General features: G+C 41.8%; 2 protein-coding genes and 2 long non-coding RNA genes across 35 annotated transcripts in view; 2 read left to right on the forward strand and 2 right to left on the reverse strand.

The window, feature by feature from the left end:
- Cyp1b1 (cytochrome P450, family 1, subfamily b, polypeptide 1) overlaps positions 1-3,354 on the forward strand; it is an 8,556-nt gene extending 5,202 nt beyond the window's left edge. For 2 of the 3 annotated variants that reach the window (XM_087552323.1, XM_087552322.1), the window contains exon 3: positions 1-3,354. This exon is cut by the window's left edge and continues 362 nt beyond it. In XM_087552323.1, the coding sequence (XP_087408449.1) occupies positions 1-227 (227 nt within the window). In that variant the 3' untranslated portion in view covers positions 228-3,354. The other variant, NM_012940.2, reaches the window with a different exon arrangement.
- Positions 3,355-5,824: 2,470 nt separating this feature from the next.
- Positions 5,825-15,480, reverse strand: LOC148005082 (uncharacterized). Its single transcript, XR_015622802.1, has 3 exons — positions 15,392-15,480; positions 7,179-7,280; positions 5,825-7,083 (listed from the first exon to the last, which is right to left on the reverse strand). It is a non-coding gene; the product is annotated as an uncharacterized LOC148005082 (long non-coding RNA).
- A 9,557-nt stretch (positions 15,481-25,037) lies between these two features.
- Rmdn2 (regulator of microtubule dynamics 2) lies at positions 25,038-95,632 on the reverse strand. 30 transcript variants are annotated; one of them, XM_087553015.1, is made up of 15 exons: positions 95,374-95,632; positions 94,943-95,200; positions 93,585-94,033; positions 91,058-91,175; positions 84,434-84,907; positions 55,578-55,752; positions 54,810-54,912; positions 48,938-48,998; positions 42,519-42,594; positions 41,393-41,470; positions 38,673-38,771; positions 36,897-36,950; positions 36,719-36,799; positions 31,911-31,960; positions 27,961-28,388 (listed from the first exon to the last, which is right to left on the reverse strand). In XM_087553015.1, exons 5-15 carry the CDS (start codon positions 84,889-84,891, stop codon positions 28,361-28,363), a joined length of 1,263 nt encoding a protein of 420 aa, XP_087409141.1. In that variant the 5' UTR covers positions 84,892-84,907; positions 91,058-91,175; positions 93,585-94,033; positions 94,943-95,200; positions 95,374-95,632; the 3' UTR covers positions 27,961-28,360. The 30 variants fall into 30 exon arrangements, with proteins under 30 accessions (XP_087409127.1, XP_087409132.1, XP_087409134.1 ...); XM_087553005.1 differs by lacking the exon at positions 91,058-91,175; XM_087552996.1 differs by lacking the exons at positions 27,961-28,388; positions 91,058-91,175 and adding an exon at positions 31,444-31,793.
- A 46,061-nt stretch (positions 95,633-141,693) lies between these two features.
- The window catches only part of LOC148005083 (uncharacterized), a 3,536-nt gene continuing 1,050 nt past the window's right edge, over positions 141,694-144,179 (forward strand). Inside the window, exon 1 of the long non-coding RNA XR_015622805.1 lies at positions 141,694-141,823. This is a non-coding gene — a long non-coding RNA (uncharacterized LOC148005083). The remainder of the gene's footprint in view (positions 141,824-144,179) is intronic.

Genomic DNA, 144,179 nt, shown 5'->3' on the forward strand with positions numbered 1-144,179 from the left:
GGTGCATCGGCGAGGAGTTGTCTAAGACGCTTCTGTTTCTCTTCATCTCCATCCTCGCTCATCAGTGCAATTTCAAGGCTAACCAAAACGAGCCCTCAAACATGAGTTTCAGTTACGGCCTGAGCATTAAGCCCAAGTCGTTTAAAATCCATGTGTCTCTCAGAGAGTCCATGAAGCTCCTTGATAGTGCTGTCGAGAAGCTGCAAGCTGAGGAAGCTTGCCAGTGAGAGAGGGAGAGGCCGGAGGTAACTGAAATGTTCAAAGAAAACCATCTCATTAACTGGAGAGGAAAACACAGATTTTATTTTCTCCAGCTTCATTTTGGCCTCAGTTCTCAAGAATGAGCGGAAACCAAGTGGCCTGAAGGTGAGGCGGGCTTACCAATTCATGGCTCCTCACCGGCCAGCAGCTGGAGATCCTGAAGTATTTTGAAATTGAAGAGTAATAGGGTCCAAGGAATTTGCATACTGTTCCCCCCTCACCCCCATTAAACACATGCACACAAATCAGCATGTGTGTACAGCTATCCAACAAAATATTTCAGTAACTCTGCCTTTTTGGGTCGATTTGAAAGGGAACTTCTATGTGCAGAAATTGGCCCCATAGGAAACCACAGTAAGCAGAGGCTTAGGATATATATATATATATATATATATTCAAGATTCAAAGAAGTGATTTAAGTGTAAAATATAAAGAGCAGAAATTCTACCAAGAGACAAATGAGGCCACTCCCTTGTGGCCCTGGACGAGGTTTTCTTTCTGCCTGTAGATGTGCCTCCCACTCTAGAACGGACCATAAAGCCGTTTTGCTCCCCCTCAATTTATGGCTAGTTTAATAACCACAGTAGGTTTTAGAGATTAGTGAATCCAAAGGTAAATTGTTTGAAAGGCAAAAGGATTTTGTAAGTTAAAACTGTATGTCATTCAGCTGTTCAAACGAAGCATTCCAGTTATGAGGGAGAAAAAGGTTTGCCAGTCTAACGTAAGCTTTCAACTTTGGGATCGTAACAAACTGATCTGAGTAATAAGTCGGATAAAGTAAAAAATAAAAAAGCCTCATGTCACCAAATAGCATTCAATAAATTTTGCATAATTATTCACAAGCATCATATGAATATTAACTATTTGATCAGGAAAGCACTTGAATAATACATTTCTTATGTCATCTTGCAAACCAAAAAGTATAATCAGTTGGGTGAAATTTGCCCAAATCCAGGAAACGATCCTGACAAAATCGATCTGATTAGATATCAGGGAAGCAAGTAACAGGACGATCCTTTCCTTTCTTATTTACAGCCCCTACACGAGACAAATCTCAAAACTAAACCAGCAAAACCATGCTCTGATCTGGTAATTGTAGTTACAACGCACTTTTCTTTTGGAATTGACCCCTTTCGTGCGTTAAGATTCCAAACTCTTGGCTGGCTCTGATTTTAAATTAGTTTAAAATCCACCTTGATTATTTTGTTTCGGTTGAAGCTGGAGAAAGTATGGTTATTATCTCACAGAAGGTGAGACACCTAACCTTTATCTAAGGACAAATGTCAAAGGCAACAATCAATCAAACAAACAAACAAAGCCATGAGTGCTCTGGGTGTTCTTATTAGACGCCCTCTGACAAGAAACTCAGTACCACTGGTAGTTGGTAGTTTCTTTTTATGTGCTATTACTATGGTTGTTGTAGGTGTTTTTTAAATTGAGTATTAAGGTCTGCGGTTTTGTGTTTTTTTTAAGTCAGAATCTGAAGATTGTCTTGGGAGGTTGTTTAGCGACTGCTTGGGGAGACAGCAGAGACGGCTAAAATTGGCTCTTATTTAGGATGGCAGACTGAGCAGCCGCTTCCTGGTAGCTGAGAGAGGAGAAATATATGTATTTGGATTGTGTAAACAATCCGAAACCTGTTAAGAAGGGTTGGATGAGTGGAAAAGTAGGGACAGGGCGAGTGGGGGGTTTCCCATTTCTGTTTTCACTGCAATTTAGACGGAACAAAAGAAGCCCACGGCACTCAGAGAGCTTATGGTTGGCTCTGTTTCATTAGGCTTCTTGGAATTTTCCTATCAAAATTGCAAAGGAAGGAGTGTGTGATATTCCTTGTGTGCAGAGGCCAGAAGCTGACAGACAGAGAGTGCATGAGCAGGAGAGAAATGTTTAAATGGTCCCCATTCACTCCAAATTAGTCTCTTGACCTGTAACATTTGAGGCATGATGTTTAGAAAAAAAGGAGTTTCAAGGGTCAGGTCTTACCTTCAAGTGTCTCTTAAGACTGGCTGGAGACCAAGCCCTCACCCTCTCTCTCCCCCATCCACATCTATTTTGTAGTTGGAGATTGAATTATAAAAAATATAATGTAATCCTTATTTAAATTTCTCACAACAGAACCCCTTGAATGTGAAACACAGGTTGTGTCAGTATTTTCGAGGCCTTGATTTCAACTACAAAAATTAACTCTGTAAACATTTTTAAGTTTTTCAGACATTTTAAAAGCATGCACCTCAGTAAGGTCGGGACAGTGATTTGAGCCTCCATGGCCTCTTTACTATGAGAAATTTGTAAGAGTGAAAAGTCTTCATGAACCAATCTGGACTCCTCATTAAGCCAACCAGACCCAGATGTTTTGTGAACGTAGGGGTCATGTTCGTCTGATGCTTTCAGCAAAGGGGAAAGAAGGGGGCTACTTTGTATATATTTAGAACCCAGTGAAAGGAAGGAGGATACAAGTCAGGAAAGAGTAACAATTGTCATATTCGGAAGCTAATAGATTACTGGCTTAGTTGGAAAGCCTGCCTTATTCTGCTACAGAGGGATTTCTTTTGCTGGTCACCATCTTCATCAGAGTATCCACCTCCTGTCAGGGCAGCAAAAGTATGTTTTTATTAAATGTCTCCCTTGCACAGTAAAGCTTGGACTATGTCAGAACGTTGCTTTTTTTTTTCAAAAACAAAAAATATGCCTCAGGTGTGTTTTATGAATTACTCAAAAGAGTTCATGCCCCAGAACTTAGCCTGTACCTGTGAAATATTATCATGCCCTTATGTATTCACACCAGGGCTGTGCTAGATTAAATAGAGATCATCACCATGTATGCTAATTACTGTTTTTAGCAGTGACACAGTTGTGTGACAGAAGGTGTATGTTACCAGGTGATTATAACCCAGAAATAATTCCCTATTTAACCTCTTCTTGTGCTTTTGTACTTTGTCATGTATGTTCTTAATCTGTATATAGCTGATACAGTGCACACAGATCCTCTGCACACAGAATTAACTAATGTGATATACCAACATTTAACATGCTCTGTCTTCACTGTCTATCATGAAACAGTGTCACCTAAACAATAAAGACCACTGTCATAAATCTTTGAAGTTTCTTTTTATGGTGCAGGAAATACAGTCTAATTGGTCATTTATTTCTACTATTATTTTGTGCCTTGCATTGAAACACCGTGGTATACGGTTCTAGCAGTCCCTACAGGTGTTAATTAAACTTTCACACCACTATGTGGTCTGTATATACATTCAACACTGTTATATATCAGTGCATTACTCCCTAATGGTAAAGAAAAAAGAGAAAAAAGTGCATTACAACACGTTTTCTTTGATCAACCTGTACCTTAGCCTCTTTTCTCTTTTATTTTTTCTATTTTTTTAATTCAATAATTTTTCAGCACCCAGTTTTCTAGCAAATCTATGATCTTTACATTATTAAACAAAGAGTTAAACTTGCAATTTTGAAAGATTGCACTGTGTTCTTAACATGCTGACCTAACATTTCTGCTCCATCAGAAGAATTCGGGCTACATTTATTTCCATCAGCAGCACGCTGACCCTTTTTTTGAGCATGCGGTTAATTCATTTTTAAGATTTGTGTGCCTTGATAGTAAGAGTAGCTGACACCCAGTAAAATAGAATGATGAGAAAATTCTCCCATGCGCCATGTGGAAACATCTTTCTGAGGACCTGTTTATTTCGTTAAGTGACTCGGTGTCACAGGACCCATAGCCAGGGCCTCACTGTTCTGAACACATAAGCAGAAGGGCCCTACAATGCCAGAGGCCCTCATTTCTTCCAGACACCCACTCCTGTTAGTAAGAAAACAGGAAAACAAGTAGAAAAGCCAAGACAGCGCTTCGTGCCACCGATTCTTTGGCCGGGGACATCGGTTTAACAGCCCCAAAGGGATGACTGAGTTGGATTTAAGGAATAGTCAACTCATTTTTCAGAGAAATGATAAAAAGTTCTTGGAAAATGGTCATATCCATTCAGGACAAGTGAGAGAAATAATTAATTGGGGGGGGGGCTAAAATCAACATGGGATCAAGTTTTTTGTTAGGGTGTGGGAAAGCGGGGTGTGTGTGTGGCGGGGCGGGGAATAAACCCAATAAATCTAACAGAGTCCAGGCTTGGAGTAGGTGGGAAATGAGGGCAGCTCTGGGCTTCAGCTAGATGTGCTCCCTGAAAGCTTGCAAGGCTTATTCTGAGGCACTCCGCCTTTCTGCATACATGCTCCAGAAAGTAACTGGTTCTTAGCCTTCTCTTATTCTAGCTCAGTGAACCTTTGCCCTCTGGCTTGGTTCTCTTAGTTACCCCTGGGAAAGGAGGAAAAAGAAGGAAAACCAAATATATTCAGTTACAAAACCAATTCTGTTGTAGTTCGAATTAAAATATTTGGGGGACGAGGGGATGGTTCACTATGCAAAGCACAAGCGCGAAGACTTGCGTTTGGATCCCAAAATCTACACAAAAGCCAGGTGTGGCAGAGCCCATCTGGAACCTTGGTGCTAGGGCGTAGAGATGAGGGGCTCCTCGGGCCAGAGATCAGGGGCTCCTCAGGCCAGAGCAGCCAGAACCGTGAGCTCTTGGTTTAGTGAGAGACCCTGTCTCAAAAAGCAAGGTGGGGCGGTACCTGAAGACATCCCAATGCTGTCCTCTGGCCTCCAAACACAACCACGCCAGCGGTTATGCACACACAGGCACCTGTAACAAAACACATGAAAACTCCACGCACTCTCTGAGCATGCGCTTCTAACTCCTTTACCTGACAAGGCAAACACAGACTTCGAGAAAATTGGTATTACTGCTTTTCAGCTTGTTTCAGGTAAGAGAGTAAGAAACAGATAGAAGGACCATGGGACACTTAGGTGCTTTGGATCAGGGTACTAAAATAAGCGTGAACACACCCAAGTACGGAGCTTTGAATGAGAGTACCAGCATAAGCTTAAACACACTCTAGCATGGCAGTCTTACGGACTGGTAATAGACAAATTAACTCAGAGGCATGCTCTTCTAGACCGTCCCTGAAGTTGACTGCCTTGCTTTGGTCCCATCCATCTCTTCCCAACTGGCCTATGATTGGAAATACAAGGTCATTTGTCAGCCTTTGAGACTGTGATCCTTAGTTACAGCCGTTTCCTTCCTCTTGGGGGACACGCTATTGCAAATCCCCTCCAGTGGCTACATTTATTTATTTTTTTTAAGCAAAAAGACTGGCAGAAGTAGGCACCAGGGGAAGTGTGGAGCTCCCAGGATTCTCACCCAGTGCTGAGGGGCACACAGAGTGATGTAGTATGACCCGACTCCAAGGCATTTGTCCTACAGAGAGGAAACAGGTCCCTGCAGAAGCTATTCCTAATGTTTATGGTGGCTCTATTCGGAATTCACCCAAATTTGAAACGACTGTTCTTTCAAAGGTGATTAGCTAAGGTGAGCGTGGTACAGCCACACACGAGGATGGGACTCACCAATAAAGTGGAATCGCTGCACAAACACAGCGTCTGGATGATTGCCAAGGAGTTACGTTGGTTAAAAAAAAAAGGTCAGCCTCAGATGCTTGTGGAGGAGTATGCCTTTAATCCCAGCACCGAGGAGGCAAACGCTTTGAGTTCAAGATCGGCCTGGTTTACAGGGTGAGTTCCGGGACAGCCAGGGCTACACAGAAACAGCAACAGCAGCAGCAGCAGCAGCAGCAGCAACAACAACAACAACAACAAAAACAATAGCCTGAAAGGTTATCTATATGATTCCACTCATGTAATAGTTCAGTGAGGGAGAATGGTAGACTTGATTCTTACTTATGGAAATAGTTACATGGCCATATAATTTTATTATAACAAACATGAAAGTTAAAATAATTTAAAAGGACAGTTGGTGTAAGTGAGCTTCCATGGGCTTGAGGTAGATTACCAGAGTACGTGACTGTTATTTCTGCTTGAGCAACAAGATGGACGCTCTGACAGGGAGGTCAAGCCCAGGTGTGTGAAGAAGGACCAAGGCCTGTGTTAACGTCCTTGCTGTATGGATAGTATGTGGTGTGTGTGTGTGTGTGTGTGTGTGTGTGTGTGTGTTTCTGTGTGTCTGTGTGTCTGTGTACACGGGCATGCATGCCAGATTCTCCAAATTCAAACGGGAAATGGACCACCAGCCTTTGGGGTAGAACCTCCTACAAGTCAAAGAGATTTTATTTTGATGCCATTAGGGTGTCAATTGTGTACAAACCAGGCACTGTTATGGGCAGGGGGATGTAGAGGGAACCCCATTCTCTGAGCTCCTGGAGCCAATAATCTTAGTGGGATGAATGGGTGTGTGGAGGTAAACATAACATTTCCAGTAAGTATGTGATACAATCAATAAACAGAGTGGTGTGTGTGTGTGTGTGTGTGTGTGTGTGTGTGTGTGTGTGTGTGTGTGTGTGGTGTGTGTGTGTGTGTGTGTGTGATGTATGCAGTTGTGTGTGTGTTCACATGTTGGGGGCTTGTTTACAATGAATAGTCAGGGAAGGCTCTATAGGAGGCAACAGCAAGGAGCAAGCATTAAGAATGTCAGCTTCATCCTAAGTCGTCCTCATGAAGGAAATGCAGACAGGGAGTCGGCAGACAGCATGCTAATCACCCACAGCAGTAACAAAAAGGCTGGCTACACCCATTAAGTTGATTTCATAGTCACTTAAAATCTGGGCAATTGGAAGTAAAAGAGTGTGAGCACACCCTGTGACAGATGTTGTGGGCAAGTCCTTAATCCGTCTTGGCTTCTGTTTTTGCCAAATGGTGCTAGTGTGGTCCAGACCATCCCTTGACTTCACTGGCTCAATCTAGAAAGGAAGATCCAGACAGCAGGCTTCAGAAGCTCGTGTCCTCTTCAACAGTGCCTTTAAAATGACATGTTACGGAGGATCTGGGTACACACCGTAATCCTAACCCTCAGAAGCAGAGGTAGGAGCCTATTAGGAGAGTAGCAGAGGCTACTACATACAGTGAGTTTGAGCCTGCGCTGCTCCAGATCCTCTCTCTGAAACAAAAACAAACAAAAAGTGTGTTCTAAGGATCTGTGGGATTTTTTTTTAATGCTGTATGTACCAAATGCTTCCAAATTGATTCTGTGACTCTTTTTTTTTTTTTCTGGAATACTTGACACTCTGTCTCTGTGCCCTATGAACACACTTTTATGATGTCTGGCTGAATAGACTGCCACCAACCCCCGCTGGTTTGCTGAGACTGGGTCTCACCTGGAGTGAGCCTGCACAGGAGGTCACGGGTCCTGCTGGTCAGCAGCCTGTGTGAAGGCTTCAGAGATTGACATTTTCGTTTCACCCACACGGTTCCCTTGGGACACCAGGCATCGGGTTACATCCAGCTCAGAGAGGCCTCAGGGAAGGCTATGCTGAGGAAATGCAGGATGTTCTGCTCCCTCTCAGAGGCCATCCATTCAGTTCTCTTGGCTCAGGTTTCCCTGCTGTGCTGATACAGTCAGGCTAAAGGGCCACCTTTGTTCTCTTCCCATCTCAGCATCCTCCTTTACATTAATGCTCTCTGTCCTAGGATTCTACAGAGCCACAGCAAATCCTGCTGCTCTGAGTTTGGATTTGACACTAAAAGGAAGCCTGGAGACAATGGACAAAACAGTAGAAGAAAGGGAATGATAACTCACTGTGTTTTGCAATGTGGCTTCCAGGAACCAGCTGCTATAGAAACAAAGTGAGCTTGTCTGCCTCTTTTTTTTAACTTCAAACCTCTGGAAGGGGTTCTAGGAAGATCTACCGAGAATCTGTTACCACCCCCAGTACATCTTAGAGTTCATTTTCTTTGTGACGGGTGTTGGGAGTTGGACGATCATATAGACCTGCCACTGGCTTTGCAGAGCTCAGCACTGAGCTCCTTCTACTCTGTCTGCTCTATCACTCTGACTGGGGTATAGATCTCACCTCAACGAAGACCCTCCCTAGCATCCTGTTTAACACCTATTGGTTCCCTTTTCTAGGCTCTTTCAAAACCCCAACCCTGCTCTATTCTTTCCCTGTGGGCCAATCCCAGTATGTATCTCAGGATGGCCTAAAGTTAACATGATTTTGTTTTGGGTTTGTTGTTTGTCTCCAGTTCCATCCCACTCCTCAGAGTGTCAATCTGTGTGTCTGATGCCCCCGCTAGAATAGAGCTTGGGAAAACAGATGGGGCCACCATCCTTCCAATCCTCCCCGCAACAGGCTGAGACGATGCAGTCGCAGGACTGATGTCTCTAAGATGGCTTCTTCTTGCAGGGCTAAGCACGAAAGCCTTGACCTAAAGCCTCGTGAAAGGATAATGAGCAGTTGGCTGTGGTTTCTCATCTATTGGGGATGCCCTACTCTGGAAACCTCCACCCCCTTCTCCTATGCCATATGGTTGACTCATCGTGATGTGGCCTTCACCCATAGGGAGACAAGCCAACACCCCCGGTGGAAAAATAGACTCAGGTCAAAAGAACAAGGCATGAGGTAAACATAGCTATGTTTAAGTTGAATTTGTAAGAGCTAAAGTCTCTCAAATAGTGCCATCATAAGTTGGATGCTTTCCTGAGTCGTTCCTCTGCTATGGTGGCTCCACTGGCTAGCACACATCTTAAATGACATCAGAGGTCAACAAACTCTGGTCCCTGAACCAAGTGTGGTCCAGCACCTGTGTTTATACAGCTTTCAAGCTAGGAGTCGTTTTACACTTTTAGACGGTTGAAAGAAAGCAAGAGACGAATAATATTTCACAGCACAAGAACATGTTATGAAATTCAAAATTTTATATCCGTGAATGAAACTAGCTGGAATGCAGCACATTGATTTGCTCTCTTATGGCTCATGGCTGCTTTCATGGTACAATGGCAGAGTTCAGTAGCTATGACAGATACCATTTGGCTTGCAAAGCCTACAATATTTAGTATCGGGCCTTTTACAGAAAAATCTTGTCAACCCTGACCTACGCGATCAACTTCTCAGGGCTCTGACTAATAAGGATAACAACCTCTTCATGCTTGGAAGCATGTTTTGGTTGGCTCAGCATTTCCATGTGATTGCTTCTGCCTGGGTCTTGGCTGGCCTTGGAGTTGTGCTAGCATCCTGGCGAGCTGATGCTGCCTCAGAGAGAGACACCTACCTCCCCCCAAAGCCAAGATCCCCAAAGGAGGCACCAGGGAACAAAAAATACATCAAACATGTTTTTCACAAAAGCAGTATTTCAGACTCTTTGAAAATGTCAGCACTGTATCAGAAACTGAGGAGTCTAACTGCTAGAGGGCAGAATTCAGACCCATGTACAGGCATTGTGGGTATTTATCCAATGCCCACCATTCTTCCTACTTGCTAATAGAGTTTTGGGTATAGACCGTATAGACTCTTTAAGCTCTTGAAAAGTGTCAGTGACAGAAAAAGCAATGAATTAAGCTGAAGGAGGGCTTGTGGCTTGGGCGTCTTAAAGGCCTATTTTCTTCTTGATTCTGACCTTCTGATATTTTTAGGGCTAAATTCTTACCGTATTCTACTTCTAACCAACAAATAATTTTATACATATGATGAGGTACAAGGCAATGATTTAGCACGTTGTTTATTGACTAGTGATCAACTCTGTAACTTGCACAGCCATCATCTTCAAACCTTCTTCATTTCTTTATGGGGAGAACATCCAAAGTCCTCTTTTTAAATCTACAGTAGTTGATGTTACTTGTAAAAACTAAGACTAGAGTAGTCATGAGGGGAGCTTCGGAGAGTAGCAGAGAGAGGGTGATGGGGAGAGGCCAGACAATAGACCCAACACTGAAACTAAGAGAAATAATTCACAGTATTCTATGGACTCCATGATTTTATAGCTTCTGTGGTGGGCTATAGCTTCAAATTCTTGCACGTAAATTAAGATGTTTGATGGTATCCATCAAATATGTTTCGTACTTTAATCGTGAGGAGTGAATTGTGTTTTGGAGAATTCTCATATGTTCTTACTGTTTACAAATACAGTATAATTTTACATGCAGCCAGGTTCATCCAGACCATCACTTCTTCAGAATCTAACTCATGTTTCTAGGTGTTATTCTAAAGTGTTATGAAACTAAATATTATAAAACAAGCAAATACACTGACTCAGAGGTGAGGTGCCTTTTCTGTTTGAAGACATGTATTTAAACATCCCTAACACAGTCTGATGAGTGTTTTAAGAGAGATTATGGATTGTTTGGGAACAATGACCAAAAAATACCACGAGCTTGTTGGGAGAGGGCACTTAGGAGAGGCTCCAACAAGGAGGTGCCATGATGTCATTTGAGCGGAGGTGAAGAAGACAATTTGCAGTTGATCAGAGAAATATGATGTTGAGATGAGAAGGAAGGTAGGAGGGTTGTGGACAGCCCTGGGGAAATTCAGTCTCACAATTCCAGAATCCCACTTCACACTGCAACACTGCCACCTTATGGTGTTCAGGAAAATAGCTGCAGGCCGAGTGATTTGGATGTGCTTGGGGTAGTAATGGTCTAGGTGTGGTAGGGGACCCATGCACGTGTTTCTATGGGCTGAAGGGTATTATGGGTATTTCTTCGACCCCCACCATCCTTCCTTCTTGGTAGCAAAGTCTTGGGTATAGGCTGTATAGATGTTTCAAGGTTCTGGAAAAATGTCAGAGACCTAAGGCTAACTGTCACACATGACATGACCTGCTTTTTCTGGAATGTGAAAAGAACATTTTAAAAGCTGAGGCTGCATGGGTCTATGGAATGAGATGAGCCATAGTTGAGATGTATTTTAATGGGTTATATTTAGGCACATGCCCATATCGATTCAATGGGAAGAGAAGAAAAGACGCATGAAATATTTGTTTGAGGAAAGCTCTTAGGGAGGAGGAAGACAGGATGTCTGATATATCAGGACATGAAACCAAATTTCATGGGGCTTGTGCAGCATGGACTTAAGGGCTTTCTTCAGTTCCAGTTTTCAAATCCAGTCTTTTTCTTGTTATGAAAAATGTGTGAATTTGTTGTTAAGCTTAACCTTTTTAAGTGGGTATTTCCTCTTGGGGACAATGAACTTTATAAAGCCTTGAGTTTCTAGAGCACCAAGTATTCTAGTAAGCGGTGCATGCTAAAGCCTTAGCTCAGTGGTTGCCATGGAGAAGCATGGAACAAAACACCAGCCACCACAGCTGGAGCAATAATTATTATTGGGAACTTTAGGTCTGGAGGCTGGGGAAGCAAACAAGATATGTAAGCATGGTTTGCCAATGGCGATTTCAAAATTCAACCTGTAAGAGAAATATGTGAACAGAATTGTTTAGTCTTTTTAAATAGAATTTTAATTCTGGAAAGATGGCTTAGTGGGTAAGAGTGCTTACTATATAAGCATGAGGACTTTAAACCTCTAGCACCCATGTAAAATTAGACATGGAAGTACTCGTCTATAACTCCAGCATGTCATCACATTGGTCTTTGGCCTCTTTGAGTGAAGACCTGCATACACTCTCAAATTACACACACACAGACACAAGCACATACACACAGATACACACACACACACACACACACACACATGCACACACATGCACATACACACCCAGACACACACACACACACACACATGCACACACATGCACATACACACCCAGACACACAGACACACACATGCATGCACACTTGCACACACTACACATTTAATAGAAGTATATGCTTAGAAACGAGTGCTTTTTTTTTAGTATTTTTTCCATAGTATATTTTATAAACACACTTCAGTAATTGTATTGTTTAACACCCACTTTTAATAGTGAACAGATAAAGCAATTAGAGACTCACTGTTGATACAGAAGATCACAACTGCTCTAGCAATGATCTGGGGCTAACTGATACTTGTGGACCACTCTACACAACACAGCACAGTACACTTTCTGTATAAGATCACATGGAGCATTCACCAAGACAGACCACACTTCAGGTTAAAAAATATTTTAAAAATTATAGAAGGAAGCCATACAATATAGTTTCAGCCTACAGAATAATCAAGAAAAAGATTTAAAAAAAAGAAAAAGATAGCTAAACCATAATAAAATAAAACAAAAACAACAAAACCAAACCAAATCTAAACTCTAAATGAGAGCCATCAAGTGAAGTTTAAAAAAATACTTTGCAACAAATGAAATTAAAATGCACCTTAAATAATGTGTGGGATGCAGTAGAAGATGATAGAGAAGGCCCAAGAGATGGCTCAGTTGTCAAGAGCACTTGTTCTGTTAGGGAACATGGGAATGGTGTCCAGCACCTATATTTGGGTTGCTGACAGCTGTCCATAATTCCCATTCTAGTGGAGCCTTTGTGAGCACAAATGTAGCTGGTCTTTTGTTACTTCTGTACTTCTACTTTTGTTCTTCTTTCTTCCATACTTCTCTATCCTTTCCCTACCCTTTCAACCCCCTAACACTAAATAGGAGAGCAAAAAGGATATAGGGGAAAGGAAAGAGCTCCCTGAATAAAGTCAGGGGCCAGAAAGGGGGTGACATTACTGTTAGACTACTTCCTGCTGATTAGGGACATCAAGTTCCTCTGGGCAAATTTCATCTTCCCAGTCAGGATATCTAACCTTTTTTTCTTTTTGTATCTTCTTTGCACATGACTACTTAACAAATCACGACCAACAATGATCAGCAACAACTAACACCCAACAACAACCAAACAACAACAACACCAACCAGCCAACACCAACCAAACAACAACAACCAGCCAACAACCAACCAACAACAACCACCAACCAACCAACCAACCAACAACAACCAACAACCAACCAACAACAAACAACAACAAACAACAACAAACAACCAACAACCAACAACCAACAAACAACCAAAAAACAGCAACAACCAACAACAAACAAACAAACAACAACCAACCAACAAACAAACAAACAACCAACAAACAACAACAACCAACAAACAAACAACAACAACCAACCAACAAACAACCAACCAACAAACAACAACAACCAACAAACAAACAACAACAACCAACCAACAAACAACAACAACCAACCAACAAACAACCAACCAACAAACAACAACAACCAACAAACAAACAACAACAACCAACCAACAAACAACAACCAACAACAACCAAACAACCAACAACAAACAACAACCAAACAACCAACAACCAACAACAACCAACCAACAACAACCAACAACCAACAACAAACAAACAACCAACAACCAACCAACAACCAACCAACCAACAGCAATGCACCCCCTCCTCTTGGGGCCCTAGCATTTGTATACCCTCTGAAAAGTCTCCAGAATCCCAAACATTACATAATTGCAGAAGCTATCTGCAGCTGGCAAAATCATGCCCCTGATAGTGCACGAGGCAAATCATAGTCAGCAGCCCCATATCCCCATGCCCAGGATTAAAATGAAAATATATTATAATATTTTTGTGTTTTTTAAAGAAATCAAAATTCCAGAATTCTCACCACAAACAAAGGCAAACATTTAGACCAAAAATAGATAAATCTTGAAAAAAAATAGAAGTTTACAAACTTCGACGCATTCATTAGAAAAGAATAAAGTCTCCCAAATCAATAACTAAGTTCTACTTATGGCCTTACAGAAAGGAACGACAATAAACCTAAAGACAGAGGAAGCGACAGAAATTACCACAGAAATCAATAAGGTTTCCACTTTGTAAAATAAAGACAATTTCAAATGACTAAAGTCTTACAGGACAATCTTAAAGTGAGGCTTTATCACTGTAGGGCAGTAATAAGGACTAAAATGGTATCTACAAAGTGCTCCATAGTACTTGGCTTATAAGTGTTGCTCAAAATTATTTGTCACTTGTCAAGCTCAAATTTGAGCACAAGCACACTTTGTTCGGCTATGGCCCAGTGAGACATGCTGGGCTGGAACAGTTATGAACAAGTGGAGGAAAACCTCTCAGGGTATCATTGTTTTGGGATGCTAAGAAGTGACACTGTGGCCCCCAGGTATGGAGTCTATAATCAGGTTTGACGAGACCAAGGCATCTCGCCCCTCCCCATCACCACACATCCACCAGTGCCAAGCCCATGTTTGTGATAAATGCTTTTTATAATTAGCTCCCGTTCTATGTTGATTCCCTGGTGCCTGCTCTGGGGCAGATTTTATTCTAGAGGCTGTGGATGCAAAAATTGAAGAGCTGTGTTTTCCATTTGGCTATAGACTACCTCAGAAGATGGAAGAATACAGCCTGATCCCAAACGCTGAGTTACTTGCTAAAAGGCACAGCCAACTCCAGGGGTTAGGTTGCAGACAGAGGTAAACAGCCATGAACCATACAGGAGACATTTCAGACTTTCCCAGAAAAGAACTCACTCTGCAACGGGTGTCAAGTTTCCCTTTGGCCCTCTCCCCTGAGCGCAAAGATAACTGAATCAGTAACACTCAGCTTATTAGATTGTTGGGAAAACCCAGAAACACCCTAAGGAAAGCAAAGCCAAAGTGGTGTGCACAGAAAGAATCACAATGAGCAGACTCCTCTCTGGGCTGGAGCCCTTGTGTCTCGGAGACCCTGGGCCGGCCTCCTCCAGGGGTTCTATGTCCAAGGCAGGGACAGCCAGTGGAAAATCCCTATCGAGGCTTCACATTGCTGCGGGCTAAAATGGAGGCTTCCAAAGTCTATGTGGGCAAAGAATGGGAGAAAGGGAAGGGAGAAATGAGGAGACGTAAGTGTTGTTGAGAATTGGGAAGGTGGGTGCCGATGAGGGTCTTGAGGGTCGGGCCTGTGTGAGTAAAGAGAAAGAACACCGGGTTCCACAGTTCTGCCAGGCCTCATCCCAACACCTCCCTTTCACCATCTTATGCCAAACTATCAGCTCATGACTCTTGGCTCTGGTGGTCTCTAGCTCTCGTGGTTAGCGTGACTTATCTAACCACAATTTGTTTTTAATCAGCTAGACAATGGGATCATGGCCCATGGGGATTAAAAGAGCCAGAGTGTACAAAGTACTTTGGGGAGTTCCTTTCTTGAGCTTCTTACTCGTCCCCGTAGCCGATGGGAAGCGATAGTTCACACTAAGAATTCTGAACTGTTCTGGGACTTAGTGATTAAAAAAACCAAAAACAAACAAACAAACAAACAAAAAACTGGCATCAACTTACCAGCTAGGGAGTGTGCGGCTCATTCCCTGTGCAGTGGTGAGGGAGACTTTAGTCTTTTCCAGAGCCCTGTGGTGTTACCAAGCCCTTCTGAGACACTGGGCAGTGAGCCCTTGGCTGAGTGTTTCTGAAGACATCTCTTAAACAAGCAGGATCTAGGGGAACAGTCAATGTGTTTTGCTAAGTTCTTGTATGTGAGTCACTTTAGCAGGGAATCGGGGGTGCGTGGACGTAGAAAGCAAGCGGGGGCATCTGTGGAGGGTATAGGGTAACAGAGTAATGTCTGTCCCCTGGGGGAAATGCTGGGAAGATGTCACCCATTTCAAGGTGCTAATTATTTTGTGCACACCTATTTACCCCTTTAACAAAATCTTTCACTGTGGAGATTTGGATTCCCACTTTTCAGAGAGCTTAGGAATCTCTTAGCCAAGTTCGTGCAGGTACCATGTACAAGTCCTGGATTGGAATCGGGCTCCAGGGTAATGTGCCCCTTTCTCCTTTATACCATGCTGCCTTTGCCTAAAAACCCATGTTTCTAGACCGATAGACTCTCGTGATAAAGGAGACATGTTCCTGTGTTCTATGCTCTTGATCCTAGTTACTCCCCATACCCTCACTGGATTGCTTACTTAGCAGACTTCAGCAGAGAACCCTGTGTTTGCCAGCTCAGTAGTGCTCAACCCCTGGCCCAGCCCTGTTTGTCCCCAGCAGGAACCTAAGTATTTGTCTCAGACCTGCTAAAACAGTAGCTCTCGACCTTCCCAACACTGCAACCCTTACGTACAATCACTCATGTTTGGTGACACCCCCCACCACTATAAATTATTTTTGCTGGTATGTCATAATTGTAATTTTGCTACTGGTATGAATCGTAATGTAAGTGTCTGTGTTTTCCGATGGTTTTAGGTGACCCCTGTGAAAGAGTCTTTTGAGTCCCCAAAGGGGTTGAGAATCACAGTATTCCGCATGTCAGCCCAGGAAAGCAGAGATTCTAGATCCAGGAACATCCTCACTGCTTCCTGTCCTGGTTTAACTCTACGCCTGTCATCACTGCCTGCTAGTATGATTGCAAATGGAGCAGAAGGCTTGCAGGCAAAGCGGCTTCCTCCATCGGTGCTAGCACAGGGCATCGTGACGATGATGACCAGTCTGTGGCTCCCAGACTTAACTTTCGTTGACAAAAATATGGGGACTACTACTGGGTCTGTCTGGTCCAAGTCACCCAGGGCTCCTATGGAGGTAAAAGATGAGAGTGAAGTGAGTGCCTGTCACAAACGAGACTCACTGCTTGGGCACCTTCAGGGCTTGAAAAGTATACTTCCGTTTGTCATAATCCCTGTGAGCTGCACGCACATGGCTTGCTTGAGACCACGTAGAGCCACGCCTATGGGTCCCGACGTTACGCTACTTCAAGGATGATGTATGTGTCCCTCTCTGATGGTGCATCGAGCATCTCTGTAATGAGATCTCCATCATTCGCTCGTACAAGCATTCCTGTATGTTCACAGTTCGAGCCATACCTAGAAGGTTCCCGTGCGTGTGTCAAGCTAGGCTATTCTCTTCATTACACCTTAAGCCTTGATCTTCTTCCTGGCTGGCATTTTTATGCTGCTGTGTTCAGAGTTACCATGCACACCTGTGTCCTCTATTGATCAGCTACTGTGTCGTGCTCCCTCATAACAGGTCATCGTTGCTTTGTCATGAAACGGGCGGGGTGCTTGGAATGTGGTGGCAAGGAAGACGCAGTTACTGCCCGTCAGTAGACCTAGGAGCCTTGTGCTGCTAGGAGAGACTTCACTCCTTGAATAGCTTTTTTACATGCCACTCTTACCATGTGCTTTTTAGCCTATCGTGTCAACTTATCTACCCACTCACTGCGTGTCTTTGAGGACTATAGTTTTACACACTTTATCTTTTAGTCTCTGTAGCTCACCACATTCCTCTATGCGACATTTTCAGTGCTTTTACCATTCTTCTTGTTACCTTTCCTCCTGGACAGAAAACAAAAACAGTTTGGTCAGTCTTTGTATAGAAAGCACAGGCCATGCGTAGCCTACGTGAAGAGTATTTGGTGATTTTAGAACGCTGTCTTTCTTATCAAAATATTGAATGTCGTTATGGTTGTTAAAACCTTTGGGGGTCCTTCAGTTTTTGCTGGTTCATTGTTTATTCCGAGATATTTGATTTTGCTTAGGTTATGGACAATGAGGTCCTTATTCTCCAGGCTATCTTCTAATTGGTTGGTCTGTTGGTGATGGTTACTATTTTTATACATTATTAATGAATCTTTTCATAGCTGAAACTAGTTTTGTATTTGATCCCCCAGGTTTTCCCCATACATAAGTTTACCAGTATAAGAACAGCATTTATTGTATTCTCTGTAATGTTGTCCTCTGCCTCATTAGTTGTTTTGCTCATTTCTCTAGGACATTGTCATTGTAGTGACTTCAATGTAAGTGCTTGTCAAGATTTGGTTCTTAAGCCTGGTGACTTATATTAAGCAAAAAACTATTTTCTCATGAGGAATTTTCAAAATAAAAAAATTTTATATTTATCCTATAAAATGTTCTCTCTCTCTGACCCTTTGTGTGTGCGTGTGTATGATGTACATATGTACACGTGGAGGCCAGAGGCCAATGTTGGGGGTCTTCCTCATGCTTTCCACATGTTTTAGAGCAAGCTCTATACTAAACCTGAATTCTTCCAGGCTAGTTGGGCAGAGAGCTCAGACCCAATTTTTCTCTGTCTCCCTAGTACAAGAATTATAGGTGTGCACTGCCATGCCTGGATTTTTATGTGGGGGCTGGAGATTTGAACTCAGTTCCTCATGCTTACATAGCAAGCACCTTCCCCATTGAGTTATTTTCCTGCCCCCTAATAACATGTTTTACATTTGTGCTTGTTTTCTTATGAACATTTTAGTATGTTATTAATATTTGTAACTTACAAATTAATACATCTAAATGCATTAGGGAATGTCAATGTTTTAAATTTAACATCAATAGATGGAGGGCAAGCAAGATGGCTTATGCTGTACTGTCACTGCTCCAAAGGTGGTTGGATCTGGGAGAATGGAAACAATAAACGAGGCAGGCTAAGGTCTCATGGAGCAGCCAACTTTATTCAGGGCCTCGGACAATTTATACTCTGAGGGGGTAAGAACATTCACATGGGTAAAGTTCTCTAGAGTTCAGGAGATATACAATGACAGAGACAGGCAGCACATGGCAGAAACATATTTTTCCATAGAGGCATATAAAGCATAGTTTAAATATTTAATTGACGAACACCTGCAAGCAATAATGGGTAACCTGAAGTAAACTCTGCTACTCCTGGGAGGAGCACAAAACACATTCCAAGAACCAGTCTGTGTTTTGAAGAAACTGAGCTTGCAAGACTTGTTTTCTTGGAGTGTTCTCACAAGCTCTTAGAATTCACAAGCTTCTCATGAGTCCTAGACCATATTTTGACACTATATAAGCCCAAAGACTTAATTTTATCTCTGGAATCCATGTGAGACTGGAAAGAGAGAACCAGCTCCATAAAGTTTTACACACACACACACACACACACACACACACACACGTAAACACAGGAATAATGATGATGATGATGATGATGATGATGATGATGATGATGATGATGATAAAAATGAAAATTAAAAATATTTGGAAGCTGAGTATAGTAGCATGTGTCTACAAAGCCAGTACTCAGGAGATCTAGATAAGAGAACTATGAGTTAAGAACTGTATTGTGTGACCTTGGCTCAAAACCAAAACAAAACAAGTCCCCAAAAATCCCCCCAAAACAAAAACAAACACCCAAAAATCAAAAACCAAAACCAAAAACCAAACCGAAACACCAACCAACAAACTAAAACCATTGGAATAGAATGTCAGCATATCACCGTATTAAATATTTTAATTATCCCCTATAATTTAGTCTTTCTTTGACAATACAGGATATCTTTTGGGATCTCGAGTTGTTCTTGATAATTTATGGCTATTGGTTATCTTATCGATTGGTAGAAAGTCTGTTGAGAATCGATCACTGGAGACCCAAAGTTCTCCTCTGAAAGAGTCTGGTTTTCATGCTTGAGCTTCTTGATCTGGGATAGTTTCAAGGAAGCAGCTAGAACTAAGCTTGCCAGAACTCAGTACCCTTGGCATTTAGCCACCAAGCTATGGTGCTGTTAGGGGTACAGGGTTGGGCGGTCTAGCCTGGGTCCAGTCTCTGTGCATCGTGTCTAGCACAAGTCAAGTGTCTGACTGAAATAGACTCTTTTTTTTTTCAGTGACAGGGTAGGAGGGGACACATCTCCAGGCAGAGCAGGAAAAGAGTGGGAGACATCCAGACCTCATAAAGACCCAGTGCCTAGCTTCTGCACAGTGGTGGCTTCCTGTCGGGACCCTTGCCAGAGCATCCCCAAGGAGATTCTGAAAAGTAAAGAAAAGTCAGTATTTATCGTCGTCGTCATCATCATCATCATCATCATCAAAAGAAAAAGAGAACTGGAGGCATAAACATCTCATTAAAAATCCCTTTTATCTGGATTTCTGCATGTGTTCTTTTAAAATTAATAGGGGCAGTGAAGAACTTAAACCAGTGTGCTGACTCTTTCACAGAGATAAGACCCAGGCCAGACGAGGTTTGTTTTACATTGTCAACAAGGGCGAGAGGTTGGGGGAGGAATCCCATAACGTCCTAGGGATGAAGTTTCGGGTTGCCACGAAATGACTGCTCTGACATGTAGAACACATTCTATCTTAGACTGAATCTCTCAAAAAGAAAAGGGGGAGAGCTTTAAACGTAGGTTTTGATCAGCATAAGAGCGCAGATAAACGGAGTTTTCTCTTGACTACCTAGGAAATGGGCGCGTGTCCTTACCAATGAGGTAACAATTCATCCAAAGCATGTCACTGAACGTCAAAGGAAGAGGTCAGACAGTGTTGTTTGAGGTCACAGGACAGACTGGCTGACGGGATTGAATCAGTGGAAGGTCCTATGCACTTGACTGAACAGCAAGTGTGATGTGACAGGCTCCATCTCCTCACAGAAGACTTAAAGGTCACGTTTGGTGATCTCAACCTGAGGTGAGAGGGGAGGAAGAGCTGCTGGCTGAGTTACTGACAAGAATGAAATGTTTGGGGGGAAAAACCCATATAACAGTCTTCTAGCACCCAAAAGGACACCTTTGGTGGTTGTAGAGTTAATCAGAGCTGGTGTCCTTGAACTAGTCAGTATCACGGAGTTAAGGAAGAAGATACTTAAAGGGACATCAGCAACCAGAACCGTATCTGCAAAAGCACTTTAGATACAGCTCCTAGGATGTGTGAAATTAAAGATGGAGGACGTCAAGAGCTGACGAGCATGTGCAGCAACCAGGAAGGGGTACACACGTTTGAAAAGTAGTTTGGTGACGCTTATGACGTTAATACATGCTCATTATGAAACAATACTGCTAATCCCAGTCTTCTACATTCTTCTGCCTATACACTTAGCAAAAACATGTCTGAAAAAACAACCAACCAACCAACCAACTAACCAACCCACCAACCAACCAACTAACCAACCAACCGACCAACCAACCCACCAATCAACCAACCAACCAACCAACCGACCAACCAACCCACCAATCAACCAACCAACCAACCAACCAACCAACCAACCAACCAACCAACCAACCAACCAAACAAACAACCAATCAAACAAATCTACAGAAAGATCTGTGCATGGAAATTCAAGTCAGCTTCTCATAATTCTAAGCCGCAAGTCACCCCACCCAGGTGAGACAAATTTGGTGTTTTCAAGCTAGAAATGCCACCAAAATGAAATAAAAAATTACATGTCTCTATGTCATATATGAATCTCAAAAATATGGTCAGCCAAAGAGCCATGTTTAGGAATTTACATGTGATTCCTTTTTTTTTTTTTTTTTTTTTTTTTTTGTGTGTGGAGTTCTAGAAAACAGTGAACCCAGGTGGCGGAAGGCAGATCAGTAGTTAAATGGGTCCGGGATGAAGGTGGATGGGGGCTTAAATGGGAGAGGGTGGAAGGAACTTTACAAACGATACAAGCAAGAGATCAGCGTTTTTGTGTATGTAATCTACAGCTCAATACATTTCATGTGAAAATGAGACAGCTTTTGTATTTTGAGAAAATCAGAGATAGCCTTCACTCAAAAGAACTCCTGGAGATGCTGGCCACAGTACGCAACTGGTCCCCAAAGCCACTATTAAAAACACTGAGTCACAGGCAGAGCCATTGCGGTAGACACTTTGCTGGATGATCTGTCTAGGAACCGACCCAATTAATCAATTCTCTCTCAGACCACACCTTAAACAGAGGGGTAGCTATCTATGGTCACTGCATTCCTCATAGGCCCCGTGCTTCCTGAAAAGGTTCCATTATGAAACTATGTCCATCCTGGTGACCTGGAGGAAGGTCAGGAGACGATGCGGAGGATGTGGAGTTACTGGACACAAGCAAGCTGTCCTTTGTAAAGAAGTGGGGTGCTGATAACACTTAGCCAAGCAAGTTTTGGGAAACTCAGATGAACTTCTCCCTTGCTCCTAAGATTCTCTGGCCAATTCATGGCATGTTCCAGTGGGGATTTGCAAGCATTAGACAAAACATAACCCCAAACATGTTATGAAGTATAAATCACAGTTCTGCAGCAGTGAAAATGTACATGTTTTATGCAGAATAAAAAAGGGAGACAATGTATAACTGAGAAACATCTCATGGAGGCATCTCAGAGGCAAATATACTCCCTATGAGTTAGGCACCTTCTAGGCCATTCCCATGAGTTCCTGTCATATGGTTACCAAGCTCTCTTTTCAAAATTCCTCTGAAATTAGTTTTCCTTCCCGGTGAACCACCTCCGCAGATCTTCCCTCCCCATGGGCGATAATTGTTATAGTCTTGGCTAAGTTAACCAGTCTACAGAGTTCAGGTACATTTTTCTCTTTTATTTTTTAACTGCTTTAATTATTAGGAAATAGAAACAAAGTAAAGGGAAGTCGAGTTAGTCCCTGAGGACATTAATCCTAAGCGATTTGAAGTTGAATATTCGGCTCCAATGAGGCTTATTCTAGTGCTGTCTAAAACAGTGTTGGAAACCAGGCCCCTGGGTCTAGTTTCCTGTTTGAATAAAGTAGGTTTATGTCAGCATCAAATCTAACTTTTGTTCCAGATATTTATTTCTATGCTCCCTTTTTTAACCTATCCCAGGGGCTAAACACTTTCACTTCATTATTAGATGTGGTACGTTAAAAACTGGCCTTCTCAGCACAGCAGCTTGCTGTCTCTTACTGGACCCACCTGCGGCTTGCTCCTCCTCCCTGCTCTGCCCCTTTGCTTGCTTCTCCCTCTATGCCTGCACTCTGCCCCATCCCCAGTCACAGCACAGCCAAGGAGGGTGGTGGCTCTCAACTTTCCATTTTAGGATGCTGGCTTTGTTTTATTTGGTTTTACAAAAGTCAAATGAGCACATATGGCACTGTGAAGGTTAAGTGACATACTTCTGTGTCACCTCACGTTGGCTGGGCTAAAAGAAGACACAGAAAAGTCTTCTGGCATTGTGAGGTGAGTGGGATCACATCTGATGACACAGGTCCCGAGGTTTTGATGGGACCTTTCATGGAGGAACCAGGCTTTGACTTCAATGGGCAGTCATGGGGGGATGGGCAGTCATGGGGGGTATGACAGTCATGGGGGATGGGCAGTCATGGGGGGATGGGCAGTCATGGGGGGATGGGCAGTCATGGGGGGTATGACAGTCATGGGGGATGGGCAGTCATGGGGGGATGGGCAGTCATGGGGGGATGGGCAGTCACTGGGGCATTTATTCCCATAGGGAATGAAGCCAAGCAGTTACCAGAAGTACCAGAAAGCTTTGAGCAGTGACCAATCCAGTCTGTCTGGCATGCAGACAGCAAATGCACGAGGCAATTCTGGAGCTCTGTTAGAAGGACCCAGCTGCTTCCATATTACCAGTAACAGCCCATTTCTGAGGGTGTGCATGGGGCTTCAGTTCCTGATTTTGACTTCTAAAGACAAGATCTTGCTTCCCTGCTGAGGCTCCACCATGACCCGGGTTTCAAGGATCACTGGGACCCACCATGGCTGCAGGTGAGGTGAGTGGGCTCTGGAAGGAGAGAGGTCAGGCAGAGCCGGTCCCATCCCTGTGGTCCCATCCCTGTGGTCCCATCCCTGTGGCCCCATCCCTGTGGTCCCATCCCTGTGGCCCCATCCCTGTGGCCCCATCCCTGTGGCCCCATCCCTGTGGTCCCATCCCTGTGGCCCCATCCCTGTGGTCCCATCCCTGTGGTCCCATCCCTGTGGTCCCATCCCTGTGGCCCCATCCCTGTGGCCCCATCCCTGTGGTCCCATCCCTGTGGTCCCATCCCTGTGGCCCCATCCCTGTGGCCCCATCCCTGTGGTCCCATCCCTGTGGCCCCATCCCTGTGGCCCCATCCCTGTGGCCCCATCCCTGTGGTCCCATCCCTGTGGCCCCATCCCTGTGGTCCCATCCCTGTGGTCCCATCCCTGTGGCCCCATCCCTGTGGTCCCATCCCTGTGGCCCCATCCCTGTGGCCCCATCCCTGTGGTCCCATCCCTGTGGTCCCATCCCTGTGGCCCCATCCCTGTGGCCCCATCCCTGTGGTCCCATCCCTGTGGTCCCATCCCTGTGGCCCCATCCCTGTGGTCCCATCCCTGTGGTCCCATCCCTGTGGCCCCATCCCTGTGGTCCCATCCCTGTGGTCCCATCCCTGTGGTCCCATCCCTGTGGTCCCATCCCTGTGGCAGCCTAAGGATTTCAAGGGGCTGGAGAGGTCAGAGGGATCAATTTATAGAGAAGGGATGCCAAGCAGTTTTACCATGAACTGGGGCTGTGAGGAGCCTTTCTACATCATTTTCAATAAAACACAAATGTTATTCCATTTCCTGAGAGAGGCAAGATCAATGGCATTGAAAAATGTCCCATCAAGAGAAGACATGAACAAAACATACATGGCCAAACATTGAAGTATAACAGAACTCTGCCAGCAGTTGATAATAATAAAGGTTTTCCCCCTGGATTTTTATGATAACTATTGTATTTTTAGCTTTTTAATTTTTATAATTTGTTAGAACATCTCCTGCGTTGTAAAACTTGTATTTGTGTTTGTTGTATTTTTTCTACTGAAAGTTCCACAAATTATATATACTTTAGGTCCTCATAAAATCTGGATCAATGTTTGGCCTTTTAATATTACCTCAATAAATGTTTGGTTAATTGTAATGGCAAGAAATCCCGAGCTCCCAGAACTAAAGGAAACAAATACATTTCAAACAAAGAATGAAAACAATTCATGCTTGGCTATAAAATTGCTATCTTTACAACTGAGACCTTTAAAAAAGTGTGCCAGTCAGCACTGTGGGCCAGATGCATTCTGCATCCAGCCCTGTAGGCCCAGTCTCCCTGGCTGGAAGGGACTGTCCAAGTAGGGCTCTGTGGGAGTCACAGCTGTGTGGCATTCATAAGGTCCAATGCAGTGATCCCAGCAGATTATTCTCCTAGTATTGTATTACATCTCTCAACTTTAAGCTGGTTTAAATGAAGCAACATGAAAAGCTCAAGGATGGGGAAAATAAGGCTTAACTCCTCATAAACAATTAATTTTATTGCCAAGAACAAGAGTGCTGTTTAAAAACCAAAGCCCAACTTCATAGGTGATTTAGTTGCTTTATTTTATAAAGTAGACATATTTGAAACATTGTGAGCTATGTGACAAAGGCATGTGGCACTTTTGAGTTTGCCATGAATATCATAAAGTAATTGTGGAGAGTAGAAAGTCAATGAGTGTTTATATGCAGTGGAGCATCTTCATGAAGTCTGCCGTGTGGCTTTCTGTACGGAGGGAACACAGGCGGAAATGTTTTTAAGGTAATGTACAGAAGAGAAGGAAGAAACAATTCCTGAGAGATGGCCACAGGACAAATCCCACAGCTGCTCCAGTTCACTGTCTTGAGGGTTCCGAGGCCATGGGCTGGGAACCCAATTCTGCTGACTTGAGAAAGCAGTGGAGACCAAAAGAATTAAAAAACCTGATGACACTGTCATCCAACTTAACACAATTGATGTCTAAAAAATACCCTATCTGCCAGCAATGGAGTTAATATTTATAGCCCTGGCTACTCAGGAAGCTGAGGTAGGAGGATGACAGAGTTTGAGACATTTTTCTCTCTCTCAAAAAGAACACAGACACACACAGACACACACACAGACACAGACACACACAGACACACACACAGACACACACACAGACACACACAGACACACACAGACAGACACACACACAGACACACACACACACACACAGACACACACACACACACAGACACACACACACACAGTGTATACTGACCACCAACCAAAATAGAAACTATTTGCACCATAGTCTCAACAAGTTAAAGAATTCAAGACATACAGAATGTTTTCTGATCACAATGGAATCAAAGCAAAAACCAAGAGCAGGAAGATCTCTGTAAAACTCTTCAAGAGGAGGAAACCAGATTTCTAAATGACTCACTCGTTAAAGGAGACATTAAAACGGAAATTAAAAATTATTTTCTTCGAATGAAAATGGAAAACTGTAGTCTATGAGACACTCAGAGAGGAAGGAAAAGCCCCAACTGTTAGGGTTTTTAAAGGCATTCGGAAGGACCCCTGCATGGGAGGACTTGGGTGTTCTCAGAGATGAGTTATTAAACGTGACTCTCAGTACCAGGCATGGGGCATCTCCAGGAAGTGACCGCTCAGGCCCAAAGGCCAGGTCCACCGCTCACTCATCAAGGCTAGATGATGAGCTCAGGGCTGAGGACTCTATACATTTTGGTTGTAGGACATAGAAATCAGTCTTGAACTGAACAGGGGTGGTGGTGAGGAGGACAAATAGCATGTGGTTGGGAACAGGGACAGGATTTGACAGGAGGGGGCTTCCTCTGTACTGGCTGGCTTCCATTATGCCAGAAGGCGTCGCTGTAAATTGAGTGCTGTAGAATTTTATGCAAACATGCATAGCGGAACTCTTTCTATCTGACTTCTTCAAGCATGACTATTTTGAGATTCACCCATTTGTGAATTCACCCATTTGTGTAGAACTGCTACACGCTACTCTGAGCTGTATCTTATCCCAGGACTCAGTCTACAGCGACGGCAAGTGGGTCAGTGGTTGCAGACGACTGCAGCAGAGAGCAAGAGGCAGAGGAAGAAGGGAAAGACAGACTCTCAAGGGCATGGCCTAGAGTTCGAGGTTTCAGAAATGTTCTTGATTGAGCTGGAGATTTCACGGGCGTACGCATATGTCAACATTGGTCAAATGATGTGTGTCAAAATATATTTGATTATTTGTAGGTCATTTATATCTCAATAAAGCTATTTTAAAAAGGCCCCTCATCCTTTGTGACTTGGCTGCAGGAGCCTAATGCAAGTTATGTGCCGAGAGAGCCGAGATCACCGAACCTCGGGATAATAACTAAAGTCTACCTTGTCTTTGGGAAGGAAGCCAGTCTTGTTCATCACAATTAGGCTACAAAGTCTACAACGAGGCTCTTCCTATACACAATTGGTCATGTTGCCCTTGCTAGGCCTCCCTACCCTCTTCTCTTATCTAGGGGCGGGAGCTAAGGTAAACATATGAGAAAAATTAACATAGGAGATTATGCAGTAGGTTGTCAGAAATCTACAACACTAGAAAAATCCACAGCTAATATAATAAATATCTTCCTTTACTCTTCTTATTCTCCCACCCTTTTCCTTCCCTTTCCTTCCTGTTTTAGTGCCTTCCTGCTACTTTCCATCCTTCTGCCCAGCCCCCCCTCTCCCCCATTTACGTGACAGAATGCAGCTCAGACCACAACCTGGATCCTGGAGCATTTCCTGCTACTGGTCTCCTGTTCAGGGCATCATAGTTTATATCTTGTGTTTTGGCGTCTACGACATAGACAGGACAAAATCAAGTGACCTTTCTGCATAGGGTTGGTTCTCAACCTGTGGGTCACGGCCCCTTTGGGGGGGGTCACATATCAGATATCCTGTATATCAAATATGTACATTATGATTCATAACAATAGCTAAACTACAATTATGATAACATGATAATTTTATGGTTACCCCAATGTGAGGAGTGGGGTCAGAACATTAGGAAGGTTGAGATTCACTGGCATATAAAACAGGTCGATACAGGAAAAACAACTTGGGAGTAATTATTAATCACCGTGCAGGTTACTGTTCTCAGAGCGTCCATTCTGTTAGGCATGTTGGACTCCAGTAATGACATGTAAACCACCCTAGGCTCAAAGTGGGGTTGAGAATACCTGAGATTCCAAGGTCAGGATCCCAGTCCTGGCTTGGCCAGCGCAATTCTCTGGCCCAGACTATGTTCCTCTTGTATCGGAGCTTAAGCTATTTATTTAAAATGGGAGGTTTGGTGTAGAAGATGTATTGATGGTCCCGTTCAGCTTTAACCAATGCATTTTCTAACTCAAAGTATAAACACATTGCCAAATAAAAGCTTATGCTGTAAGGTTGGGGCTCAAGTGACATGACTCCATTTTTATTACAGCGAAGGCCATTTGTCCTGAAGGAGAGAGCTAACAACACAGACTAAGGGACATCACAGCACCGAGAAGTCGGAACACTGTTCACGTCTCTCGGGGGTTATGAGAAACTGTAATACATAGTTTTGATTGGTATCTTCAAAGTATTGGAGTATCTTTGAGTCTTGGAGATACTCAGAGTTCTGGATTAGAACTCTCTTTGCCCAGTACTGTACGTGAAGTCTCCTGAGAAGTCAGACTCTCTTCATCTTTAGGTGGAAGGGGTCTCGTTAGTCTGGCCTCAACACCTGCACGCTGACCATGTTCTGGTTTTTCCAAGGTCCGGTATTCTGAGTGGTGAGTGAAGCAACCACAGGAAATTGGCACTCACGAAGAAGAACTTGTGCAGAATGCCCTGGAGAGAATGTAATATTCTAATTGTAACTCAGTAGGCTATACAGAAAAATAGCTGTTACAAGGCAAAAAAAAATGAAGGCGCTTGGGTTGGTCCTGTCACATGTGCCTTCTTGCTTACATGGTTTGGTGAGGACAGCAGCCGCACTAGATGTGAGTGAGTGTGTGTGTGTGTGTGTGTGTGTGTGTGTGTGTGTGTGTGTGTGTGTGAGAGAGAGAGAGAGAGAGAGAGAGAGAGAGGAAGAGGTAGAGAGAACTCATGCTTACGTGCATGACAAATAGATATAATAGTTTGTTTATAAAATAAAAGCTTTGAACAAATTAAATTTAGAGAGCTTAAATGAGCAAAGAACATTTTACAAATCAGTCAGCTCAAAACAGAGGCTCAGAGACATGGGCAGATGGTATTTGTACCCAGAAAACAGAAGTATAGAAATGGCAACTGTTACAGCTTTGCGCTTGCTCCCCTTGAACGTGGTTTGAACGCTGGTAATTTTAGGAGGTGTGACTACGGTGGGGTGGAGTGGAGGACTGTCCTCCATTAACACTCTGTGAGAGAAACTGCCACATGGTCCGGAAATCACCAATACTCTAAAGACTGAAGTGAGAGTATAACACTGCTACTAGACCAAGGACTTCTCACCCACAAACTGCCACGTGAACTATCTATCTGACACATGAACTATCTGACCAGTGGCTCCCAACCTGCCCATTGGAGATGCAGTGACGGCTGGGGCAGAAACTTTGTTAAAATTAGTGAACATTTAGTTTTAAGGCTAGAGTCTCGAGTCCTTTCTGTCTGTAAGGGCACTGTTTCTCTTTCCCATATTCCTTAGAGGAAGGCGGTGAACTTCAGCGTTCTGTGGAAGGAACTGTGGAGCTCTTTCCATAAAGCCTATGGTGTGCTAATGCCGGGCCGTTTACTGCTAGCCGGAGCAGCCTGCCTCAACTTGCATATTATTATTAGTAGTGTTTATTATTTTTCAGCTTTTTAGAGATTGCCAGTCACTGTCAATAGCACTGTAGACCCTGCCAGGCCAGGTGGTGCTCTGCTTGCCTTCTCCCTGATCTAGCCTGTAGACTAGCTGTAGAAAAAAATGAATGATCTGGTACCTCAACTGGCCCCTTGATGAGAGAGAAGAAACAGTTCCATTTAAGGAACTGGCATCTCTAAGTGAGGGCTTAAGAGTTTTGAGTGTGTGTGTAACTTAAATTTTTCCAATTTTTAAATGGTGGTTCTTAAATCCTGTAACCTCCCCTTTAGCCCACCACCTACCAGAGGTAGTGGGAAAGAGAGGATGCAGGGGAAGTGGACCTGCTTCGAAAGGTTCTTTGGAGCAACTCCTGAACTGCCTGGAAATCAGCAGTTCAGTTCACAGGTTAGCAGGCAGTGGAGGCTCGATACACTCAAAAACACTTCACAGATGCACCAGTAGTCCAGTTCTGTAGAGTGAGGTTAGCAACAGCAGTGACAGGACCTAGCAGAGACAGCTAGGCCTCAGCCTTGGCACGAGTCAGCAGGAGGGACACCAGGAGACGTTCTAAGCTGTGTCTCTCTCAGGGAAGCAAACATCAGTGAGGACACTAGACCCACAATCGTCGCACAGTTAGCTGTACCAGCAAGCCAAGTTGTGTCTCCATCACGCCATCGAGTCCTATTTATACCTCCAAAGGTCACGGGTCCTCCACATGCCTTGCCTCAGCATGGAGTCCATGGAGTTCTGACAAATGGAGCTCAACTATGCAGTGCAAGATGGACCAATGCATGCATGTTGTTAGCAAAGACTTGATCATCTGTCCTGTCATGTGCTTGCTTTAGCAGGGCATCCCCTCTTCTGCGTCTGCTTCAGTGAAACATGAGTCTGCCTTAGCCTTTCACCTGTGTGCACATCAGGAAAACCTGTGTCCACTTCATGTGTCTGTCCTAGCAAAAGACCATCCAACACAACCCACTCTCCAAAGAACCCTTAAGTTTCCACCTCTCGTGAGTGTGTGTGTGTGTGTGTGTCTGTGTCTCTGTGTGTGTCTGTGTGTGTCTGTCTGTGTGTGTCTGTCTGTGTGTGTCTGTCTGTGTGTGTCTGTATGTGTGTCTGTGTGTGTCTGTGTGTGTGTCTGTGTGTGTGTGTCTGTGTGTGTCTGTGTGTGTGTGTGTCTGTGTGTGTCTGTGTATGTCTGTGTGTGTGTGTGTTGGGGAGAGCAAACAGAAGATTCAAGTTTTCCTTTGATTTCTAGGATGGCCGAAGGATATACCAGAGAATCTTTATCAATCATTGATGAGTAAACTTGGTTTTTAAAAATTGTGTTAGTTTATCACTAAAAATTGGGAAATACAGCAAATAAAAGAATCACAGAAATAAAATTATTATTTTAGTTTATTTCTACTAATACTTTTCTGGCATATTTTCACACAGTTGACTTTACAGCTATATACCATTTTGTCTTGTTCACATTTTCCTATAACACACACACACACACACACTACACACACACACACTACAAACACACACACACACACACACACACACACACACACACACGGCAGAATCTTGCTTTTTAGCCCATGTAGGATTCATGATCTTCCTGCTTTTCCCCGTATCATAGCATATCATAGGGTATCATACCATAATCATACTATCGTACATGTGTGTATAATTTTTGAGACAGGCTCTTGCTTTTTAACCCAGGCTGGATTAGGACCCATGATCATACTCCTCCTGTTTCCAAGTGATAGCATTTATGAATGTGCCACCATGATGAGCATATAATTATTTTCAATATTAAAGTATTTCTATTGTAGTGAAACTCTAGTATGACTGACTGTTCTTGTTAGGCATAATGTTGAAGTGCACGCCACTCACATGTGCTCTCTCTTTAGGATTATTTGTATGATGACACATGGCAGGATTAGACTTAATATTATTTTTTAGGCTTTAGATATACTTTAACCAGAGGATTGTAACAAAAACACTCTTATACTATCAACATATAAACACATTTTATCTTACGTTATACTACTAATATTAGCCACTTCCTAAAAATAGAAAAAAACTTCCAAGTTTGATAGTAAAACAGTATTTTTATTGTAATTCTATTTACATTTCTCTGATTACTTGGTGTGCTTTCTTCTTTCGTTCTTCTTTTTCTAGCAACTGTGCCCATTGCTTACATTCTCGTCATGAATTAATTATTTTATGAAGTCTATTGAAACAATGGTAACATTCACTAGGGTGCGTTTTATTAAATAGGTTTAAGTCTTGGTTACACAAACACTCTTAAGGCTGTAGTTTATTGACATGAATAAAACGAAGTATCCAGAGATCATTATACGCTAACATTAGAGTAAGCACTGTCTTCAGAGAACATGATTTGTCTCATGGTGCAGTGGCTGTAGAAGGCAAGGCTAGACCTTCAAATCAAATGAGAATACATGATCTTTACATTAAGGAGAAAGCATTATAAAAGTACAATCTGTTAAAGTCTAGAAGACGTATTGAATTTGCTGAAGAATAAGCTCTTTATTTACCTCTTCAAAGAACCAATTATTTTCTTCACTTCCTTGTGTGCATCCTTGTCCTGTAAGAGAATCCAAATGTACAATGAGATGTCACACACTTGGACTGATAGTCTAAGTACTTTGAAATTAACCATTGTGCGATGTAGGAATTTTTCCTGAAAGGTTATTACAAATAGACTGTGCATTTCTTAGGAGCACACAGGATGCAGATGTGTGAGAATGTAGTTAATGTGAGGCACTGTTTCTCTATGAAATCTGGAGTGGGATTCTGGGGGGTGACAGTCTCCCACACAGCCTGACACATGGTTCGACCAGTGTCCTTGAAATAGTGCTGCCCCCCTTTCTAAGAGACATGAAGAAGCCATAGCCCAAGCTGCAGGATTTGATGTTACCTGAGATTACCCAGGAAGAGCCATACATACATAGACTGTGTGTATGTATGTACGTACGTATGTATATATGTATGTGTATATCTTGCATTATATTTTCCAAATGTTATATATTTCATTATTGACTTTATCAAGTAGTTTATACTGAGATTACTCTCCCATGAGTGATTTACGTCATCTGAAAATATAACAATTTAAAAGAAAGTTTAGTGTCTCTTTCACTGCAAACCAAAGTATAATTTCCCATCTGAGTCTTCTCAGTACATGCCAGGCTGCTGACCTTGGATGCTGCCCTTAGGGGAACAGTGGTAAGGCTGTTGAAGTAATTATTTCATTCAGCAATCATGGCATGGTGCCTTAGACATAGGAATTCCTTTTATTTTCTGTTTTAAGACTGTTTCTTAGGGTCTGTGATTAGCTCCTTGAAGTGAAGAGACGCTCACATAAATACTGGAAATACTGCCCTTTCAAAGTCTTGGAATGTAAACATGTTGATACACATTCACTTGGGCTTCAGGGAGCAAATGGCTGACAGTCTCAGTAGCAACTGGATGTGTGGTAAGTTTAGAATGTTCTGGTGAGAGGCAACAGGCACAGCTACGAAATAACGAGAGAAGTTACAGTGCCACAGAACTGGAGGATGCCATGAAGGTGCACAGGCAGGGCTGGAATGGAGGGAAGCCATCTTCATTGGAACTCCTGCTGCTGATAACTTAGCAGTGAATGAACTACTCAGAAAAATCACCAACTGGGTCTATTTCAGACTGAAAAAACTTTCAGAGACAGGTGGGTCTAGGAATAAATCACTTCATCCTATATTCTCGACGAAGAGGAAACTGAGTTCCTAACCACACACCCGATTTAGAAAACAATTTAATAATACAAAGGAAGACTAGAAAAAATAAAAAACATGGTGGTTATTTGTTCGTGTTCTTTCTTTCCTATAAAACTGTTTTCATAATGTCCAGATTTTGAAGCTGCAGTCACCCGTAGCACTGCTCACTGTCCCCGCTGACACTGTCCTTTTCTGTGAATGGGAGTTCTGCTTCTTCACACCAACGCTTCCTGAGTGCTAATGTGCTCAACAGTATCCTTGGCTCTAGGAATACAGTGGCAAATAAGATAGACATTTGTATGGAATAATCAGACAAATAACTGTACGGCCACAATCGTCCTACATGGTCTGAAGGGAAAATAAGAGAAGCTCTCTTGCCAAGGGACATTAGGTGGTCTGTTGGAAGACATGGGCATTTGGGGACCAGATGGAAGGGTCTCATGATCTGTAGACGAGGAAGAAGCTGCTGGTGCTCTACTCCGGCAGTGGAAGTGGAGGCAGTGCCAGCGCAGTGGCTCTAGACATGTTTTAGAAGAATTCAGAGATTTGGGTCACTAGGTGTATGTCTGTCTAGGTTTTGGGGTACTGAGGGCAAATTAGGCATTAAAGATAGTTCAAGGTTTCCCAGCTTGTGTGCTGTTCATAATGAGGAGGAGTATGAATAGAGCCAAAGGTCTGATGATGAATTGAATCTGCGATGAGACAGCTAAGCAGAGATGTCTGTTAAGTAGGAAGTTAGTCTAGAACTCAGGAAAGAGGTCTAGGGGGTCAACCTTGAGGAGCCCTGGTACACAGATAATATTGAAGCCAGAGAGAAGATGCAGGATTATGGGTGGGAAGAAGCCTGGAGAAGAGACAAGAGACCTCCAGACTAATGCTAACTCTGAGCATCTTCAGTATCTGACCTACCTGTGAAATCTCTGAAGTTTATGCTCAAACACTTGCATGTCAAACGGGCATCTCACCTTATTATCACCTTTATTTCTACTCTTACATTCCAATAGGAATGCAAGAGATTCTAATAAGAATCTAAGAGATGTTGGTTTTAAATTACTGTGTATAATCCAAATTGTGCTAGAAGGCAATAGGGTCACCATTATGAACAGAGAGCAAGAAGCCAGAGGGACAAAATCCGTTGTCAAGTGAGCCTTGTAGAGAAAGATTTCCAGGACCTGAGCGGCTCTGCATCTTCTGTTTTCTAAGCGGAATCTCTCTAAGGGCCTGTCTTGTCCAGAGCTCCCTCTGTAGACTGGGATGGCCTCAGACATCCGTGATCTTCCTGTGTCTGCCTCCAGGGTGCTGACATTATGCCCCGCTAACTGGACCTCTTCTGTCTATTTTACTAACTGATGGAATCCACTAGCAATGTGTTAGGACAACAGACCCAGTGAGAATCCCAAACACCCAGAAGATACAGTGTGACCAAGCTCTGCCCAGGTGGCCGTGGAAGGGCCCCTGCGGTTGGGCTGGCTTTAAGCCCAGAGTTCCTCGGCAGCTTACTTAGCTCCCCTTTCAGTCTTACTTCAGTGACTGCGTCCTGCACTCCTTCCTGTCCAGCTAACATCTTTGCTTTCTCATTCTGTGCTTATACTCGCGCCCTGAGGTGTCCTCTGCCCACACTACCACATTATACAGATATTTCAAACTGTCTCCGGTCTGTCCTGGTCTCTGCTAGAAGAAAATGATTTCTCCCTTTGAAGTCTTTAGTAAGTTCTCTGTACCTTTAGCACTCTGTTCTCTGAACCTTGAGGCACCAGTATCTAGATATGCACTATGTGTTCTCTTGCAGTAGAAGCTCCCCGGGTTACAAGTACAAACCAAGGCATGTAAGAAACAGGTTTTACTTTTTATTTCCCCACATCACAGCCCAGAATGGTGCTTTCCCCAGGGCATTTCCTTTCCTCTGAGAATGGAGGATGACAATGTTTGGAGCAGAAAAACATTTACTTATTTCTATTCATTCAGAATATAGATGATGACTCACAGACACTCAGACTGGAATGCTAACCCTGAAGAATGCCTGAAGCTATAGCATTTCCAGAATTGTGAATTACTAAATAAATGGCAAGACACAACACAGGAGTGTCTTTTTAACTAACGAAGTCTCAGAAGCCCAATAAAATGTAACACACATTATTATTATTAGTTTCCTTGTCATGGAGGGCCACGCTCGGTTGTGCCCTAGGGACTGAGTATGATAACGCCTTGTGCTTTTAATTGGCAGTCTGCCTAGCTTTTTTTTCCCCGACTGTTTGATCAACTTTCTCTTTTGTGAGCATGCATATGTGTTTGTTTTATGTGTATATGTATGTTATGTGTGAATATATGTGTGCATGCGTATCGATGCATGACTGTTATGGGTACATGTGTGTATATATATGTGCATATATATATACTTGTTATATGTTATATGTGTGTATGTGTATATGTTTGCTATATGTATGTGTGTATGTTTGTTATATGTGTGTATGAATATATGTTTGTTATATGTGCATATATATGTGTGTTATATGTGTGCACATATGTTTGTTATATGTGTGCATGTATATATATTTGTTATATGTGTGCATGTGTATATATTTGTTATATGTGCATATGTCTGTGTTATGTATGTGAACATATATGGTTGTTATATGTGTGTATGTGTATATATTTGTTATATGTGTGCATGTGTGTGTTATATGTGTGCATGTATATATGTTTGTTATCTGGTGCGTGCTGTGTATAAAACTGCAGGAAGAGACTAGGGAGACGTCTCAGTGGGTAAAGTGCTTAGTGTACAGCCAGGAGGACTTGAATTCAGACCCTCACACCACAGTAAACACAATGCTCAGTGCTTCATGCCTGGGACCCTAACACCAGGGTGTTTTAAGTGGTAGTTCATGATTTGTGTCTGCCTTAAAGGTTTGGGTGATTTCCTAGTGACAAGTTATTCTACAGAGATTTAGCAACTTTTAAAACTTTAGTGGACACACAAAATCTGATTGATAAAATTGTATTATAAAAGAACATTTCATCACAGGGTAAGAGAATAGCCATGATTTTCAGTATTTTCCAATTCCCTTAAAGTGGTTAAAGGGTAAAAGCTTCATTTATGAGTAAGTTCTAGAAATGTTGACTATAGTTAGCAATTCTCCATCAAACACATAAAATAGGAAAGAGAGCACTGTTTGATTGTTTCAACAATGAAACCAGTGGTGTGTGGCGAGCATATACCCATTCATTAGCTTGGTTGTAGTAATTGTCTTACAGTGCACGTGTATCTAGGAGCAGTCAAAGAGAGATAGCTCAGAGGTTAAGAGCATGGACTGCTCTTCCAGAGGTCCTGAGTTCAATTCCCAGCAACCACATGGTGGCTCACAACCATCTGTAATGAGATCTGATGCCCTCTTCTGGTGTGTCTGAAGACAGCAACAGTATACTCATAAATAATTAATAAATCTTTAAAAATATGTATGTATTTGTTAAATATACTCTGATAAAGTACAAATAATAAAATAAATAAATGTATTAATTGATAAAGAACACTGGTTGTCCATCACTGAACCTCAGTACCGGTGAGTGTCACACACCTCTTCACTACCTAGACTTACCTCTTTGGTGACGATAGGCAATAACAATGCCAAGTTACAGAATTTCCAAGCCTCCCGAGATTCCCCAAGATCAACATAACACTAGAAATGAAAAGAAACATTGATATTAAAAGCAGCCCACATTTACTGCAATGTGTTCAGAGTGGTCTCTAAGCACTTTAAGTGATCTCTGCCTTACCTTGGCCACATACATATAGTTGGACACAGAATACCCAGGTTGCAATTCTTCAGTCTGAAATAAGAGAAAGCAGACGAGGATAACAGCAATGTTACAACAAGAACACCAGTCGTAAAGAAAAGGGGCACTTCAACAAATCAGACCTAGTAACCAAACTGCCCCAACACTTGGCTGTTTCATGTTTGAATACTGTTCTTGGTTTAAGTATCTTTGTATAGGAACAGCCTTTAAAGGAAGCTATTAAAGTGGATTGACATTTCTATTTATGGTCACCAAGCATCTACAGCAACTAGGTTATATCTGTCCTCATTTGTTTTTTAAGAACAAAAACAACAGGCAACATCCTTTCCTGAGACAGGTCCTATACATACCACAGTCTGTTTAGGAAAATGGGAGTAGGGCATGGCTCTCAGCCCATGGCAAGCATCTTCTACTAGATTAAGACTTGGTTGCTTATGGGCACATCACATGACTTCAATAACCCCTGGAATCTACCACATGCAGTGCTTTTAAAGGAAATATAGGATCCACGAGACTGCTGGCCCAAGGAGAAGGCACTATTAGTGTGTCCGTCTCTATTTGTTCACCCACAGTTCCTAATCTCTCGGGGATAAGAATTCCTGTACAGTTAGGGTAGCAAACTAGTGCTCTTCTAAGGACCCAAGTCAGTCTTTGCCTCTGAGCCACCTTTTGCTGAGGTGGCTAGACATGTAAGCTCCCAACCAAACTCCAGTCCCCAGCCTGGAGGAACGCACAACTTAAGGGAGGACTTTAAACAAAGAGAAAACTAGAGATTCAGTTATTTACAACATTTCAAAAGGCAACTTTCTCCTTTCTAATTTTATTCTCGGCTTCAGTCACATTCTCCAGGAGTGCCACCATCCACGGTCATCTTATCAGATGACTCATTGAATATAGAAACAGAAGCAATTAATATTTTGTAAGTAACACCTATAATGGGGATTTTTTTCTATACTTTTCCCCTTCCTGGAACCACAGATGAACCTTTATGTTAGTACACGTAGATCAACTGCACTGGTCCTGAAAGCTGTATTTCAAAGTATGGATTTACTATCATTAAATTAAGGCTTTCCATTAGACCCTTACATTGTTCTCAACTTTTACTGTCGAAGAACACACTTGTGTATGTCTGTGGGAGAGCCTAAGACTGACAGTGAACAGTGTATAATAGCCTCGGCATGGGAGAGAGTACAGAGCAGAGGAACAGATCAGAGGAAGTTGTTTCTTCAGCCCGGCTAGGGGTCTGGATGTGCTATTGAGCCTGTAGAGTAAAAGGGCCAGGTAAGGCAACCACGGTGCTGACGGGCTCTGGTTGACCAGATGTTTCTCTTCCCTAATCACTTCTGCCTCAATATTTCTCATTTGGTAAGAATCTGTGAGTTATTCCAAGAATGACTCAGACTAGTCACTCAACTGCTCCCTTCTTGTCTTAGCTCTGAGAAAACCTCATCTGGATAACCTCCACTCATGTGTTCTTCTCCTTCATCCCCTGCTCCAAACAACAAGATAACTGGAATGTGTGTAAGGACCTTCACCGGTGGGGCATTTCTCATCTGGGAACTGGAAATCCCACATGTGTCAGGTTTGTGAGCTGACAGGAAGCATTGTTTAATTGGTTTCAGAGTAAGGCAGAGTCGAGGTGAATAGGAAGTCACACAGAAGCTGGATACACTACACGCTTAGCCATGTGCAATACTGCATTCAATTGTTCAAAGTTGTATCAGCAAAGCACTTACACATGACAGACAAACACACCTTAAGGAAGTTATGCAAAGCTTCATGAACTGTTGAAGATGGTATTTCCCCAAATAGAGTAGCAGCCATTTTTTTCTCAATCCAGCTGAGTTTTGAGACCTACACATGGAAAGGAATATTACTCTTAGAAATGGATGATGTCTCTCCAGTTAGTTACATGTGTAAGCACATATGTACTTATGTGCATATACATACAACAGATGTTGATGAACATACTTGTAAGAAAGATATCAGTATGTAGTGGCCAGCCTGCCTCTGCTACTCCCGCCTACTTCATGCTGTCCTCCCGAGTCAGCGCTTTCTTAGGTACATCGGATACGTAGCATGATTCTTAGTGTGGAGGGAGTGCAGGGTTGAGCAGACTCATTCACTAGTCGGGCACCTGAGAGGCTCTCTGTAGATGGTCCTACACCCATGCACACACACACAGCACTAAGGGAGCTCGGTGGGTTTAAAGAACAGGAGCATTTCAAGTTTGGAGGAAGAGTGGTAGGAAAGACAGAAGAGAAAGTGGAGAGGAAGGGATGGGGTGGATTTGAACAAAGCAAGCAGGTATGAGTTGCTCAGATAATAAATTATAGTAATCAAATCCAGTTTCATATTGCCATTTGCTTTATTTTTTTATTTTCCACAAATATGAATGTTGGGCGTGTATCATATTTTAGAAATGCTCAAGGCACTCAAAGGCACTGTTGAAGGTCATGTTCTCTCAGAGAGTCAAGCATTTTCTCAACCTACTTTTAAATTTCTTTCTTTTTAAAAGAGAGAAAAACAACAAAACAAAACCCCAAAAAAAACAACGAGCAAAAAGTGAAAGCAAACAAACCAATGGAACAGGACTGCTGGGCTAGAGGTGGCCCTGCGGTGGAGCACTTGTGAGTGTGCACAAGGCGACGGGCTTAGTCCTTGGTGCTGACAACGCTATGTGCCTTCCTACGCAGGTCTATTTATCAATTTGCTCAAGTTTGCTTTTTAAAAGCTTTGTAAAAAGTGTATCGCACCATTTATTTCCTTTTGTGATTTTTTTCACCTAACATTACTTTAATCTGGTTGATGACATAATTGAAGTTCTGTCACTCAAACACATTATTAAATGTGGAGTTTAATATGTTTATTATGTGCTTTACATATGAAGTTTTTGAATTCTTGATCCTTTAATTATCAAAAAAAAAAAAGGCAGGTTAGGGGCTGGGAAGATGGTTTGCTATGCAAACATAAGACCCTGTGCCTAGTGACCAGCACTCAAGTAAAAGGTAAGGGGCTCGACCCTTGACTGAGCTCAGCAATGGGCTAAGGGTTTGGATGGGGTAAGACATTCCTGAACATTGCTGCCCAGCCAGCCTAGAATCGGTGAGCTCCAGATTCAGAGGGGGGGGGGAGGAGGGAGAGGGAGAGGGAGAGGGAGAGGGAGAGGGAGAGGGAGAGGGAGAGGGAGAGGGAGAGGGAGAGGGAGAGGGAGAGGGAGAGGGAGAGGGAGATCTTGTCTCAAAAGATAAGGTGGTGAGTTACTGAGGAAGACATCTGATGTCAACCTCTGGTCCCACAAGCACATGCACACATATGCACACATACACTACCACTCACGCCCCGCTGAGAAGCATGTGAAGTCTACCAGGATCTTTTCAATTTGCAAATATATGCATATTTGCATATTTTGGTCAGTTTTTATTTTTATAGGTTTGAGGCTGCCATTAGGAGCATAGTAAGTTACAAATTCTTTTATAGTTAATTGAGCTTTTAGTTTTGTATGGCTACACTTTGTAGCTTTACAAATAATTGTACTTTAAAATAGATTTAATGGGTTTATATTTATATAATTCAAATTAAATTATATTTATATTTAAGAAACAAAACTCATAAAATGTACACGTGGCATACAGTGGGTCTCCAGTAGAGATAGCCTCTTCCTTCTCTTCAGTCCTAGCCCCTTAATGAGAAGGTGCCTGCTTTTGCTCGCTCTCATTTCCTTACAGACTGTAGCTAGCGGGGCTGCACCTTTTTCATGCACCTCTTCAGACATGTTTTTCTATTCTGCAACTCTTCTGTAAGCTAATGTATTATTCAAGACACTGGGCCTTAGGCTGATCAGCTGCCTGTATCTGAGCTATTTCAATGTTTCGTATCCCATCAAGGTGGGTTCCAGTATCATGTTTGAAGATATTCTGGGGGACTGCAGGTCAGTGGTGAAGCACTTGCCTAGAATGTGGAAGGTGGTTCTGAGTTCGATCCCTAGTAGTATAGACTGGAATTTTAAAGAAGAAAAGAAAAGGAAGGGGGCGGGTATTTTACAGCCAAAACCAAAGTCATTGTCTGGCCAATAACTTCACACATAATTTATGCTCAATAATGCTGGTTAATAAAAATAGATATTTCCAAAGAACCATGGTTGGAATGCTTGGACACAAAACATGTGTGATAGCTGACTTCAACCTGCGGGAGCCCAAAGTATATTCTATGGAAAGATAAGAACTGCACACACACACACACACACACACACACACACACACACACACACAAACACACACACCTAAATACACAAAGTGTAAGCTTATAAATGATAGCATATTATAATTTAAAATTAATATTCAATTTTAAAACATGTATCATACACTAAAAACTAACTTTACAATGCTCACTCTAGTGTGCAGTAGGCTGTTGAAAATGTATCTAGTGCCCACGTGGCATTCAAGTAAGGGTTGTAAGCCAAGACAGTAACTTACAGTATAACAATATCTTCCCTTGAGGTAATATAAAACGGGTTCTTCAGGCAAAAGCTGGATGGCTATATCTAGATGCTTCTGAAAAAAAAAATTCACAGAAAAGTCACCTAGTTTCAGACACGGCTGAACAAAGCCCAGGGAACCCAGTTGTCTCCCACGGTCTCAGCGACTTCCCCATCCCACGCCATGAACACAGTTAAGCCTCAGCGATAATCCATCAAATCTCCTGCCCGTGGAACTGAAGCTGCGACTGAGCCTTCGGGAGGCCATGCTTAAGTGTGCTCAGTGCCTCAGAGAAACTAGCATACATCACATCCAATGTCTCTCGGTCCAAGACTTCCCCAGTGAAGATAGAACCCAGAAGCAAGTTTCTTTACCAGATGGCATGAAGCGGGATTGAGCGTAAGGATACCAGCAGCTCGGAAGAGACCAGGGATCCACACCCACCTCAACCTCCCTCGGGCACCGTCACAGTGAATACCGGAAGCTGGAGTTTAGGGAAGAGCCGTTTTCTTCCACCACAATTACTGAGTCAGACTGATTTGTCAGTGGGTTACGAAAATTAACAGTAAAAGTACATGGTTGTGCAGGCAAACTGCTGTGTTTGCTCATTCCCCGCGGTAACCTTGAACTTTAGGCTAGACCCTTTGTTTTTAATTTCTGGCCCCGAAGGCAGGCAGTGGTTCTCAACCTGTGGGTCACGATCCCAAAAGGGGTTTCATAGCCAATATCCTGCCTCTCAGATATTTACCTTACAGTTAATGGCAGTATCAAAACGACAGCTCACCACTACATGATGAATGAGCGTATTAAAGGATCGCAGCATTGAGAAGGTTGGGAAACACTGTGAGTAGAGACTGCTGATTCCTCTCAGTTGTATTTTATGATGCCAGTGAGCTCATGACCAAAAGGCTAATCTTCCATCTTCGGAGGGAAAAAGGTCTCACTCCTCTACGTGGGTACCATCTTGTACCATCTTGGATAATATTTACCCTCCTCCCCAAATGATTTGATTGCTTTTGTTACAAATTAGCTATTTCGTATTCTGTTGTCTAAACATCAAAATAAAGCCCTGGTGTTCAACATGCTGAGTAATCTCATAGTTGTTAGTGAAATGAAGCTATACCTTGAATAGATGTCCACAGTTAATTTTATTTTGCAAGCCCTCAAACTCAGATACATAACCACACAAAAGTGCATACCTGGAAAGAGAAAAACAAAACAAAACAAAACAGTGGCTGTCATGTCAAATTTTCACCAAACGCCACTATCATATAACACTTAAAACATGTGTCTAAAGCACTTACTTAATGTTTAACAGAAGCATCAATAGAGATGCAAGGGCCCGACAAGTAGATATTCGACATTAATGTGAACCCGGCTTCTGGAAGCATTAACGGGGTATAGGACACTGTCTGTGCCCTACCCATGGTGAGAGAAAACAAGTTACAGAATGTGATGTGATTTGAACAATGCCTGGCAGGTAGGGCTTAGCCAATGCCAGATGCCATTATTAGGTGCTGGGCTCTCAGAAAGAGTCGAATCTTGTACTAAATTAGGCAACAAAATGTTAACAGATTTATAAAATTTAAAGCATATTAAAACCAGTAGTTAAAGACCATTGCCACTTAAAAAATTTCCTGACTTCCTTAAATGTCACTGAAAAAACTATCACGATTAAAATCAAATAAAACTGAGGATAATCTTACAACACACTTCAAGAAAAATTCTCCATTTCTCTCAATTTTATCTGGAAAGAGCACATTAGTACAAGAGTGGATTCATCCTGCGGCTAACTGATACCCCCATCCCCACTGGTTATTTGACTGTAGATTTGACACAATGTTTCTTCAGCACCTGGCTTATTTACTTTAAAAGTTGAGGATACACTGTTTTTCACACCTGTTTCTGTCTGTGCAAGTCTCCAGAGGATATCAGAATGCTGCTGCCTGAGGCAAAATACACACATTTAACTATGTTACGAGCGTGATGACAGTCTTATATTGTTATAAAAACCCAGCTCGGGATATGGTTTTTGATGCTATTTTAATCATTTCCCTGAAAGAGCATACCTTCTAAGTACAAAAATGACTGGACAATTTCTTATTACTGTTACATGGGAGACAAAAGACAAGTGACAGAAGTCAGCCACTAACCACAATCAGTGAAACTCCCCTTTCAGCGGTGACTGCTCTTTACAGCCAATGAATGGAACCCACCACAGTAGAGGCAGGAAGAACAATCAAGTCAGCCTATGAGAAATCACCCGAGAACCTAGAGCAAGGCAGATCACTACCCAAATGCTTTAAAGGAGACTGGATTTTGTTCCTCTGAACCCAGAGGTTGGATATTAAGAGAGCAGAGCAGTCCTAACCCCTTCATGGAATCTGTGCTTGTTGCCTACAGGTCCCAGGGTCACTGCTGCATCCAGGTTGGTGCAAGTGCAGAGCCTGGAAGTCCCGACGTGTTGCTTCTCAGTTTTACCCGCTCCTCTAACTCTGACTGGGTGTTTTTGTGTCTCTCTATAAAATGTGTTCATGATATCACACATAAGCTGGCAGGATTTTGGCTGGTAGTGTACTGACTCTTTGGACCATATTGGGAAAACGGACATCTTGACAGTTCTGGGCTATGCCCCTCCAGCAGGAACTAGCTCTCCATTTAGGTAGTTCTCAATATCACTATGAGTTTTGCGGCTTGTCTCATAGAGAACTTGTACATATTCTGTAGGTATTTTAAAACCTACATGTTGGCGTTGTGGGGGGGGGGTCATGTTAACGCCAATGGCAATGTATTTTAATTTCAAATTTCAATTGCGTATTTCTAGTATATGTAAACGTGTCTGAGTTCTGTACACTAAATTGGTATCCTGCAACCTTGTGTTGATGTAAATTCTAGCAGTGTAAAGGCTGTCGCATCTTCAGCAAACGAGTTCTTCCTTCTTGGTCCGTCTCTCTCACATCCTTCTGCGCATTTTCCATAAGTCTCAGAAGAACTAGAAGGGCGGTGGTGTGAGGGGCTCCCCTACCCTGCCTCACCTCCCATGCTTGCGTGGCAGGAAAGCAACTCTCTCACACCAGGAATGGTGTTAACCACAGCTGCTCTGGGCTTAGCTTCTGCTAAGCTGAGGAAGTTCCCACTCTCCTAGTTTTTGAGAGGCTTGGTTTGCTTTACTTTCCACGAGTAATAGTTGTCTGCCCACTGTGCTTCTCTGCATCTATTGATGTCAGCACAGTCTTTCTCCCTCTTTGGTTTGTTAATGTTCTAACTGATTTTTACCTGTCAAACCAGCCTCTCAAAAGCCCAGGAGAGAACCCACATGGTTACTGTTGCTTTTCCTACATTGCTGAGATTCAGTTTGCTACTACATTTTAAAATGAGTTCTATACCTACAGTCATGAAAGATACTATCCGGAAGGCTTCTAGTGACATTTTCATCTTGGTTTAGATGTACCATAGTGCTGGGATACATAGAGGAGCTCTGGGAGAGCATGCAGGAATGTGGCGTGTTTTCTTCCTTAAATATGTGATAGAATTACCTGTGGACCCTTGTATTTCCGACTATTATTTATCCCATGTCTTTAACAAACAAAGGCCTAAGTTGACTGCTTATTCAACAATTCAATATTTTTGAAATGCTAAAATTCTGCTGCATCATTCCCTCCAAAGACTTCTAGACTATGGGGTATTTTCAATCCTTCTACGTTACTGTGAGTGAAGAGAAAGGACGAAGAAATTCCATGGAGTATTAACATTAGAGGAAGTATTATTTTCCTTTCAAATAATATGTCCCTAGAGACTTAGGATATGCATGTTCTGTTCTGAAATCTGTCTTGAGTCTGAAACATTATTTGTTTTCCTGTGTCATAAACTCCAAGGCCACTTGTTCACTTTCTCCCAAAGGTTCATCACTTCTTATAATTAACTCTATGCTATTTTTATAGTGTTCATTTTAAAATGTAATTTAATATTTTATTTTCTTAATTTATTTTTATTTTTCTTAAATTTTATTTCTCAAACTCAAGTCTGATGGGAATCCTGAAGAAGTTACTTACACTATGGTGAATTACCTCCATCTAGAGGTTATTTGAAGTATTGTTGCTTTCACAAGACTTGATTTTATACACACACACACACACACACACACACACACACACCACACACGAACATGCACATACGCACACATATACACACACATACACACACATATACACTCACACACATACACACACATAGACACACACAAACACACACATACACACACATGCACACACATGTACACACACTCACACACATGCACACACACTCACACACATACACACACTCACACACATACACACATACACACACATACACACACAGTCACACACACATACACAAACACACACATACACACACATGCACACACACTCACACACATACACACACATGCACACACACACATGCATTTGCATTGATGTTGAATATACTCTTAATAAGGGTCTGTCATATGATCTCAATGACGTCTAACACTACCCCACTCCTCTCTTGCCTATCTGTGATTCAGCACTACTACTGCACACAGTAGGGATCAGAGGCAGCCTCTGAGAATAGAGGGATGGCTGAAAAGGTTGGAATGCAACATCTAAGTTCTGTTTCTGCTTTTCTACTCATTGTGTGGCTCTGCTTACTTATCAGCACACACACACATATGAACACACACTCTCACACACATATGCACACATGCACACACAAACACACATGCACACACATACACACACATACAGCTTTGTTTCTGTATTTAGACAACAGAAATAGACTGTTGTGTGACTCACATGCTATAAGGTGTGTAGTTATAACTCAAACAGTAGAGCACAACAGAGTGTGACTCCCGTGGAAGGTATTTTTATAACTACAGCCAAACCTATTCGGCCAACATATTATGAATACATTTTATTCTCTTGATCCCAGAGTATTTTAGGTTGGTATGCTGAGGGCAATCTTATAAAATGCTCTGTAGCCTTGAAATTCCAGTAGGGAGGATCATTCCCAGCTGACCTGTGACCCCAGCTACCCAATAAACATCTGCTTTGCAAAAGTGATGGGTGGATTATCCTTCATACCAAAGTCCACCATTCTTGTTGACTGAATGAGAAAAGCTTTACTAATGCCTTGATTTACCCTGAGAGACTTCAGAAGAAAAAGATTTTCCTTCAACATTGGGAGGGCTAGCTATGAAGTCAGTTTACCTAAATCCACGAGTTGTTTCACAAGTCAAAGCCTAAGATTCTCTTTCATCACCACTGCAAGTTTGAATATTTGATTTAATGAAGGCCTTTCTAATGAGTAGATAGATTAAGAGGAAATGTTAAACTGACGTTAAAATTAATTAAATTTCCATCAATTGAATTGATCTTAACATTAAAAAGTTAAAAATTGATACTGAATAAAAAAATCACACAAAACAATTGGACTATTACTTTGTGATGATAAAACTTAGTCTGGGAATTGAGTCCTGATGTCATAATCAAGGCATTACATTTACAACAAAAAGGGAGAGGGTGGAGAGGAGGTTAAGGGAAGGCAGAGTTGGCGACACACTGAGGGAGATTTCAGCCCCGGCTACCTTAGCAAGCCAGGGCTCAGGTACTTACAGAGCCCTCAGAGAAGGTTTCTCTGAAAACTAAGAACTCACACTGATAAAGGTCCTCCCTGAGGACAGTGTATAATTTCTTCTAATGTGATTGATTCCTCATGGGTCCAGAGGACTGCGGGACAGAGGGAGAGCACAGAAAGGCAACGAGGAGAAGGGAGAGGAAGAGGAAGGGAAGGAAAGGCCACGGAAGGAGGAGAGAAAGTCAGAGTGAAGGGGGACACAGTGCTTGTTTTGCACCCTGATCTGGGTAACCAGGTCCCACAGAACCCCAGTTTCAAAGGAGCTAAGAGAGGCTAGCTTTCTCAGTACAAACTCATGTCAAGTACTCCTCTAAGTGAAGGAACAGAAGTGCTTTAACACGCATGTCAAGTTTAAAGGATACAAGGTGATCTAGGCAAAGTAAGTAGAGATATAAAATCCAAGACTCCTATACATTACAGTCATCTTTTAAGTCCGCAACCCCCTTTCGTCCAGGCTTAACTGAAGCAGCAACGTGAGCACTGCCTTACCACTCACTCTGAGAGTCGCCTCTTCAAGGGGCTGCCAGAAGCATGCTGAGGAGTGAGTCACATGTTCTAGCTCCTAAAGTTCATCTCACATTTTGGCGTGTGTTTCTTAGAAATTGGAGTACACAAAAACTACTGTTTTTTTGTTCAAGAAGTTTAAGCAAGTCCTCGCGAATGGAGCGCCCCCTGCTGACGGCAGAATAAACAGACAGTTCTGCTCTCGGGGAGCATGGGAACAGTGAAAAGATAGCTGTTTCAGATAGATTTTGCCTAGGGATATTCCTAAAGAAACAAAATAACCCCAGAGAGGGTAAATTTATGGAACGCTACTGTGGTGGCTTGATTATGCTTGGCCCAGGGAGCGGCACTATTTGGAGGTGTGGTCTTGTAGGCCTAGGTAGTCTTGTTGGAGGAAGTATGTCAAGTGGGCAGGCGCTTTAAGACCCTCATCCTAGCTGCCTGGAAGCCAGGCTTCTGCTAGCAGTCTTCAGATGAAGATGTAGAACTCTCAGCTCCTCCTGCACCATGCCTGCCTGGATGCTGCCATGTTCCCACCTTGATGATGATGGACTGAACCTCTGAACCTGTAAGCCAGCCCCAGTTAAATGTTGTCTTTATAAGAGTTGCCTTGGTCATGGTGTCTGTTCACAGCAGTAAAACCCCATCTAAGACACCTACATTCAAGAAATGACCATAAGCTGATTTTCTGCTGTATCCAGGGTAACTGTATATTCACACAGCCGTGAGTGGTGGCAGCAACAACTAAGAATCTAAAAATGTAAAACCGAACACAAATAAAAAGACAGATAATTTAAAAACAATATGCTCCTTTTATTTTTCTTTTCTCTTTTTCAATGTAGAAGGGGGACATCTCCATTAAAAAAAAAAAAAAAGGAAAAGCAAACAGAACCATGAAGTGGTTTTCCGCCTTTGCTCCAAAGTTCCCCATGCTACGCCCACCCAAGCCTTCCTTATTCGAAAACTGATTTCCCTTGACCTGTGGAATTGTTTCCCGTGACTCATCAGGGTAAAGAACACACCATCCACGCTTCCAAACTTTGGAGCATTTGTTCCACATTTTGCTTAGAAACATGTCATAACTTTTAATATATGTTTTCAAAAAACTGGTATATTTAATTAAAGTATAGTTTACCTTCAAAGACACGAGACTTGTTAGGTTCCCAGAACTACTCACATTTCAGACATAACCTAATGAGAAATCCGTGAGAACAAACGTAACAGTAACAGTTGCCGCACTATACCCACTATCGTTTTCTGTGAGCGGGCATGGCTGGCCAGCTCAGTGCAGTAACTGTGTTCTTTAAAACTACTCCCCCTGGAGCAGAGAGATGATGTGCATGTGTACCGGGAAGTTAGGGCTACAGGGGACCCCCACGTGCTTACCACAGATGGCAGTGTCCATTCATAGGCGCTCTGGTAATAGCTCTCTCTCCTAAAGTTTTTCCTGAAAGACAAAGAGACTCAAGTTTAGTGTCATAGGAGTGGGTTGGAAATGGAGTCTCCAACCAAGCCAGTCGCTCCTAAGTAGGGTCCTGAGGTAGAAAGTGTCCTCCCCTCTTGTTCTTAGAGGAGGACACTTGCCCCTGGGGTCACTTAACTTACTCTGGGGGTCCGTCCTGATGATCTGTGTTTTACCAGCTTCCAAGGACTGTGACATGCTCAAATTTAAGACCCACTGGATGAACTGATTTAAGCCAGGACAAAGAAAGTTTCTTACAAATAACGTAAACACATTATTTACTTGTAATCAATTCAAACATCATTTTCTGAAAGCTTATTAGCTGTCGTAGTGTGTGAACATCTGGGGAAGTCCATGACTTCTGGGGCCCACAGACTTCAGTGTACAGCAGATCCATAAGCAGGTAACTTGACTGAAAAGGATGATATCAAAGGAGGACAGTGTGTGTGAGGGGGTGGGAGGGGCCAAGGAGCTTGGCCTGCTCATTCACAAGAACGGGTTCAGGGAATAAATGGAGCCCTTCGATTATTATCCTCAGTTTATCAGCAAGGGTATCTTTATTGTTTGACACTACTAAAACATAGGAGATTGTTAAAGATTTTAAGTAAATTCGGACTGTCACTACAGTTCAAATTTGTTGTTTCCTGAATTAAAGAGTAATTAAAGAGTGATTTGAAATTGAGGTGAATATTAACAGGGTGGTGGTGGCATATGCCTTTAGTCCCAGCACACAGGAGACAATCAGGCAGATCTCTGTAGATGTTAGGCCATCCTGGTCTACACAATGAAGTCAGGGCAGAACGTCTGCTGATGAGATAAAGCCAATCGCAAGGGCAGTCTAAATCCAAAATGACACATTGTTTTCCTTAAAGGTTCTATGTAAGTTTCTGCTTAATAATAGGTAGAAATGTCCTTAGTAATTCAAAAGATAAAGTATTTCAATCTTAATTTTATATAAAGAGAAATGGGAATATAGGTATGTTTATCCACATAAGATATATTTATAATTTCAGTTTAAAAGATAATGCTTTTTCTGTTGCCAAAAAAGCATTCACCCCCCTAGGAAAGATCTACTCTGCTAATCAATGTAGGGTCCCAGAGGTAGGGTTAGGGAAAGGCTGTTTGCTTTTATCTTCCCAGGAGAAGAAAAGCACCCAACTAAGGAATCCAAAGACCATTGGTGAGAACAAAAATAATACTGTTAAGCTTATTAACTGTATTGCATGTTAATTTTCAGCTTGGAAATACAGAACACAAGTGCCTTTTGTCTGAGGAGATAAATAAATCAAATAAATACTTGATCTATTATTATTAGAGACAATGTGATATTGTTTTAAATGTAAAAAGACAAGGGTTTAATGCCAACTAAGGTCTAAATGTGATATCACATCATTTTACACAACTAGATAGACAGACAATGATATAGTTTGAAAGTGTTTGGAATGGGGACTTGCTATCCATTGTTAAGTAGGGTGTCAGTGCTGCTCTAAACAGCCAGCCAGTCTCCTTGGAAAGTGGGGTTCCACGGGAGAACTGATGGCAACTCAGGCTAGCGTGAAATACATAACCCAGGCCAAGCCCTCCGAGCGCGTACATGGAGGTGGAAAGGAGCTTAAATAAAGTTGGACACTGGGAAGAATATTACATTAAAAGAGAAAAATGGAAGGCTAGACACATCCACATAAAGAGAAATCTCCAAAGAATGGAAGAGATAAAAATTGATATAAATGCTTTCAAGGGTACATAGATACTAAATAAATACATTCATGCCCTTGATTCCCATACTTGGGAAACAGACAGAGACAGACAGGCTCCTTGTGAGATTGAGGCCAGTCTGATCTGCAGAACAAATCAGAGTCACCCTAGGCTGCACAGAGAAACCCTTTTCATTAGGTAATAATAAATGTATGCCACTGTAAAGGAGGGTATTTGGATTCCAGACAATCATTTAGAATTATCAAAATGAAAAGGATTGTATGCTCAGTGTAATGGTGATATTACACATTTCTTTGAGAGGGGTCAAAATGGACAAAATGGAGTGGACCTGGCTAAAAACAGGGCTGCTAGATTGGATTGGAGACTTTAACATAAAAGGGGAAAGGCTTTGGAGTCCACCCAAACTGATAAAAATCAGATCGAGAGAAGGAGACCTCCAGAAGATCTTGGCATCAGAAAGAAAGAAGAAAATCAAAAGGACAAAATAAACCAGTAGTGTACAATGCTAAGCTCTCTAGTTGAAACAACTCTGAAACTGACTTCAGCTAGAGCTTCAGCTTAGCATGGCCACTAAATCTTGTTGGCTACAGTATTTTTATGACTTATTTATTACATGCCATCCTTTTGGATGGCGTGAATGGAGTCTTATATTGCAGTGTGGTCCTCTAGTTCAACTAGTTCAGAAAGAAAGACAGACGGAGAGGAGAAAGTCATCTTTGGCTAAACTGTGTGCCTTGCACATCCCATACATTGTTGGTACTGAACTATGCATTACTTGTAAGGAATTATGTTTTCAGAAAATGGCAACCAAGGAAACAGCATTAATAAGATCAACCCTGGAGAATGCTTGGACACCTGATCCTGCCTCAGATTGCATCGATGCCATTCCTCAAGAGACTTGCTTTCAAAACAGCTTCAGGGAGAGCTGCTGACCCCAGATGACCTTGGTTTGTCCAACCTTACAGACTGACCCATCTAGGACTTCACTTAAGCCTGAACTTTCTCAGCACATAGAGACTGGACAACAAATGATGCCAGCTGCTTTCTTTTGACTTAACCATTTTTCCAATTTCCTTTGAGCACACCCAAAGGAATTCTTTGCCCCAAGTCAGCAGGAAGCAACTTCGGGAAGTCATGGTCCCATTCCCTTAAGATGGGGTGGATAGTTTGGGTCATTTTATGAGTTTTAGGTATATTCTCAATTAAGGGGATGGTTATACATAGTTATGGTCTTGGACAGGGAAGAAACAAAATAAAGAGCTTAGACTCAGGGATTTTTATCTTTCCTCTTCTCTGTCCTTTCTTTCTAAGGTAAAGGGGAGGGAATTGACAAGAACAAGGGGAAACAGAATTATCATACTCAGATAATATTTATTCCTTTTCAGATCACTGATGGAGACTAGGGAGTCACAGTCTTACTATGAGCATAGGATGTTTAGGATTTGAGAAGAAGATGATTTTAGGATGGTAATACAAATTAGGATAGAAATTGATTTAGATACAAAACTTTGAACTCATCAAGATAGGATAGATGGTAGAATACTTTACCTAAATTGTCAAATATAAACAGACTGGCTTTTAAATTTAACTTTTACCTAATCATTTTCATTATTGTTTTCTAATTGTTCCACTGTATGTTGCTAATTATTATAAGAGAAAGAGCCTTTTTATTTAGTCAAAAAGGGGGAATTGTTGAGGTCTGGTGTGTTGCTGTGTATTGTAATGCTAAATTCTGTATGTGAAGGTCTAGTTACTTCAAGTCGACTGAATTCTCACATATGCTACCTTTTGTTGTGTAAACCTTGCTTGTTAATTTACAACTATTGGTTAATTAAGATGCCTACAGTCTGTAGCTGAACAGGAGAGGTAGGCAGGGCTTCAGTTCTTGGGCTTGGGTTCAGAAGAGAGACCAGAGGAGAGGAAGAAGAGGAGGAAGGAGGAAGGAGGAAGGCGCCATGGGGCAGGTGGATTGTGAGCGCATAGCCATGAGGGCTGGCCTGTTAGAGTAGGAGGGGCTAAGAAGGAGCATGGAAAGTGATATCTCGAGGTTACTGACAGGGAAGTAAACAAACCAGCATACAGGGTTGACACCTGCCTAGCTCTAATGCTTTAAGGCTTGTTATAAATAAAAAGATTTTGTATTTTTTTTTAATTTGGGAACTAAATGATCTAAGGTTGGGTAGAAGTCCCCAAGTAATATTTACTGGAGAACTGAATTGTGTTGCTAGTCATTGGTCCTTTCTCTAAGTTATTTCTCTAGTGTGGCACTGTCCTACTCACGTGTCCCTTGTTGCACTTCTCTTCACACCTTGCCACACTTTATTTTAACACTGTTCCCCGACACTAACACGTTTAGTTAATTTCTTAAATGTACAAATAAGAGTGATCCTTTTTGCTTTACTTCAGTATGTGAATAAATTTCTTCTGTGTGAATGAAAATAGTGCCCTCTTCTTGTGATATGGTAAATTTTCTTTGTAAGTGTAAATCTCATTTTGACCCCATGCACCACTCTGGCTGCTAGATCTCCTTCCTGTTCACCATCTCGTACACTAACTCCTGTTCTAGCTTCATTTTGTGGCTGGCTTGTAGCTGCATGCTTACCTAGCTTTCTTGTTCAGTCCTGAACTATCTGCCCAGGGATTGGCACTACCCATAGTGGGCTGGGCCCTCCTACACTGATTATCAACAAGGACAATCCCCACAGACAAGCTCACAAACCAACTGATCTAGTAAATCCCTCAGCTGAGATCCCTTCTCAGACAACTGTAAGCTTCGTCAAGTTGACAGTTAAAGCTAAGAAGGACAACTCACTTGAGTTCTTGTTCAATTTAAAAATCTCCAAGAAAACTTCCCTTCATGAGCCTCTAAGCTTCTGCTATGGACTCCTCTGTTTGAATCTTAAAATAACATCTCATCACTTTGTCCCTTTATATGTTATGATGTGAACAGCATCACCTTCCCAACAATGTCAGAGGCTTCCCTCCTGATTGTGCACTCTTAGTCCCATCTGCTAACAGAACACACAAGCGGAGTGCTAGAGAGAGATACATTTCTGCTGCTGAGTGTCAAACAGTTTTCACACCAATATGCTTTATTTTTTTCCAAACAGATATGAATATAAATCCTTTCAGGCTCTGGTTGAAATTTTCTTTTCTTTGAAATTAATCTCTCCTCTAGAACTCCACCATGGATAGTGTCTGATAATTGGATTGCTACAGAAAACTGCTTTCCAGAAGATGCTGGAAAGGTGGTGGGTAAATAGCACAGAACAAGGGGGGAGTCTCCCATCGTCTTCCAGTGAGGAACACAGAGGACACTCAGCAAGGAAATCTAGTGGCAAAAAGACCACCACAGGTTCTGGTCATATGTCCTTCGTGGAAATAAAAACAGCAGAACTGGAGGAGTTCTCACATGCTACTTCTTTCTTATACTACCCCAGAAAGGCCAGGAAAAGAGAAAGCTTTGCAACAAAAGGAGGATAAAACCTGAGGCTCAGAGAGATGGGTGCTCAGGAGCTTTGACGTGAAAGCGTCCTGGCATCCAAAGAAACACAAATACAACAACCAACAACCAGGTCTTCGTTGTGGTTACTGTTGTTGTGAGAAATGTTAAACGTATGCAAAGTGTACACACCACAGGGTGAGGTGTGGCCATTTTGGAAATCCCTGACAACTGAGAGGTTACTTCTATGTGTTCCTGGCCTTCTATGCCATAGGAAGTGAGTTGGGGTTTAACTGATAGGGTACAGCTGGAGACCACAATCCTCCTTGGCTTATTATTGTGCTTCAAATGCTAGAACAAGTGTTTTAGTTTCCTGTGATATCATAAGCTCAAAAGGTGAAATCAGAGTTTTCCCTGCAGTTCCCTGCCTTAGTACTGTTAGCTCAATTGCTTTAAAGGAGCATACACTACTTTAGTCCCAGAAGACCACTTTGTTCTGAGGTTGTGTACAGTTGTTATCAGAATGTATTGAAATGGATTGAGCCTTTAACTTAGATGATTTTGCTTGTATTAAACCCATTGATGTTTTACTGCAAAACCTGGCACCTGAGAACCCCCAGTCCTGACAAAGTACTTACCAACATTAGCATAGTGTTTCTTTTCCTGCGTGTTTGTAGATAGGTCATACATGTCTCCATAGGCACGGACAAGCCGCCACAGAAACTCTATTTCTTCACTAAACTGGGAAGATAGCATTGAACATTAGAGTAATACATTAATGTGTCCACACTGACCATAATGGCTTTCATGGTACCTTAAAAAATTTAGGCAGGTACAGTGGTATTTATAGATGACTGAATTTATACGTTTTTAAGTCCAAATATTTAAGGATAAGAAATATGACCAAATATAGTGTTACATTTAGACCTTAAAGCATTTAACATTGTACAGATATCATGACATATTCCCCCGGACCAGGCTTTCTCTCTTGTTATCCTTTGTAACTTATCTACTATCAGCGTAAGTAGCTTCTTGAGCATATAAGTAGTACCTGTAAATTGAAGTGTAGATACTCAAAAAGACATTACAATTTTTTTACCTAAATGATGCAATTATAACTGTAAATATTTTAAGGTTTTATTGACAGATATTCCTTGCCCATCTTCATACACTGTAGTCCTATCTTTGGTATATTTGTATATTATGTGTTGATCAGTTTGGGCTCACCGGTTTTACACAGTTAACTCACACTTAATTTTAAACAGTGACTCATTTTGTAGGGGGGGGGGGCTCCTTGTTCTCTCCCTATGAATTGTGACACAGTACTGTAGCTTCAATAGGAGCAGGGTGGTATTTTAATAAAAATTGAAAACTGTGTGAATACGACGCTGCCACGCAGTTCTTACCTTCTCTTTGTGGTCACAAAGTAGCTCGAAACTCTCCATTTTGTGAGCCTCATTTAGCCGTAAGTGGTCTACCTTCTGAAGGAGGACATCCAACTTTAGATCCTCTATGTGTGTGTTAAGAGCCTTAGGGACCGGGAAACTCTGTTCTTCTGTGTCAGTGTTAGCTGTAATATACCTAAGACGGCAGAAACAATCACCAACTCCCTTTTAGACTTGCACATAATGACCAGAGCAATCCTTTGAAAAGGCAAGCTGAATTATTCCACGCTGTGCTAGAAAATATCATGCAGAGAAAGGCCCAAGAGCTGGCTACTTTTAAGGACTCGGGCAATTTCTGACCAACCTTCTCAGTCACTGGCCCCTTCAGCCTCAAGGCATTTACCTGCTGTTCTCTCTGATGGAGTGTTCTTTTCCCTAGGCAGTAACATGGCGTCTACTTTTGACTAATATCTACAGCAATGCACCTGTCTGAGTGTGGTCCACCCAGATTCTTCTACCAATTCTCCAACCCTGAATCTTTCTTCCTCTTCTTGATATGTTTACATTTTTCCCTCCATAGCACATATTCTTTTTAATGTGCTATTAATAATGACCCCACTGCATGTGTTTATAATCTACTTTTCCAGAATCAGCTCTGCTAGAATGCATGCTTCTTAGTGGTAAGGTTCACTAATGGATATAGAATGCATGCTTCTTAGTGGTAAGGTTCACTAATGGATATAGAATGCATGCTTCTTAGTGGTAAGGTTCACTAATGGATATAGAATGCATGCTTCTTAGTGGTAAGGTTCACTAATGGATATAGAATGCATGCTTCTTAGTGGTAAGGTTCACTAATGGATATAGAATGCATGCTTCTTAGTGGTAAGGTTCACTAATGGATATAGAATGCATGCTTCTTAGTGGTAAGGTTCACTAATGGATATAGAATGCATGCTTCTTAGTGGTAAGGTTCACTAATGGATATAGAATGCATGCTTCTTAGTGGTAAGGTTCACTAATGGATATAGAATGCATGCTTCTTAGTGGTAAGGTTCACTAATGGATATAGAATGCATGCTTCTTAGTGGTAAGGTTCACTAATGGATATAGAATGCATGCTTCTTAGTGGTAAGGTTCACTAATGGATATAGAATGCATGCTTCTTAGTGGTAAGGTTCACTAATGGATATAGAATGCATGCTTCTTAGTGGTAAGGTTCACTAATGGATATAGAATGCATGCTTCTTAGTGGTAAGGTTCACTAATGGATATAGAATGCATGCTTCTTAGTGGTAAGGTTCACTAATGGATATAGAATGCATGCTTCTTAGTGGTAAGGTTCACTAATGGATATAGAATGCATGCTTCTTAGTGGTAAGGTTCACTAATGGATATAGAATGCATGCTTCTTAGTGGTAAGGTTCACTAATGGATATAGAATGCATGCTTCTTAGTGGTAAGGTTCACTAATGGATATAGAATGCATGCTTCTTAGTGGTAAGGTTCACTAATGGATATAGAATGCATGCTTCTTAGTGGTAAGGTTCACTAATGGAAGTTTCCAGAGTACATTCATTAGATGCTGTTATAGATCATACCAAGCAGGGGGATTCAGCGGCACTCAAAAGTGTGTGTGTGCATATTTGCACATGTTCAGGTATTCTTCCATGGTTGAACATGATGTTCTGACTCTGTGTGTGTGGCGTGTGTGTTCATGAATGTGTGCACATGTACAATGGGGTGCACACGAATGGTATGTGGAGGCCAGAAGTTGACACCAAGGATCTCTTAGTCACTCTCCACCTTGTTTTTTAAGACAGTGTTGATTATTTCACCTGAGGCTCACCTTGTAGCTACACTGGGTGTACAGAGAGTGCCTGAGACCCTCCTGTCTCCATCCGCTCAGTGCTGGGATTACAGATGGCTGTGCCAGCATTTACATTGTGTATGGGGATCTGAACTCGGGCCCTCACATTTGTGTGGCAAGCACTTTTCTGACTGAGCCATTTTTGTAGCTCCCACGGTTTTAGTTTTTAAAAATTAATACCACCTGTTTATGCTGGCTAGTTTTATGTTAACATGACAAGCTGGAGTCATTTGTGGAGGGAACATTAATTGAGAAAGATCCCCACCAGAATGGCCTGTGAGGTATCTTCTTGATTGATGATGAACATGGGAAGGCCAAGCTTACTGTGGGTGGTGGTGCCATCCTTAGGCTGGTGGTCCTGGATGGTATTAGAAAGCAGGCTGAGCAAGCCATGGAGAGCAAGCTAGTAAGCAGCACTTAACTGGCCTCCTCAACAGCTCCTGCCTCCAGCTTCCTTCCCCGACTTCCTTTGCTGATGGACTGTGATGTGAAAGTGTAAGCCAAACAAACTCTTTCCTTCCCAAGTTGTTAATGCTGTTTCATCACAGCAAGAAAAACCTTAACTAAGGCAGAAATTGGTACCAGAGAGTAGATTATTTCTGTGACAGACCTGAACATGTGCTTTTGGGGAGACAATGGGAGAACTCTGGAACTTTGGGCTGGGAAAGGTTGAAAGATGGTGTAAGCAGCAATGTGGCACAAGGAAGTGACAAGGGGACTGCAGACTCATGGGTGCCTAGGAATGAGGACAGTGGGCAGAGGAATGAAGCAGAATGTTTAAGCCTCTAAGAAGACTCGTAGAAAAATAAAGGTTGAGTGTATGGTTAAAAGTGGAAAACCTGTAAATACTGTAGACCTGTAAGAAACGCCTGCTCCAAAAGACTGAAAAAGCCCTGAACTTTAGCTATCACACATGGAGCCAGCCCACAAACATGAGTGTTCTTTCAAAATTTCATTTTTCAACAAAACCCGTGAGATGGTGAAAGGTAGTTAATTCAAAGAAAGAGAACACATCTCTAGACAAAGACGCAAAAGAGGTATGTGCTTTAGAGTTTAGTCAACGATTTTAAGACAATAACCTTAAATTTAATTAAAAAGCTAATGAAAGAAGGAAGGAGTAAAAAGAATAAAAGAAAAAAATCACACACAAACTGAAGTGTTAACAAAGAAACACACATTAGGGAAAAGAGCCAAACATAGGCGATGGGGCTGAGACTGTGAGGAAGGATCTGAAATCTGCTGGAAGCAAGTAACAGGAAACGTGACACGAAAGCAAACAGGCAAACCTGAAGATGTTTTCTTTGAAAATGTTGTGAGGAGTGAAAAAGAATAAAGAATGAATGGAAATAGACACAATCTGAAGGGCCTGAGACACCATTTTGTTGACCAAATGCATATGATAAGGGCACGGGAGAAAGCAAGAAGGGACAGTAGGGCTACTTGAAAAAATAATTGCCAACACCCCAGATCTGAAGGATAAGCACACAGAAAGCTCAGTTGACTCCAAGTAGAATAAACCTAAGGAGGGACACCCAAGTCACCTTACACTTAAGCTGCTGATAGACGGAAAGAGCAGTTCTCAACTTCATATGGGGAAAGCAAAACAAAACAGGATATCTAAAACAATCCTGAGCAATAAAAGAAGTTCTGGAGGGATTGCCATCCCTGACCTCAAGCTGTACTATAGAGCAATAGTGATAAAAACTGCATGGTGTTGGTATAGGAGCATACAGGTTGATCAATGGAATTGAACTGATGACCCTGAAAGAAACCCACACACCTATGGACACCTGATTTTTGACAAAGAAGCCCATATTATACAATAGAAAAAAATGCACCTTAACAAATGATGCTGATCTAACAGGATGTCATCATGTAGAAAAAAACAAACACATCTTTACCACAACACTCAAGTCCAAGGGGATCAAAGACTTCAACATAAAATCAGATACACTAAATCTAGTAGAAGAGAAAGTGGAGAACACCTTGAACCCATTGGTACAGGAGACAATTTCCTGAACAGAACACCAATGGCTCAGGCTCTAAGATCAACAATTGCAAAATGGGACTTCATGATACTGAAAAGCTTCTGTAAGGCAAAGGACACTGTCAATAGGGCGAAATGGCAGCCTAAAGATTGGGAATGGATCTCCACCAAACCTACATCTGACAGAGGACTAATATCCAAAATTTATAAAGAACTCAAGAAATTAGAAACCAACAAACCAAATAACACAATTAAAAAGTGGGATACAGAGCTGCACAGAGAATTTTCAACAGAAGAATCTCGAACGGCCAAGAAACACTTAATGTTCAAAGTCCTTAGTCATCAGGGAAATGCAAATCAAAAAGACCCTGGAATTCCATCAGAATGGCTGAGATCAGAAAGTCAAGTGACAGCACAGCTGGCGAGGATGTGGAGCAAGGGGAACACTCCTCCATTGCTGGAGAGAGAGGAAACATACAGCCACTTTGGAAATCAAAGTTTCTCAAAAAACTAGGAATTGCTCTACCTCTAGACCCATCTATACTCCTGGACAGATGCCCAAAAGATGCCCCACTATGCCACAGGGACACTTGCTCAACTATGCTCATAGCAGCTTTACTTGTAGTAGTCAGAAACTGGAAACAACCCAGATGCTTCTCAACTGAAGAATGGATGGAGAAAATGTGGTACGTCTATACAATGGAATGCTATTTAACTATTAAAAACAAAGACATCAGGCAGGCAAATGGATGACACTGGAGAATATCACCTAAGTGAGGTAACCCAGAGCCAGAAATACACATACGGGATGTACTCACTTACAAGAGGACATTAGTCATGAAGTGCAGGGTAACCAGGCTACAGTCCACAGACCCAAAGAAACTGGGTCATAAGGAGGGCCCAAGGGAGAGTGTGTGAATCTCACCCAGAAGGGGAAACTAGTCATCGGGGTGGAAGGAGAGACGGAACTGGGTAGGAGAGGGGCTGAGGAGAGGAACAGGGGTGGTGATCGGGTATGGGGTTAAGGGGGTGAGAGAGGCCCGGGAGTGAGAATGGAAACAGGGGAGGGGTAACTCTGGTGACTAGCTGGAAAGCCAGGATGGGAGAGGATACAGAGAGTCTATGGTGGTGTACTCTAGCTTAGATCCCTACCAGCGGGGGATACAGAGACTAAAATGGCCACCTCATATAGCCAGGCAGGATTTCCAGAGGATCTACTCACAAAATCTTCAACCCAAAAGTTGTCTTGCCTACAAGATGTGCAGGGCTATAGATGGAGCAGAGACTGAGGGAACAACCAACCAATGGCTGGCCCAACTTGAGACCCATTCCATGTGAGAGAGCCAACCTCTGACACTACTAATGATATTCTGCTATGCTTGCAGACAGGCACCTAGCATAACTGTCTCCTGAAGGGCTTCACGCAGTGGTAGATAGAGGCAGACCCAGAGACCCACAGTCAAACACCAGGCAGAGAGCAGGGAGTCTTGTGGAAGACTAGGGGTAGAAGTGAGCAAGTCTGGGGGGTCAAGGACACCACAAAAGACCCACAGTCAACTAGCCTGGGACCATGGAGACTCACAAAGCCTGGGCCACCAACCAGGGAGCATGCAGGAGCTGGATCTAGACCCCCTACACATCAGGAGCAGATGCGCACCTAGGTACTCATATGCTTCCCCTAACAAGTGGATCTGGGGCTGTCTAAGTCTCTGTTCCCTGCCATTGGAGCCCTTTCCCTCCTACTTGGACTGGCTGATTGGGCCTCAGTTGGAGAGGTTGTGCCTATACCTGCTGGGACTAGGAGCTCCAGAGTGATGTGGTACCCAAGGGGGCTCTCCTTCTCTGAGGAGAAGAGGAAAGGGTAATGGGGGAGGGATTTGTGAAGATGGGACTGGGAAGAGAAGAAGGAGGGGGCTGTGATTAGGATGTAAAGTGATTTTTTTAAAGGAAGGAAGGAAGGAAGGAAGGAAGGAAGGAAGAAAGTGGCAAAAGAAACTCAGCATGTGTCAAGGCTCATCACCTTTAGCAGACTTCACAGCAGAAGCCTTGTTGACCAGTCAGCACTGGGGTGATGCATTTTTAATACCATAAGAAAGAAAGAAATAACAAAATAATTCTACAACCAGCAAAAATAGTCCTTCAAAAATAACAGAAAGCTTGAATACTTATAGAAAAAAAGCCAAGTTTATTGTCTGCTCTACAAGAAACTCTAAACGGAGTCCTTCAGACTAGTTTCACATAAATAATCTGAAGCAAATAAAAATGTCAATTTCTCAGGCTGGGGATATTGTTCAGTTGGTACAGTACTTGTCTACCTCTCATGGAGTCCTGGGTTCAATTCCCTATTCTACGTAAACTGCTTGTGGCAACACATCCCTGTAATTTGGAGGAGGCAGAAACAGGAGGATCCTAGATGACATAGTGCAAGGTCACACCTGACAGTCTAGGCTACAGAGCATTCTCAAAGCAACAGCAACAACAACAGCAACAATGGCAACAACAGCAATAACAGCAATAACAGCAACAACAGTAACAACAGCAACAGCAACAATGGCAACAGCAACAACAGTAACAACAGCAACAGCAACAATGGCAACAGCAACAACAGCAACAACAGTAACAACAGCAACAGCAACAATGGCAACAACAGCAACAACAGCAACAGCAACAACAGCAATAACAGCAACAACAGCAACAGCAACAGCAACAACAGCAACAGCAACAACAGCAACAGCAACAACAGCAACAACAACAGCAACAGCAACAACAGCAACAGCAGCAGCAACAACAACAGCAACAGCAACAACAGCAGCAACAGCAACAACAACAGCAGCAACAACAGCAGCAACAACAACAGCAACAATAGCAACAACAACAACAGCAACAACAACAGCAACAGCAACAACAGCAACAACAATGGCAACAGCAACAACAACAACAGCAACAACAACAACAGCAACAACAACAGCAACAGCAACAACAGCAACAGCAACAATGGCAACAACAGCAACAACAACAACAGCAACAACAACAGCAACAGCAACAACAGCAACAGCAACAATGGCAACAACAGCAATAACAGCAACAACAGCAACAACAGCAACAGCAACAACAGCAACAATAGCAACAACAACAACAACAACAGCAACAACAACAACAGCAACAACAACAGCAACAGCAACAACAGCAACAGCAACAACAGTAACAACAGCAACAACAACAGCAGCAACAACAACAGCAGCAGCAACAACGACGACAACAACAACTACATTAAAGAATGTTAAGTTTTTTTTTTAGTAAAGGTAAATACATGAATAAATACTAAACCTAGTATTATTAAAATTCTGTTTACAAACTCTACTTTTTATTCAGGATTTAAAAAAAGTATAAAATTATGAAAATATATTAATGCTTATATAATACAGATATAAACTGTGACAACAACAGGAGAGTTAAGAAGGAATAGAATTTTTGCATGTAATTGAAATTTAGACGAGTTGAAAATCAATTGTTTTTTCATTGGAAACCACAGAGAACCATCCAAAGAATCTATTTAAAAAGAAATCTATTTAAAAAGAAATAACATATCATAATTGAAGAAATGAGTGTCAAAAATACTATAACACACAGAAAAAATAGCACCAATAAGTTCTTTCCTATTCATAATTATTGTATCAAAAGTAAGTAGATTTATTTCTCAATATATATATACATATGTATATATGTATATATATATGCAAAATAGATTTAAAAATTCAGGATCCAATTATATGATGCTTACAAAACTCTAAAGATAAAACAAGTTAAAGATCATAGATGGAAAAAGATATTCCATGCGAATGGTGTCTAAAAAAATAGGTTAACGGTAACTATACAATAGACTTAAAGTCAAAATCTGTGACAAAAACTAAATAACACTGGAACCGGGTTACTTAACTCTGCATTTTGATTAGTTATGGTTTTCTGTGATGGTCTCCATCTATTACAAGATGGCTCCTTGATGAGGGGTGAGGCTTATCCTTATCTACGAGCATGAGGACAAAGATTTAGAGTGTAGTTAAGGGTTATGCTGGCTTAGTAAAGAGATGGTGGTATGTTCTTCTCCAAGAGAAGATCCAAGACACATGACTTCACTAGCCCTGGGTGGTTGGAATGGTTTCCAATATTAGGCATGGTTTCACTTTTGTTGAATAGCACTTAATTCTAATTAGAGAGCTTCTGGTTACCATCAAGGTAGGAGTGAGTGCCACTACTGCCCAATGGATTCTTCTACAAAACAGCTCTTGTACCTTAGGAACAGGGAATGTTGCAGAAGCGCTGAAAAGATTGTGAGAGCCAGAGGACTAGAGAATTTGCTGTACCCATCAAGTCTCACCAGCATGACTATCTAAACATGAGTTAACCAAGGACAACAACAACAGGCATGCCAAAGGAGATGGGGAAAGACCACGAGGCTTCAACCCCACACAAAGACTACAGGCAACTAAGGAATGCTGAGAGTGGGACACAGTCTTGCCTAGGGATTGTCTAACACCAAAATGGTCACTCCTGAAACATACATGCAAGTAACATCATATGGGCTTAGCTGGTTATACATAGGAATAGATACATGTATATGAATATGTACATACACATATATGCATATGAGAACAATTAATGAAAAAAGAGGCCATGAATTTGAAGGAGAAATATATAGAAAGGTACGGAGGGAGGCAAAAGAAGAGGGAAATGATGTAATCACATTATAATCTCAAAAATAAATAATTTAAGAAGATAAATAGCAATATGTATAGCAAAATGATCATTTATTAGGAATAAATTACAAGACATCAGAGCTTCTGAATATATAAAGCAACATTTGACAGAATTGAAGGAGAAAGTAACAGAAGAGTAGTAGAAAGAACATCAGTGTCCTTCATCTCTTCTTGTAGCACTAGGTGCTGAAATCAGGGCCCCACACGTGTCATGCAAATGCTCTTCCATCAAGCTATATCCCCAACCTTCATGTCCTACTTTTAGTAATGAATGAAACAATAGCATATCGGGAAGAAAATTGGTTGAAAAATGATTTAGACATTACTGTAGACCAGGGGCCAAATAAGGCCTCCATAAAATAACAGACTACATGTTTCTCAGGATAAACATTCTTCAAGACATATCATATGTTATACCACAAAATAAGTCTTAATGAATTTAAAAATATTTGCGATGCATAAACTGTCTTTTCTGTCTCTTGGGATTCATACAAGCATCATATCTGCAACAGCCTCTCTCTCTGATCACAGTAGAATGGAATCAGAAACCAACAGAAAGAAGACTGAAAATCCAAGGATATTCAGAAATTTAACAATATATTTTTTGTGTATATATGAGTACGGAGGTGGGGCAGGGTATATTCATGGTATCCAGGTACATGTGTGTATGTACATACATGTGTATTCAGGTGCATGTGTGCATGTACATACATGTGTATCTGGGTGCATGTGTGCACGTACATACAAGTGTATCCAGGTATATGTGTGTATGTACATACACTTGGAGCCCAAAAGACAGATTTGGGTGTCATTCCTCAGGATGGCCCACCTTGGATTTTTTAGTTTGTTAATTACAGTTATTATGTGTGTGCATGAAGAGGAAGTCAGAGGAAGGCTCTATGGAACTGGTGCCTTCCTTTCACAGTTAGGTAGTTCTGAACTCAGAATCGGGGTTGTTAAGCTTGGTGGCATGAGCTTCTACCCACTGAGTCGTCTTGCTGACACACCTTGTTTTGCTGACAGAGGTCTCTCACTGGGACCTAGGGGGTCACTGATTAGGCTAGGCTAATGGCTAGCAAGCTCCCAGGAACTCTTTGTCTCTGCTTTGCCAGTGCTGGGATTGCAAGTGTGGGCTCACCACAACCAGCTTTTTACCTGGGTGCTGGGTGCTCATGTTTGTGTGGCAAGCACTTTACTTACTGAGCCATCTCCTTGTTCCATACTCTTAGACAACCAGTAGGCCAAATATGAGACCATAAGGACCACTACGAGGTATCAAGTTGAGTGCAAATGAAAGCATACCAAAGTCCATAAATGCAGCAGAGATAAAAGGAAATTTATCCTGGGCAATACATCACTAAGGCCAAGAAGGCTCAGCAGACAGAGCTGGAAGTCTGGTACCACCGACCTTGACTTGAACTGATCTATCTGAATAAAAAATGAAACTCAAAGACAAAAAGGAAATTCATAGCTACAAATTCTTATATTAATAAAGAAGATCCGAAAAACAATCTAAATGCACGAAAGCATGGGAAATTAGAGAGAACAAACTCAATGGACAAAAACACCAAAGTAACAAAAAACCAAAAGTAAACAATCAAAAACACAATAGGGAGTAGAATGGAAATAAACAATAGAGACTAGAAAAATGACAGAAGAAAAATATCAACAGAAAAAGTACGTGTTCTTTAGAAAGATCCACAAAATTTGTAATTCTTTGGCTGACTGAAAACAAAAGGAAGAGTCCACTAAAATGAAGTGAGATATTACTTCTGGTGTTCTAGAAATGGGATTATAAGCAGAGTTGATGGGGACACATTAAATAACCTAGATGAAGTGGGCACATTTCTCAAAACACACAAGTGCTACACTGAAGCAGGGAAACTCTTAACATTTAAAACAAACAAGCAGATTGTGAATCAGTCATCAGGAGTTTCCAGCAAGTCTAAAGTCTAGGGCCAGACGGCTTCCTTGCATGCTACCCAATGCTTTGTTTTGTTTGAGACAGGGTCTCACTGTGCATCCACAGTTGATCTGAAACTCCCTATAGACCAGGCTGGCCTTAATGAAATCACAGTGGTCCACCTGCCTCTACCTCTTGAGTTATGGGATCAAAAGCATGTGCAACCAGGCCTAGCTCTACCACACATTTAAAGCAGAATTAATAGCAGTATTCTTGAACCGGTCCACTGCCCCAACAATTGAAGTGAGAAAAACAACTCAGATGCATTCTATGAGGTCAGCATTGCCCTGACAGAAACATCAGACAAAGATTCTACCAGAAAAGAAAACTACAGACCAATATCTCTGATGAATATTTAGGCAAACATTCTCAAGTACCAGCAAACAGGATTTAACCACATATTACAAACGACCATGGCCCACAGCAGAGTAGGATCTATTATCTCGGATGCAAGGATAACTTAATACATGAAAATAAATCATCATAATATGCTATATATAATAAACAGTATAGGATATACTATATAATATATACTTTCTATACTCTATACTATATTTAGTATACAATATACTATAGCAACAAAACATAGTATCATTTCCATCAATGCAAAGAAACAAAGTACTTGGCAAAATTTAGCATTTTATGATAAAAATGGAAGAAAATTGCTTCAATGTACTAAAGATTACATCTGAGACATGCAATGGTACCATGCCCAGTGATGTAAGATTGAGAACTTTTCCTTAAGACCAGTTAGTGAGGATGAGACTGCCTGCTTTCACAAGTTCACTTCAATGTCACTCTGTTGCCCAGAGCAATTAGGCAAGATGAAGAAATAAAAGGTATTGAAATGGAAACAAAACCCAATAAAACACACACACACACACACACACACAAGCATGGACACACATACACACAAGTACATATGCACATGCACACGTATCATAATATACATATATACATATGCTCACACACATGCACATATGTGTATACAAGGCCACACACAAACACACAGGCATGGACCCTAGAATCTAATAAACAGTAAACAAGATTCAGTGGGCCTATGCATTGGTAATGATCTATATAAAAGGTAAACAGTAAAAACTGATTCTATTTCTAACAACATTTCAAAGAATAAAATAAAGATTTAGCAGTTTAATGACTTCTGTCTTAAGAGTTTGATCTGCTCTATTTCTGACTTAGGCTTGTTCCCTCCTCCTTAGGTAACCTCATTCATAAGAAGTCATCACATTTGATTTGCATGAAGCACCATGATTCCAAACTGTAGACTCCTCCTGCCTTAGCTTTCCAAGTAGCTGGAATTATAGGAATGAACTACTGTGCCTGGTGATATGTATCCTTATAACATGTTGTTCAAAGAGTATAAAAAAGGATCAAAAAGAAATTCCTCAGAAGTTTATAGGTTTAATATTAAGATATGAGTACTACTCCAAAATAGTCTATAGATTCAGTGTGATCCTTCTCAAAAGATCAATAATAATCTTGGAGAATATAGAAATCTATCCTGAAATTCACTTGAAATCTAAAGGAATACCTGGTGGCCAAAACAATCTTGAAAAAGTGAACAATATTGGAGACCTCATATTTCTCAATTCAAACTTACCACAAGACAGAAGAATTAAAGCAGTGTGCTCTCAGCATAAAAGCACGCTTATTTCACCAACAGGACAGAATATAGAACCAGGAGTAAACACACACATTGGGTATATGGTCAAATGATTTTTGACAAAGGTCCAAGTCTATGTTACTTTTAATCCTTTTAAAATAAAGCCACCGATTATAATGGACTTGAATAAAACTGTCAGAGCTAGGCTGAGACAGCCACTCTAGCAGTGTCTTGGCTCAGCTCTGTGCCTCCGTGAACTCCTGCACAGCTGTTCTGAAGCCGTGGAACTTCACGCATTGTCTTGCACTTTACTTTCAACTATATTTGTATTCAGTTATCCAGCACAAAAAGAAAAACAATACCATGACACCATGAGACAACAAAACAATCATTTTTATATCCTCTTGAGTGACCATTTGTCTTGCCTGAATTTTTTCCTTCCTTATCACCTAATGTATACAATTTTAAAGAGTGCAAAGCATCTGTAGTCATCAAAGAAATGCAAATTAAAGTTGCTTTGAGATACCATGTCACCCTAATCAATATGGCTGTAATCAAGAAACCTGAATGAAGTCTGTAGAGGACGTGGGACAGAGGAGTTCATTCACTGCTGGTGAAACACAAATTCATACAGATATTATGCAAATCAGTTTGAAGGCTCCTCAAATTAAAGTTAGAACTGCTGTGTAACACAGCTACTCTACCGCTAGGCATACACCAAGACCATAGTGATGGAGAAAGAACAGCATCATTAATAAGTAATGCTGGGAAAACTGTATTTCTACATGCAAAAGAATAGTTGTGATGATATGTCCTTTGCTGCTAGAGCGATGACCAGCAGTTAAGATGATCATCTTGCTATCTGATCATGAGGTCCAAAGTTCTGATGTCGGCATCCATCTAACAAGCTAGGTTTCATACACAAAGAAACTGGTAAATACATATTTAAAATACTGTATCCTGAGATCCTTAATCAGCATTATAGTCAAAAAATAACACCAAAACATACCAAAGACCTAATTGCAAAACTAAACTATATAACCCTTAGAAGGAAACATAAGACAATAGCATCATGCCAGTGAATTAATAATTTCCTGGTTACAATACCCAAACACAACTAGGAAAGTAAAGATTCAACTCAGATATGTGGAGGAAATATTTGTGACTCATATCTCTGATAAGGGTTTAATATCCCCAATACACAAGAAATTCCTAAAAGAGCAACAATAACAGAATGGATAATCTGATTTTTTTAAAGAACAAGGGATTTGAAAAAACTTTCTTCAAAGAAAATCACATCAAAAGGTGATCAAACTCAAATGAAATATCATTTACACCCATTAAACAAAACAAAACTAATAGATGATGACAAATCAAGGAAATAAAAAAAAATCCCATGCCTTTCTGGTATGAATGCAAAATTAGTGCAGATATTGCAGAAAACACTAAAATAGTTCCTTAAAATATTAAAAATCAGCTGTGCTCAGAGCTGGGACTGTTCCACAGCTCTTGGACCCAAAACCTGCCAGCAGAGAACTGGTCTGCCAGGAGAACTCTCACTCCAAAAATCACAGGCTCATAGGCTTACAGGCCCACAGGAGGGATAAGCTACATTTGGACAGCAAGACCAACTAACATCAGAGGTAACCAGAAGGCAAGAGGCAACCACAACAACCTTAAGCAACAGAAACCAAGGCTACTCGGCATCATCAGAGCTCGGTTCTCCCACCACAGCAAACACTGGATATCCCAACACACCAGAAAACAAGATTTGGACTTAAAATCACATCTCATGACAATGATAGAGGACTTAAGAAGGACATAAATAATTCCCTTAAAGAAATACAAGAGAATGCAGGTAAACACGTAGAAGCCCATAGAAAGGAAACACAAAAATCCCTTAAAGAATTACAGGAAAACACAACCAAACAGGTGAAGAAATTGAACAAGGCCATCCAGGATCTAAAAATAGAAAGAGAAACAATAAAGAAATCACAAAGGGAGACAACCCTGGAGATAGAAAACTTAGGAAAGAGATCAGGAGTCATAGACACAAGCATCTCCAACAGAATACAAGAGATAGAAGAGAGAAAGAACTTCAGGGGCAGAAGATACCATAGAAAAACATTGACACGATAGTCAAAGAAAAATGCAAAATGAAAAAAGCTTCTAACCCAAAATGTCCAGGAAATCCAGGACACAATGGGAAGGCCAAACCTAAGAATAATAGGTATAGAAGAGAGTGAAGACTCCCAACTTAAAGGGGCAGTAAATATCTTCAACAAAATTATAGAAGAAAACTTCCCTAACCTAAAGAAAGAGATGACTATGAACATATAAGAAGCTTACAGAACTCCAAACAGATTGGACCAGAAATGAAATTCCTCCAGTCAAATAATGGTCAAAACACTAAATACACAAAACAAAGAAAGGATATTAAAAGCAGTAAGGGAAAAAGGTCAAGTAACATATAAAGGCAGACCTATTAGAATTACACGGGATTTAGCTCAGTGGTAGAGCGCTTGCCTAGCAAGCACAAGGCCCTGGGTTCGGTCCCCAGCTCCAAAAAAAAGAAAATAAAGAAAGAAAAAAAAAGAGTTTAGAATTACACCAGACTTCTTAACAGAGACTGTGAAAGCTAGAAGATCTGGACAGATGTCATACAGACCCTAAGAGAACACAAATGCCAGCCCAGGCTATTATATCCAGCAAACCTCTCAATTACTATAGATGGAGAAATCAAGATATTCCATGACAAAACCAAACTTACACAATATTTTTCCCCAAATCCAGCCCTATAAAGGATAATAGATAGAAAACTCCAATACAAGGAGGGAAACTACACCCTAGAAAAAGCAAGAAAGTAATCTTCTTGCAAAAAACTTAAAAGGAGAGAGCCACACAAACATAATTCCGTCTCTAACAACACAACAGGAAAAAAATCACTATTCCTTAATATATGTTAACATCAATGGACTCAATTCCCCAATAAAAGGACATAGATGAACAGACTCAATGCACATTTTGCTGCATGCAGGAAACACACCACAGTGACAAAGACAGACACTACGTACAAGTAAAAGGCTGGGAAAAAAATTTCCAAGCAAATGATTCCAAGAAATAAGCTGGAGTAGCCATTCTAATATTGAATAAAATCAACTTTCAACAAAAAGTTTTCAAAAAAGATAAGGAAGGACACTTCATACTCATCAAAGGAAAAATACAGCAAGATGAACTCTTAGTCCTGAATATGTATGCAAGGGCCCCTACATTCATAAATGAAACCTTACTAAAGCTCAAAGCACACATTGCACCTCACCCAATAATAGTGGGAGACTTCAACACCCAACTCTCATCAATAAACAGATCATGGAAACAGACACTAAACAGACACAGAGAAGCTAACAGAAGTATGAACCAAATGGATTTAACAGACATCTATAGAAAATTTCATCCTAAAAGAAAAGAATATATCTTCTTCTCAGCACCTCCTGGTACCTTCTCAAAAATAGACCATATAATTGGTCACAAAACAGGCCTCAGTAGATAGATATAAGGAGATTGAAATAATCCCCTGCATTCTATCAGATCACCATAGACTAAGATTGGTCTTCAATAAGAACAAAAATAACAGAAAGCCCACATACTCTTAGATGCTGAACAATGCTCTACTCAATGACAACTTGGTCAAGGAAGAAATAAAGAAAAAAATGAAAAACTTTTTAGAATTTAATGAAAATGAAGGCACAACATACCCAAACTTATGGGATACAAGGAAAGCAGTGCTAAGAGGAAATCTCATACCTTTTGAGTGCCTCCAAAAAGAAATTGGAGAGAGCATACACTAAGAGCTTGGCAGCACAGCTGAAAGCTCTAGAACAAAAGGAAACAAATTCATCCAAGAGGAATAGATGGCAGGAAATAAACTCAGAGCTGATATCAACCAAGAAGAAACAAAAAGAACTATACAAATAATCAACAGAGCCAGGAGCTGGTTCTTTGAGAAATCAACAAGATAGATAAACCTTAGCCAGCCTAACCAGAGGGCACAGAGACAGTATCCAAATAAAAAAAAAATCAGAAACGAAAAAGGAATCATAACAACAGAAACTGAGGAAATTCAAAAAATCATCAGATTTTACTACAAAAGCCTATATTCAACAAAACTGGAAAATATAGAGGAAATTTAGAGAAATATAGAGACAATTTTCTAGACAGATACCAGGTACCAAAGTTAAATCAGGGTCAGATAAATCATCTAAACAGTCCCATAACCCCTAAAGAAACAGAAGCAGTCATTGAAACTCTCCCAAACAAGAAAAGCCCAGGACCAGATGGGTTTAGTGCAGCATTCTATCAGACCTTCAAAGAAGACCTAATACCAATACTGTTCAAACTATTCCACAAAATAGTAACAGAAGGAATACTACCCAATCTGTTCTTTGAAGCCACAAGTATGCTTATACCTAAACCACACAAAGACCCTACAAAGAAAGAGAACTCAGACCATTTTTTCTTGTGAATATAGATGCAAAAATACTCAATAAAATTCTTGCAAACTGAATCCAAGAACATATCAAAATGATCGTTCACCATGAGCAAGTAGGCTTCATCTTAGGGATACAAGGATGGTTCAACAAAGGAAATCCATCAATGTAATCCACTATATAAACAAACTCAAGGTAAAAGCCACATAATCATCTCATTAGATGCTGGGAAAGCATTTGACAAAATTCAACACCCCTTCATGATAAATGTCTTGGAAAGATCAGGAATTCAAGGCCCACACCTAAACATAGTAAGAGCCATATACAGAAAACTAGTAGCCAACATCAAACTAAATGGAGAGAAACTTGAAGCAATCCCACTAAAATCAGGGACTAGACAAGGCTGCCCACTCTCTCCCTACTTATTCAATATAGTTCTTGAAGTCCTAGCCAGAGCAATTAGACAACAAAAAGAGGTCGAAGGGATACAAATTGGAAAGGAAGAAGTCAAAATATCACTATTTGCAGATGATATGATGGTATACTTATGTGAGCGCAAAAATTCCATCAAGAACTCATACAACTGATAAACAACTTCAGCAAAGTGGCTGGATATAAAAATAATTCAAACAAATCAGTAGCCTTTCTCTACTTAAAGGATAAATGGGCTGAGAAAGAAATTAGGGAAATGATACCCTTCACAACAGTCACAAATAATATAAAATACCTCAGTGTGACTCTAACCAAGGAAATTAAAGATCTGAATGACAAGAACTTCAAGTATCTGAAGAAAGAAATCAAAAATCTCAGAAGATGGAAAGGTCTCCCATGCTCATGGATTGGCAGGATTAATATAGTAAAAATTGCCATCTTGCTGAAAGCAATCTACAGATTCACCAATCCCAATCAAAATTCCAACTCAATTCTTCATAGAATTAGAAAGAGCAATTTGCAGATTCATTTGGAAAAGCAAAAAAGTCCAAGATAGTGAAAACTATTCTCAACAATAAAAGAACTTCTGGGGGAATCACCATCCCTGACCTTAAGCTGTATTACAGAGCAATCATGATAAAAAAACTGCATAGTCTTGGTACAGAGACAGGCAGGTAGATCAGTGGAATAGAACTGAAGACCCAGAAATGAACCCACACATCTATGGTCTCTTGATCTTTGACAAAGTGGTTAAAACTATCCAATGGGGGGGGGGTCATTTTCAACAAATGCTGCTGGTTCAATTAGACGTCAGCATTTAGAAGAATGCAAATCGACCCATTCTTACCTCCTTGCACAAAGATCAAGTCCAAGTGCATCAAAGACCTCCTCATAAAACCAGATACACTCAAACTAATAGAAGAAAAAGGGGGGAAGAGCCTCGAACCCATAGGCACAGGGGAAAGTTTCCTGAACAGAACACCAATAACTTATGCTCTAAGATAAATAATAGACAAATGGGATCTCATAAAATTGCAAAGCTTCTGTAAGGCAAAGAACACTGTCATTAGGACAAAACAGCAACCAACAGATTGGGAAAATATCTTTACCAATCCTCCATCCAATAGAGGGCTAATATCTAATATATACAAAGAACTCAAGAAGTTAAACTCCAGAGAATCAAATAATCCTATTAGAAATGGGATACAGGGCTAAAGAAAGAATTCTCAACTGAGGAATCCTGAATGGCTGAGAAACACCTAATGAAGTGTTCAAGATCCTTAGTCATCAGGGAAATGCAAATCAAAACAACCCTGAAATACCACCTCACAACAACCAGAGGTTAAGATCAAAAACTCAGATGACAACAAGTGCTGGAGAGGATGTGGAGAAAGAGGAACACTCCTCCATTGTTGGTGGGAATGCAGACTGGTACAACCATTCTGGAAATCAGTCTGGAGGTTCCTCAGAAAATTGGACATTGAACTGCCTGAGGATCCAGCTATACCTCTCTTGGGCATATACCCACAAGATGCTCCAACATATAACAAGACACATGCTCTACTGTGTTCATAGAAGCCTTATTTATAATAGCAGAAGCTGGAAAGAACCCAGATGCCCTTCAACAGAGGAATGGATACAGAAAATGTGTTACATTTACACAATGCAGTACTACTCAGCTTTTAAAAACAATGACTACAAGAAATTCTTAGGCAAATGGGTGGAACTAGAAAATATCATCCTGAGTGAGGTCACCCAATCACAAAAGAACACACATGGTATGTACTCACAGATAAATGGATATTAGCCCAGAAGCTTGGAATAACCTAAGGAAAAAAATCACAGATCATATGAAGTCCAAGAAGAAGGAAGACCAAAACGTTGATGCTTCATTTCTTCTTAGAAGGGAGAACAAAATACTCATGGGAGGAAATACAGGGACAAAGTGGAGCAGGGACTGAAGAAAAGGTCATCCAGAGGCTGCCCCTCCTGGGAATCCATCCCATATGCTGCCACCAAAACCAGTCACTACGGCTGAGGTCAAGAAATGTTTGCTGAGTGTCTCCTGAGAGGCTCTGCCAGAGCCCTGCTGACATAGATAAGAATGGTTTCAGTTAACTATTGGACTGAACAAGGGGACTCCAATGGAGGAATTAGAGAAAGAACTAAAGGAGCTGAAGGGGTTTGCAACCCCATAGGAAGAACAACAATATCAACCAACCAGACTCCCCCCCCCCCCCAGAGCTCCCAGGGACTAAACCACCAACCAATGAGTACACATGGAGGGACCCATGACTCCAGCCACATATTTGGCAGAGGACAGCATTGTCCAGCATCAATAGGAGGAAAAGTCCTTGGTCCTGTGAAGGTTTGCTTCCCCAATGTAGGGTAATGCCAGGGCATTGAGGTTGGAGTAGGTGGGTAGAAGTGGGAGCATCCTCATAGAAGGAGGGGGAAGGGGGATGACATTTGAAATGTAAATACATAAAATATCCAAGAAAATTAAAATTTTTAAAAAATTAAAAATCAGATTTCACTAGGGTCTACACATTTGGTATAGACTCAAAAACAATTTAAAGTAATGTCTTGTCACATGCCCTGGACATATGACAAAGAAATCATTCTGGAACTGAGCTGGAAGCTTCCTCTGGCCTGACTATCCCTCAAATTACCAGGAAGTGCTATGCAGATGCTGGTAGACAAGTGCCATTCATAATTTTACACTGCTATGAACTCTTCAGTGCAATTGGCAAGATCTACCCACTAGTGCAATAATGACGGTAACTCTGTTAGGAAGTTAACCAACCAGCTTTCTAACTGGATTTGAAGCCTGCTCCACGGGAGGGAAGTCACATCTGGTACTATAAAGCCAGCCAAACGCCCATGGTTGGGAAGGTCACAGTCCCTAGTGAGGAGGCTACTACTGTCATTTTGCTAACTGGATATGACATGGCTGTCAAACTACCCTCTGAATAACCATGTTTATGTCAATGGTTAGTGGTACCGTCAGCTTTGATCGTTTTGCAGAGGGCAGCAGCAACTTCAGAGACTCACAGCTGTTAGAGTGTTGAGAATTAGTGACTGCTGACTGCTCATCAGTGAGCAGGGTGTCTGTATTATACCCTGCAATGTTCTGGAAATCTCACAAAAGGGGTTGAAAGAACGTAAGAGCTGAAGGTGGGCTGTACGGGGTAGAATTCTGACTATCAGTCATGGCATGCTAGTGTACTCTCAAATTTACAGAAGCTATACAAGACCTATACCAGACCTGTGTCTGTACTGTGTGCCTGCCAATATCCTGTCACAGAGTAGGGAGGAGTTCTTGAGAACCTGTCCCTCTCTGAGAATCTATATAGTGTTAATGTTTCCTTCAGTGGGGTAGCCACTGGTACTGTGTCCATACTGCCGGAAAGAAATCTTCCTCATTTTCCTATACTAACCATGACGAAACTGACTGGGTCATTAGAATAAAAGAACATGAAATAGACTTGGGGAACTAGCTGAGAAAAAGGAATCAGAGAGATGAGAGGGAAATGAGAAGGTAAGGGTATAGGATTGAAATACTCCGTGTACATATATAAAAGTGTCTCGATGAAACCCATTATTATGTATAATTGATATATGCTAATAAGATATTAAAAACTAGCATCTCAAAGAGGCATTCGCACCCATGTTCACAGTAGAGTTAAACACAGAAGCCAAAGTTATCCATCTGTAGATGAATGACTAGGTAAGATGTGACTCACACATAAAATGGGATGTTCTTCAGCCTTATGAAATAAGAAATGTTTTGGTATATGCTACACAAACCTTTGGCAACATAATTCCAAGTGAAATGAGACAGTTGGAAGAGACAAATACTAACAATTCTACTTATGCGAGCCAGTCAAAACCGCAGACGGTTAAAGGCTAGTGGACAGGGAAACGGGGAAGAAAGAACTAGAGAGTTATTCCTTATTAGCTATAAAGCTTCAGTTTTCCAATCTGAAGAGAGCTGTGGAATGAAGGTGGTGTCAGCTCTGTGACAGTGTGGATACTTAATGTTTCTGAACTGCACACCTCAAAATACTTATAATGATGCCCTTCACATTCTTTGCAAGTAATAAATTTAAAATTAAAAGGAATTTTAATATTTAAGATGAATAGAAAGCCTTGTATGTAAAAATAACATTACAGCCCAATGATGGGAATTAGGGTTTCATTTTAATATGATAAGCAACTGAAAATAACATAAGTATCCTTTTATGAACAAAGTCTAATTACACTGAAATAAGTGCTTTTTAGTTGATTACATTGTCTCTCCACTCATCTTTTTTTTGAGAGTACTTATATAACTTTTGCCTACTGGAAAAGATTAAGAAAAATATTTTTTAAATATAGTTTTGAGAGGCCAATTATATATACTTTTTATTTGATTTCATGATTCCTTAGCATACCAGATTTGTGCACATATAGGTATATAATTAAGTTATTAAGCAACATTTCTGGGTTATGGGCTATTGAGATGACTTGATAGATAAAGGCATTGGCCACCAAGCCTGACGACATGAATTTGATATCTGGAACCTACATGGTAGAGAGAACTATATCCTAGAGGTTGACGTCTGGCCTCCCCACACACACCATGGCATGCACCACATATGGATCCCCCAAATGAATAAATGTAACTTAAAAATCCAGGTTCTAAATAATCTACATTTCCCATTACATCGCTGTTTACTTCTCGTGTTAATGAAAACTCTGTCCATGTGTCTGAGTGGGAAATATGATGAGTAATCAGTGATACAAATGAAAATATATGAGCCAATCACAGTTACTATCGATTACATACATTCTATTACAATTTCTAGTGATTGGGAAGAAAGGAGGCACTGGTCTCTAAGGATGTATTACATTAAGGTAATTTACACAGAAAAAACTTGGTGTAATTTTTAGACCACAATATTTTATGATAATCACTTAGAAATTCAGGACTAGCCAACCTTTGAAACAGTTAATCATCTTTGGCATCTACATTCTAATAATGTCTACAAACTTTCAAAAGCAAACTATGACATCTAAACCCGCCATATAGAGATCTCTTCCCCATACTGTAGCAGAGCTGTGTAAAAACAGGTTTCAAGAGAATTGAATACTAGTTTCTATCGTCTTTGGAGAGTGATTGCTGGGGAATTTTCCAATTTGAGCTGCCCTTCTCAGAGAAAGGAAAATCTGAGGTGACCTTATTTCAGCCATTTCAATCGGCGAAGGTATATCTTCATCTAGAGGTAAGGTATCAAAGCTTTCTTCTCCATAGGAGCCCAAGTTAACGTCAACAGTTAAGCTATTGACAGTTTGGTACAGTGAAGAAAGTTCATCACGGAGGAGGCTGGTGGAAGTTCTATTCAGAGACAGATGCTGTTCCAAGCCAACTGCAGAGTGATTTCTACTCTGACTCTGAGACCTGTGATGGAGGGCATCTTCCAGATCCTTATTTGGTTGGCCATGTTCTTGACTCTCAGCAACAGATACATTTACTTGACTGGAAGAAGAAATGACGGTTGGAAGAGAAAAGAGAGACGTCGTTAGACTTGGTGGGTAAGACGATCTGTCAACAGTCCAGTGGCCTGAGGAAACGGGTTTTGTTTCCAGACTTGGAAAGCATCTACTGCCATGTACGGGATCAGAGAAGCTTATACGTTTTTGAGTATCCGTATTAGTTGACCTTCTAGAAAAGCCTTGAAGTTCATTTGCATGAGGCAGGTTCAGACTACCTTGTGGGTTATCACAGCTAATGCTATCCCTGTGACAGGAAACTATACTCAGCTTGCGGGATGAAAAAGGTTTTCGAGATTTAATGAGAGTAAAGTGATCTGAGGAGTTCGTGGTAGTGGAAGTTACGTCTTCCTGAGAATCAAAGTTAACTCTGCTTTGCTGTCGCTTGCTCTTTCGGAATCTCTGCAGTAGAGTGTGTCTTCCTTTACACGGAAGTAAGTCATTAGCCACACTTGAGGAAGAGACTTTTCTACCCATTTTACATGTTGAAGAAGGACGACATGTTATGAGACCCAGAGCCACTTTTGGTTGTAAAGTACGAGAGCATTCGTGATACACGCACTGTGGAGTAACTTGATGTTCGCTATTTGGTTGGAAACACCGGTTCTTTTTCCAGCAGCTAGAAAGAAGGGGGCCAAATGGAGAAGAAAAAGCAAACAAGGAGCTGAATGGAGACCTAGCAACCTTTCTAAAGAACAGTATCTACCGTACCAATGGGAAACAACGGTAATTAGAAAATGGTGTGGCTAAGCTTAATGGCCACACAGGGGTCTCCAAAAGAATGCACAGAAAGGAAGGTTATCTCCTTACAAGAGCCCGCCCACTCCGCTGAAGCTCAGGGGTTGGGAAAGTGAAAGAATTACGGAAGTAGGCAGAAAGACAAAGAAAGAGAAACATAAAGTGACATCAGGCATAACAGGTGCCCAGAGAGTTAAAACCTCTCTCTCCGTGTCTCTGTCTCTGTCTCTGTCTCTGTCTCTGTCTCTCTCTGTCTCTCCCTCCCTCCCCACCTCCCCCCTCTCTTCCCCTACACACACAGACACACCACAGTATCTCTCTGAGACTATTAAACTTCCATTTTAAGGGAATTAACTAAAACAAACCTATATTCCACTGACTAATTGCATTTTAACATATCTGCCATAGATGAAGCAAAAATCTCTCTGGGTTAGGAAGATGCTTCGACTAAACCCACAGATCTGCAGCTACTGTGGGAACTAAAGGCATCACTACCCGGGCTTTTTGGATACTTTCAACACTTTTTGGCACGCAAGACGTGACACGCGTGAAGTGCGTCTTGCTTTACTTTGCTTGTCTTTAAGGCATACCTTAAGCATTTTCCCATACTGAATTTAATCCAGAGTAAGTCTTTCCCTTCTAGGCCATCATTCATAAGACGTAAAATGCCCTGTGTAGGTGGAACAGGTCAGAAGACTGAATACTTAGGCTGCGCGTGGAGCTGCCATGGTAACAGCACAGAATGGAAGGACAGAGACTCTAGAACCTGCTGGCTTTGCTTTGGAGTAAAACCATTCTGTGGCCCCCCCTTTCTGAAGAGCTGCAGGGTCTATGGCTATGGAATGTGCATTCTGATTTCATTATGTTCAAGGAGTCAGCTGACAGATTAAGAGCCGAAAATGCAGTTAAGTGAAGGAGACAATAGGATTTCTTCCAGTTCTTTCCTGGGGACGGCCTCTCGCCAGCAGTCTTCTACATCCCTGGTCTCCCACTCCTCCCTTCTCCACTAGAATGTTCTTTGCCCGATGCCTTTACATCCAGTGAAGTGGTAAAGCGACTCTTAAAGAACTTGTACTGAAGACAGACGAACCAGGGAGGGGACATTTAAAAAGCAGCACCTGCTTTTACAAAACACGTTTTTTGAGTCACAGCCATGGACTTACTGTCGGCAGTCATTTTCACAATCAGGTAAAGCTGGGTAGATGAGGCAGACCCTGGATCTCTTCACTCCCTAAGTCTTTGTGGAAAAGAAACCTCCTGACCCCCTTCTAGTGCATTTGATACACTTGCCCCCCCCCCCCCATGGTGCTGGGGATACAATCCGCAGGCTTGCAGCCAGGCAGGTGCCTCACAAACTCCAAGCTGCACCCTCAGAGCTGCTCCCTTCTAACTGATGAAACACCGATAGTTTACAGAACTCACCACAGACTAGACAGGGTGCGGAGCATCGTCCTGTATCATCTCAATTAAGACGTAAAACAGCAGGACACATATTATTTACCACATTTTAATTAAAATAGTTTTGTTTGTTGCTACTGAATGTCTGTCTGGGGTTGGGGTGTGAATACCATGACAGACGGCATGTAGGTGGAGGTCACAGGACCGCCTCAGGGGGTTGGTTGTCTCTTAAGTTGGGCTCCAGGGGTCGGGCACAGGTGGTCAGGCTTGTGTGGCAAAGGCCTTACCCTCTGAGCCATCTCAGTGGCTCACTTTAAGGACAGAATTCAGGGTTGGGAAACTGGCATCATGTATGCAGGTAAGAAGGAGCCATGATGCATGCTTGTGTCCGCTGGACGAAAGCACAGGGCCTCACTGCTGCTCTTGAGAGCTTCCTCTCCCTTGGCTCCTCAGTCCTCTGCTGGTGTGCTCCGGGCTGGTCTCACCTGAGGACACACTTGTCCCAGCAGCTCTCAGTGTCCTGTGCTTCCACCCATCCCAGCAGCACTGGCCCCAGAGGCTGTGCGTGCAGCTCTTCTCTGCCCACACTGCACATGCGCTTTATTAACAACACCCATTCCTACAGAATCCGGGCTTGGCAAGCATTCTGCTGGGATGCTCACCATGGGAAGAGCGTCTCTGCTCTGCAGCAGTCTCCTTTCACAGCTGCAGGTGAGTCAGTGTTCGCATGGGTGACACCTTCAGTCTCTCGGCAAGTCCTTGTCTTTGCCAGGTGGGTCAAGCGAGCACCTAATTACACGGGATGCTAAGCACTGGGAATGCTCTGTGTGCGCCTTCACCTTTGGGGCCTCTCGTGGTAAAATGCCTGAGAGCATCCCTCTTCAGCATCCTGCTTCATCTTAAAGGAAAGTGGTTGAAGTTACGGGACTGATTGGTTCTCAGTTGTGTGTCCAGAGTTCAGACAGTGCCTGGCATGGAGTAGACACAGTCAGTGAATAAGAGGGACTTCAGCTGTGTTCTGCTTCTCTTTCCTAGCCCTTCCCCTCTCCTTCTCTTTCACTCCCCTCCCCATCACGAAAGGGAAGATCTATTTGCAAACAAAAAAATGTGTGGCAACCTGCTCATTGTAACTAAGGTTCAGGGGAATAGAAATTTGAAAATTCACATTTCATCTTCATAGATTTGACTGCAGTTTAAAGTACAATACTCTTAAGTGTTAATACAGAATAGTAAGCATTCTCAGAGTCACAGGTTTGTGAATGGGGTGTAAAGACTTTTTAATATACATTTAGTCAATGCACATAGTCTCTAGGGCAGCACTTTAAACCCATGCTTTACATTGTCTCAGGAATTATAAGGGTATTCACTGAAGCATTGTTTATAGGAGCAAGCAAATGACGATCCAAATATTCACCAATAACAGAGACTTTTATCCCATCGATGGGACGCAGGGCCACATTTCAAAAGAAACATGCTTACAAGCATCAAAAGGGGAAAGCCTCAAAACAGAGAAAAATTAATGCATAAACAGCTACAAAAACCAATGCATCACAAAATGCCATTTCTGTAAATTTTAGGAAGAAAATCCCAGTTATTCCTTGTGTATAGGAACCCAAGCATCCAGAGGAGACAGGGAAAGTGTCAGAGAGTGCATGCAGATTAAGACAAGGAGCATCTCCTAAAGGAAGGATCTCACGTTGTTAATAGATCTGAAAAAAAAATCATTTTCTAACTATAACAACTTTGAGGGATACAAAATCATCATTACAATCAGAGCCTGTTTGCCTGGAAGCCTAGACCTGAATTTCAACACCAAACTGACCTGACAGAAGTCAACAAACATAAGACAGAAATGTCAAAAACAACAACAATAACAACATCAACAGCAACAACAACATCAACAGCAACACACTCCCACCCCCACAAAGGCAAGGCCTGTATTTCAGCTCACAGAGATCAAAGTTGAAGGAGTCGCCAGTAAACTCTGGCAAAGCTCGCACCAGTCAGAGGCTGGGCTCCTCTCTCAGCATTGTTCATCTTGTTATTCCTGAGTCAGCACAGCCTAAAGGCTGGTATATGCCTGTACTTACCAGTCTTCTCCTGGGGACTCTGAAATATTTGTGGTGGCTAAAGAGTCCCCTGTGGGAAGCTGGTTGAGATCAGGCAAGTTCCAAAGGGAGAAAGCCTAGGGACCTCCCTAGGTGACTAACTTACAGATATTTATCTAAAGAAACAGGATACCTCTTTTCGTATCTCATTAAAAATTAATTAAATTAAAATATGATTGGGGGGGCTTAAAAACTGTTCTAAAGCAGAGCTTGATAGGAAAGACTTCTTCCCATTTATTTAGTCTAGTGCATTTACTAGTCTAGTCTGTTACTAGGACTGCGTTACACATACCCTTGTATGTTATTGCTAACAAAAACAACCATGATCAAGCAAGAGGAGGTACGGTTTCAGTGCCGGTGTCTTAAAAGTTTTGGTACATCCATACCAGCTATGTCACTCATAGTCTTCATAAATCTGCTTCTCTTTCTAGAATGTTAGCATTTCCTGAACAAGCAGGCTTAAATCCATCGAGACAGGGTTTTAGGAATACAGGCCACTCACCGCTTTAACCCGTTTGCACTCCTATACCAGCTTTCAGGTCCCCTCCCAGGCTCCAGCTCCAAAGTGTCCTGTCTGTGAGGGGACCACTCAGATCTCAGCAGCATTCCCAATGAGAGACTGCCACAGATTTCCATGTAGGCAGGGTAAGCATCTCAGACCTCTCAGCAATGCCCCATGTTGTGGTCAGTTTCTGTTCACAACTAGAGTACTAAGCAGTTCCTGCCTATCCTCATGAAAATTCCCAGGGCTCTGTTCTGATTTACCTTTTCCGATATATCTTAAATGCTCTCTAAACATCCCACTTGCCTATTTTAAAACTAGTTCTGGACGTTTTGCTACTGTGCAGGAACACCAAGTTCTTAGACATGATGACTGAATCTATTATCTGTGGCTTTTCCCTACCACAAAACTTCAGGGTCACTCCCCCAGCATACGAAAGGATGCATACCAATCCTACACTGAGCACTGTCGTCTGACACTTGACCAGCAAGTTACACCATCCCTACTCTTTGTCTTCTCCCTTCAGATGCCACCTCTCATGTCCACAGAAAGTGTGCGATCACCCGTCCAGCTAAGAAACTCTCATTGGTCCCTACTCTGAGAAGGCACAGAGGTAGATGTCGTGAAGAAAACAAGGTCCCTATCTCCTACCCCTTTCAGTACAGAGCCTCAACAACAAACAACTCTGGCTATTTTGTTCTTAAAAGCCCCTGCCCAGGGCCCGTGTTGTAAAGCCGCGGAGCATTTGTTTCCAGACTAAGAGAGTGTCTGTTCTTAGTGCTAGGATTCAGGATATTAACCCATGTAGCGCTGAAACGGAACCGAGCCTCTATCCTCTAATCCCTCTCGACAGGCAATAAAATTCAGTGGCTCCTCCTTCCAAGCGGTACCTTTAAGTACATGAAATAAAACTATAATTACAATGAGTTAAAATTAAAAGTGCCGTTCCCCAGGCGTGCTGTCCACATTTGAAGTGTGTAGGAGTTTACACACTGGCTAGTGGCTACAAACCTGGGTGCAGCCAACGTCTAACATCACAGGAAGTTCTAGTGAGCCACACTGGTCCAGGACATTTGTACATGAAAGTCACAGAGTACTCATATTATACAATAGGTTACCTGTCTTGTCAAACGATGATGTCGTCCCAACTCTGACATTGATGCTGCTAGTTATTTATAGTCACCAAATTATAAAATAAGTTATCTATTCTGGAGAACAATGACTGTCTTTCTCAGCAGGATGTCATTATGTACACATGTATGTATATGTGTAAATATGTAATATATATTACAAGGAAATATATAATTTAATTAATATACTATAATAAATATAATTATATAATATATATATGGAAATATGGACCACAAACATTCCTTTCATTTCCTTTCACTAGCAGAGCAAATGACTGTCAACATCTATTTATGGAACGGTAATAGTGTGAGTGGTCATCAGTTTGCAGGAAACATTAAGGCCACTTACCCTCCTTCACTTTCTGCCTCCTCTGAACTATTGCTTGTAGCTGGACGTTGGACTGTCGTCGTCGTTGTCTTCTTTTTTCTAGCTCTGTGCTGAGGACTGACCTGATGAACTGTTACCCTCACTCCAAGTTCATCTTGTATACATTCCTCCAGCTTTGGAATCGTCTCTTTAAGGAATTTGATCTCCTCCTTCAGTTCCTCCACATTGGTCAGTAACTCGTTTAACTTCTCCAGGATCTGGAGCTGCCCCCTTTGAAAGACCACTGATGTTCCTTGTTCACTATAGCTTTCATCTTGCAAAGTGAGTGAATCGGATTTCTTACCCAAAGAAAGAAACTTGGGGAAAATCATTGTTGTCCTGGGCTTAAGGATCTTGTGGTACCATAGGACCAGCAAGCTGATCCCAGCAGTTCCCGCCATGATGCCAAGGAGCAGTTCTTTGTGCGTGGAATGGGGCATTTCTTGGCTTTTATTTCTAAAATTAAAAAAGTAAGAATGTAAATGAATTTTGTTTCTCTGTCCAGGAAAAAAAATCAATTCTTTTTCAATCAATAAAAGATAACCCTTTGTCATTAAAAAAATACGACAAATCACAAGCCAGATCGCACTATGAATAAAAATGTCATTTTAACTCCCACCTCAAGAGAAATATTTGCTTAGAGCTATTACTGAAGTCTACTTTAATATAGACTTTAATTCTGATTTTATTATCTTTCTATAGTCAACTTGAAGCGTGCTCTTTAGTTAGTTATACTATAAAGGGCTTGAGAAATAGAAGCAAACGTATCGTCAGCTTGGAAAAATTTGTTAAGAATTCAAGATGTCCTTGTTTTCTCCACTATTTTGTGTGCAATTAACATGTGAGCTTTCATGGTCTTAGTTTATTATTAAAGGTAAGAGAAGGCTCTTCCTCACCTTGTAAGTACATAAACATACTTACAACTTCCCAAACTTGGTTTCACTTCAAGTTCACTTGGTTTCATGTATGTATTTGTGTTAACGTTTGCTAGTAACCTGGTTGAAATAGCTGTAGGCTATCCACCGTAGGAACGGATTATCAGAGCACTGCTATCTATAGCCCCGATCAGACAGAAAGAAATACTTCCTGCAGGGACTCCTGGAGCTCAGTGGGAAGTAACTTCTAGAGTCTGGAGGAAGAAAAAAGAAAAGAGGACAGACATACAGGCAGGCAGTCTCACTCGACTGAATGGATAACTTTTGGGTCCACAGGAACTGAAGTATATAGAAGTTATGTGCCAGTATATAGAAGGTAAGAGAAGGATGTTCGGGAAATACACCGCCAGGTTCTAGGGATGGGAAAGAATAACTTCACGGGATTAGCAACCACATGGAAGGTGTCAGTTAAACTGGTCCCAAGGGTCACATGGTGACACTTTCAAGATGCCAAGAAGGCTGACAGACTATGCAGGCATTCAGCAGGGAGTTCAAAAGGTAGGGAGGCTGAAGGAACCTCAGAGTTAAAGCTGTTTAGACAGTGTCCAAAGTAGATTAAAAATTTAAAAATAAGCCTCCAAACTATTAAAGTGATTCACAAGTGATTTATGTGTCAGAGGTAAAAGTGTCTAATAAAAATGCAGAATTCAACAATGTACAACAAGAATGGCCCATACCTGGCAAGAATTTATCGGACTTGCGCAGAAGCAGGAGAATGCCAGAGACAATCTAGTCAGCAAGCAAAGGCCTTAAAACAATTAGTTAAAACCACTTGCCACTTATTGTGAATAAAGTAAAATATGGCCACCATGGTAAAGATACACAGGATTAGGGGAGAAAAAGGAAGTTTTAAGCCATACTGTTTGGAATTTCTAGACATGGAAAATAAGATATCTGAAAAAGGGCTTTATGAAGTGAAACTGACAGCAATGAAAACACCGAGGAAGGACCAAGAGCAGTGGATGGGAAGACACAGCAGTAAAAGTTACCTGATGCAGCACTGTGGGGAGAACCTAACGAGCGTGACAGTGGGACAGGAGCTTAGAGTGGGAAAAGGTGAGCAAACGATCCCTAAATAAAGAGAAGTCAACTTAGTCAAGCACAGTAAGAAACCCAAGTGGACTATTATTCTGCTGACAATGAGGGGGGCAGGAAGGGGGGGGGGAAGAGAGCCAGAAGGAGGGGGGAAGAGTGGGAAGAGGGGAGAAGGAGAAGGCTCACCTGACTTAAGTCTCAGGAGCCACTTAAACAGGAACTCGATGGAGTGGCAGCGTCTTTAAAAGGCTGGGGTTGTGTGGGTGGGGCACCTATCAACTGGAATTTCTATACCCCGTGAATATCTGTCGACATTAAAGGTTAAAACAAAAGAAGTGGGCTTTTCGTTGTCTAGCAAAAGCCGAGACTATTATTACCAAGTGACAAGTGCTAAGAGAGATGCTGAGGAAGTTCCTCAAGCAGAACAGTAGCCGTGAACATGCATGGAGGGCACCACACACCAGCGGTGACATGTACGGGCAGAGATAAAATGGGCATTCTCATTTTAGAGTTTACTTGTAAAATAGCTGCAATTGAGGCAAAGTGGCAACAACACACCCTAGGTTTCTAATAGACCTAGAAAGCAAGAGGCAGAGTCCAAAGAAAGGAATGGAAAACTATAAAGGTATAGATAAACACGTGTGTGTGTGTGTGTGTGTGTGTGTGTGTGTGTGTGTGTGTGTGTGTGTGTGTTGGCGTGGGGTGGGTGTATAAAAATGGAATGATAAAACGGAATGATAAAGATATTCACTTACCAAAGGAAAGCATGCTGGCCTGAGGGATGGCTAAATACAAAACAAGTAGGAGAAAAGATGCCGATTATATAGAAAAATGGTTCCCAAAAGGTCAAGAAAAGCATTACTTTTCCAATATGGAAGTTTAATTAAAAAGCAAAGTTGGTAAAGTAGAAGAAACAGTAGAAAATTATACAGATCCAAGTAAGAGGACAAAGGAGATGGTCTCTAGAGCACGAGCACAAGGCTGACCTTTAGCCGGAACACAAACCACTCTTTGACAGTACCGAAAGAAAAGGCAGATTACGTTAGCAGAGACTCAGGTTAAGTGGGTGAAGAGTAGGAGCTTACAAAAGTTCCTTTTGATTGTTTCTTGTACCGAACAGCCAGGCTTGAAAGCTGGGGCTGAAATACTAGGTGGACACAAATCCTGAATTAGGTCGTACACCTGAACTCTTGCGCCCTATTATTCTTCGAGTTCTTACCCAGGCATTATTGTTTCCTGTATACTACATGGCCAGCTAAACATAGTGATCTAAATGACCCATGGAAGGGGGCTACAGAAAGAGAGCAGCAGGAATCTAGTTCCAAGAGCTGCTTAAAGGAATGTCTTTGCAGAATCCTACTGTAGTTGAGATGGTAAAGGCAATTGCTATCAAGTTCAACTACCCAAGTTCAATCCTCATTCCCCCACGGCTGGAGGAAAAAAGGCAATTTCTGCAAGTTGTGATAGTTGTGATAGTGACACACACACATACACACACAGAGAGAGAGAGAGAGAGAGAGAGAGAGAGAGAGAGAGAGAGAGAATAAAAGTAAAAAACAAAATTAGATTCTTAAGATTCTTATAATATTATATTATATGCATGGACATATTTGGATGTTCCACCTCATTAAAAAAAAGTCAGAAATTACCTCAGATTTTGATGACTGTTATCTCTAAGAGACTGATTTAAAATTACTCTCTTAAACCAATTCCAGAGAGGACCCTGGTGCTTAATCGGGCCTTTCTGATGGAAGAACATTTGCTAGTTTTGCCTTTCTTTTTCTTTTTCTCTTTAAACCTAAATATCCTCTGGACTAATCGATATATTTGGGAACTATACGTCTAACCAGTTGCTCCCCCCACTCATCCAGGGGACACATCAAGAGCAGAATCTAATGCATTTGTAGCAGATGAGGTTGCGATGGCTCCATCAACATTATACTCTACCATAAAACTAAGCTACCCTGACAGGTTACCACAAAAAGCAATAGAAATAAAAAGGTACCACACACTATGACACACATCTTATTACAGGCCAATCACGCAGCAAACTTGATCATCTCGAGGCTGGTTTTTGTTTCTGTTTTTTATTGATTAATACAAATACCAGGGCTGGGAACAGTTCGAAAGCACAGCTCTTGCTTGGCATATATCAGACCCAGCACTGGATCCCCACAACACTCATTCTCTACCCCTCTACTCTCTACTCCCAGCCCCATTCCGCCCTTGATGAAGAATGCCCACACGCCCATCTTGAAGACTACCATAAGGAATTTTCCTATGCTGATTAGTTTTGGTCCAGTCCTACCAGGCAACCTTGAGCTTTACATTATGAAACACACACACACACACACACACACACACACACACACACACACACACACACACACAAACACACACATCTGAAAGCTTTTTTTCACTTAACAAGTAAATAAACAAGTGAAAATCTGACCAGGAGAAAGACCTTATCCCCAAGACAGAACCAAGTTTAAACACATGAGAAACAACCAAAGTTTTACCTTTCTTTGGGTTCTACACTGGCTGCAAATGATCTCTTTGAAGTAGTTCAAAATAATAGCGCCATTATTGTATTTAAGACAAACTGCTGTCATTTACCCAGACAGTTATCGGATTAAAGAAGTGAGAAAGGTTACCCCTGGCTTCCTGTTTCCTAAATCCTAGAGACATTTAGCCAGCCGCATGCGGAATCAGAAAACATCAAGCAAGGACACACAGGGAATGCTGACAGAGCAGAGATGGTCTGAGGTGAAATGAGACATCAAAACTATGAAAATTAACAGAGAAGAACTAGACTCATTACGAATGGCATTAAAAAAAATCTCACCATTAGAAACATGTAGGTCAGAGTGTTTGAATTTATGCTACAATGTGCTTTTATGCCAGTGAATTGAAAAATAACACTGAATAAAAATAGTAAGGTACAACCAAGAAGTAAATCGGTGTGTGCTTTTGTGCCTATAATCTGAAATATGACACTGAGGAAAAGGAGGACGACAAAAGTTGGAAATAAGAATCTGCTTGGCTACAGAGTAATTTAAAAGGTTGTATAAAATTTCTTATGTTGTTTTTATACTTTTGCTTATAGGATACTCTTATACTGAGTACAGATAAGGCTATTAAAATTTACCGAGCAGACTTTAGAACTCACTTTAAGGTGCAAAAGTTTGCATTTCAGATGCAAAACATTATCACTTCCAGTTGTAAATCACTTAAGATGGAAAGCGATAGCTATGTTTGTATAAGTTACCTTAAATTAATATGGCACACAGCCAAAGGTTATTAGCAGAAAGTCACCTTATAGTAAGACAATGAAAATTTGACTTCCAAGAAAACTAGGACATGAAATGCTTTTAAAAGAAAAATTTGCGTTCATGTCGTGGTTTTCATCTCTGGATGTTAATGTTCTTAAAGTTAACAAGAATGTTTAGAATGTGCTCCTAAAAAACATTCATATGAATTATCAGCTGGTCCTTGGGATAAGGGGAAGGTATAAAGTGCTATAACTCAAAAACCAGAGAGGAAGGAAAACTACCACGCGGGTCAAGACACATTATGCTTTACAAACCAGCTCTAAATTGCGAGTTCCCAAAAGAAATGTTCTGAGTTCTGGGGGCGGGGGCGGGGGCGCGGATGGGGGTGGGGGGTGGGAGTTGGGGGGTTAGTGTATGCAGCGAGGCAGAAAACCCAGTATTTTCCCACTGAATTCTAACACTCGGATTTCATCAGATTTTCATGAGTTTCCTCGTCTATAATTTAAACTCGGAACCTCTTAGTATTCAGCTTATTGAAAACGTTAGTAGTTCTGTTAGTCTAGTTTCCGTGTTTGCATAAAACAGGCAGCTAATACAATTTTTTTAGTGTGGGTAGCACGCAAAGAGAACAAGGTTGGCGCGAGGCTGAGGCAGGAGCAGAGGCGCGGGGGACCGCTCCGGTGGTCTCCTGGGCTCAGGGGGTCACGAAGCCACCTCTCCAGGGCGCAGGCTCCTGCAGGACTGTGCCAGCACAGCCGGCGGTCCCCGGGTCACCAGGCGTCAGGCCTCGAACCGGAAGTGAAGCAGCGGCCGGAAGTGCCGCTGCCTTCTTCCCCACGCCCCCCGCCGTCGGGTCCCGGCGGTCCGGCCCAGCCCGCCCAGGTTCCCCTTCCTCGGCTAGGTACGCACCCGGGGTCGTTGCGCGGGCTTCTTTGTGGCTGGAGCCAGGTTACCGGGGCCCACGGGCGAGCGAACGAACAGGGAGAGGATAGGCGAGTGAACCCTGCAGCCCGCAGGTCCCAAGGTCCGTCGTGGCGGCCTTCTCGTCTGACCTAGATAGCGGAGGCGCCGGGGGAGGAGCCGCTAGCGGCCAGGGGCTCCCGCCTCCTCCCGCCAGCACTTCCCGGCCCCGGGCTGCGGGCCTGCTTTTCTCATCCGCGGGCCTGCTTTTCTCATCCGCCCGCCGGCTCAGAGGCAACCGTCCCACTCCACCCGGTGCATCCTCTGGCTCATCACCGCCACCGATGGCTTCCAAGTCCTCCCTTCTCCCTTAGCTAACATCCGTCTATGGCACAACTTTTAACCTTCCGTCAGTCAACCTAGACATCTTGCACTATTTTCTGGTTTTCCTGACTTCAACTCACTTTGATTTTCTATGAGCAAAATTCCCAGTCTCTTTGTCCCCTGCTCTTTCGAGCTGCGTTTAGTTCAGAACCAGTCTTCTCAGAGGACTGTCGCTGAAGGTTTGCCCATCTTCACATTCTGCAGATCATATAATGACAATTCTGTCAAACTTTTAAAAACTGTTCATAAGTCCGTCTGTATAGCTCTCACTTGGAGCATGGTTGGTAAAATTTTTGACTTGTTGAGAACAGTCTTAATTACTAAAGCCCCCACCGATCTACTGAATAGAATTAAAAATGGATGCATTCCTGTTTGTAAAAACACAAGAACCAACCCGCTATAAAAAGAATCAGGATTGATAGAGTGTACAATATACTATTATCTACTGAAGGGAATTGGAGAATTTTACAATTTTACATTATACAAATTTTATTTTATTTTTTAAATGTGAAATCAAGTTCTTTAAAACCTAGCTGCTATCATTTTATTAAAAGAACGGCTTGCTGGAGGCTTGGCTCTAGGTAAGAGAGAGTACTGCTCTTGCAGAGGTCAGCACACCCTCATAGGGCTGGTCTTACACCAGTCATTATCCTCTGTAGACAAACCACCCCATCTTCTCTCCATAAGCAGTGTTCTTTTCCTACGAAAACTATTCTTGCCACTTGCGTAAGGCAAATCCACGGACTTTGATCTCTTACCTTGAGAGGCTATTCGACACGCTCTCCTTGTCCCTAAGGATTCATTCACGCATTAAGACTCGTATGAAAGGATAAAGAGTTTAAGGGAATATAAAACTCCTTCTGTTGTCTTTCTGCATACTTCTGGTGCCTACTACATAATTACTGCCTGCCTGTGCCTGTTGTATTTCTTGCTGAGTTAGTTCTAATTCCTTAATCAGCTGTAATATCCATTGAGGGAAACAAACTGGTTAGAGGATAATTAAGTGTCCTGCCTGTTTCCTTGGCCAGATATACTTTTCTGTTTGTAAAAATTTGATAGGAAGTTTAAAGCTCAAGGATTGATAATAGTCAATTCTCTCTCTCTCTCTCTCTCTCTCTCTCTCTCTCTCTGTCTCTCTCTCTCTCTCTCTCTCTCTCTGTCTCTCTCTCTCTCTCACACACACACACACACACACACACAGAGCTTTTTAGTCTCAACTTCATCCTAAACATTACTGAAGTGTAACTATTTTAAGCACAGTTAAGAAGTCCCCAACACCTATTTCAAAACAGCAAACCCACCTTCATTTCTCAGGCAGCTTGATGAAAACATTTCCCAGAAAGGGAAAACATCTGTTGAGTCTTACTTCTGACTTACTCTTTTGAAGGTTTATTGATTTTTTATTTAATGTTTATGGATGCTCTGCCTGCACGCATGGTTGTATGCAGCCTGTGTGCGTTGGCTACACAGGCTAAAAGGGGGTTGGATCACCTGGAGCTGGATGTACAGGTGGTTGTGAGCTGCCATGTGGATGCTGGGAGTTGGGTCTGGGTCCGATCGAAGAGTAGCCAGTGCTCCTAACTGCTAAGCTGTCTCTCAAGCTCCTCTGGCTTAATTCTTTAAATGTACTCTTATTCTGTCCTCTTAAAAATCTAGAGAGACAAATAACATTACTGGTGATAAAATTGAACTCTTTAAAGGGGAAGTGTGTGTGTGGGGGGGGGGGGGGGGTACATCCAAGCCACACCACCAGCTCTAGGGGTAAAATCAAGCCAGTCTTTGAAAAGCTTTTGTCTCCATCCCACACAAGCCCTGCTGGATAGACCACCTTTGACAAACACTGGACTCGTCCTACCTCAGCTGTTCTCAGCCGGTCAATCATGCATGACGCCTGTATTCATTTCCCACTTCAGCTCTTTCGGGTTCAGCCCTCACTGCTTTTGTTGGAAGAGAAACTGAACTCTGAGCCCTGAACACCTAGCTCACGAGGGGTAATCCTACGGGCTTAGCACTGTAAACCACAGGATGTAAAATTGTCCTGCTCACCACGTTTAGAGTCAGTTTGGAGTGAGGCATGGGGGAAGGGGAGAAATGTAAAGTGTCCAATTAAATAATTGTTTTAACTTTTTTTAGGGATCTCTAAAACACTAAGAAACTTCAAGAGAGAAATTCCTAAAACTGTAACTGTAGTTAATTTGGAACTTCAAGTTAATAGTTTGTTAAATATGCACAAGATTACAGTTCTTAAATTATTTTCATAAGGCTAATAGATGAATTTCAGAAAATATTATTTACTTAAATACAGCAAAATGATTGCCCACTATTCCTGTAATGAAAAGAATACAAAACAGCATTTTAAATAAGAATGAGTGACAAGTTCCCAATCCATATATTACACACACACACATACATACTTATTTACACACTTACATACATGCATTACTTAAGCAACTGAAAACTAAGTCAACTTGTTGAAAATATAACTACCTTATTAATATATTGAATTCTTTTTAGAAATTTTCTATTTTCAGATGGAAAAATGGCTTTGTTCAATGAAAACAAGTTCTTAGAAAGCCCTAAACAGTGCCTTGCCTGACCGATACTAACCTTACCCGGAGGCTGTCAGTAGTTTTTTTAGGTTATTCCACGAAGCTTCTTCAGAAATTGCAGAAGAGTCTTTTAGTCATGGATTCAGAGAGCTCTAAAGGGGAATTAAACAAATCCCAAGAAGAGTAACTCAGCCCCTCCATCCTTTCAATGAGAGAGATAATGTCGAAGGGCGTCCTTGTGAGAGATCCTGTGAAGGGTGTCCTTGACAAGTCGAGGTCAGTTCATCATCCTTTGGCCAGAATCAAACACAGTTGAAGATTCATCAGCCAAAGTAGCGTAGGCAGTATATGTGAGTGAAAATGTACTTGCAGTAAGTGAACAGAGGATTGTTTCCAATTAAGTCTTGACTAGTGAGCGGTTGTTCCACATCCTGCTGCAAAGCGGTTGGATCTCACAGTTTTCATAGCTCCCCTGTCCTCAGTTTATGCCAAGGAATGTGATTTCCCCTGTAGGAGTAGATTTTCTTCAAGAAATTGTTTAGGAGATGGGGGGAAACTTTGCTGTATAGATCAATGGTTAGAACAGATTTACTAAGGTTACAGTAGGGACTCATTAATTAACCAACCATCATTAAAGCTTGTACTGTATAACATGCCGAAAGGAGAACAAGAAAGGGGAAATAATAGGGGACACAGAAGGGCTGAACGCAGGTAATGGGCATGAATTATGAGAAAGGATTTAAAGCTAATTGTTTTTCCAGTTCTAACTCTGTCATGTATTTTTTGGTTTTGGTAGTGGATAAATAAGTACATAAAAATATGTTAGATAATGAAACTCCAATGTAAAACTCCACAGAATCAGAATGACTGTTCTGAGTATATTTAAATTTATTGAGATGTATAGACTTTGGATCTGGTTAATTTCAGTTATGTAATTTTTTTTATTTGCAAGGCTTTCTAAAAATAATAAAGTTAAGAACATTTTTAATTTATAAAATTTCATCTCCAGCATTATAATTATGTGCTTATTTGGACTCTCACCCAGAGATGTGAATCTAGAAAAAGAAGAAAAATGAAGCTTACTAGTGCAACAATTTCAGAAGGAAGTCTGTCCCATAAATCCACAGTCCATGTGTATTCCAACCCAATACAACTGAAGTTTGTTTGTTTAGAATAGGAGATATAAATTATGAAAATTATGCCATGTAATGGCCATTTCCCTAAATAAGCCCGTCAAGCCTTTACGATCTGTATGGTAACATGCAGCACAGTTTGGGGCTGTATTCCAACAGGGAGTCACTTATCTGTGTGTAGTGGCCTTGGTGGCCTTTCCCCTGCCAGCCACGGTAGCAGCTGTTAACTGTCCGGTGACCAAGATAAAGAAAGATGCATGCTGCCTTTGTGGCACCTACTTACCGGCTAGTGCAGACCTAAGCTTTCCGTGTACCAGCCACAGGCTCTGCCTGGTTTCCAGAAAAGGAACTCCTTTCGCCAGATGGTGCTTTGACTTCTTCACATGCAGCAAAGCAGGCCTTGACCCTCCTCAAAAATAAAAAGGAAGCCGGCTCGGATAGGAACGCCTTCACATTCACCCCTTCACTTGTAAGCTGCTCATTTCCCCAGCTGAGTGCCTGGGCAAACCTTTGTACACAGTGCATAGCCAGCCAGTCACTCCTAGAGCAGGAAGAGAATTTGGATATTTACATTTAGAAACCCAGTGAGTCTTTACGAAGCAAGTATTTTTTAGACGTTAAGATACTTTATTATTTTCCTTTGCTAAATGTTTACAATTATAAAATAGAACAATTTTTCTTCCCCTTGAAGATGCAGAAATGATCAACGCATACCATGTTACTATGACTTAGGTTGTCGTGTCAATGGCATCATACATGATGAAAATTGAAAGTGAAAAATGAAAACTTCACTTAATTCAAATACTTAACTACCATAATTTATCAAAATTTCCACTGGCCTTGCCTCTCCTGTTGAGCAATAACTTTGTTTAACATCCTTAATGATTAGAACTTGAAAAGTATTCTCTCTTAATCTTTACTCACTGCCCTCTCTCCACACCCCACAGAAACCACTAAAGCTGCCCTCAGCTGTGCAGGGCAAAGGCCACCTCATGCCCCAAGCAAGTGGCTTTGATCTTTTTGGAACAAAGTTTCTCAATATCAGTGCTATTAACTTTCTGGGCCAGAGAATTACCCTAGGAGAAGTCTACATTTTAGAATGTTCCTCAGTACTCCTGACTTCTGTACAGCAATAGCTCAAAGAACTTTTGATTAATGTGTAAAATCATAGAATCAGATACTTTAATTAACAGCAAAATAGCACCAACCTGGAATTAGGTGATGTTCAGGTAGGGTGGTTAAACAATGCCCTAACTTTGACAGAATATGCTAGAAGTTCTTAAATTTTTAAGTTTTAAATGATTTTATCAAACTCATTTATCTACCCTAATTTTTATATACTTAGCAATACCACAACTTTAATGAATGAACCAATAAATGGGTAAAATGGCAACCTTCAGATGGGGAAGGAATCATCACCAACCCTACTTATGACAGAGGGCTTATATACAAAATATATAAAGAGCTCAGGAAGTTAGACATCACCAATCCAAACAACTCAATTAAAAAAATGGAGTACAGGGCTAAACGGAATTCTCAACAGAGGAATCTTGGATTGCTGAGAAGCACTTAAATGTTCAACATCCTTAGTCACTGGGGAAGTGCAAAACAAAATGGCCCTGTGATTCCAACTTACACCTGTCAGAATGGCTAAGACCAAAAACTCAAGTGATAGCACATGCTGGCGAGGATATAGAGCAAGGGGTACACTCCTCCATTGCTGGTGAGAGTGCAAACTTGTACAGCCACTCTGGAAGTCAATTTGGTGGTTTCTCAGAAAACTGGGAATAGTTCTACCTCAAGACCTATCTATACCTCTTCTGGGAATATACCTAAAGATGCCGCATTATACCATAGGGACATTTGCTCAACTATGTTCATAGTGGCTTTATTTGTAATACTCAGAAACTTGAAACAACCTAGATGTCCCTTAATTGCAGAATGGATAAAAAAAATGTGGTACATCTACACAGTGGAATACTATTCAACTATTAAAAAATCAAGACATCAGGAATTTTGAGAATATCCTGAGTGAGGTAACCTAGTCCCAAAAGGGCATGCATGTTAGGTACTCACTCGTAAGTGGATATCAGTCACAAAGTACAGGATAGCCATGTTACACTTCAAGAGCCATAGAAGCTAAACAAAAAGGAAGGCCCAAGTGAGGATGCTTGAATCTCACTTAGGAAGGGGAATAAAAATAGTCATAGGACCCAGATGGAGGGAGGAAACTGGGTGAGAGGGATTAGAGAGGGGGAAGGGAAGGTTCAGGTTCAGGTGTGAGGAGAGTCAGGACAGAGGGATGGGAGGATGAGTGTAAATCTGCAGCTGGTGGGGGTGGGAGTGGGCATCTCTAGGATGTGTTGGAGATCTGGGATGGGAGAGGATCTCAGGAGTCAATGGGGGGTGACCTTAGCTGACACTCATAGCTGTGGGGATATGGAACTTGAAGTAACCTCTTGTAGCCAGGCAGGAACCTCAGTGGAGGGATAAGGACACAGATCCACTCACAAAACTCTCAACCCAAAATTTATCCTGTCTACAATAAATGCAGGGACAAAGACGGAGCAGAGACTGGGGGCATGGCTAACACGCCCAACTTGAGACCCATTCATGGGAAAGCACCAATCCCTGACAATATTAATGATACTTTATTATGATTGCAGAAGGGAGCCTAACATAACTCTCCTGAGAGACTCCACCTGTAGCTGATTGAAACAGATGCAGAGACCCACAGCCAAACATTGGATCTGTCCAATGTTTGGGGACTCTTATCTAAGAGTTGGGGGAAGGATTGAGGACCCTAAAGGGGATAGGAACTCAACATGAAGACCTACAGAGTCAACCATCTAGAGCCTTTGGGGGCTCTCAGAGACTGAACCACCAACCAAAGAGCATACATAGTTTGGACCTAGGCCTCCTGCACATAGTAGCAGATGTGCAGCTTGGTCTTCATGAGAGTCTCTCAACAGCTGGAGCAGGGGCTGTCCCTAACGCTCTTGTCTGGCTGCGGAATATGTTCCCTAACTGGGCTGCCTTGTCTGGCCTCAGAGGGAGAGGATGCCACACCTAGCCCTGCAGAGACTTGATGTGCCAGGATGGGAGGATACCTGGGGGAGGGGTGCCACCACCCTTTTGGAGGGGAAGGGAGGGGGTATAGGAGGGAGGACTATGTGATAGGGTGACCCAGAGTGGGGGCAGTGATCAGAGTGTAGAATGAATGAATGAATGAACAAATAAAGAAGTGGGGGAAAAAGAAATATCTATGTATTTAAAGTCTTTGCTTTTCAATTAAACGTCTTGGCAAGATTCTCATATCTGGGCAACACAAGCACATTTGTGCACGTGTGTGCGCACACACACACATACATACACACATCTAATGGAAGAATCTCATATCTGGCTAGTGCAGGCGCATGCGTGAGACACACACACAAATTGTCTAATGGGGGAGGGTAGAGTGGCTTTCAGAGGAGAAAGAACTGCTGATTTTGAAACATAGACTTATAGAAAAGCTGAAAAGGTAGAAATCAACTTCTAAAACAAAACAGCAATGTTGGACTTTACATTAGAGCCAAAATTGGGTCTAAAGCTAGTTCTGTTTATCAAAGTAACTTTTCACTAGGATTTGCTATCTAGTGCTTGAAAAATCTCTCTAATTTGTGTATTCTGATTTAAAAGTGCTTTGGTATCACCACTCGGCTTTGCCAGCCTACTCAATCTTTTAGGTGATATTTGTAATTAAGATGGCAAACTGAAAAATGGGGTACTTGAGAGTACTTTAGTAAAGTAGCTCTGAATTGGTTGCGGATTGCCAAAAACCCATTGACCACCATGCCTTTGGGTTCCTAGTTCTGACACAGAGCTCAAGAATTTTCAGTTTAAAGACTCCAGTTGATGTTGCCTGGACCACCCTTTCAGAAGCCTCACGTGCTTCTAGCTGGTAGTCACTAAGAAAGAGTTTAAGTGAAATAGACCAGGCGTCATCGTCGTCGTCGTCGTCATCGTCATCGTCGTCGTCGTCGTCATCATCATCATCATCATCATCATCATCATCACCATCATCATCATCATCTGTAGGAGTCACTGTGGGCCTGTATGCATTTTTAGTCTTTTGTGAGAAGTGGAGTTAAAAGGCAATATTGAGAGAAATAAATAAAATTTTACTTTGGAATTTTGCCTAGGGAATGCTCCATGGCTTGAAGGTTCCCCCCCAGTACTCACAAAGAAATGTAATCTTGTGGAAAAGTGTTAAACGCTGGTACCAGGTGAGAAATTTAAGAGGTGCTATGGATTAATCCATCCAAGATGTTCAATTAATTTCTGATATTCAAGGTGGCAAGCTCAGTCAGTGAGAGAACAGAGGGGAAAAATAATGTCAGTTAAGTTTTGATAAACAAAGTGAGAAGTTATTTTTCAGCTGCTCCACTGTGCATTATTTATTTAACTTAGAAGACAAAAACTTTAAAATATTAAGAATGAGAATGCCACCGTTCATTAATAAATGATTGCCCACAGAGGTGCCAAGTTGGTTTGGAAATGTTCTTTACTTTTGACCTTAACAACTGCTAAAGTATTTTGATTATCTTCCAGTATTGATTTAAGTTACTTCCAAATTAGGTTTTTTCCAGTTCTTTTCTGGGAGTCACAGTTTGTTTATGTCTTTGCTGTAAGATTCTGTAGTGGGTTTATAAGTTCATGCACTTTGAAAGGTTCTGGGAAGGTCACTTACTTCAAACATTATAAGATGATATTTGGAGTATTTATAGGGTTCTGCAAACACAGAAAAAGGTTTTGTAGGGGGTGGAAGGGCTTGTGAACTCTTCTAATGAAACTTCTAGGGGGAAACATGTTCTGCTTGCCCACCGTTTCAAGTGAAAGTTTGTGGTAGCTGGCAGTAAATTTACACGTTCAAATAGGGCACTTTTTGGCCTTTGCCAAACACTTGGGCAACTAGGAATTTACTAAAGGTGGTGTTTCAATTTCTAACAATTAGCCTCCCCAAGAGTAAGAACCTCTTGGAGCACACCTTGAGAATAGAAGAATTGTAGAATCTGGCAGTGTTTAAACCTATTTCCCAATGAATTAAAATGTGAAAAGTCCACATTCGTTGCATGAGTTGCTGGAAAACATTCTACTCAAAGGAAATGTGCTTCTTTGCTGTTTACTCATCCAGGATACCAGAAAATGAGTGTTTGCCAGAGGCTATCAGGCAGAGTATTGAAGTAAATCACAGGAATAAGTTTTGAGAATTATGGTGGACAGAAACAAAATGTAGGGGAAATTACAGGGGCACAGATGCTATTTACATGTACAATTACAATCTCTAGGAACACAGAATACTAAATACACCTTTTATATACTATGTCCTGGTACTGATCAACATCATGATGAACACACAGGGTCAGAGTTAGAGGCAATCCGTGGAGAGGATGGTACTGGGGAGACAAAGGGAAGGGATGGGCTCAGGAGCCCTCAGAAAGAATAGAGGTGCCGAGTGAGATGGCTCTTGTTTCTCCTGGGATTGGTGACAAACTCCTTAGCTGAAAACAAGAAGCACCTCTACTTAAATGGAAGAAACGCAGCTTCCATTAGAAGTGGAGCATGTGAAGAAGGCAGTGCTCCACTGTCCACCTTAGCTCTGGGTCCTCTTCAGGAAAAAGTAACCTCTGCAAGAGTGCGTGCTGGTAAAGTGGCTGGGTGCTTCGCCAACTTCCTATGCATGAGGGCCATGAGGATGGGTGGGACGTCACCAAGGGAATCACCTATAATGCACAACAGCCTAGGATATGGCCCTTTCATCTCCAGATGTAGGGCAACTTGAGTTAAGGATCATTGTTAAGCTCCAATTTGGCCGTTCAGTCCTCAGCGTCCTCACTCCTCGGCAACAGCAAAATCAAATAGAGAGTAACATTCCCAAGACATATTAAAGGCGTGGCCTAGGCAACGGTAGATGTGAAGGAAGCTGCTGACATTGTGAGCATCACTACAGAGAAGCAGAGAAGGCATGCACACCACAAAACTGTGGTAGTTTGTCTTCGTGGGTTGTAATTGAGATTGAAACTACCCAAGGAAGCCATTTTGGACTGTACCCCTACAGGCAGGGTCACTTGTACTCTTCGCCTACCCATGCCCAGGAATTGAATCAGCTGCAGTGACTAAGAAAGGAGACCCTTAATGATAATTTTCCCCACGAGCTGTGCCAGTGGAAGAAACATCACAACCAATCAGAAAGAGGGGACACAGCCTTGTGAGGAAGCCTTGTTTTACCCTCTTATATGTTCTGCTGTCAGATAACTGGGAGGGGAAGTACAGGTTAAGAGAATGTGATGGGAGAAAGAGAGCAAATCCTGTCTTCTGTAGGTTGAGGGAGAGATACGAATGCAGGCTGAAGCATTGATGGCTACTTTTCCACAGAGCGTTGGAAGATCAGGGACCCACAATACAGTAGAAAAGAGAATTCAGTGGAGCGTAGTTGATGGACGCTTAGGGAAATAAGTTCACTCCATTATGTAAATGCAGTGAATAGCTATCAGAAAAACCTGTTCAGTTAGCCACTGTGTAAGACAGGCAGGCACCTTTAGGGCCAAACCCCTATGTTGATACATTTTCAAACTGTTTTTCATCTTTAACTAAATGTCTGTTTTCAAGCTAAGCATGCTTGCTCCTCTCTCCAGTATTTTGAACATGTGCCTCATGATATTGAGATCAGCATGCCACAAGATGTAGCTATGCTTTTTTTTTTTTCTTAAATCACAGCTTAAAACCGAGCATGCTTGAGCATGTACTTCTTGATCAAGTCTGCTGGAATGGCCAGCCCTTGCATGAGTATAAATGGGATCCCTGAATGAAACCCCTATGCTGCTTCTGTTCAAAGAGGGTGTCATTTTGGAAGCAATTCCTGCAACTTCCTTCTATGTTGTAGGCACTAAACCCATATCTGTACTCTATGTTTGGGGCTGTGCTCTTTTGGATCTTCACCTACTAACCTGACCCCACTGTGTTCGTTTGTGCAGCTGAGCTACTTAGAAGTTACGGCATGAGCTGACTTTTCTTACTCTTGATTCAGTGCCTGATAAAAACCTTAATGTCTTTATTTTCATCCCATAGGACTACTGCTAGTCCTTCATATAGGAGGAACCAATGGACTCTCATTCAAACTGAATGTAGTCCAATATCAATCACTCACCTTAATGATCCTTACACACTCCAATGCTAATATTCTAATAACTAAAGGGGAATATGAGAGACATTATTGCTCAGTAGACATTCTCTGATAAGTAGTATTTGAGTCAACTATTTGCTGGAGGAATTGGCAAATTAAATTACTTTATCTTTTACAATGTAATCGCTTTAGTGAGCAAGCTCTGGGGTAGCTTCCATTTCTAATGAGGTCAAGCATTATTGAAAATTGCAGACAATCTTATTTGCATTCTAATTAAAGTCATTTCATTAACAATTGAACATTGAAATGCTTAGACACACAGAGGTTTATTAAGAATGGCTTGTTTTTTCTAGACCATCTCACTCTTCAGAAGTAAGATATAGTTTGCGATACACATGTTTGAATATTTCGGGCATGCACGTGTGCTATATGTACCCCATAGAACATGCATAATAATGTATTATATAAAAGTTCATTTCTGTGTTTTGTTGTGAGATGTCTAACTAGGCTCTGAACTAATATCTAGGCTTCATTATTTTCTATGAAAATATTATTCAGTGGAAGTGTATTATACAATAGTGTGATGGTTAATATTGTCAACTGCAGACGATCTGAAATCACCTGGGAGTTACCCCATGAGGGATAACCTGAGTAGGTTCATTTAGGTTGGGAGACCCACGCTAAAGAAGAGAGGCACCATGCCTGACTTGACTGTGTAAATGGAGAGTTCGAGCTGGACATGATACTTCACTGTTCTTGCTTTCTTGGCTACAGAGGTCATGTGACCAGTTGCCTCCTTAAGTGCTTACCATTGATTCCCTTGCCATAATGGGCTGGACTCTCGAACTGAGAGCTAAAATAAACCCTTTCCTTGAGGTGGCTTTTGTCAAGACTTTTTTTAAAAAAATCACAGCAACAAGAAAAATGAATGGGGAATGAAGTCATGCCCTGTCCAGGGACAGATCTGAAACCCGAGACATCGATAGTTTTACGAACTGATTCCATGGTCACAGCCAATCCATACTGTTTTCTATAAACAACCCAAAGAACATCCAGTTCACACAAGAATACTGTGCAGGCCTGAGGATCTGCTTGCCTTGCTAAACGATTTCACACCAGTTATTTAGCAGGCACAGCATTGCCACAGCTGTGCTCTATCGTACCCACGCGTAAGATTTAGTGAGAGAAGCAATTGTAGAATTTCTGCCTCTTCCTGACAGCATGCAACACAAAACATAACTCTCCAAACTGTGTGCCACAAATTAAATCCCGCATTGTGCTCATTCCAGTGTCTCCTCCAGGTAGTATATCTAAAGCTGGAATTCCTGGGCTAAAGGGATAAACGAACAAAAGGAATAGCACTGCCTTCCAAGTACTGTGCAATTGAAAACTGCTCACCAACAGTTTTCTGTTGGTGGCTAGCCTTTGGTTATGGCCATAATGTGCTTCCTCTTTGTAATGATCACTTTGACACAATGACCTGGCCGCCTCCTCTTCCTTTCCTCTTGCTTGCTTGTTTGTTTGTTTGAGATGGTCTCCCTGTGTAGCTCAGAATGACCTTGATTCCAAGACCCTTTTGTCTCAGCTTCTAGAGTTCAAGGCTTGGTGTTACACCACGCCTGGCTCAAACCAAGCACTTTAAAAAGCAATTCCATAAATAGTCTTTTAGAATCTTCACCAGCAACCCGGTTAATCCTCATAGCAATGCTGTGAAGTAAATTATGTCACTTATATTTTAATTAACTAAAATGAACCTAGGTCTTGCACATGACAAGCAAGGACTCTGCGGACTGGGCTATATCCCCTTGCCACCATTTCCATTGTAGAGATTAACAACTGAAGTGATTAGAGAGATAGTTTGTGCAGTCACATGGCCAGAAAGTACTGGGGACAGTGTTTGAACAACCTGGCTCCAGAGCCCTTGCTTTTAAACATGTCACCATGGTGTCTCATTGCCATGGTCGAGATGTTCAAGGTCTACATGCCAAAAAGAAAAAACAAAATAAGAACCCTATTCACAGGCATAGAAGACAGCTGGACTAAATGAAAAGTCACACCGTGTTCTTACACACAAAGATTTACTGTTTAAAAGCTACTGTGTTTGCATAAAGGAATTCACAAGATTTCTGCCCTAACCAGGTCTTTTTCAGACTTGATGTTAACATTCAAGTAGAAGAATAAACATACAAAAGTATGAAGACTCTGAATAATAATAATAATAATAATAATAATAATAATATCAATCACCTCTCCTGGTTACTACATTTTACTATAAAATAGTCTTACAGCACAGAACTAGTGTGGGAAACCACAGAATTAATGGCAGAGACAAAAGCCCATAGAGACACAGCTACACACGGCATTTAGTACCCAAGGAGAAATAGAGGGTTAGTCAGGAGACAATGATAGTACAATTGATTAGCTTTATTAGAAAACCCATTGGCTGCTTACAGTCCCTAAGAATCCCAAATGAGATAAAAATTAACCATAAAAAGTTATATCCTCCATCTCGGGAAAATTTTATTGTATCTGGCTTTCCTCATCTAACAAAAATTTCGAGGTTCATCTTTCTCACAGCATATATTAATATCTCAGTACTTCATTTTTATGCTTAGATACACTAGATTTTATTGATTCATTTATTAATTGATGGACATTTTGGTCGTCTCTACTTTTTTGAGTCACAAGTAAAGCTACTCCAAATTTCATTTTTATGTGAATGAACATGGTTTTTCCTTGGCAGTCTGTTTTTATTTTAAGACACAGTTTAACAGAGAAATTATTAAGGTACAAGTTTTATATCTTAAAACTCAGCCACTTAAGTTTAAAAGTCAATGATTTTTATTAAACGTATAGAGTTGGGGTTGGCAAGGCAGCTCAGTGAGTAGAGACTCTTACCACCACCTCATCTGACCTGAGTTCAATTCCTGGCTTCCACGTGTGAAAAGGAGAGAACTGATTCACACAAATAGTCTTTTGACCTCCACATGCATGTTGTAGCACATGTATGCCTCACCCCCGATAAATAAATACGTTTAGTACACATCATACAAGTATATTAATAGAGTTGTATAACAATCAAGACAACTCTTCATAGGTGAACTCTTATTGTTACTAGAAAGGTAAACCTCTCAACCATTATGTAAAGCAGTATGGAGATAGAAATATGGCTACCATATGGTCTAGCAATATCCCTACTATTTGCATATTCATGACTGCAGCACTCCCCGACGTAGTCAGGATATGGAATCAGGATTGGTGTCTGTGGATGGGTGAGTGAATCATGACAAGTGAGGCGTATGTATATAACCCAATATTATTCAGCCAGAAAGAGTCAAACCCCAATATCAGTATCGACAGATGACCCTAGACTATTTATTATGTCAGATGAGATAAATCAGGCACAGCAAGGCAAACGCAGCACGTGATTCCTTAAAACAGTTGACCTCGGAGAAATACCACCTGGAGAACTGATTACCAGAGGGTAGGAGAGGGGAAGAAATCATGGAGAGATGCTGCTTAATGTATACGGGGGTGGGCTGGCCAGGAGTGGTAACTTCCAATGTTCTATAGCATAGTAGCTTAATGGATTGGTAGACAGGATTTTGGGTGTTCCTAACACAAAAATAGCAAACATTTGTGCTTATGTCTGAACACTTGCTCCTGGGCTGATAGCTGTTTGATGCTGTGGAGTCTTTAAGAAGTGGGGCATAGCTGGTAGGGTAGGGGAGGCCTTGGATGATTTAACCCGTTCCTGGCCCTTCCTGGTTCCCTCAGCTTCCTGGCTCATGCCACGTGAGCTGGTGCCCACCATATGCTCCCCCCATCATGAACTCTGCTCGCCTTGTCTGCCGTGAAGGACTGAAATAACCTGTGAAACCATGAGCGGAAAGACTTTCCTTCCAGAACTTCCTACTATGAGATAGTCGCTATACTGGCTAGTTTTATATCAGCCTGACACAACCTAGAGTCATCAGCGAGGAGGGAGTCGCAACGGAGAAAATACCTCCATAAGATCTGGCTGTAAGGCATTTTTTAAAATTAGAGATTAGTAGTGGAGGGCCCCACCCACCGTGAATGGTGCAGTCCCAGGGCTGATGGCCCTGAGTTCTATAAGAAAGCAAGCTGAGCAAGCCGTGTAAGCGGTACCCCTCTGTGGACTCTGCATCAAGTCTTGCCTCCAGGTCGCTTCCCTGTGTGAATTTCTGCCCTTAATTCTTTTGATGGTGGACTGTTATATGGAAGTGTGAGCAAAGAAAATTCTTCCCTCCTCAAGTTGCCTTTGGTCGTGGTGTTTTCATCACTGCAATAGTAATCCTAACCAAGATTAGTCACAGTGACTCAAAAGTAAGTCACACACTGATGGGTATGCAAATTACCCTGATGAGGTCATTACACGGTGTGTTGAAATGTCACACAGTACTCGACTAAACATGCAATGGGTTTATTAAAAATGATAGGATGTTCAACATATATTCTTTTCTATGCAGTTTCTTTTTAAAGCTTAAATATTATTGCTTTCCTCGTCAAAAAATTCAACTGTTAATATTTTTCCTTCCTGAGATAGGGTATGGCTCAGACCAGAAAAGAAAAAAGATGTGGAGAGAAGTGAAGCCAGGCTCTGTAATTCACTGAACACTCTTCTGAACTTTAGGATGTGAAATATCTCGCCCTGATCCTCGGGGACAGTCTCTTTTATTTAACTTCTCACATTGTGTTTATCTCAGCTGTCTGAGGATTAATTTGTCTTGTGCTAGGTGTCAGAAGACTAATTATGAATTATTTCAAGATTAATGAACTGACAAGAGACAAAGAAAATGTAGTGGGTGGGAGAACTTAAGTTGAGCTGAAATCAAGTTTCTCAATGGTTTATGTTTAATTAGTGTCACAGTATTGTCCTGTCCTCTGTCTCACATTTTGCTTTGTCATCTAGGGATGGCAAGGAAATTCCTGCCTGCAGAGCAGAGCATCCAGACAAATCACACACTGCACTGTTAGGAACCCTGACCCCAGTGCCTGCAGCTGCTCTTTCCTGCCTAAGAGGTAGAACTTAACTTGGCATAAGCCATTCCTGTTCTAAAAACTAGTCTGAATTTTTTCTTTAACTTCGTGTAGGACTTCAGAATAGCAGGACATCTTTTGAAGTCACAAAATAGAATATTGATTTTCATTTCTTTAACAACATTAAGTTTTGAACTTTATGAAGATTACTAAAATAAATGTTATCAACTGTATGGGAAGGAAAAAGGAAGACATTTGATCCATTGGGATTCTTAAAATCCACCTTATGAAAACACTATAGAACCGTCCCCCAACTTGCCAGAAGAGATCTGGATTCTCTTTTCAGTCTTTATGCTCATGGGAGTCCTCTGACTCACTGACGTCTGACCTCTGGGACAGATATGTCCAGCTTTCTCTCACCTCCCTCTTACCCTCCTGACCCTGGACTTCCTCCTCTGATGCTCTCCACTGCATGTTTATCTCTTTATCTGGATCCCCATATAAGGGAAGCTCTTGAGAACAAGCCCCCTGTGTCCTCCGTGTGTTCTCCACACTTATACTGAATATTGTGTGTGCTATTTGTGGAGTAATTAGTTGTTGAATAAATTAACAAAGCAAATCAAAATCCCTTGGAGTAGTAGAAAATTTTTTTAAACAACTTTGACTGTGATTGAAGCTTCAATAAACCTTAGGTATGGTTCTTAACCCAGTGACAATTTTTTCCCTTACCCCTAAGGGAAATTTCAAAATTTCTAGAGGTGTATTTAGTTGTCATAATAGAAGAGGTCTACTAATATCACCAAGTAGAGGTCATGCATGCTGCCAAACAGATTCTGATGTCTAGGGAAGCCATTGTGAAGCCATGAATTATCTGGCTTCGAATGTTGATTGTGTTAATATCAAGAAAACACATCCTAGCAGTTTAAAAGGAGACAAGGTAACACAACTGCTGAAATTTATTTTAGTTTCTTATTTTAAGTCACTCTCACTTTTAGAGTTATATTGTTATGGTTTGTTATGCCCCCCAAATGTTCATGATTTGCATACTTGGCACTCAGCTGGTGGCACAATTTTTGGGGCAGTGGACATCTTAGCAGGTGGATTTAGTTGGGAAAGTGGTTCTCAGGGGCATGTAATCTTAGGACACTCCTCTCCCTGTGTCTGTCTCTAGTCCACCATCAAGTGAAGAAACTTGTGTCATACAGCCCTGAAATCATGATATTCCACCGTACCACATGCCCAGCATCAACGAAGCCAAGGATTGAACCAACCGGTGAAATGATGGGCCAAACAAATCCTCCCAGTTTTAAACTGTTTTTAGTCAGGCATTTTCTTACGCTGATGAGAGAGGGTTGAAAACCCATTTACATTCTATCAAATGGCATTCATCACAATACTTTCTGGTTTTTAAATGAAAAAAAATTATATGACGTAATGTGATTTCTGGGACCTTCAGTGAGTACATGATAAAGAATGATACACACAATTTAAACAATTTTGTTGCTAATCTAATTAACCGTGGTTGTATGCCATTTACCTAGGCTGCATTCAATTATCCACCAAACACTTTCCATGTACTTACCACAGTACTTTACAACTCTGAGGGAGACTGTGATGTCTGCTGATATATATATTTAACAAAGAATCTTTTGTCACATGTCCTTTCATATGTTGGTTTTAACAGAACATCTCTTCTCCTACCTCTGCTTCAGCTCAACGTTCCTTCATGTGTTTGCCCTAACAAAACACTGTCTGCCTGACTTTCCAAAGAACCCTTGAGTGTCTACTTCAGTGCTATTCTTTCCTTATTCTCTCTGTGCTCCCCAGTCCAGTGGGGACTAATAGCCAGTAACAACCCAGTAATAGCCTTCTGGGAAGCACAAAAATAACGTATCTTCTGGAGTCAGCAATGTGACTCAGTTTCTATAATCCTGTTGTTCCAGTCCTTTGCTCTACTGGCTTCTGACTAGAAATGGGAGAGAGTTCAACTTTAACGCCTCCACGTCCTGTACTATCTGACTAGCTGCCTACCTCCACCCCATGCTTAAGAGTTGAGACTCTAAGTTAAGTCAGGAAATGGGGATTTCAGATCTTATAGAGAATGCCTCTTACATCCATCTGAGTATCAGTAAAGACCTGTATTTAAATCTCTGACAATGTGGCACTTATATAAACTTTGTTTGCCAATCTTCACCAGGGTATGGCCCATGTCACTAAACCGGAGTCAGTAACAGAGGAGATGTTTAGATTCTTAGTGATTAGTACCAGCACAGAGAGCACTGGTCTTTAAATGTGATCAATTTTATAAAGTTCTTTGCTACACAACACCTGTTGACAAATTTAGTACAATCTGTATTGGCTTAGACGGCAGAGATCAAGTAATTTCTAACTGGTTTTCTGTAGATTAGGGGAGGACAAAGGTTTTCTGATTGAAGTCACCCATCAATCTGGTTCTTATTTACACCCTGAGGATAAGGCCCAGGTAATTTCTTGTGGTGTATAGGTTGGACAAGGAAGCTGAGATGGGAATTAATGTAACATGAACAAACCAGGAGACGAACTTGCCCATTTGGCCGTCGTATCTATTCTCTTGTTTCCTCATGCGCCCCTATTTCTTAGCACCTACAATGGACTATTGCTGTTGCAGCTGGCAAATGTATTGCATTCAGTAAGGCTAGAGCCAGAGGCTTACCTCTGACGGACATGTTAACATTAAGGCAGTGTCTCTCTCAGAGGACATGCTAAGTGTCAAAGCATGAGTAAGGCTATTAACTCAATCAACTGTTTTGAGGTTTTGGGGGTGGGAAGGGGCAGAGATTAGGCCTCTAGTATGTTCTTAAGGGAAATGGCTCATGGTCCCCAAGTTTCCACATAGGAATGGCCACCAATGAGCCAGAGAAATTGAGATTCAGGGGCTACTGGGATACAAAAATGTCATCTAGTCGTCTTAAGATCTAGTGAAAGAATAAAGATTTTAAACTATCCCCCACTGACCCTGCTGTGAGGACAAGTGCACCTCACAGCAAAGAATAACATAACATGTTTTGGGGATGTAGCCTGGCTATAGCCACCATAAACCATCTGGCCTCGATAAGGCCTGACTCAACAGTCCTGAGAAAAATGAGAATTAGGGTCAGCTTGCCCCAGAAGGAGGGTGGCCTAGAGTTGAACTGAGCCCAAGTTACAAACCAATGAAATTGCTTTGTGTGACTGTTGCCAACTACCTATGTAATTTTCCCTATAAATCCCTTCTCCTAATTGGGCTCGGGGTTGACTCCTCTGTCTCCTGTGTGAGATACGTCCAGAGCTCTGGTTCCTCAAATACACCTCTTGTTTATTACATCAAGATCAGTTTCTCGTGAGTTCTTGGTGGTTGCGTCATCTCGAGATTTGAGTGGGGGTCTTCCCCACCCCGGTGGTCTTTCATTTGGGGACTCGTCCGGGATCTACCAACCACCCACAACTCCGAAGACCTTCTTGGAGGTAAGGGGAATCCCCAATTGTGTCTGAATGTGCGGCCGCTGTCTGTGTCTGTCTCTATTTTGGTTCTGGTTAGTATTGGTAAAGAGTTTTGGTTTCAGTTTGAAATAAGGGAGTGGACGTTAGTGTGAGTCTTGAATGTGAGAGTGTGGCGCGGCTGTGTGTATATGTGTGTCTTGGTACCAGTCTGTGATAGGAGAGTGGATGTGGAATCCCACTCTGTGCAGCCGCCTCTGTGGTCCGTAAGGATCCTCTGGCTGCGGAAGGGGGGATGCCCTGAGCCCGCAAGCTGCAGCCCTGGAAGACGTTTCATGGGTGGAGAGCAGTCGGGAAAGCCCGACTGTGGGCAGTCAGGAGGACCTGACTGTGGTTTTCTGGAACAAAGGAGACGGAGTGCTCCTTTTACCTAGGCAGGAGTGGACGAGGAATCCCACTCTATCAGAGGTCGCGTTCAGCTGCCTATTTAAGTCTAGGCACGGATGAGTGTGCTTGGACGTGTTAGTGTCTGTTGTCTGTGTTCTGTTTCTGTGTTTGGTGTTCTTTTTCTTTGCCATGGGGCAGGCTGTGACAACCCCTTTGTCTTTGACGGTGGACCACTGGACGGATGTTAGGGCAAGAGGACACTCTGGAATCCTGTTGGGAGGTGGAATCAGATGGTCCATCTCATCCCAGAAGCAGCTAAGGTTAAGCTGCAGTTTGGGCCAGGTACTGAAGGTACCAGGCATCTGTGGAAACTGGTTATAGGATGCTTTGTCTTGGTCTTGTTTGTCTGGTTTGTTTTCTGTGGTATTGTCGAGTGTCTTTTTGGCTTTTGTTTCTTTTTTGAATTTGGACTGACAACTGTGTTTGAAATCTTGGACTGACTACTGTGTTTGAAATCATGAAACTGTTTGCTTTGTTTGTCAAGGAGTTTTACTTGGTCCTCTTGGTGCTTAACTTAAAAGTTAAAAATAATTTGCTTGAGAAAAATTGTTTTCTGCCGGGGAGTTTTATCTTTCTCTCTTGAGCCTCCTCCCCAAGGAGAGATGCCCCTCCCTTTAGTCCCCTTGACCAGTCTAGCTGCTATTAACAGTTGTGTATGAAGAACTCCAGGTTAGTGAGTGACCCTGTCTGAAGCAGACATTAACAAGAACCTGAAAGCTTTACCTTAGATCTTGAAGAAAATTTCTCCCTGTTGCTTAAGCATTCACAGCTTCTAAGGAAGGGACAGCACGGAGTAGGAAAATGTAGGGGCTGAGGGTGGCGAGCATGCAGGCCTGCTGGCAAGCTACAGGCTGCGCGTGGGCAGTGACACAGCCCAGGCCAAGTCAACGTAAGAGGAGTTTCAAGGTGATGAGGCCGGCCGGGGTTGACGCTTTGACAACAAAAAGATAGTGTAGAGTTAGTGGTTGTTTTAAGAGGCTTTGGCCCTGAAAAAAAAATCCAGTTGCTGCCTTTAGTGGCCAGACCTTCAACACTTGCTCACAGAAGGAGAGTGTTCATTAAGAGAAGATCTTTAAGGGAGCCTGGCTTATCTGCTGGCCCTATTCCAAGAGAGGAGTTGATCTCCAACATTAAATAACCTTCCCTGTTAGTCATCATTGACGTGGAGAGTGCCTTTGATCCTATCCCCACAGCAGCCAGTTCCTGCCCCTGTGGTCAAAATGCCCCAGGTTGGGGGGCAGAGAATCCCCAAAATAGTTTCAAAAATAATTTCCAACAAACTGTGAAGAACTTTGTTTTGCCAGTCAAAATTTAGAATTCAGGCTTTGGCTGTGGCCAAGGTCAGGATTAATGTTTTCTTTTCCATGGCCCTCTAACCCAGTGAGACAGTTTGGTAAAGGGCTGCTACTGAGGTTCTGAAAGTCCCAGGTGAACCGGTTACAATTCTTTTGTCAGCCACTTGGCATCTAGCACCCAGGTCCTAACCATCTCTCCATCCTTTTGTTATTAGTTCTTAAGTCCAGAGAGGTAGTCGGTAACAGATCAGCTCCCTCTCTGCTTGCCTTTCTGTTTCACAGGAACAAAGCTTGTGCTTATTTTTACAATGGCCTTTTTGTCCCAAAAAGTCCTCCTGGTTTAGCTGTGTGACTAAATGCTATTTGCCCTCTTCAGTGGACCTCTATTCTCAAGATTCTCTTGTTTTCTCACAGTCCCATTTGAGATGCTTGTTAGTAACTGTTACAGGTCTTCTTTACCACCGAGGAAAGACAGAATCCTACTGGAGGCCAGAAAGAATGTTCCAGACATGGATGGAGACCCTCACTCCTGACTGTTGACTTGAATACCCCTGAAGGTAGGGAGTGCTCCGGGTCTGCTGCCAGGGTCCAAGGGTGGGTCTCCGAGGGGCTGGAAAATGCCCCACCAATCTGGCTAAGATAAGGAAAAGATATAAAGAGAAAGTTACAGGAATTTGAAGGGTTAAGCTAATATGCTGAGAGTTAGTGTAAATTACAGAAAAAGTAAAGTTGAAGTGTGGTTAAGATATGAGAGAGACTGAGGAAGAGAAAGAGGAAAGAAGATAAAAAGAGCAGGAAGATAAGGAAGAAAAGAGACAAAAAGAAGAAGAAGCTAGAGAGCTAAAGAGAGATAAAAGACAGGAGAGGAACATATACTGGCCACAGTAGTTAGGGAACCTAGGAAGACAGTACCTGGCAACAGAAGAGAATTCCTGGCTAAAGATCAGTGTGCCTAATACAAAGAAAAAGGACACTGGGTCAGGGACTGCCACAGGAAGAACAAGAGGGGCCTCTCCAGTGGCCCGGAAGACAAGCCTCTAGGTCCTAGAGTGCTGGCAATGCGCAAAAGTAGAAGGGAAGCCCACCCAGTTGTTTTGTGAATACGGGGACCCAACACTCTGTGCTCCTATGCCCAAATGGGCTAGTGTCCAGTAAAAGACCTTGAGTACAGGGGACTACTGGCAAGAAACGATACTCATGGACTACCCGAAGAATGGTGGACCTTGGCATGGGCCGGGTATCCCACTTGTTCCTTGTGATTCCAGACTGCCCCTATGAGTCTAAACCCTGCAACCCTGCTCCCGGACCCCGACCTAGATCCCCCTTCATGACTGTCAGCAGGTGCTCACTAAAGCACAGGGGTGACAAAAGATCTGACTGACTAGCCACCAGAGGGGGTAGATGTCATCTGGTTCATAGATGGGAACAGCTTCTTAGAGAAGAAAAAAGATGGGCTGGGGCAGCAGTGGTTGATGGAAACAGAGTCATTTGGGCTCAGGCCCTACCAGAAGGCATCACTACTCAGAGGGTAGAGCTCGATCCCCTCACCAAAGCCCTTGAGCTGAGAAAAAGACTTAACATCTATGTGGACAGCAGGTATGCCTTTGCTACAGCCCATCAGCAGAGGGGCCTGCTGACATCTGAGGGCAAGAAAAAGAGAGATTCTGGCTCTGTTAAGGGCCCGCCATGACCCAGCCAGGCTAAAAAAGAGACTCTGGTACACCTCAACGGGAAAGAAGATCCTGCTACAAAAACAGGCAGAGGCCATGATAAAACAAATACATCAATGGACTCACTTAGGGGTAAGCAAACTCATCCAGACGTTTTCAAAAACTAAATATTGTATCACAGGTCTCAAGTATCTCTTGGAACAGATACTACACTGATGTATACCATGCCAAAAGGTAACTGTTTTCAGGAAAGTTGACTCTGGTAGGAGGCTCCGTGGGGAACGGCCTGGATCCTACTGAGAGGTGGACTTCACAGAGATAAAACCAGGAAAATATGGTTACAAATGTCTCCTAGTGTTTATAGATATCTTTTCAGGAAGAGGTAGAAGCTTTCCCCACCAAGCAAGAGACGGCCTCAATAGTCATCAAGAAGATACTAGAAGAAATCTTCTCCCTGTTTGGAGTGTCCAAGGTAATTGGGTCAGACAATGGCCCTGCCTTCATTGTCAAGGTAAGCCAGGGTGTGGCCAGGTATTTAGAGGTCAATTAAAATTATATTACATCTACAGACCTCAAAGTTCAGGACAGATAGAGAGAATAAAAAAAATTCTAAAAGAGACCCTGACCAAATTGACCATGGAGACTGGCACAGACTGAGTGGCACTCCTTCCCTCTTGCTTTCTTCAGAGCAAGAAATGCCCCTTCCAGATTCAGCCTTACCCATGCCCTTGAAGAGACTACAGAGTTCAGGGCAGATAAAAAAGATAAATAAAACTCTAAAAGAAACCTTGACAAAATTGGCCTTAGAGACTGGTGGGGGAGACTGGACTGTCCTCCTTCCTTTCGCTCTGTAACACTCCTGACCCTTTTGGCCTAACACCATATGGGAGCCCCCCCCCCCTTGAATCAGGTGGGGCCCCCTACCCTGAGGTTTTTCCTAAAACCCTGTTTGCTCATGTAAAGGCTTTAGAAACAGTCCAAAGTGGAATTTAGAGCCAAGTAAAGGACACCTACAAGATGGGAAGTCCAGGCACCTCACCAGTTCCCAGCAGGAGATGCAGTCCTGATCCGGCGACACAAGGCTGAGAATTTAGAACGCCACTGGAAAGGACACTATCTAGTACTGTTAATCACTCCCATTGTTGTTAAGATAGATGAGATTGCTACATGGGTCCACACCTCCCATTTGAATACCATTGAGTACCAGATGTTCTCAGAAATAAGTTAATAGCCTTTATTAGAGAAAGAGTTAGTGCAGTGCAGATTTTAATGGTTCACCAACAATATCATGCCTCAGAAAATCTTAGGAGAAAAATTGAAAAAGAAGGCCCTGAGTTCTAAGATTAGAACTAGTCACAAGCAGAAGTGGGGAATGAAAGAATAAAGATTTTAAACTATCCCCCACTGACCCTGCTGTGAGGACAAGTGCACCTCACAGCAAAGAATAACATAACATGTTTTGGGGATGTAGCCTGGCTATAGCCACCACAAACCATCTGGCCTCGATAAGGCCTGACTCAACAGTCCTGAGAAAAATGAGAATTAGGGTCAGCTTGCCCCAGAAGGAGGGTGGCCTAGAGTTGAACTGAGCCCAAGTTACAAACCAATGAAATTGCTTTGTGTGACTGTTGCCAACTACCTATGTAATTTTCCCTATAAATCCCTTCCCCTAATTGGGCTCGGGGTCGACTCCTCTGTCTCCTGTGTGAGATCGTGTTGTCCCCAGAGCTCTGGTTCCTCAAATACACCTCTTGTTTATTACATCAAGATCGGTTTCTCGTGAGTTCTTGGGGGTTGCGTCATCTCGAGATTTGAGTGGGGGTCTTCCCCACCCTCGTGGTCTTTCACTAGAATCATGAGTCGTTGAGTGTTAGATAGAATTGACAGAAGACCATAATAAGGTCAGGGCTTGATCACTGAATGTATGAGACCAGCTGCATTGTTCATAATGTGGAAGTCTTGTACCAACTGATGGCCTCTGTTAGACATTTTGATAGCCATCACTGGGGCATTACAAAGTGATCGGTAGAGTGCTAAAACCTGTGACAGAAGGACTTGCTGATTAGGGGTGGAAGTTCTGCCCAAGGCTCAGGATGAAGAAGATACTATTTAAAAGTAGAAAACCATGGAAATACTTTAACTTAATGGTATCTGGGGTGATTGTGACTGTCCTGTTGACATGTCAGCAATCTGTACCTGGCGATTAATAGGGAGGCCCATAAGGAACTGAGTCACTGCTTGCTCCTTCAGGAGAGGTGCCCATCATCATTACAGTGGAATTATTTAGCAGACTGGAAGTGATGTAGGCCCTGGGTTTATTAATAGGTCTCTGCCTAATAAAGGGAGTAGACATTCAGGCATCACTAGGAAAGCACAGATGAAATGTAAACTATCCCATAGTCAATATTAGGCAGAATGAAACATTTGGTCATAGGAATCTGACTGATGCTGTAACCAGTCAGAAGCCAATGCTCTGGAATACATATATGGTAAACACAGTTGGGGGCCCCACTATCAAGGGAAAGAATAGATATAGTTCTATGTTGGGAGCGATGCCCTTGAAACCCTCCATTATTAATGTTATTATTATGGTTAGAATTAAATATGACTGGGTTCATGGAAAATCCCCAGCCAGCTACAGAAGACTAATACAAATCTGGTGGTCAAAATGAATAATCATATGATAAAGCTCTGACCTTGCTGAGAAATACATCTGACGTCAAGATGCCCAATGTGACAACCTGTAACCTTTCTGAAAAACCAACATCCTGCTAATAGATATGACAAACCTGTGACCTTTCTGACATCCTGTCAACATCAGCCGATTCCCTGACCACATGAATATTGTGTCCTTGGCCTGCATAAATGTTTCACACTTCCCCCCTCCCTCTGTGACCCCGGTTATGGTATAAATTCAGCCTTGGGGAAAAATAAAATTGTCACCTTGATCAGACTCTTGTCTTGGCGTCCTTCTTTGTGTCTCTTGTCCCCCATTCTCTTCCAGGTACCCTCAGCCCCGTCGTTGACAGTTCTACCTGTAACTTTCAGATTTACCTGAGACTTTGTCCCATTGATGGTGGTGGTTGAGTTGGAGGCCAGCTGGAACCGTGGACTTCTTCATCCTTGAGACATATTTGGCATTTTGGTCTAGGAGTCCTTTGACTGTTGGAGTGAAGAGTCCTCCTCTGTACTGTTTTACCACACTCAATGAAAAGATTCTTAGGAAAATGTCTGATATTTCGGCAATCTCTCTTCTGTGACCAGTCTACCAAATCCTATGGCATTTGTCTGTCAGTTTATTTCTTCCAGAATTAGCAACCTCCAATGGGAATCTAGGGCCATATGATAAGGCTATCTTTCATCTCATTTTATTTTCTCTCTTTTTGGTAGTTTTATTCTCTATTTGTGGTCTGTTCCTTCTGTATACCCTGGCTGCAGAAACATTATTTTCTACGTCTAGTAGGTCATCAGTAGGAGGGGTCTTGGGGACCCCAGTGACAATTTCTTCATGGTATCAGGGCAGGTTGAGTGAGAAATGTGCAACAGGGCAGGATTTTCCCTCCCCCGAAGTAGGTGGGAACAATTACATATACTTTTGAATAGACTCTCTGAGGCACTGTAAAGTGGCAGTCTGATTTTTTTTTTCCTTAGGCCTCTGGTCAATGGCTGTCAGTTTTGCATGAGTCACTGCTTTTACTTTAGTGTTTTTAAAGTCCCTAAAGCATAGCCCACTCCTGTATTGGTTGTTATAATTCCCTATCAGGGATATTCTGGTACTGTTTCAGGTCCTATTGGGAATATATAATAGTATGTGTATATATATATATATATATATATATATATATATATATATGTATATATATATATATATATATATATATTCTAGACCCGAGTCACACCCTTTCTCTCAGAGTTGGTCTCTGCCCTGTAATAGCAGTGACATCCTTCCAAATAGCTAACAATTCTGTGAGGGATATAAGAAACACTAAAACTCTTCTCAGAATTGTCAGAGAAGCCGTGTGAGTCCTACTTGATTTGTTTACATTCTTGAATAATGGCTGTGGGATCAATAGTTTCATGTTCCTAATAACTTCTTGAAGGAAGCATGTGCAAGTGTTATAAAGAAATATGGAGGTGTTGGGCCTAATCCATAAGTGGCAATGGTTGAGGGTGTCACTTCTTTTGACTTATCAGGAGGGGGATTAGAGAAGGTACAGTCTCTTAAATGAAGCGTTCTCATTTATGAGAACTATTGTTACTTGATCTAATTTTGAACCTTCTCTTAAGGCAAAGAAAGTTTGGACACAGGGTGTTATTAACGATTTGCCCAGTCACTCACACAATAAATCTAGTTGTAACTGATAGTTCCTTTCTCAGGCCAATTCTTCTGTCCTGCACAGAGGTCACACGGTTTATTTCTAAAGTTAGGGATAAAATCTGTCCCCAATGTAAAGAATATGCCAAGAGATAAATCAGGAAAAACTGAAGGGGGAGTTATTCATATAGAAGAGGAAGACTATAAGGAGCCTATAGAAAATGTGTCATTTCTTGAGCCTTATGAAACCACCATTGAATGAACCCCATTCACTCTCCAGGCTAGAAATCAAGAGTGGCATGCATTGCCTTTGCTGGTGGGAGTCAAGTTCTCCATTTTCTCTACTTTTCTCTCTGACCCACAGTATAGGAACGAATGCCTTCTTTTGATATTACTCTTGATTCTTTCCTATAAGGATATGGAGAGGTTGAATTGACTCCTGGGACGGTATCCAGGAGAAGGAGCTGCACACAGATCTTACTCAAAATGTATTGAAGGTTAACTGTCATTAGGGTATCTCCAAGTTCTCCTTCTGGTGTACCATGTAAAACAAGCGACTCAAAACAAAGAAAGCCCCTATTAGTGTCTGGCATCACCTCAGTCTTGTGTAGAAAATGAACTTATCTCACTATATGACAGCAGCTAATCAAATTATAAGCCAGAGATGTATAAGAATACAGTATTGTGTAGTTAAAAGGAGGAAGCATGAACAAAATGGTTATGGTAAATAACAGTGTGCAGCCTTCTGATTAGGCCTGGTAATCAAATTGGAAGAAGCCACCAAAACATAAGCAAAGCTATCTCTTCCTCAAAACTGTATTTCAAGTAGTACAGAGGTGACAGGAGGCAGGGTATAAGTTGAGCAAGAACAAGTGACCCAAGACATGTAGTCTCAGAAACTAGGAGAGGGGGGGTGATCCCACAGCCTGGTAGTGTGCATATCTCAGGGGAGCTCCTGATTGCAGAGGAACAGAGGACACTGTGCTCCCCACACAGAAAGGAGTCTCATGCTGAAGATGAAGGAAACCCAGTAGAGCTAAATACAAACACCAACGATGTCACCAGGACCCTAGTCCAGACTCCTCTCATTGTCTTCCTCCTTGTGACCTCCGTAAAAGAATCTGTGTGATGCCAAAAATGTACAGAGCAGAAGATAAACGATGCACAGGCTATTGCAGCGCAAAGCAGCATACATTCTTAAGAGGTGAAACGAGACTTTGACCAGAGGGACCATTGCCTTAGTCTATATCCCCATAGGCTATAGGCAGTGTTCTATTACCTCTAGAGGCAATAACTTCACCTTAGGATCTTTGTCCATTTTGGGTGATTTAAATAGTTCTGATGGAAACGGCTCTTTCGAGACTACCTCAGTGATGCGTGTCATAAAATGGTTTCTCGTTGTTCCTCATCAGAAAGCCTCCCGATCTACAGCAATCTCATGCTGTTAGGGCTCCGTGGAGTCCTATTTGGATAGTTATTCATTAACAACTTCCAGGCAGCCTGGGATTCACTTCTCCTTCCAGAGGCAGAAATATGACGGAGGCCGCATTCTTCTGAGTAATTAAAAACCTCGTCGTTCCAGTTCTTTGTTCTATAGGCTGCTGACTACTATGGAGGGAATCTAGTTTCAAGGTCCCCTAAGCCCATTAGTGTCAAGCTAGCTATCTAACAATGTTGGTAGGAATGAGCTTCTTTTTTTTTATTGGATATATTTTTTTTACATTTCAAATGTTATTCCCTTTCCCAGTTTCCCTACCATAAGCCCCCTATCCTATCCCCCTCCCATTCTATAAGGATGGTCCCCCTCCCCAACCACCTCCCTTCCCACCTCCCCCCTGACATTCCCCTACTCTGGGGGGGTCCAACCTTGGCAGGACCAAGGGCTTCTCCTCCCATTGGTGCTCAACAAGGCCATCCTCTGCTACATATGCAGTTGGAGCCATGGGTCTGTCCATGTTTACTCTTTGGGTGGTGGTTTAATCCCTGGGAGCTCGGGTTGGTGTTGTTGTTCTTATGGGGTTGCAAACCCCTTCAGCTCCTTCAATCCTTTCTCTCCTTCAATCCTTTCTCTAACTCCTCCAATGGGGACCCTGTTCTCAGTTCAACGATTGGCTGTGAGCATTTGCCTCTGTATTTGTCAAGCTCTGGCTAAGCCTCTCAGGAGACAGCTATATCAGGTTCGTGGCAGCATGCAATTCTTGGCTTTATCAATATTATCTAGTTTTGGTGAATATATATATATATATATATATATATATATATATATATATATATATATATATATATATATGCTATGTCCCCAGGTGGGGTAGGCTCTGAATGGCTGTTCCTTCAGTCTTTGCTCCAAACATTGTCTCTATAACCCCTTCTATGAATATTTTTGTTCTCCCTTTTTAAGAAGGACTGAGGCATCTGCACTTTGGTCATCCTTCTTGAGCTTCCTGTGGTCTGTGGATTGTATCATATACATTTCGAGTGTTATACCCTTTCCCGGTTTCCGGGAAAACATCCCCCTAATCCCTCCCCCTCCCCTTCTTTATGGGTATTCCCCTCCCAATCCTCCCCCCATTGCCGCCCTCCCCCCAACAATCTAGTTCACTGGGGGTTCAGTCTTAGCAGGACCCAGGGCTTCTCCTTCCACTGGTGCTCTTACTAGGATATTCATTGCTACCTATGAGGTCAGAGTCCAGGGTCAGTCCATGTATAGTCTTTAGGTAGTGGCTTAGTCCCCGGAAGCTCTGGTTGCTTGGCATTGTTGTACATATGGGGTCTCAAGCCCCTTCAAGCTCTTCCAGTTCTTTCTCTGATTCCTTCAACAGGGGTCCTATTCTCAGTTCAATGGTTTGCTGCTGGCATTCGCCTCTGTGTGTGCTGTATTCTGGCTGTGTCTCTCAGGAGCGATATACATCTGGCTCCTGTTGGCCTGAACTTCTTTGCTTCATCCATCTTGTCTAATTGGATGGCTGTATATGTATGGGCCACATGTGGGGCAGGCTCTGAATGGGTGTTCCTTCAGTCTCTATTTTAATCTTTGACTCTCTATTCCCTGCCAAGGGTATTTTTGTTCCCCTTTTAAAGAAGGAGTGAAGCATTCCCATTTTGATCATCCGTCTTGAGTTTCATTTGTTCTAGGCATCTAGGGTAATTCAAGCATTTGGGCTAATAGCCACTTATCAATGAGTGCATACCATGTGTGTTTTTCTGTGATTGGGTTACCTCACTTAGGATGATATTTTCCAGTTTCAACCATTTACCTACGAATTTCATAAAGTCATTGTTTTTGATAGCTGAGTAATATTCCATTGTGTAGATGTACCACATTTTCTGTATCCATTCCTCTGTTGAAGGGCATCTGGGTTCTTTCCAGCTTCTGGCTATTATAAATAAGGCTGCGATGAATATAGTGGAGCACGTGTCTTTTTTATATGTTGGGGCATCTTGTGGGTATATGCCCGAGAGGTATAGCTGGATCCTCAGGCAGTTCAATGTCCAATTTTCTGAGGAACCTCCAGACTGATTTCCAGAATGGTTGTACCAGTCTGCAATCCCACCAACAATGGAGGAATGTTCCTCTTTCTCCACATCCTTGCCAGCATCTGCTGTCACCTGAGTTTTTGATCTTAGCCATTCTTACTGGTGTGAGGTGAAATCTCAGGGTTGTTTTGATTTGCATTTCCCTTATGACTAAAGATGTTGAACATTTCTTTAGGTGTTTCTCAGCCATTTGGCATTCCTCAGCTGTGAATTCTTTGTTTAACTTTGAACCCCATTTTTTAATAGGGTTATTTGTCTCCCTGTGGTCTAACTTCTTGAGTTCTTTGTATATTTTGGATATAAGGCCTCTATCTGTTGTAGGATTGGTAAAGATCTTTTCCCAATCTGTTGTTGCCGTTTTGTCCTAACCACAGTGTCCTTTGCCTTACAGAAGCTTTGCAGTTTTATGAGATCCCATTTGTCGATTCTTGATCTTAGAGCATAAGCCATTGGTGTTTTGTTCAGGAAATTTTTTCCAGTGCCCATGTGTTCCAGATGCTTCCCTAGTTTTTGTTCTATTGCTTTGAGTGTGTCTGGTTTGATGTGGAGGTCCTTGATCCACTTGGACTTAAGCTTTGTACAGGGTGATAAGGATGGATCGATCTGCATTCTTCTACATGTTGACCTCCAGTTGAACCAGCACCATTTGCTGAAAATGCTATCTTTTTTCCATTGGATGGTTTTGGCTCCTTTGTCAAAAATCAAGTGACCATAGGTGTGTGGGTTCATTTCTGGGTCTTCAATTCTATTCCATTGGTCTAACTGTCTGTCTCTGTACCAATACCATGCAGTTTTTATCACTATTGCTCTGTAATACTGCTTGAGTTCAGGGATAGTGATTCCCCCTGAAGTCCTTTTATTGTTGAGGATAGTTTTAGCTATCCTGGGTTTTTTGTTATTCCAGATGAATTTGCAAATTGTTCTGTCTAACTCTTTGAAGAATTGGATTGGTATTTTGATGGGGATTGCATTGAATCTGTAGATTGCTTTTGGTAAAATGGCCATTTTTACTATATTAATCCTGCCAATCCATGAGCATGGGAGATCTTTCCATCTTCTGCGGTCTTCTTCAATTTCTTTCTTCAGACTCTTGAAGTTCTTATTGTACAAATCTTTTACTTGCTTGGTAAAGTCACACCGAGGTACTTTATATTATTTGGGTCTATTATGAAGGGTGTCGTTTCCCTAATTTCTTTCTCGGTTTGTTTCTCTTTTGTGTGGAGGAAGGCTACTGATTTATTTGAGTTAATTTTATACCCAGCCACTTTGCTGAAGTTGTTTATCAGCTTTAGTAGTTCTCTGGTGGAACTTTTGGGATCACTTAAATATACTATCATATCATCTGCAAATAGTGATATTTTGACTTCTTCTTTTCTGATCTGTATCCCCTTGACCTCCTTTTGTTGTCTGATTGCTCTGGCTAGAACTTCAAGAACTATATTGAATAAGTAGGGAGAGAGTGGGCAGCCTTGTCTAGTCCCTGATTTTAGTGGGATTGCTTCAAGTTTCTCTCCATTTAGTTTAATGTTAGCAACTGGTTTGCTGTATATGGCTTTTACTATGTTTAGGTATGGGCCTTGAATTCCAATTCTTTCCAGGACTTTTATCATGAAGGGGTGTTGAATTTTGTCAAATGCTTTCTCAGCATCTAATGAAATGATCATGTGGTTTTGTTCTTTCAGTTTGTTTATATAATGGATCACGTTGATGGTTTTCCGTATATAAAACCATCCCTGCATGCCTGGGATGAAGCCTACTTGATCATGGTGGATGATTGTTTTGATGTGCTCTTGGATTCAGTTTGCCAGAATTTTATTGAGTATTTTTGCGTCGATATTCATAAGGGAAATTGGTCTGAAGTTCTCTTTCTTTGTTGGGTCTTTGTGTGGTTTAGGTATAAGAGTAATTGTGGCTTCATAGAAGGAATTCGGTAGTGCTCCATCTGTTTCAATTTTGTGGAATAGTTTGGATAGTATTGGTATGAGGTCTTCTCTGAAGGTTTGATAGAATTCTGCACTAAACCCGTCTGGACCTGGGCTCTTTTTGGTTGGGAGACCTTTAATGACTGCTTCTATTTCCTTAGGAGTTATGGGGTTGTTTAACTGGTTTATCTGTTCCTGATTTAACTTCGATACCTGGTATCTGTCTAGGAAATTGTCCATTTCCTGCAGATTTTCAAGTTTTGTTGAATATAGGCTTTTATAGTAAGATCTGATGATTTTTTTTAATTTCCTCTGGATCTGTAGTTATGTCTCCCTTTTCATTTCTGATTTTATTAATTTGGACACACTCTCTGCGTCCTCTGGTTAGTCTGGCTAAAGGTTTATCTAGCTTGTTGATTTTCTCAAAGAACCAACTTTTGGTTCTGTTGATTCTTTTTATGGTCCTTTTTGTTTCTACTTGGTTGGTTTCAGCTCTGAGTTTGATTATTTCCTGCCTTCTACTCCTCCTGGGTGTATTTGCTTCTTTTTGTTCTAGAGCTTTTAGGTGTGCTGTCAAGCTGCTGACATATGCTCTTTACTGTTTCTTTCTGCAGGCACTCAGAGCTATGAGTTTTCCTCTTAGCACAGCTTTCATTGTGTCCCATAAGTTTGGGTATGTTGTACCTTCATTTTCATTAAATTCTAAAAAGTCTTTAATTTCTTTCTTTATTTCTTCCTCGGCCAGGTTATCATTGAGTAGAGCATTGTTCAATTTCCACGTATATGTGGGCATTCTTCCCTTATTATTATTGAAGACCAGTTTTAGGATGTGGTGGTCTGATAGCACGCAGGGGATTATTTCTATCTTTCTGTACCTGTTGAGGCCCGTTTTTTGACCAATTATATGGTCAATTTTGGAGAAAGTACCATGAGGAGCTGAGAAGAAGGTATATCCTTTTGCTTTAGGATAGAATGTTCTATAAATATCTGTTAAGTCCATTTGGCTCATGACTTCTCTTAGTCTGTCTACGTCTTTGTTTAATTTCTGTTTCCATGGTCTGTTCATTGATGAGAGTGGGGTGGTGAAATCTCCTACTATTATTGTGTGAGGTGCAATGTGTGTTTTGAGCTTTAGGAAGGTTTCTTTTACGTATGTAGGTGCCCTTGTATTTGGGGCATAGATATTTAGGATTGAGAGTTCATCTTGGTGGATTTTTCCTTTGATGAATATGAAGTGTCCTTCCTTATCTTTTTTGATGACTTTTAGTTGAAAATTGATTTTATTTGATATTAGAATGGCTACTCCAGCTTGCTTCTTCCGACCATTTGCTTGGAAAGTTGTTTTCCAGCCTTTCACTCTGAGGTAGTGTCTGTCTTTGTCTCTGAGGTATGTTTCCTGTAGGCAGCAGAATGCAGGGTTCTCGTTGCGTATCCAGTTTGTTAATCTATGTCTTTTTATTGGGGAGTTGAGGCCATTGATGTTGAGAGATATTAAAGAATAGTGATTATTGCTTCCTGTTATATTCAAATTTGGATGTGAGGTTATGTTTGTGTGCTTTTCTTCTCTTTGTTTTGTTCCCAAGACAATTAGTTTGTTGCTTCTTCTAGGGTATAGCTTGCCTCCTTATGTTGGGCTTTACCATTTATTATCCTTTGTAGTGCTGGATTTGTAGAAAGATATTGTGTAAATTTGGTTTTGTCATGGAATATCTTGGTTTCTCCATCTATGTTAATTGAGAGTTTTGCAGGATACAGTAACCTGGGCTGGCATTTGTGTTCTCTTAGGGTCTGTATGACATCTGTCCAGGATCTTCTGGCTTTCATAGTTTCTGGCGAAAAGTCTGGTGTAATTCTGATAGGTCTGCCTTTATATGTTACTTGACCTTTTTCCCTTACTGCTTTTAATATTCTTTCTTTATTTTGTGCATTTGGTGTTTTGACTATTATGTGACAGGAGGTGTTTCTTTTCTGGTCCAATCTATTTGGAGTTCTGTAGGCTTCTTGTATGCCTATGGGTATCTCTTTTTTTAGGTTAGGGAAGTTTTCTTCTATGATTTTGTTGAAGATATTTACTGGTCCTTTGAGCTGGGAGTCTTCACTCTCTTCTATACCTATTATCCTTAGGTTTGATCTTCTCATTGAGTCCTGGATTTCCTGTATGTTTTGGACCAGTAGCTTTTTCTGCTTTACATTATCTTTGACAGTTGAGTCAATGATTTCTATGGAATCTTCTGCTCCTGAGATTCTCTCTTCCATCCCTTGTATTCTGTTGGTGAAGCTCGTATCTACAGCTCCTTGTCTCTTCTTTTGGTTTTCTACATCCAGGGTTGTTTCCATGTGTTCTTTCCTGATTGCTTCTATTTCCATTTTTATTTCCTTCAACTGTTTGATTGTGTTTTCCTGGAATTCTTTCAGGGATTTTTGTGACTCCTCTCTATGGGCTTCTACTTGTTTATTTATGTTTTCCTGGAATTCTTTCAGGGATTTTTGCGATTCCTCTCTGTAGGCTTCTACTTGTTCTCTAAGGAAGTTCTTCACGTCTTTCTTGAAGTCCTCCAGCATCATGATCAAATATTATTTTGAAACTAGATCTTGCTTTTCTGGTGTGTTTGGATATTCCGTGTTTGCTTTGGTGGGAGAATTGGGCTCCGATGATGCCATGTAGTCTTGGTTTCTGTTGCTTGGGTTCCTGCGCTTGCCTCTCGCCATCAGATTATCTCTAGTGTTACTTTGTTCTGCTATTTCTGACAGTGGCTAGACTGTCCTATAAGCCTGTGTGTCAGGAGTGCTGTAGACCTGTTTTCCTGTTTTCTTTCAGCCAGTTATGGGAACAGAGTGTTCTGCTTTCAGGCGTGTAGTTTTTCCTATCTACAGGTCTTCAGCTGTTCCTGTGGGCCTGTGTCTTGAGTTCACCAGGCAGGTCACTTGCAGCAGAAAAGTTGGTCTTACCTGTGGTCCCTCGGCTCAAGTTTGCTCGTGGGGTGCTGCCTACGAGCTCTCCGCAGTGGCAGCAACCAGGAAGATCTGCGCCGCCCTTTCCGGGAGCTTCTGTGCACCAGGGTTCCGGATGGCGTTTGCTGTTTTCCTCTGGCATCAGAGATGTGTGCAGAGTGCAGTCTCTTCTCGGGATTTTAAAGCAATATCATGGCCAATAATATCAACCTAACTTTTAGTTCAGTCTAATGCTTATTTTTTATGTATTGGCTATCTAGATAGAAAAATTCATGCAAAGTATTTGTATTTTATACTCTTATACAGAACTCCTCATACAGTTTGTGGTTTGTGTTAAAATGTCTGGCTTAAGAAGCCCTTTAGCAGGGTTAGAGGAGTGGATTAGTGGTAAGAATGGTGGAGAAGAGAGTAAGCCAGTGAGACAGTGCTTCCAGAGCACAGAGCCTAAGGGTTAGGATGCTAAGGCCATTATACAAAGTATTCTTGATAATGCTGTAGGAAAAGACTTACAAAGTCAAAACATTGAAAGTTGCTTCAGACATATGTCCAAGTTCTTTAATTTTTTAAAAGTTTAATGTGTGTGTGTGTGTGTTTGTGTGTGTGTGTGTGTGTGTGTGTGTGTGTGTACATATGAATGGAATGATGTGTACATGTAGGTGAGAAGGCAATTTGTGGGGCTAATTTGCTCCTTCTAACATGTGGGTCCTGGGCATTGAATCAGGTTGTCAGGCTTGGTGCTAAGTGCCTTTAATGCAACAGAGCCATCTCACCAGTCCCGTTATGTTGAAGTTCTAATCCAGTGTGATGATGACATTGGGATGTTGAATCTTTGATAGATATGATGATTAATCTTGTCAAGTAGATGGGATTTAGAATCAACAAACCTTTGGCCATATTTGTGAAGGATTATCTAGACTAGGTTACCTGAATTAGGAATACCCACACTTAATATGGGAGGCGCAAGTCCATGGGCTGAGGTCCCAAACAAATAGAAGGGTGAAAGCAAATAGTACAAGCTTCTATGTCTGCTTGCTGACTGACAATGCCATGGGACTAACTGCCTCAGGCTCCTGCCACCATGACCACCCACTGTGATGGACTGTAGCCTCAAACTGTGAACCAAACAAATAGTTCCTCTCCTGTTTTTATCAGGTATTTTATACAACATTGAGACAACATTAATTTGGCAGGTGATTAGATTATGAGGTGAGTTTCCAAATGGTTATTACGGAGTCGTACATCTTCACTCATGTGGCCATCTGTCAATCTTGACAGCACTTTCTTTCCCACCCTGTACTGTTGCTTCACTTTGAATGATGTTTCCTTGCTACACTTATGAGCCTGTTAGCCTTCATTTCAATTCTTCGATTAAGAGGCCAAGAACTTGGGAACACCAGCCCTAGACCCTTGACCACCTATAGCAAAATGACTTCTATCTCTAGAAGCAGGCAATTAGGGGAAGGCAGATGAAGACAAGTTAGTAAAGCTCGCTCTTGTGGGTTCCTCTGGTGCCTGCCCAGAAGGAGGGGCTGAGAGGCTATCTTCAGTGGTTAACTTTTGTCAGGGATTACAAAAGTGGGAGGGAAGTGGAATATCTTTTGGTTGTAAATCAATGTCCTGCCCTTAACCAGAAGGAGAACAGACAGGAGTGTCTTCTTACCATCAGCTCCAATAACCCTTGTGCAAAAGAGGGATATATGGGGTAATCTATCTGCCCTCGATATCACCAAGATTTTATCAAAGCTAGATTACTGTATACTTATTTTATCCTTAGAGACATATCAAAACACCCTTCAACAAAACAAAATAGTGCATGTAGCACAAGATGAGCCTTTAGAATAGTAACAGTAACCAGCTACTGATATATCCAGCGGTCACCGTACATCTTTATTAAATTTTAAGCAAATGTCGTGGAAACCGTAAGCCTTCACAGCTAAATAATGGAGGATATTAACCAGCCATAAGAAATAGCTCAAGGATTTGCAGGTTTGTAGTTCTCTCTGTTGGTGTGATGGCTTGTATATGTTCTGTCCAAGGAGTAGCACTATTAGAAGGTGTGGCCCTGCTGGAGTGGGGGTGTCACTGTGGGTGTGGGCTCATCCTAGCTGCCTAGAAGCCAGTACTCCATCAGCAGCCTTCAGATGAAGACGTAGAACTCTCTGCTCCTCCTGGACCATGCTTGCCTGGATGTTGCCATGTTCCCACCTTGATGATAATGGACTGAACATCTGAACCTATAAGCCAGCCCCAATTAAATGTTGTCCTGTGGGATATGTCACAGGTGAAGCCAGTACAAGATAGAAGGAGGCCTGTCATTGGATGAGAAGGAGAGTGGGCGGGAGAAAAGTTTGAAGGAAGAGGAGGAGATTGGAACTGAAAGGAGGAAGAGTCAGGAGGGAGAGGGAGAGAAGCTGTGGCAGGACGATATGGCGGGTGCCATTAATATTCCTCGCTGTAACTTAACAGGTTGTTATGAATGGTTTTAAGGGATGGATGTGTATTGGGCTTTGTATGTTTAGGTGTGCAATTATATCTTATCAATTGGGCAAAAGGTTATTCTGTTGAGTGTTCATTCATGTAGTGATTTAAGTGTAGGAAAGTATGCGGCAGCTAGAAAGTCTGGGCTGCTACGGAGTTGGGAATATGTGTTTCTGGCATGGAAACCTGCCTTAGGAACTAGACAGGTAGAGAGATTGCTGCCAGGCTCAGAGAGAGGCCTTTGGCAGTGATAGGGGGTGGAGCAAAGCGGGTCAGAGGCTTTGATGACTGAGAATTAAGGTATCCAGCAGATATCTTGGGGCACTCTGGTGTAGACCTAGTGGGGATAAAACATAGCCCTTTATACTTTTGTATATTTTTACAGCAACCGATGGTGAACTAATGTGGTGGGCAAGAATCCACCAGCAATCCTAAGAGTTGAGAGAACGTTTTATTTTCTAAGTAAGAGGAGGCCAGCATCATGTTATGTCATGTGATATCTCAAGCAGGGGAATTTAAACAAAGAAAAGGGTAGCAGCCTGGGCTGGCAGGCTGTAGGTCCCCTGCTGTGTGATAAGTAATGGCAGATCAGAGAGTTATAGATTAAAAGCAGCTTTTTAATGAAGGTTACTTAGAAATATTTTCAGGATACTCATATTCCTTTTAATGTGGGCTCCACGGGAATTTTGGGTTGAAATTCTAGTTAGACAAGCTACTTGTTAATGACAGGTATTGTTAAAAGGGTGATGAAGTTCGTTTTTAGAAAGAAGAGAGTAAAGAGATTATCTGAATCACATGGGGATTTTCATCCATGGTTCAGAACTTAAGGAAAAATTAGTCACTAACTCCAAGTACAGAGTTGTGATAAATGTCTGTAACACAAGGCAGAGTGAATACAGACATATATTATAGAAGATATTTAAAAATCTGTGGCTCCAGGTAGAGAGCTGAACAGATGGATATAATTTGGGCTAAAGTCCTGATATTTAAGTTGGTATTAGAATTGACAGAAGGTGTTTAAGTTTGTTTTAAGGAGAGTACAGAGATTACCTGAATCACATGGGGATTTTCTTCCATGGTTCAGAACTTAGGGAAAATTTAGTCAGTGACTCCAAGTAGAGTATTGTGATATTTACAAGTGGTTAAGGTTAAATAAAAATCTGTGGCGCCGGGTAGAGAGCTTAACAAATGGATATATATTTAGGGTATTAAGGTTAAATGAAAATCTGTGGCTTCGGGTAGAGAGCTTAACGGATGGATTTATTTTAGGCTAAAGCCCTGGTTTGATACATTGCTTATTGGTATTAGAATTGATAGAAGGTCCTTAGTTTGTTCTATGAATTACCCCGCGCTAAAGACCATATGGCTCCTTAATGCCGGCTAGCGAGGGTTTGTGGTTACTTTTGATATTTACCACAACAGGAAGCTCAGATTCTCTTAACGTGGGCTCCACGGGAATGTTGCGTTCATTTCCTGATATCATAGAGTACAAAGTCTATCAGGCTCATTGTTGAGCTTACTTCCATTTTTAAAAAATTGTTTAAACTTCATAATGGGTGTGACTTTGAGTTTGATGGTTATATTGTTAGTCTGGGAGAGAGTGCAAGAAACAAGCTTTTCTGGTTACAGACTAAGGAACACAGTACATTGGGAGAAAGATTTTGTCTTTGTGTTTTGAAAAAGTGTGATTAGGCTCTGGGAACCTGACAGAGTCATACTGATCAGATTTGATAGAGTTAGACTGCATGAAAGTTGTCTTGCATTTTGCAGAGTGTGCCTACTTGGATTCCTGGTCTCAAGGACTTTCAGCTGGGTCCAGTCAGGACACATTCTGCTACAGCATTTGCTTCATTCTTCCTACCCCCTACTCCCAAGGATATCTCAACGCCCATGTACAGCTTGAAGAAGTTATGGAGGAGTCGTCGCCCCAATTCCCAGGACTTTTGGGGAGCTGAAAGTGGTTATTCTAAAGTTGTTTTTATGAGGAATTTAAAATTGGTTGTAATTTAACAGGGAGGAATTAGCTAGATTGAGTTGTACAGTCATAATCTCATTTGGTAACTAAGCTAAAATAATATCTTTGCTTTGGTATAGAATTTATTTGTCAAAAACGTTTAAGAGTACAAGGTTTAGAGCCAGTCCTTCTGTGACGTCATTACAAACTTCTGAGTTGATTGCACATGTGAGTTAAGGGCCAACGAGCAAATTCATGACTCTGACTTTGTGAGAGTACTTTCAAGATAATCTTAAGACATAAAGACAACAATCCAGATTGTCTTATATAGACAGATGGTTTTCAAAAACGTCAGAAATCCACAAAATTTGAGATTTAAAGTTATTTATCTTTTGTTGTGACATATGTGCTCCTAACAGTTCCCCTTTGGCAGATTTAATGAAGAATTTGAATATCTCTGCCTCCAGGCGAGGCAATACTTTGTGGCTAGGCAGCCACCCGGACTAAACTGCCTGTTTCATCTGCGGACTAATACTGTCCAGAAGAGAAGAAATTATGCAGAATAGTGGACTGATAAACACTGCCCCAAGAGAGGGTGATCAGCCCTTCAAAATCTGCATTTCAACATTCTGTCAGTTGATTTTGGGCCAGAAGGCCGAAGACTTGGGCTCACATGTTGCTAACAGGGGACTGTGCTGGTGGAGATTTGTCTTTACAACTTCTAGGTTCTGGAAGCCATGTTCGGCTTCCTATGTGTATAGGAATTTGGTCATTCTCAGATTTCTGATGGGGTTGAAGACTGATTATAATCTCATAGCCTATCAGGCTGTTTAACTCTGAAAATACATCTACAGATAGTATACAAGCTAGCCAAGATATGATATAGATTTTAAGCCTTTCTTAAGGAATGGATAACTAAATGTTCTGTTTAACTGATAGTAGTGTTGGACTGGGTGTTAGATATATTTTATGCTTTTAATTACAAAATGATAGTAGTTGTACTCAGCTTATATATGAGAGCAATGTTTTTTCTTATTTTTTAATTTAGACAAAAAGGGTGAAATGTGGGATGATGTCACGAGTGAGGCAGGTACAAGCTAGAAGGAGGCTTGTCATTGGATGGGAAGTAGAAAAGTTTGGTAAGAGGAGAAAAGTTTGGAGGAAGGGGAGGAGAGTGGATCGGAAAGGAGGAATAGACAGGAGTGAGAGGGACAGAAGCCATGGCAGGACAATATGGCAGCTGCCATTAAGATTCCGCGCTGTTCCTTTACAAGTCGTTACGAATATTTTTAAGCTTCTATCCCTTTCCATTCCAGTCTCCTCCTCTTCTTTCAACTTTTCTCACACTCATCCTTCCTTCCTTCTGGCTCAAAATCCACTGACAATGTTCAAGTGCAGATTTTGAAGGGCTGTTCACCCTCTCTTGGCAGGGTTTACCAGTCAATTATTCTGCATAATTTGTTCTTTTCTGGACAGTATTAGTCTGCAGATGAAATGGGCAGTTTTGCCTGGTGGCTGCCTAGCCACAAAGTATTGCCTAGCCTGGAGGTAGAGATGTTCAAATTCTTCATTGAATCTGCCAAAGGGGAACTGTTAGGAGCATCGTCTTTATAAGAAGTGCCTTGGTCATGTTGTCTCTGCACAGCTGTAAAACCCTAAATAAGACAAAAACCCTAAATAAGACAGTTGTGTCAACAGTGAAGTCTGGATCTTTTTTTTTTTCCTTCGGAGCTGGGGACTGAACCCAGGGCCTTGCAGTTGCTAGGCAAGCACTCTACCACTGAGCTAAATCCCCAACCCCAGTCTGGATCTTTCTTTTGGCCCTTTCACTTTCTGTCCTGTCCCGGGAGTGAGTTCAGAGCTGCTCAGGAGGCTTAAGGACCATGCTGTGTGCTCATCTTGTAGCGTGGGTTGGGGGTGGGTGGGTAGGTGTGTTTCTGCCCACCAGTCCTTACTCTTGTTCCTGTCTTTAGGCTTACTCTCTGGCTTCATCTGCGCATGCCCGTGCTCAGTTCTGTGTCCTTTAGTTTCAAGGTCTAGACATGTATTCCTATTTTGTCCCAACCACACGCACATTCTGGTTTCTAGCCCCTCCTGCTCATGTTCCTCTACTCCATCCACAGGGGCTTAGGGGAACCTTTGGATCTTCTTATACCTGGATAGGATATTCAGGACTTTTTCAGACAAACCGGCCCTGTCCATGAAAATTATGACCATGTAATTAAGCATAATAATAAGAAACTTCCTGGGCAGAGCTCTTATAAGTCATATGGGAGTCGTGATTGCTATGTTGCTTCTAACAGTGCAGGGGTTCTTTGATCTTTTCTCAGATAAGGAAACAAAGTCAAAGATAAGATAATGTTACCTTGAGAAAAGACGTTTGCTCTCAGTGCTTTTCTCTGGAGCTAGTTCTGCTAGCCTGGGAATTTGACTCAGGGCTGAGCCTATGTTGACTTGGTGGGTTGCTGGTGAGCCTTGCATGGACAATACTGATTTTTAATAAAACTCTGATATATCTCTCCAGTCTCCAAGTGGTCTGCTAGCCATGTCTTGATAAAGCTTTATTATAAAGCTTCTTTTTTTTCCTTTTTTTTTTTTAAAGCGGGGGGAGCTGATAGTTTCTCAATTTCTAAGTGTTCTTTCATGCTGGTTGAAAGCCAGTGTTGAATGATGGTCCATGTGTTTAAGTATACTTTCCTTTGAAATGTAATATTTCAGTTAACAGGAAGCTTTAGATGGAGAAAAACCTTCTGTTAAAAGCTTCAGACTAAGTAGACTTCATAGAGTGTATTTGGACATCAAAGGCATTGGGAGTTGGGAAATGATACAGAGTCCCTGAACTGGGAGACAGTAGAGAGATCACTTGACTGTCTGGAGTGAGCCTTTTGATTTATCTGGGTCGGGTCAGGCAGGAAGTCCCTAGCAGAGCTTAGTTGGCAGTTCCTGATGGGTTAAGTTTGAGTTCTGTTACACCATTTGCATGAAACTGGGTTTTGTTTGCTTAGGTAAGAACACAGGGCACAGGAGCCAGCCAGGCAAAAGGCCTCTGCTTACTGTTTTAACACTAAGCAATGTTAATGGAGCAGGGGAATGGCAGGGACTGTTTCTGTCCTCTTGTCTTGATGGAAGAAAACTGGCAGGGAGACATAAATTACTGTATAGGCCTCTGAAAATGACTCATTTTGTGTCCTTAAGCAAGCCATTTATGGAGGTTGTGTATTAAATGAGGTTTGCTGATGGATAAGGAGGGTGATATGATCTGAATGACTGGAGATATTTTTAAAGGGACAATGACACTAAATGACTGAGTCTGACCCTCTTTCATTCCGGTGAGCAGGGTATTAACCCATCGGCGCAAGAGAGGCCTCGTAGGTCATCCAGCCCAGCTCCCTCAGTTGGCAGATAGGAAACTTCCAGAATATAATTTTTGCCAAGGTCGGCGAGGGGAAGCAGACATGAGCCAGGCTGTCTGGCTATCACTGTCCGATCGTAGAGAAGATTTTTTATTCTGTCTTAAATGTACAGCACAGTGCTCTCAGCAGTGCTCCCAGCTCTGTGTCCTGGAGGACAGAGGGAAGATTTAAGGAAACATTACCAATGAGTCTAGCAAACATTGTTCAGGATATGAATTTGACTTCATTCTGTCATCCCGAGGAATGGGTCATCTCCCATCTCAGCAGCTCTGTAACTGTTGACTCTAGACAGACCAATGTGAGACAGGAGACCCTTACCACAGAAACTTAGGAGTGAGACAGGGGGATATCTAAGTCAGCAAATCAGAGTTTAGGGTAGGGGCAGAGGCTACTGACCCTGGTGTAGCACAAAGGACGTTTTGACAGAGTTTTACAGCATATGCCTGTTGGCCTGTTTCTCTGAACCCAGACTATTCTTGTAGGTAGAGGAAACTCATTCTCCATCTCTCTGGGGATCTACAGAGTAACAAAAGGTGGGAAAACAAGAGAAACACAAGAAGTTTGTTGGCACGTGTACCATAGATATATGGGGTACCCGGGCATGAGTGACTCAAAGGGCTCTTTAGAGCTTGAGTTTATGTGGCATTTTGACAGAAGAAAAGCAAGTTTTTAGTGATGTAACAAGATGAAGAATGGAGTCTCAGGACTTTCAGGGCAGCCAAATTGGGGAAGTTAAATATATGAAGAAGTAATAACACCCAAGGGTGAGGTGGTAAGACTAGAGTCTCCTAGTAGGGAGTATAGAAGCATGTATGTTGGAGTGTCACTTCCTTGTGGAAAGGTAGGAGACAAAGCTTGTTTGTTTAGTTTTAAAATACATTCCTAACTGTCTTCAGCTCAAAATAATCCTGATGGCAAAGTGATAATGTTGAAGGGTAGCTAGTATATCCTACAGTCCTTCACTCTGCTCAGTTTCTTGGAAGGATTAAATCGCAGTACTTAAAGCAGATGGCACTCTGATTCCTGATTAGAAAAGAGTTCAGTGTTTGTGCCCTTGCCTAGTGTGTATGAAACCCCAGCTTCAGTTCCCAACACTGAAAGTGTAGTGTCCCCTGGTCCAGACTGAGCAACCCTGAATGGCTGGGTTGACAGTCACGATACTGTCAAGAGGAAGTAAAGTGGGTTTGAGGAAGGACAACCTCCAGCAGAGAAAGGGTGAATATTTCTCACTGGTTAACAGATGGCTGAAGATCAATAGGGACTTAGGAGAAGCACTGAGCTTCGTAGGCTCCAGGCCAGTTCCTAGCCTCAAGGGCATAACTGTGCCAAGATTGAAGGAGAATGTACTCAGCGGTATCACATTGGAGAACAGTGTCAAATTCGAGCCCTCCCAAGAGAATTCCCAGGGAGCTGACTATCCAGAAAAGAGCTGTGGGAACATGTATACTCTAGATCTACAAAGGACTCTATCCATGGGATATAATCATCTGAGGCCTACAAGGTCCAGACTTCATAATGAGTGATAATAATATTCACTCAGTTACTCTTATGAATGTGAAATACAATAAGCACAGTTTTCATCTCTACCTTAACACAATCTTTGAGTAAAACAGCATTCCCATTTCACAGATGAGGAGACAGAGATTGACAGTTCAATCAAGAGCCTACAGCCATCTAGTCTTTCATCAGCAAGCATAGATTCCTATTCAGTTCTCATTACAAAATCTAATTGTAATCATGATACTACATTGTCTTACAATGGTTGGGATACAGCCTCCTGGGGAGGAGTTGATTTGAGAGAAGTCAATACTCAGGTATAACAGTAGTGTTTAAATTCAGGATTCAAGTGGCCTCTGGGCTGTGGACAGAGGCAGATGAATGCATAAAGACTTTACAGATGAGGACTCTGCTCATGAGATCTGGTTTGAGTATTGACTCAATGAGTATTTCCTATAACGGCTATGTGAGTTTGCTCAGTGAATCTGCCTATCTTGGGATTCTCATTAGGATTGGAAACTGACGGGATCAGGACAAACAATGAACATGAAATTATAAAATGGGTGTGTATGGGAGGAAGGGGCGGATAGTAAGTAGGGAGTGAACACGTCCAACATGGTTCTGGTTTCAGAGCAGGCTCTCTTGTAGGGCTTTGTCTCTCTGCAGCATTTGAGTTTTATCTGATTAACAGTCCTCCTGTTGGGGTGCCGAAGGACAGGATCAGAGCGATTGGGAGAGCCAGGGCCCAGGTGGCTGGTCAGGCCATAGATAGCTAGTGCAGAGACAGGAAGTGGGGACGGTGGTTCTGGGAGAAGCTAAACTGTGAGATCTGCCTGGGCATGGAGAGCCAAACAGTAGGAGGTTCGGAACAGACGGGGGTCTACTGTCTGTGATGTTACATCATCAGAAGGAAGCAAACATGCTTCCAGAAAAGAAGCCAGGCTAACAAGCTTGGAACCTTGACAAAAACAACAATTTAGTGGGGTTTTTGGTGGCACATTTTGGCATCTAGCCGAGCTAAGCAAGTCCTCAGAGACAGCCCGGAACCAGCCAGACCACTTACGCCTGCTCCCTTGCCTCTCGTCTCCCTGTGGGTAGTAACATTGGCCACAAGAGGGCAGTGAGGGCCGTGAATTTTACCAGGCTGACTCCTGCTGAGGGCTGAGCACTCCAGAGAGGTGCAGTAGAGAAAGGCACAGGTTTTTCCCCAGCTCTGCCCAGAGCATTAGAATTTTCCAGGGTGTGTAGGATCTGGAGTCTGAGCTTTTAACATACGATACGAGAATGGTTTTCCCTAGAGAATGCAAAATCTTCTTATACTGAGATGGCTAATAAATACCTCTTAACATGTTTTATGGAAAAATAGGTCAGGTATTAGTGGTTATTGAAAGCACATGGTGAGTTAAAAGAACAAAAAAAAAAAAAGAAAGAAAGAAAGAAAGGAAGAAAGGAAGAAAGAAAGGAAGAAACCTAGCTGAACAAACACCTCCTGGGTCAAATGACAGATATCAACAGCATTGAGAACCCTCACCCCATTTCCTGTCTCTTCCGAAGGTTGATTGATGAGAATCTCCCCCTCTTTCTCCTTGCAAAGTGAACACCTCTACTATTACATTTTTTTTTTTTTTGGTTCTTTTTTTCGGAGCTGGGGACCGAACCCAGGGCCTTGCGCTTCCTAGGTAAGCGCTCTACCACTGAGCTAAATCCCCGGCCCCTCTACTATTACATTTTAAAACACACGACTTAACTCAGAGTAACTGAATTTTGATAAATAAATTGCTTTTTTTTCATTTACAATATCTTTCCGAGACTCATCCACGCATGGAGACCTGTTTGTGGTCTGTTGTCTTCTAATAAGCCTGCATATTTTATCTCTTTTGTTGATAGACATTTGGGAAATCCCTCCCTCGCGCCCCCCCCCCCATTCCTATTTTCCTGGTAGGAAAAAGGCTTCTATAAACAATCTTGCACCTAAGTGTTGCTTTTGGAGACAGAGAGGGCGGGGCACGGTTGGTGATAAGCACTAATCTTTTAAAAAGAGAATGATACATTTGGTACATATCAAACATTTGGTACATATCAAACTTTGGGGAACCTTCCTGCCACCTGCACTGGAGACTGAACTCAGGGCTTTGTGTATGATAGCAAAGCTCTTTACCACTGATTGCATCTAATTACATCCCCCAGACTACAGAACTGTTCTTTTTAAAGATTCTAAGAAGGCACCCCACTCACTGGAATATTTGCAATATGTTTAATTGATGAGGGAGCAACATACAGAATGCATGAGGAGCCATAAATCAATAAGAACACGTAGGAGAAATGAGTAATCATGTTAGCGCACAGACAAGGAGAGCTAGGCAATCACTGTAACTATTAAAAGATGTTACCCTCCTTACTCCTCAGGGAAATGCAAGTTAAAGTCATAAGGAGACACCAGCACCTAGCTTACAGACTGGACACAATCAAGAATCAGCCAATACCAAGTGTTGTTGAGATTATGGAACAACAGAAACTTAGTCATTGCGAACTCGATACAACTACTTCAAGAAAGTCTAACTATTCATCTCAAGAAGAAAGGCTGGGGAAAACTTTGGTACCTCAGAATCCCATTGTCCACAGGAAGCTTAACTTCCTGGTCCACAGGCAAGCACTGCCCATGGGTTGCTGTCCCATCACCGGGACCAGTGGAAGAAAAGCTAGACACAGTGCAGAGAGTAGGGCCATCCCTGATGGGACCTCATCTTCTCAGATCTTCAGAGAACAATAGCCCTGGTTCCATCATCTTGAATCTTGTCCGTGTTCCTCTTCTGGTGCCATCTAGCCAGAAACACACAAGAAAGGGACTGTGGGGAGGGTGGTTTCTATGGTATTAGTCTCCTGTGAGTGCTGTAACAAATCACACAAACTTAATGGCTTAAAATGCAGTTTTATTACCTTTGCAGTTCAGAAGGTCAGAAGATTGAAGTGGGGGTGCTGGGCTAAAATCCAGGTGTTGGCAGAAATAGCCTCCCCCTAGAAGCATTGCGGGAGAACCCATTTCCTTGCTTGATCGGTTTCCAGGGGCTGTCTGAGTTCTTGGCTCAGGCACCTTCACCATCTAACTATATCACTTCAGCCCTCTGCTTCTGTTGTCCTCTCTCCTGTCTGAGTCTGATTTTCCTGACCCCTTGCTATAAGGTCTCTTACGATTGTACGAAGCCCACCTGGTAAATTCATCTCAGAATTCTTAGCTAATTGCATTGGCTGAATCCCTTTTACCATGTAAGGCAATGTAGTCATGGGTTTTAGAGATTAGAATGTGCACACGTTCTGGGGCCTTGTTTTTCTGTCTACTGTCATCTGCGTGTCAATGTGGACAGCCACCCAGGGAAGCCATCTTCCCCTACAAGATTGGAGACTTTCTAGCTATTTTACAATGCGCTTACCTGGGTCTTCATGAAGTGTATGATCCTCTCCTTTCAGGCATGAGTTTTGTTTGTAATGTACAACCCGTAAGATGTTTCTGGGCTTGATGTTCTCTCTCATGCTCTTCTGTTATTGTTGTTTGGTCTCCTCCACTTTAGTTTTGAGGGTTGGATATTGGTTTTTACATAGTTTGTTGATAGTGTTCTTCCCCTTTATGACCCTGCTTGTTAAACTTTCTTTTCTTTTCTTCCCATGACTTGGGAAGATGAAACGAATATATACTATACACATATGTCATTGCCAAAGAAAAAAAAGGACACATGCTGGGGATTTAGCTCAGTGGTAGAGCGCTTACCTAGGAAGCACAAGGCCCTGGGTTCAGTCCCCAGCTCCGGAAAAAAAAAAAAAAAAAAAAAAAAAAAAGAAAAAAAGGACACAGAATCAAACTGTTAGCCCCACATATTTGAAATCTGAATGCCTTACATTCTTGTCTTGTTTCGAACTAGTGTACTGAGCAGTATATGTATGAAGTTAGGAAACATGTACTCTGATAAAGATTAATGAAGCTCTTTCAAAAAGGCCTTTTCTGAGAATGGATTTTCTTGAAAGTCTCTCCCTAAATCATTCCCTAAATTCAAAGCCAAGAATGTATACTCCTAGAAATAAAAATATAGGGATGATATAGCCAGGACATTCCTCAGTTATGGTTAGTAATAAAATTGCTTGTTTAGTGTTGAGATGTTTTCTTAGTTGGAATATTAGTTACAAATACCTGTTTCAGAGACTCTCAGAGTGGTCGGATCTCTGATTGCCCTTTGAGTGTCTGGTGTCTGGCTCAATTTCATTCCAAGTAGAGACTTCAGACTGTCAGCCACATTAAAGGAATCCCTTGGACCACCCACCTCTAAGCTTCTTCTTGCACTACCCTCCCCACCCCCAATTCCCGCCACCATTTGAAGTGTTTGCCTAGTATGTGGCCATCTTTGTGGTTGTAACATTCAAGTATCTATTTCTGTTTTCTTTTTGTGGAGAGAAAATTTGAATTTCAAGTAGAAAATACTCTTTGAACAAAACTTACCCATTGCATTTGGGCAACAGACCACAGACCACCTGGAGAGCCTTCAAAGACCAAAATTTCAAAATCTGTCATTTGGAGCAGAACAGGAACCGTGATGTCTTGAATTGAGAAGGATAGAAAAGATGCCTGATAAATCTCCTTCCAAGAACTGCCCTAAAGTGATTAACTGTGGGACCTGGATGTCGGTGAGACTTGCTCGTCTTTCAGGGATACGGGAACCCCCTGATGAGATGGCAACCCACCCATCCTTGCATTCATAGATGCTGTTTGTCTCTACTTGGACTGGATAAATCAAAGCACCTTGTGGGTTTCTATGACTTCTGAATCATCTCTTGCAGTTAATGACATCATAGAGTCTAGAGAGATCTTGCGCCCCATCACATCCAATATTCTGCCAACTCCTATCTTCTTTCTTTCTCCCACCCTTCATTCCTAACCCATTCCACCAGTAAATAACCCTGAATCCTAATTCCTGTTCCTTGCATTTAGCACACTTGGTCTCAGGCCACATCACCCACCCAGAGACACCAGTGATCCTTTAAGTCTTTTCCCAACAAGTATGTGACCCTTATTAGAAATAATCTGAGAGTGTTGACAGACATAAAACGTTTACAAATAAGACTAGAGACAAGAATCCACACTCAAATGCCCAGTCAGTTGATGCTGAAGGAATTTTGCTCCCCCACACCATCCTTTAAGGAGGTCAGCGAGCATTCTGTGGTCTACACCTCTCTGTGTGCTGCTTCTCTTCTTTCCCAGTCCTAGGACTTTCCTGTTCTTCGTTGACTAAACACCTTGTCTAAATGTTCTCTCTTCCTAAAAGGCATATATTCAAAGAAAATTTTCTACTGCTGGGGTTTGAATTTGTTTTTAACTTGTTGTCAAAGAAACAAGGTTGCCAAGAACTGCATGTGTCTGTTGGGTTTCCACTCAGAGAAAGCAATAGATTTCTATGACAAAAATACAATGGATTCTCCCCATTTTCTTTAACAGTTCCAACTAGACACATGCTCTATGTTCCAATCAGCAAGCTCCCTGGGATCTCGAATTTCCTTTTAACTTCTTTTTTTTTTCTTTTTTCTTTTTTGTTTTTCTTTTTTCTTTTCTTTTTTTTTTTATTAACTTGAGTATTTCTTATATACATTTCGAGTGTTATTCCCTTTCCCGGTATCCGGGCAAACATCCCCCTCCCCCCTCCCTTCCTTTTAACTTCTATCTTCAGTCTATCAGACTGCCATCTTCTTGCTTCAGAATGTATAGGAGTCACTAAGCTTCACAAAGCTGCTTCCAATTAAGTCAAACAAATCAGAGCACTGTCTTTAGTTAAAGGACACTAAGATACAACCTAATTTAGCTGGTCACATAGACTTTAAGTCTGAGGGTCTGTCTTCTGAAGGAGTGTGGGATTGTTATGGAATTCCTCTGAGTTTTCCCAATTTCTTTGTCCAGTGCATACAGGAATCATTGCTTGGCACAGGACCATTGTGAGAATCAAATCTGATTGTGCATGATAAAGCTCCTTGGAGACTGTAAAACATCTAGCAATGTTAAGACTTCAAGACAGCATGGAGCCAAGAATGTAAGTGCTAAATGGGATGTGGAAGGAAGAACAAGTCTTGAGATGATTTGTGTGGTGTTGCGTTTGAAAGTCTTCTGTTCCTGGGTTGTGATACAATAATGGACATAGAGTGGTTCAGTTGGATAACGTAGAAATTGGTCCCCTGAAGGAAGGCCTCACTAAACACGAGGTATTTAGGAGTAATCTGCTTTGCTTTCCAAATTGTGAGCTCCAAGCTTATCCCTGTGGACTGTCTTCTCCCTCTTTCCCAGGCCTTGCTTAGGCAGAACTCCAGTCCTATGTAGACTCGCAAACTGGACCAGCATACTGGGTAATTCAGATCTCAGCAAATATTTGTGTCTTTGATCTAACCCCATTCTCTCACAAGTCTCTCTGTATATTCTTGTTGTGTATTCTGAGGCAGAAGATTGCAGGATTTAGTTAGGAGCTCAGCAAAGTGGCCATGCCAGTGTCTTAGTTGGGGTATAGGACTGGGTTGGCTCTAAAGTTCCCTGCTGGGTTGGGACTTAAATCTTTTACTTGCTAGATTATGTTGTAATCCGAGTGGAGCAGAGGGGCAGGAACAGTGGACAGAAGCAGAGAGGAAGAGATTAGAGAAGAGTCTTTAGGAGACTTGAAGCAGTGCTTATCTGCTAATTTAGTACTTCACTGTTAGTATTGGAGTGCATTTCTGGAGGCACACAGGCCTAATGGAGCCTTGTATTTCATTTTCAAACACTTTCTCTTTTAATTCACATCAGTAAAACTTTATTAGCTAGTGACTGTGAGCAGGCAGTCCTGGAGTCTACAGCAGGTAAAGGACCAGGGAGCTTCTGACCTTAATCGGGCATAAACTAACAAAGATATTACCAGAGGGAATCCAGGAAATCTGAAGAACAAAGTGGAGGCATGGTGGGTCAGGGAACACCCCAGATTGGGTGGAGATAGAAAGATCTGGATAAAGCATGTTCCTGTGAGAAAGGACACGCCCTTGTAGGCTGGCAAATAATAGTAAACCAAAGTAGCATTGAGGGATGAGGTGAATAGGAGTAAGGGAAGGCCAGTTCTAACTTTTCTCAAAAGTGGATTAAGTTAATGCTGAAAGTGTAACATTTTTCAGTAAAGGCAGAACCACAAAGTGGGATGAAGAACATCTCTCTCAGAAGGGCAGAGCGCTAGGAACACGGACTGGGAGCCATTGGTAGAAAGGTCCTTGATAACCAGCTCATGACAGCTCATTCCAGGATTCCCAAAGCAAGACACCAGATTCACGGGGGCCCTGAGAGGGTCTTTGGTTCATGCCTAATTAAATAAAATTCAGGACAGCCATTCTGTTGTTAATGAGCAAAACAGATGGAACCAATTTACACATTTTCCCAAAAGTTAACTCTGTGTCAAACTAAATTACAACCAGGGACTACTTGATTAACTTACTATGAGGAATCATGCTCCATGGTCTGAAGACATTCAAGGTTTGAATTATCAACATTCTCTGTTTGTACATACGTACATACATATATGGGAGGACATAATCAGAAAGAATTAACAGAGGGTGGGAATTAAAGTTTTTTAAAATTGGGGGTGCAGAGATGGCTCAGCAGCTAAGAGCACAGGAGTTCATGTGGGATGGATTATAGTCACCTCTAACTCAGTTCCAGAGGATCACACACACAGACACACACACACACACACATACACACACACACACATACAAACACACAGACACACACACAAGTACACACAGACACACACAGAGACACACAGAGACACACACACAGACACACACACAGACACAAACAGACACACACACAGACACACACACAGACACACACAGACACACACACAGACACACGCAGACACACACACAGACACACAGGCACACATAGACACACACATACAGATACACAGACACAGACACACAGACACACACACAGACACACGCAGACACACACACAGATACACATAGACACACACACAGACACACACACAGACACACGCAGACACACACACACATACAAACACAGACAGACACACAGGCACACATAGACACATACATACAGATACACAGACACAGACACACAGACACACACACAGACACACGCAGACACACACACAGATACACATAGACACATACACAGACACACATATACAGAGACACACACACACAGACACACACACATGTGCATGAATAAATAAAATAAAAGTAAATCTTTCAAAAAATTCAATTCTTTACAAAGCACAACAGGCTAAAATCATGCAGTATTTTTATTTTTTAAGTGAGTGGACTCCAAACTTTGTTTATCATCCATTTCAACTAACAGAGAGCCCAGGGAGCCCAGGTCCCTTAAAATCCATGTGCTCCTATATGGACCATGTA

This window comes from Rattus norvegicus, chromosome 6, assembly GCF_021556685.1.
Source record: "Rattus norvegicus strain SHRSP/BbbUtx chromosome 6, alternate assembly SHRSP_T2T, whole genome shotgun sequence".
NCBI classification, from domain to species: domain Eukaryota; kingdom Metazoa; phylum Chordata; class Mammalia; order Rodentia; family Muridae; genus Rattus; species Rattus norvegicus.

Bases quoted from the DNA above. Each gene is read 5' to 3' on its own strand.
- Rmdn2 (XM_087553021.1), bottom strand. From the start codon at position 84,891: ATGCCCCATTCCACGCACAAAGAACTGCTCCTTGGCATCATGGCGGGA. The intron at 41,471-42,518 runs GTATAGCTTCAT...TTTTTTTTTCAG, and splicing joins ACTGTGGACATCTATTCAAG to AAGCATCTAGATATAGCCAT. The intron at 36,951-38,672 runs GTGTGTTTGTCT...CTCTTATTTCAG, and splicing joins CTTTGCATAACTTCCTTAAG to ACTGAAGAATTGCAACCTGG.